This window comes from Cervus elaphus, chromosome 1 (assembly GCF_910594005.1).
Source record: "Cervus elaphus chromosome 1, mCerEla1.1, whole genome shotgun sequence".
In the NCBI taxonomy this organism is placed as follows: Eukaryota; Metazoa; Chordata; class Mammalia; order Artiodactyla; family Cervidae; genus Cervus; species Cervus elaphus.
The window spans coordinates 55,102,807-55,224,702 of record NC_057815.1 but is presented as its reverse complement, the minus strand read 5'-3'; the positions used below and the strand labels follow the sequence as shown (position 1 = coordinate 55,224,702).

General features: G+C 46.3%; 1 protein-coding gene and 1 non-coding gene across 10 annotated transcripts; one reads left to right on the top strand and one right to left on the bottom strand.

The window, feature by feature from the left end:
- Positions 1-943: 943 nt before the first annotated feature.
- IRAG1 (inositol 1,4,5-triphosphate receptor associated 1) lies at positions 944-120,588 on the bottom strand. Of its 9 annotated transcripts, none has more exons than XM_043903037.1 (21): positions 120,193-120,588; positions 74,648-74,805; positions 59,704-59,804; positions 58,526-58,596; positions 56,046-56,219; positions 54,910-54,987; positions 54,145-54,197; positions 53,896-53,940; positions 52,101-52,718; positions 50,172-50,250; positions 43,803-43,926; positions 36,104-36,134; positions 33,615-33,755; positions 33,025-33,156; positions 30,523-30,664; positions 22,129-22,178; positions 21,120-21,227; positions 19,680-19,744; positions 11,696-11,815; positions 10,229-10,363; positions 944-4,471 (listed from the first exon to the last, which is right to left on the bottom strand). In XM_043903037.1, the coding sequence occupies exons 1-21, from the start codon at positions 120,257-120,259 to the stop codon at positions 4,228-4,230; spliced, it is 2,736 nt and encodes a 911-aa protein (XP_043758972.1). In that variant the 5' UTR covers positions 120,260-120,588; the 3' UTR covers positions 944-4,227. The 9 variants fall into 9 exon arrangements, with proteins under 9 accessions (XP_043758972.1, XP_043758999.1, XP_043758964.1 ...); XM_043903064.1 differs by having other exon boundaries at positions 53,896-53,943; positions 120,120-120,584; XM_043903029.1 differs by having other exon boundaries at positions 53,896-53,943; positions 120,193-120,584.
- TRNAG-UCC lies at positions 45,684-45,757 on the top strand. The gene has a single exon. It is a non-coding gene; the product is annotated as a tRNA-Gly (tRNA).
- Positions 120,589-121,896: the final 1,308 nt, after the last annotated feature.

Sequence of the window (121,896 nt, the reverse complement as noted above, 5' to 3'; positions counted from 1 at the left end):
CTTCAGTCTAAGAACTCTGTATCCTTTTTCCTTTCTGTTTCAATTTATCCACTTCTTTCCCAAGTACTTCTTTTTCTTGTAATCTCTTCTCAAAAGTCAGCCAAAAAGGGTTCACATACTTCAATACTCTGATTCTTTTCAGCCGCTTCTCCTAGAGCTATAGGTTGCCCATGGACTGCCTTTAAGTTATCATGGGTAAGACTTTACCTATTACTTTTATTTTATTCACAGCACAGGTCACCATATTTCCAGTCCCTGATATCCAGTGTTCTGGTTTCCTGCCACTTGACTGCTAAATCAGTGTCTCCTATTGTGAAAATTTGTTCTTGAAGTTCCCTGTTTCTGCTTCTGTATGTGTTAGTCAGGGTAGGCTAACTGCTATAATAAACATTCCTGAATTTCTGTGGCTTAATATGCTAAAATCTTATTTCTTGCTTGTCCGTTGAATTCTGTGAATGCCCATATGAAGACTCAGGTTCTACTTAGTGGTGCCACCAACTTCTTGGCCCTCGGGCTCTGAACTGAATGCTCTGAGTCTGGCAGGCAGAAAGGGGACTACAGGGAATATAAGGTACTGCACAGGAGAGTCTGTTTAGGAAACGATCTGGAAGGTTCACATTTGCTTGCCCCTTGCTGCAAGAAAAGATGAAAAAGATTGTCTAGCTGTAGAAATCAGATTGGTAAAGTGTAGCAGTCTCTATCACAGAAAAATGTACTGAAAAAAAAAAAAGAAAAGAAAAAACAACACACCACACAAAGACCAGGAAGATATGGGAAACTAGGGTCAGGAATGAGGATGAGGAGAGGAATTGATCCAGCCCCTGGAAGGGATCTGGTGACCCAAGGACTGGGAGGCCCTGTCACCCAAAGGTAGCTTCTAGTTCAGGGCTGGGCAAGGTTCTGACTCAGCTCCACAAAATGAGGAGGCATTTGGCTGCTGCCAAAGGTTTGGAAATGTGCTTTTATTTTCAAACTCAGGTACGTGACACTCTATAGTTCGATGCTAGCACACCTGTGTGAGGTTTAACAACATTAGGAACTGCCAGCCAGTGGTACATAAACCCCGCATCGCCCTCTCCTCTTACTCCGCCAGGCTGTGCACGGGAGTGACACAGAAAGTGGAGGTCCTTTAGGAGGGGACAGAGCGGCACCAACAGCAGAGTCCTAGGGCCAAGCAGAAATGTCAGACCTCAGAGGCATGGTGAAGGAAGGGGACTTTTATTTCTGACCAATATCACTCACTGTTGGACATACAGGGCCTGTTTCTCTCCATTTCACTGCTGCTTTGGCAACAGTTCCAATTGCGTTAGGTCCATCTTCGCTTTTAAGAAATACCGAGGAGTCCTGTTTCAGGAATGCCCTTGGTAATGTGATTATTCGTTTGTTCCTTCTGGTCACTTCTTGTCGTTGACCTCCCTTACTCATAGAGTTGTTTGGCTGAGGGCCTGGTCTGGAAGCATTCTTGCAGGCCTTTCTATGAAGCGGCTGGAGGCTCAAGAGCTCACTGCAGCTCCTCTCCTGGCCTTTGTCTCAACCGGAAACAAAGGTGGGAACCCTGTGGCCAAGTGGGCAATGGGTCAGCTCGGCCCGGTCCTTCTTCAAGGCAGGCTGAGACTGGCCAGCCCAGAGTCCTGCCTCACAGCCACACTCTCCGGAGCTCTGTTTACATCCTGCCTTTGGCTCTGAGGGCCTAAAGCTCCTTCGGTGTGTCTGATCCCCCATGAAGAGGTAGGGCAAACCATCCATCCGTGAATCCAATGTCTGTCTGCCTTGATCTGCGCCTCTTTACCTTAATGGCACATCCTGGGTCAACTCTGGCTTGGACTTCTCTCACAGTGGTTTTCTTGCCACTGAAAAGGGTGCCCCCCCCCAAAAAAAAACAAGCTGTTTTACTGGGGGGCCTGATCTAGGTGGGTCTTTCTGAAAGAAGTGGTTGCTTCAAGCCCAACCCTTTAGTTTGGAAATGATGGTGTTAGGTCACAGAGTAGATTGAAAAAATACTAATAAGTTGAGGTTAATAAAGATGCGATTTCTCTCATTCACCATTTGAGATGGTGGTGGTGAGGATGCTGGTGCTGGGAAGTATGCAAAATGTCAGCTGTTCCCAGACTGCTCTCCACCACCTTGCACACTCACTCATTCTTCTGACCAACATTAAATGACACCCTCCCAAGCATCAGCCACCATGCTAGGCACTTACCCAGAGAATGGGTAAGACATGGTTCTTGTCTTTGAGGAAAAACACTTGGAAAGACAGACACATAAATAAGTTATTAATATTATGATACACTGTAGTAATGTTCATTAGTAGTAGTAATGAAAATGCTTTAAAAGTGCCAGAAAGTACAGAGAAGGGTATGACCTATTAATATGGTCTGGTGTGGAGTTGGAGGGAGGCCATTAAATCTGCATGGAGTGGGTGATTTTTGCACTTGGTCCTGAAGAGTGACCAGAAGAAAAGAGGAGCACGGTGGAAGAAAAACGAGTGTGAGAAAACAGTCTAGTTTGGGAACCAGAAATGACTTGGAGTGGCTGAAGGGCCACCTGGGGGTGTGGGGCTGAAACAGAACGTGTCCAGATAGAAGACCTTTGAAGAGGCAATTTAGTGCAGGGTTAAGAGTACAGCCTCTGGGACCAGCCTGGCTGGGTTTGACTTCCAACCCCATGGGTATCCTTGGCAAGTTACTTGTGTGTGTGTGTGTTCAGTTTCCTTATGTGAAAATGGGAAGAGTCATAGCTTTTTTTTTTCTTTTTCTTGAGGACACAATGAATGAATCCTTATATGATACCAGTGTTTGGCTCATAGTAAGTTCTACATAGGGTCAGCAGCTAAAACAAATGACAACAGCAAAACAAGAGCAAAGACGCCACTACAAAAGCCACACAGAAACCAACACTCCCCAGATCTGATGCGGCAAGAAGGCAGGCAGTGGCTCTCCAGGTGGAGCAAGAAGTCAAGCTGCAGGTAGGATTTGCTCTGTTTTCTGCTAAGCAATGGGAAAGCTCCAAGAGCTACACTTGGGTTGGGAATCCCACTGAAACTGGAGCACTGCGGCGGAGATGCACACTCGCCCGTGGGCACAGCGGAGTCAAGCACACTGTGTTTCCTCCTTTCCCAGAGAGAGCAAACTGGGGATAGACCATGCGGTAAGCATGCATGTGTGCTCAGTCGTGTCTGACTGTCTGTGACCCCATGGACTATAGCCTGCGAGGCTCCTTTGTCCATGGAATTGTCCAGGCAAGAATACTGGAGTGGGTTGCCATTTCCTCCTCCAGGGGATCTTCCCAACCCAGGGATCGAACCTGTGTCTCCTGCATTGGCAGGTGGGTTCTTTACCCCTGAGTCACCCGGGAAGCCCCCACCACGCTGTATAGCAGCTTAGAATTAACACTGGAAATGGAGACCAGCAAGTTCACCACGCAAGTCATGAGTTTTCAGTGTTTCTCAAACATCGTAAATCCACGTGGAGAGCTCACTGAACAGGGAAGTGCCTGGTGACTGCCCCACACATAGTGAAAATCTGTGGGTTGGCTTTCTGCCCAACACACACCCAGAGCACACATTTGGAGGATAGTTGACTTCATGCATGTGTGAGCTGTGTGTGTGTGTGTGTATTGTATGTGTACAGAGGCATATGTATTAATTTACATCTTCCCATTTCATTTCAAGCACTGAGCTAAAATCAGCCTAAATATTTTTGTGAGAAACCTTTCCGTCTTCTGTAAAGAGAAACTCTGATTGCCATGGGGAGGCTGGGAGGCTGAAGGAGAGTCAGTAAGAATGAGATGTGAAATGGGAAGATACTCATGTTGCTATTCCAAATTCCAGGTCTGATCCTCAGGGCAGAGTTAGCCCTTAGGCACAATCGTTCCTAATTTCCGATGGGGTGTAGAGAGGAAAACCAAGGAGAGTGGGCTTTTCACGTTCGCCTGTGAGGAAGGTATTTTGTTTCTCCCCAGTCATCTGAACTGGCGCGGCCACCTTCCCTTCTCTTCAAGTCCTGGTGATGGCTGCTTCTTTGTCCACTGATGCTTTTTGTTGATCCTCCAGGAACATCAGCTATTGTGTGTGAATAGCTCCCACAGGGGCGCCAAGTGTGAAAGAACCCCTGCCCATTCCCCTGACGGCAGCAGTGGCATGCCCAGGCCCGGGCCCGACGCATCATGCTTGAGGAAAGGGCAGCAGGCTGTGTGCTGGGGCAGGGCGCTGACTGAGCGTCGGGTCTTCTACTGCTCTGTAGGCTGCTCATGCTGGAGTCCTGAGCTCCACCAAGAGTCCCGCTGGGCTGCTGAGCACGTGGATTTCCCAACGGACCCGTCGGCCTGCTCTACGCAAGAGTTATGGGAACCGTAGAGCCCCAGCACGACAGTCAAGACCAGCATCGCTGCGGCCATCATCCAGATGACTTGCCAATGCTGACACAGTTTGGGATACATGACTTGTAAGAAATGAACCAATTCTTCAAGTTTGCTGTCAAATGAAAAAAATAGGTGGAGGGTTTAGTATATTGGACACATATAAGATGCCCCAACCCATACTTCCATCTGGAATACTTTCCATGTTGTCTTGAGCCGTGGTTCTCCAACTCAGCTGTGCAGGGTTGCTTAGCAGTAATTATTTAAAATACCCCAGGACTACAGACTAAGAATCTTCAAAGATATGGTCTAAGAGTCTACAGTTTAAAACATTTTCCCAGGTGATTCTGATGCTAACAGTCCATAACCTTTATATTAGGAGTGACTGGGCTAGACCACTCTGTTTGTGTGATCATTCAGCCTTTCACACATGCCCTCGTCTATTCATGAGATGGTCATTGACGTCTGAACTTCCCCAAGGCCCAAGATCCAGGTTGGCTGACCCAGACTCCCATGCATCCATGCAGGCCCAGCATCTTTTCTGTACTTAGTGTCACTAATATAGTGATCAGCTCCAAGTTATAACCTGTTCCCTGCCTCCATGTTCAGATGCATAATTTGTTGTGCTCAGTTACACATATGACCATGTCCAGAGTGGAAGGGCTGTGATAAACTCCTAGAAGATTCTTGATGTTGAGTAATCAACGACATGGAACCAGTAACCTCAAGAACTCACTTCAAACCATCCCAGGGGCTTCCAGAGAACGCCTAGCCTCTGGCAACCTCAGGGTGACTTATTCAAGTATTTTCTCAGTCCTACTAATGTTCCTTCCCAGTAAAATAGACAGCCAACAGGAATTCGCTGTAGGATTCAGGAAACTCAAATGGGGGCTCTGTATCAACCTCGAGGGGTGGGATGGGGAGGGAGATGGGGGGAGGTTCAAAAGGGAGGGGATATATGTATACTTATGGCTGATTCATGCTGAGGTTTGACAGAAAGCAACAAAATTCTGTAACGCAATTATCCTTCAATTAAATATATATATATATATATATTTAAAATAAATCTTCCTTCCCAAATATCTCTTCCTCCACTTTCTCTGCTCGCTCCACACTTCTTTCCCTTCTCAACTTTCTCTCTTCTCTCTTTGCCATTCATCCCCTCACCTCTACTTTTTGCCTGTGTCCCCCCCTGCACCCTTGGCTTCCCAGGTGGCTCAGACGGTAAAATGTCTGCCTGCAATGCAGGAAACCCAGGTTCGGTCCCTGGGTTGAGAAGATCCCCTGGAGAAGGAAATGGCAGCCCACTCCAGTACTCTTGCCTGGAGGAGTACTGGACAGAGGAGCCTGGTAGGCTACAGTCCATTGGGTCGGAAAGAGTCGGATACGACTGAGTGACTTCACTTTCACTTTCTTTCCCCCCTCCTTTCCTTCTTCTTCTCTTCCTGACCACCTTTCAACTTTTCCACTCTTTTTTTGTGGCCCAGTGAAAAGATGGTTGGATGGCATCACCGACTCAACGGACCTGAGTTTGAGTAAGCTCTGGGAATTGGTGATGGACAGGGAAACCTGGTATACTGCAGTCTATGGGATCGCAAAGAGTTGGACACGACTGAGCGACTGAAGTGAACAGACATTTGGTCAGGTGGCCCACTTGGAAGAGTCCATTCTTAAAGCTTTCTGGAGAAGCCTTGGACACATTCATTACGCTGGAATTTCTTCCTGTTTCTAATTCCAGATCGATCGATCTGTCTATCTAAAACTGAGAATACTGAGCATCACTAAATGGAGGAGGTGAGAAGTGACAGGAGGGCCTTCTCCAGATTTTGAGGTTCACATAGACCCTGCAATATGCAGGCCACTTGCTGAGAAGTAGACAGCTCTAGATGCCTTACGATGGGTAGAAAGATTAAACAAATACCCTCTGTACAAAGGGTACCTGCCTTGGATGCTAAATCATTGGTTGATTTCTTTTCCACCTGGGAAACCACTGATAATTGTTTCAGAAGCAGTTAAGCAAAGCAAAACAGTGAGCACATGAGCCAAGGTGAAAATTATTGGCTACTTTCATAACTGTAGGGGAGAGAGAATTTGGAAATGGAAGCTTATTTTCTTTTGGCACCATTTTGATTCCTTAATATCTATTAAGATACAGTTGGATGCTATGGCACAGTCTTTCTTTTGGGCTGTATTTCTCTGGGCCCCAAAACAAGCTGCTGGAGCTAGAAGAATCCCACTCTCACTCCAACCTTTAGAGGGATTGGGAAGGAGGAGGGCAAGATAGGCTTCGTGACCCTCAGCTGGTTACCCATTTAAAGTCTATAAAAATGGTTAGAAATAGAATTATTGATTAGAAATAGAATTCCTTTGGAAATCAATTTTTGATTGTTCTGAGGTCTACCTACTCCTCTATCAGGAGGGGTGACGTTGCTCCCCCCTCACCTGGGCTAGGAGATGCTGCGTGGGGAGCTCAATACACTGCAGTTTGGGCACATGGTGAGTGGACTGGTGTGTGACTCCCACCTGAGGGATCTGAAGAATGAGAATCTTGCTGAACTACTTGATGCCATCCGAACAGGGGGCCATGAGAGCGAGAACCATCCTCCCACCCCTAGTGGGCCAGAGATGCGTATTTCACTTCAACAGGGTATAGACAGGAGAAGGAAAGCTGGCATAGGATGTCATAGACCTGGAAACACTACCCAGAGGCTGAGCACAGAAGGTACACTTCCAGCTGCCCAAGGACTGGGAGAGAGATTATCAGTGGCCAGCCAGAAGAGCCGCATTTGACCTCACAAAGGGAACTGCTCTTGAGAGATCCTCAGTAATGGTGTGTGTGTGGTGTTCTCTGAAGGTTCCATAAAACACCACACTGAACAAAATCAGAAGGTCAGGGGACTTCCCTCGTCCAGTGGCTAAGACCCCGAGCTCCCAATGCAGGGGGCCCGGGTTCAATTGCTGGTCAGGGAAATAGATCCCACAAGCCACAACTAAGACCTGGCACACCAAATAAATTAGTAAAAATAAAAAAATTAAAAAAATCAGCCTTAAATCCCTGCTTAGGCCTGGAGCCCGCTCACAATAAGACCAGTGAAATAATACCTTTCCTACTCTTAATCTCCGTCCCCTTTCCCAGCCCCGGAGAGGTCAGGCGCTGCATTAGCTAAGCTCGGTGGAGGGCAAGAGTGACAGAGAGCAAGAAGTCAACTCTGTCCTCACTATACGCTTCCTTCCTGAAGCAGAGACAAGCTGACTGGAGGCAGGAAGGGATGGATAGAAGGTTGAACTTTTTAAGTTCAGGATTTTGACTATTTCAGGGATCTAGCCATTTAAATGACTGAAATGAGGTTATTCTTGGGACTTAAAGTTGACCAGAGGACTTCTATTTTCTGAGAGTTATTGGAAAAGTAAAGGAGTCTGCCTAATATCATCTTCACCCCATGGAGCAGTTTTGAAGAGACACTGGGAGCCAAGACAACAGTTTTCTGTTGCATCTTAAGAGTCTCATTCATTCAGTGTATTACACGAATGTTAGAAGACCTGTGTTCTCTGTTTTAGTATAGTTAAGATATTGGGTTGATTCACCCAAAGTTCATTGAAGCTGATCCTCCAGAAAGTAATATTGAGAACAGATTATATTATTATAATAGAGGAGAGATTCAGACAAAAAGACTCTGGCGTTTGAGGTTGAATGTCTTAAATAAAGGATTGGCTGCTGGGGTGATCCCAGTGTTTTTAAAATGCACTAAATAGGACATAGAACCTTTCACAACTTCAGACCCTGCTTGTTAGTGAGATGCCAACATTTCGTGGTGGGAGTTGTGCTTGAGTAGAGGTGCCTGCAGGCAACTGTGTGTGTTAGGGACTTGAGGATGAATGGATTGTCTGGCATTCAAGACAATGGCTCTCAGGATTGGTCTGGATTGGGTGATGGGTGAGGAAGGGATCCTGTGACTCTGAGTGGGCAGCTTCTCTGATAGCAGTGTCAGTCGTTATGGAGAAGATGATGCCGCACTGCTGAACCTTAACAGGTGAAGATGCACCATGTGCCAAGGACCCTTCTGAGGGTGTGCTGCTGCCTGGTATCCATTCCCTGAGGTCCAGGCATGTTCTTAAGATCAGAAAGTGAATCTGAGAGGGAGCAGGGGTTGGGAGCGAGAACAAGGCCTTTCAGGATCAGCAGGACCAAGAGAACCCTCTTGGACGATGGATGTGAAGGGCAGCCATTGCCGTGCACTGCTGACCAAGAGCTAGACAGGAGGAGAGCTGGGCACAGCCTCTCTTCTGCTGGGATTTCACAAATTAGGAGGGAGCCGCCAATGACCCAAGATCAAACCAGCTAGATAAGGTTTCCAGCTCTGTACTTTGTAAGCCAATTTGTTTATATTCCATGTACTCTCTGTGTTCTGTTCCTTTTGTTTTTTCTTGGTGTTTGGAAGGGTTAGAAGTCCCAGCCTGTCTTTTGTTTTGAAGGGAGCCAAAGAAAGGGCTGTTGTCAGGCCTGGGCTTGACTGCATTAAAGGAGAGGAGACAGTGTGGTGGCTCACAAAAAGAGAGCAGAGGACCCCCAGGAGGGACAGAAGACCGAGAAAGACAGGACCCAGTCGCTCAGAGCAGGGACTGTGCTTTGACTGTGAACACTGGGCTTCTCTCCCTAGAAGAGGTAGTGCACTCTAGCACAGGTTTGTTTCCAACTGTGAAACACTTTCTCTTCCCATGAACACTGGAGTTGACTCCTGCAGGCTAATGCCTCTTACTCCGGTTGAATCTTCCAACTGGGCTCTGCTGCTTGTTCTTATATGCTTTGAAGCATATCCATCTCACTTTGAATCTGCATTTTATTACATGATATGGCATGCATATGATTTCCAGAGTCTGCTAGTAATGAGACACAGACAACATACCCCATCCCAAATGAAGCAGCTGATTAGATTAATTGATCATTTTTAACTAAAATCATCCTGGACTGAAGGTAACCTGGGAGGCTAAAAGCAGTAATTTTGGTGAAGTGTTCCAAGTTAGCCGTAACTACATTTTAAAAATCCAAAACTCAAGACTTCTAGTTTAAATGTGCTAGTAGAGATAATGCTGCTGCTGCTGCTAAGTCGCTTCAGTCATGTCCGACTCTGTGCGACCCTATAGACGGCAGCCCACCAGGCTCCCCCGTCCCTGGGATTCTCCAGGCAAGAACTGGAGTGGGTTGCCATTTCCTTCTCCAATAGAGATAATAGGACCAGATATACAAAATTGGGGTCCTCCATTAAAATCCAGGGTGTCAATTTGTCACTAGATCCATAGGGCACAGGTAGGGGAAGATGCTGGATCTACATTACCTTTATGTTACATAGATTTTTTCATGATTTTGTGGAAAATGCACTTAAAATATAAAGTATATTAAAAAAGAAAAATCTGAGTATTTCCAATCCAAAGTAAAAACAATGTCCAGATGACAAAATTTGTGTGGTCACTATGGAAGGAACCTTTTGGAGACTCATGTTTGCCACATATCATATCTCCATGTGTTCTTTCCACCCCCATCCTCCTCTCAGGCTTCAGACCAACCCCCTTGACCTTGGATCTCTCATGGGGATGGCTGGGCAGTAAGTTAACTGTGGTCCCTTGCATTTTCTCAGCTCTTAGGAACTCCTGACCCCACCCTTGGCCACCACTGACCCCTAAACCCTTGCCAACACCCCCTTGTTCACTACTTGGACTCTTTGGGATTCCCTCTGCCTCCTCCTCCAACATGAGTTCCCTCTCAGTTTCTGTTGGCTGCTCACTTAGGCCCTAGACTGCCTTGGACTGGCCCCTCTAGGGACATTGTGCAATGAAGGGAACTGAGACCCATTTTAGCAACTGTGAGGGCTCCAACCTGCTTCTCTGCTCCTTTTGCTCTTCCTCAGTTTCTTCTGCCTCTTCCGGCTCCTCGGGGATCTCACTCTTCTGTTCTTCTTCCTCCTCCTTCAGGTCTTGAAGCTCCTTCGTTTTCTTTAGACCTTCCTGGTATCTGGAAGGCCACAATGAACAACTGAGTCTGGAAAGGCCAGCAGATGCAGAGCATCCTTTCCCGAGTTGCTAGAGGAGGGGCACTGAGCACTTGCAGTGATTCTGCTCTCACTTCCTGTGGCTCCACACAATAGGGAAAAGCCACCACATCCCACGGTGGCTCACATCAGGACGATTTCCCTTCACCCCCAGTCCTCCTTCCTGTTTATGTGAAAGTGTGACAAAACAGATAGGGAAAAAATGTGGGTGCAGTCTCCTGGCTAGATTCGTCTCCAACAAACCATCTGGGAGGGCTAAGGACTGCATCTGCTCTCTGTGTGGCCGTGGAGCCTTGGCTACTCCCCTGTGAAAAGGAGGGGCTGGCACCCATTGCACAGGTGGTGGAACATTTTGAGAAAGTGACAAGAGTATAGCTTGGCCTCGGGAAGGTGGGGCTCATACACAGGCCTGTTGGGAAGCTTTGCAGAAGTGAAATGCACACAAGTTCTCAGTAAATGGTCACAAAGCCAATGGAAGCATTCACTCTCCTCCATTCTAAGTACAGAGGACAGGTATGGGTGAAAAGACAGCCTTTTCGAGAGAAATCTTCTGACTTCCTTCTCCCAGGATTAATATTACCCTGAACATACTTTTTGCTCGTCTAACAACCGAGTGTTTAAGGCCAGCAAATTTGGGCTGGGGCAAACCCCACTATGGTGCAGGTGCCACCACACCAAAGCCCACAGGTTCCATGTCAGAGAGAGGCTGCCTCTCCCTCAGGGGCTACAGGGCAAGATGCTCTGGATGCAGCGCCTGGTCAGAGGTAATTCTTTACCTGGCTGGGCTGGGGCCCTGCTCAGTATTCTGTCCCGTCAGTGACTGACAACAGACCAAAGGTGCTATTGAAGCTCAACTGGAGAAGGGAGTGGCTAGAAGTTGAGGGGACTCCTGTGACAAGAAGAAGGGACGACTGGGGCAGTTCTAGGAAGTGCGGCTGCAGCTGCTCCAGGACAGCGGGCTTGGCAGCGGCGTGACTGCGCTGGGCATGTGTCAGGAAGCCTCAGGCACCGCCAAGAGGAACCCACCCAGAGCCTTTGACTTCCAGATCATTCTGGTGGCTTTATGCCTAAAAAGAGGGCAGTCTGGTTATTATCTAACCACACCCTCTTGCCCCATTTCCTCCTGTCTTTCCTGTGGAACAGTACTGCTCTTTCCTATATAACTCCTTACTCAGGCAAGGAGGTCCTAGGGCCATGAGTTGCTTCCCTAAATCCTTTAAGAAACAGGAAAGGTCTGTGGGAAGGTATCTGCGAGACGTGCCAGGTGGCCTCAGGGCGGCTGACAGCTGACTCACCCCTTGTTGTAGGCTTCTTCCTCCATCCTGGCCTTAGCCTCCTGGCTGATCCCCTCCAGGCAGCTTGGAGTCGGCACAGAAGCAGAGGCTTCACAATCTGGGTCCCCATTCGTCTTTCCACTAGTGAGAAGGCAAGCACAGGACATCCTTTCAGGGACAGATAGGGCATCTGAAAACCAAACCATGTCTTTGGCCTGTTCCTGGCCAGAAGTGAGGAAGCTCATTTAGGTTGAATCTATTTCAATCTTTCTATCTTGAGATAAGATTTTTTTTTAAAGGCCCTGGTCCATGAATCCTCCCTAGACCCCCAAACATCCAGTACTGTACCAGCACCCCTTTTCCCTCCTGCTCTCAAATCCACTTTCATTCTTATTCCAGGAGATGTTGTGAGTAGACAGACAGCTATTGGGAGCTCCAGGGCACTAAGAGGAAGAAGATGGGGGTGGACCAAATGTTCAGAGTCATCCCATCCCTGCAGTCCATTTTCTGCTTCATTCATTTAAATATCTACCCAGGATTAAGTCACAGGCACCTTGTAATGTGCAGGGGAGACATTAGAAAACAAAAGAAAAAGTCTTAGCCAACAAGGAGAACAGCAGGAGAAAATGCCCAAAAAAGTCACACACACACAAAAATAAATAAAATTAATTACAAATTGTGATGACTTTTAGGAGAGAAACAAACTCTGGGCAATGACAGAAAATAACAAGGGAAGAATCTGCTTAGATTGAGTGGCTAGAAAAGGACTCTCAGAGATGGAATAACAGACTTGAAAGATGAGAAGCCAGTCATGTCTGTGGCAGAGGGAAGATCATCCCAGGTAGAGGATGCAGATGTGTGAAGACCTTGAGATATAAAAGATGTGAAGTTTGAGGGACTGAAGAGAGGCAATGAAGTAAGAGTTAACTTCTGGACAAGACATATTTCTGATGCCTGTGAGGTATCTAGGTGGAGATGTCAAGTTGGTAGTTGTATGTACCATAGTGTGTAAGAGGAGAGGTCTAGACTGGAGATATTCAGAAGATAGCTGGTACTTAATGCCAGAGGAATGGAAAAGAATGTCTAGGGACAAGTATGAGGAAAGATGAGACGACCCAGGACCAAGCCACATGCATGTCCACCCTTAGCTCAGGTAGAGAAGTAGCAGCCAGAGAGGTAAGAGGAGAACCGGAGAGTGTGGAGTCCTGGGAGCTGAGAAAGTGCAAGCAGCTCTTTGTGGGAAACCTCCTTCAGCAGGAAGCCCCTTTTCTTGTCGCTTTAGCAAAGCTATATTGTAACTAACCATTCATTCATTTATTCATGCCACACAGCATATGGGATCTTAGTTCCTTGACCAGGAATCAACCTACCCCACCTCACCCCACCCCATCCTGTGTTGGAAGCTCAGAGTCTTAACTACTGGTCTGTCAAGAAGGTCTGTGTAACTAATTTTTAAACCAGGCACCACCATGCTCTACTTATCTCTGGCTCAAGCACAACTTGCCTAACTTTTTGGTTCCTCCTATAGATCAAAGAGGTAGAAATGAAGAATAAGCAACAGATGACCAGATCTCTTCCCTAGCTCCCCCTTCAGTCATTTCCCAAACAAACCATGTGACCAAACTGTGTGAACAATATAACATCTAGAGTCAATGAGACTACATGCAGTGGGGGGATAGTGACCACTCCGACCCCCATCCCAATGATTAACTGAGATGACTTCCCTCCTTCCCTTTAAAGGTTTCCTGGCCATGCAGGATCTTCGGAGGTGGTTTGGGGGGGCAGTGAGTCCACCATCTTCACAGACTACCAGCATTCTGATGAAAGGCATTTTCCTTTCTACCACTTTATTGATTTTGTAAGTGGCGAGCAACGGGACCCTCTTCCCCCGCCCGCCCCGAACATGGAAAGCATGTCAAGGAGGGAGCATTGTCTCTCACACACACACACTTCTGAGAATCTGACTCAGATGTGTATAGGAAAAGTGACTCTTGGATTGGATGCCATGGAGGTCAGGAAGAGCTCTGGTGACACAGTAGGAGCCAAAGACAGATTGGAAAGGGCTCAGTGAAGACTGGGAGGTGAGGAAGGTGAAGACATAGACACAGGAAACTGACAAGGACAGGAAGTAGGGGGACGGTGTAGCTGAAGAAGTGGGTCAAAGGACAAAAGCACATTTGGATGTGGATAGAAATGGTTCAGTAGAGGGGACAAGAGAAAATGGAGGACCAAAGAAATAAATCCGTTGAAAAGGAAAATAGGGACAGACCTTAGAAAGGTAGAGAAACTTCTCCTTAGTCATAACAAAGGCAGGAAGGCGATGGAGATGGTGGGTTGGGAATCTGGAAAAGGAAGATGAGAGGAATCTTCTCATCCAAGAGCTCAAATTTTCTCTATAAAATGGAAAAACAAGGTCATCTACTAAAAGTGAGAAGTAGGGAGGCTAGGCAATCTTGAGAAGGGAAGAGAAGGCATAAGCATCATGAGGTAGAGGTAAGGGGGACAAATGTGTTCAATTAAAGTAGGATAACTGATGGTGCCAGGAGTCCATTTGAGGTATGAAATCATTAGTTGAAAGGAAATATCCTGATGGCCGTGCCTTCTCTATGGATCCTGCAGCTCACCTAGGGCCTGGAATTCCAGTGGGAGTCTTGTCATGGCGGAGACCACAAACAAGCCCGAACAGTGACTAGGGCTTTGCAGCCAGGACTCTGAAGCTCACAGCTGCTACCCTCCCCGACCTCGCAGCCAGGCTTCATGAGTGAGTCTCCTCATTCTCGGCATCAGTTTCCTTGTCTTAGTTTCCTTCAGGGCTTGTAAAATTTACATTTGATCAGGTTGGAAACCAAAACCCATTGTTAACAAGAAAGAACACTCTAAAAATATCAGCTATTCATAACATTTCTCCTTTTTAAAATCACATTATCCACTCCCTTCTATGTGACCTCTGCCTAATGTACAGTTTCTTATTTTTCCAAACGATTGGAAAAAGAGCAGAAAAACAGAGCTACAGCCAAGGGCAGGGAAAGCCATTCTTTTACAAAATGTGGCGGTGGTGGTTTAGTCGGTTAAGTCGTGTCTGACTCTTGCGACCCCATGGACTGTAGTCGGCCAGGCTCCTCTGTCCATGGGATTCTCCAGGCAAGAATACTGGAGTGGGTTGCCATTTCCTTCTCCAGGGGATCTTCCTGACCCAGGAATCGAACCCGGGTCTCTGCATTGCAGGTAGATTCTTTACTGACTGAGCTACGAGTGAAATCCTTACAAAATATGGTAGGGGGTAAAATGTTTGCAGTTATTTCCTGACCCCTAGACTGAGCCTGTGTGTGTGGTAGTTGCTTATTTGTATCTGACTCTTTGCAAGCCTATAGACTGTAGCCCACTAGGCTCCTCTGTCCGTAGAATTCTCCATGCAAGAATACTGGAGTGGGTAGCCATTCATTTCTCCAGGGGTTCTTCTTGACTCAGGGATCGAACCCAGGTTTCTTTTACTGCAGACAGATTTTTTTACCGTCTGAGCTACCAGGGAAGCCCCTAGACTGAGCTTATAGTTCCTTAAATATCTTCTCCAACTATCTGGAATCTTCTCCCCGTGCACTTCAAAGGCTTTGCTCAAATATATTTTCCTTTGCGGAACTCTTGCTAATGCTTTTCTCTCTCTCATACCTTCTGGTTAAATTTGATCTCTCTCTCCCTTTATACCCTCAGGAAACCTCTTTTACAGCATAACTCAGAGCTATGGCACTTCTATACGCATGCTCTTCCTTCTGTATGACTGTGATTGCAGAGAAAGACTGTTTCGTTTGAATGATGCTTAGCTCATGGGAAATGCCTTTAAGTGTTTGCTGAGCTGTGTTGCCTTCACTGCGGCTCATCCCCTGCCAGTTAATCTTACCAAATGGGCAGGTCCTCTATGTAAATGACTCTTTCCTGAGAACTCAGTGTTTGGACTGAGCCGAAGGAATCCCTACGCGTGGTTGTAAACTTGGAGCTGAGCACAGCCTGTGCCCACCTAGAGATTTCTGGGTCAGACACTCATGGATCTTGGCATCTGTTCCCAGTTCATAATCTTGTGTGCTTTCTTCCTGAGATGACTGATTAGAATGAGGCTCATTGTTCTCTCTTGTCCACTGGGTCAAAAATGTTTGCCATTGTGCTTAGCTCTCAGTAACGTGAAGAGATATTTAGTCAAAATGTGTTGTTTGACCTGCAGATATATTAGATTCTATTTTTCCCACGTGGTCAACAGTATTTGAAAGTGACTCCAGTCCTTTCCCATGGTCAGATTTTACCTTCTCGGACTCAGCTATGTCTGTAAGCCACCCCCATTACCAAGGTTCCCTCAGACAAGTCCAGCCTGAGGGACCTTGGCTACAAGAACTTCCTTATTCTTGGTTACTCAGTCCCAGGTTCCTGGAGTTCACTAATAGGTTGATTGAGGGCTAATCCATTCCGGAACACTATCAGCAAAGGGGAACTGTTTAACTGTATATATTTAATGTCATATAAAACCTTTAAGCAATTATCTCGACTGCTTTAAAAATGTAGAAAATGGTTATTTTACAGATTAAAGAGAGAATTGCTCTGTGCTATCGCAATATAATGGCCCCTTTTATGAAGCCAGCCCTGTGCACCGTCCGCATTTATGATGGTACTGATCCTTCAGTGAATGGCCCTGTGTGCACTTTGCACTCCCACCCACTACGCCCTCCACTCTACGCCCAGTCACAAAGTTCTTTCACAATAGCTCACAGGAGCTTTTTCAAAAATAGCCCTTAAATCCACTCCCTTCTTGCATATCACACCGAATTTCTTCCCATTTTTCCAGTTGGAGTGTCTATTAAGAGGTTAAGCACATGAGATCTATTATCTACTAGCTGTGTATCCTCAGGTATGTGATGGTTTCTCTGAGTTTCAGTTTCCTCATCTACAAGACAAAGATATTAATAGTATACCTTCCTCATGGTATTATAAGGACTAAAGGAGATCATTAATGTAAAGCAATTAGAACAGAACTTGGCATAAAGTAAGCATTCAGTAAATAATAAGAGTAATTCTCATTATCTTCAATATTATTCCTTGATTACTCCATACTTTATTGCCTTAGTGCCTGGAATGTTATTAACCTCCTAGTTACCTGGTTAACTATTATAATCTTCAGGTTTCACTTCTAACATAAATTCCTAGAGGAAATGTTTTCTAAGCAACCCCCATTACCAAAACTGGGTGATGTGCTCATTTTCTTGTGTGTTGTTTCCTTATAACCTGTTCTTCCTTCTGATATCACTCATCACACTATATTGCAATAGGCTATTTTCCATCTGTCTTTCCCATTATCCTGTGAGCTCCTTGAGTGCATTCCAGGTGCCTGGGTTTTGGTCATTAATTGGTGAAGAAATGAAAGAATATGAATAAATAGCCTTTTCAAGTTATAAAACTGTTCTTGAGTCTTATTCTATTTTAATCTTTAATACTAATTTTAAATATCACTCTATTCTTCCTAAGTCTACAGGTTCCTAGACCCTTGTTGAGTGAAGAACAGGTTTCTATGAAGTCATCTGGAAGAACAAGGCTCAGAATTCTTTCAAGTTATTATTGGGAGTGCAGTCTGTGATCAGATATTTGCTTGTGAACTATCCACAGGAAATATGATCTTCTCACCATCTTTCTTGTGCCTAGCCAATTCCCTTCCTGCTCAATCATTGTATGCTTAGGGAAATGTGAGATCATTTAAATACAACAATCTAGATAGCAATACATATTAACTGATAATGCATTGTTTCTCTTTAACAGTATGGAAAAGGCAGTTATAAACAACTGTATTTCTGTTAGAATGGAAATTATGAATTCATTTTCACTCACAGATTGACTCATTGCCAATCTCTTGGCAATCTATTAGATATTTCCAGTTCCATAAATTTAGATCAAAATTACTTAGCATCTTTTAGAAATTCAGAGTGGGAAAGAAAAGAGAAAAAAAAGAAAGAAATCCAGAGCAGAGAGTTGTTGCTAATCTGAATCCCTCCTCCTTTAAATAGCCCCTCCCCTTTTAGCAGTCATCTTTATAGACTGGACGTATTCCCAACAGGCAAGTCAACCATAGCATGGGTAATGTATCACAGTGGTCTTTTTGAATAGCCCATAAGAATGAGCAGCACACAGTTGCTTTTTCAGGGCTTCTTGCTCGACTAGGTTCAGTCCTCACTCTGTCCCTGTCTCTCCTGGTTCTATACCCTTGGAATGGTGCTGCTGCCATTGATCCTCATTCATTGCCACTCCTGATTCAGGGTGCCGCCTACTGTCCCCAGTTTTGTACCTCATTTTCTCCTACTTAAGGACAGTTCAGATCCTTGATGATCTCTGCTGCCTCAGATGGAAGCTCTCAGCTGGCCTGAGCATTCGTTTTACAGAGTACAGGCCCTGCCCCATCCTAAAAGTCTGCTGGGGAGAAAGGGGATATAGATCTTCTGCCTTGACTGGCTCTACAGGTTGAGGGTTGAGAATGGAGCCTCGTTAGGGCCTTCTTGGAAAAGGGGTTGGTGTGTCCTAAGGTGGGACTTCGAGGGAGAATTTTAGCATGCTTCTCACTCAGGGCATCAGATGACCGTTTCTGGAGAGATTCAGAGACCATGGACTGGACACTATGGCTCTAGGGACTTGGCAAGATTCTGTAGGCTCCATTACCTCCACACGGTTGTGAGTCTGTCAGCCCTTTATACTGTCCCTGCAGTGATCAAAAAAACAAAGAAACAAGCAAAACACCCTACTCAACATGAAGGATCTGTAAGCTTTCTCGAGGTAAGGTGGCAAGGTGAAAAACTGCCCAGCCAACGTCAAGATTAATGGGTAGAGAATGAATCACTGAGTGATAGATTGGTGGCTGCGTATACTGAGAAGTGAGGAAAACAGGCTGAGTCTGGGGTGGGGAGCTGGGAGCTTGCCTGTACTAAAAAAAGGCACACGACACAGACCTTCCTTGCCAGGTCAAGCAAAACTATTCTAACAGCAATGAAAAATGAAGTACTAAAGCTGTCTCAAGGCAAGGAAGAAGGAAGAATAGAGGTGTATGTTCTACCAAATGAAGAAAGACACAAGGGGAAAGTTCTGAGAGGTGGCAGCTGTGATCCAGATGTTTCCAGCAAGCAAGTGAAAGAATTGGAAAAGCAAGTTATAAACCTCTCTGAGTATGTAGAAATAGCCTGCCTTGCTTCAGCTAAGGATGAAAAGAACTGCAAATAGCATAGATGCCTAGAAAAGTTACATATAGCAGAAACTGTTTGTTGCCAACCCATTATTCACTCTTCCTCCTATTTCCTAACAGCAACATGATTTTGCCTGGGAATTTACTCTTCTTCATAGAGCCATTTGCTCCATGGGAAGCTGATCTTCTCTTCCCATCTCCAGGGTATAGATTAAAACTATGATGACAATCTCATTGCCTGTGATTGGTTTAGAAAGGGACCATGTTCCAAATCGGCTAACAAGATAAAAAGGAAGACTGAAAGACTGGTTCCTAACAAACATGGGGCAAGATGGCCCCTTCTCCCTCAAGATGTTGTCATATCTGGATGAAACACCTGGCATTAGCCATTTACCACAAATCTGCTGATGAAGTCAACATGCAAACTGGGCAGAGAAAAGGAAACTATAGAGGCTGAGCTGGGGCCCTGCCATACCAGAAAAGCCTCACCTACTATTTAAACACCTTTGATTTGGGGCTTTCTTGTATCTGTAACTCAAAGGATCCTAATGAATAAAGAAGGCTTCTGTCCCCTCTGGGCTCTTCTAGGATTGAGACACACTTAGACTCATCTCCAGCATCTTCCTTGTCCAGGAATTTTGCAAACTGGGTCTGAAATCTTTGTGGGTCTCAGAGTACCATTCATTTCCCCCTAGAACTTAATTTGCCTCCCATTGAATTTTGCGAGTGAGGATGGGAGGAAGGTGGGTTGGAGAACTTTTCCTCCGAGATCCTCAAAGTTAAGAAGAAAATGGACATACTTACTTTTCCAAAAGTGCAGGCAGTGCTGAGGTGACAGGTGGGTTGCCTTTCCCATTGGATGATTCTGACTAAATGGAAAACAGGAGACATTGAACTGAGGATGAGCTAGGAAAGAAGAAGCCAGGGCTGACCGGTCTCTGAATCCTGGGGTAGGGCCTAGGCATTGAATGTTCTAGAAGTATCCTGTGTGATTTTAATGGACAGCCCTGATTGCCAACCCCTAGTCTAAAGGAATGTATATTTGGAAACCACATTGTACATTTAGTATAGTTTGGGAAATAGTCTCCATTAAAACATACTAACTAGTACGCCTGAAGCTCCTTTTCAAAAATTTTTTTCAAATTGCTTTATTTTAGTGAGTGATTTGGGAGTTTGTATTGATTTCATGGATGATTGAAATGCTCAAGGTCAGAAGAAGTGAAAGAAATATTAGAGTTATTGCCACCTATTACTAGTATAGTAAAGCTTTTCCTTGCTTATACAGTCAGATTGGCTCTTTGTAGAACAGTGCTGATCATGAACAGGGCATACAGAAACAACTAGAGAAATAATTTAAAGAGTTTTAAATAGGATTAACCAGATTCACAAAGTTCTGGGAACAGTTTATAGGAACTGTTTATAGGAACAGTCTTTGTTTAAAAAAAAATTGAAATGCATTTTTTTCTAATTATAAGTAATAGAGTTTTACTATAGAAATATAAAAAGGGATCAAAAAATTAAAATTGCCTGGGTTTTTACCACTGCCTGGAAATACCTATTATTTGTAGTTCCATATATATTCTTTCAGAATATTCTATGTCTACACATAGATAGAAAAACACTTTTTTAAAACTACAAAACAGAGCTACACTGTAAATACTGGGGTTTTGCTTTTTGTTTGTAATAAATTATGGACTTTCTTCATGCCAATAAATAAAAATTTACATTTTAGTCATTATACTTAGCAACCACATAGAAACTCCTTATTGGGCTATTCATAATTTAATTAAATAGATTTCTTATTAGTGGCAATTCTGGTTATGTCCAATCTTTCAATGTTGTAAACAGTGCAGTAATGAATCAAGGCAGGGTAACACTGGGTTGAAGAACTCAGGCTCTGGAATCAGAGCACCTAGGGTTCAAAGCTCAGCACCACTTACTCCACAATGCAACTTTCAGCTGTTTAAACCCACTGTGGAATGGAGGGTTCTGGTTTAAGCATGAAGAGAGATACACTTTGCAAGGAACACTCTCTGAGTGGCCAGCACCTTGCTCAAGGATACTATGTCTTCTTCTCTAGGCAGTGCAAGACATGGAGCCTGGTCTATGCTGAGGTTTCTCAGCCTATAGCCTATAGCACAGAATCTGTGCTGTGAATTTCCCCACTTCTTTGATGCTGCCCCATCCAGGTCACCTCCACAGTTGTGAGCCTGAGGCCTGAGAGGCAAGCATCATGATACTCACCAGGGCTGGTAAGGAGGGGATGGGGGATGAGCTGGGTGACTGGCCCGGCAGGTTCAGGATATTAAACTTGGGCACCACGGCAACGCTGACCCTCCGGCGGGGCATGTTCTGTGGAAAGAGAATGGATCCACTGTCACAGAGGAAGCACCCAAAGTTCAGAAAGGCCTGGGAATGCCTACTAATTCCTAATGCTGTATTCATTGGATATTCTGGCTTTAGGGTAATGATGGTGGTGGAGGTTGAGGTGGAGAGAGTGGCCAAAATTAATAAATATTTTTATTACTGAGGAGTGATTTCTCAACATCTTCTGATTTTTTAAAGATTTTTTTTTATATGTATCATTTCTAAAGTCTTCATCGAATTTGTTACAATATTGATTCAGTTTCATGATTTGGTTTTTTGGCCATGAGGCATGCGGGTTCTTGGCTCCCTGAGAAGTGAAAGTGAAAGTGGCTCAGTCGTGTCCGACTCTTTGTGACCCCATGGACTATACAGTCCATGGAATTCTCCAGGTCAGAATACTGGAATGAGTAGCCTTTCCCTTCTCCAGGGGATCAAACTCAGGTCTCCCGCATTGCAGGTAGATTCTCTACCAACCGAGCTATGAGGGAACCAGGGATCAAACCCACACCTTCTGCATTGGAAGGTGAAGTTTCCCAACCACTGGGCTGCCAGGGAAGTTCCAATTCTGATTTTAATTAATCAGATCTAAAGAAATGGAACAAAAATGACCCCTAGTCATTTGACAGTGTATGAAATCCTGACTAGCATAGGAAAACTATCTATGACAATACTAAAGTGTGTGCATCATTTCATGTTCATTAAAGAAATGGTACAGCCTGGGAAGTCAAGAGCAAGTGAAGGTTGGAGGATGAGCTAACAAGTGTGGGAAGCTGAATGAGAAACTCTGTCCAGAGGTTCTCTGGCACCTGTGTATCCAAGAATGAATGATTTCCTGGTTGACTGTAGAAATTTCTTTCTCTCCCCAGTTTTCCTTGAATATGCATACCTTTCCCAGGGAGAGGGACATGGACCGTGCTGTGCGAGGGACTCCATCTTCTGCAGGAGGAGGAAACAGAGAAGAAAAGCCAGGTAAGTTTTCGGAGTAGGCTCCAGCAGGAAGCCGATCACAGAAACTGAGCCAAGGTCTCTATGGACCAGAACTGACCCTCAAGGGATGCCCCAAGGGCCTAGGTGCCGAGGTCACTGACTTTGACACTTGACCCTTTGAGACAGTCACCTGCAGAGTGGGGTTTCTAGGGGACAGGACCTTCATCCTAACTCCTCTGGACACTATGAGAAGTCTCGGTCTTGCACCTGACACCACTGCACCATCTCTGGATTATGCCCTGGTGAGTGTGTAAGGATTCCTCCCAGCAATACCAGGGTTTATTGGATCATCTTACTCATTCAAGGGGTGTACAGTCAAGGAAATTATGAGCAAGGAAGGTGTGGTGTGAATAAAAAATGGAAACTTAACAACAGTAATTTTAATATGTCATCTACAAAATAATTTTGAACAAAGGAAATCAGCATACTCAGATTTTCTTCTGCTTAGTACATATATTAAGTGATAAAATTTATGTTAAATATTTAGCACCACACATGGATAATACTGCCACTAGAAAATACAAATATGTGTAGAGAAAGGTTTTTGACAGCTCAATTCAGTTTGCTTCAGTTTGTATGGCTGTCTATTTCTCACATTCATGTATTTTAGGTGTCTCTCTTGAAAAGCACATAATTAAACACATCTTTCTTAATCTAATCTGAGGTTTTCTATTAAACAACAGTTCTAAGCTGTTTATATTTCTTGCAATTGATATATTTCTACCACCTTATTTTGTATTTTCTAATTACCTTGCTTCATAAATCAAATTTATTCTAACTACCCCTCCCTAAATTGATTTGGAATTTATATATTTTAGTTGTAATCTTTAGTGTGCCCCCTTAAATTTTTAACATGTTATTTGACTTTAGATTTAAATGAATCAAGATCTCTATTCTTCCTGAACCGTCCTTAAAACAATCATGCCTTCAAATCTTAAATTATATTGTTTTTCAATATTTTTATTTCACTTTGTTTTTGTAATCTCAAATTATTGTGACTGTTGGTTTACACAGTGGCTATTTGTTTAGATTTACTTACATGTTTACAAATGTGTTTGATTACCATCTCTTCTTGCATTCAACCTTCTTTCGATCTCAATTTTATTTTTCCTTAAGTGCATTCTTTAGTTTTTCTTTTGGTAATGGGCTGTGAGAAGTCAAATTTCTCAGTTTTGTCATAAAATGTCTTTCCATAGCCCCTAAGCTTGCATGACAGTTTAGTTGGTAGTATTATCTCTGGGTTGACAGTTATTTTCTCTCAGCTCTTTCAACACTTTACTTCATTGTCTCCTGGTACTGGTTGGTATTGGTTGTGGGAATAGTCACTCCTTTGCAGATAATCTGTCTTCTCTCTCTGGTTACTTTTAAGATCTTCATTTGGTCCTTGGGATTCTAAAGTTTATCTCTGATGTGTTTTTCTTTTGCTTGGGAGTCTCTATACTTTCTAAATGCAATGATTCATGTCTTTCTTTAGTTCTGAAAAATTCTCAGTTCCTGGGAAATTCATTTGAATATTTTCTCTCCTGATGTATATCCTAATAAGTGTATTTCAAATCTTTTTTATTTTATATCCCATGTCATATATCTTATAACATTTCTTTCATATTTTAAATTAATTTATCTCTCTGAACCACGTTGTGGGTGACTTCCTCAAATCTGTATTCTGGCTAACAAATTTTTTCCTCAACTGTTCCTAATCTGATGTAAATGTTATACCAATCAGGATAAGTGAGGTTATGCTACAATAATAAAAGTAGGAAGTCAAGAAACACCTGGAGTAACAAGCAAACTTGGCCTTTGAGTACAGAATGAAGCAGGGCAAAGGCTAATAGAGTTTTGCCCAGAGAATGCACTGGTCATAGCAAACACCCTCTTCCAACAACAGAAGAGAAGACTCTACACATGGACATCACCAGATGGCCAACATTGAAGTCAGATTGATTATATTCTTTGCAGCCAAATATGGAGAAACTCTATACAATCAGCAAAAACAAGACCAGGAGCTGACTGTGGCTCAGATCATGAACTCCTTATTGCCAAATTCAGACTTAAATTGAAGAAAGTAGGGGAAACCACTAGACCATTCATGTATGACCTAAGTCAAATCCCTTATGATTATAAGGTGGAAGTGAGAAATAGATTTAAGGGACTAGATCTGATAGAGTGCCTGATGAACTATGGACGGAGGTTCATGACATTGTACAGGAGAGAGACAGCAAGACCATCCCCAAGAAAAAGAAATGCATAAAAGCAAAATGGTTGTCTGAGGAGGCCTTACAAATAGCTATGAAAAGAAGAGAAGTGAAAAGCAAAGGAAAAAAGGAAAGATACACCCCCTTTGAATGCAGAGTTCCAAAGAATAGCAAGGAGAGATAAGAAAGCCTTCCTCAGTGATCAGTGCAAAGAAATAGAGGAAAACAATAGAATGGGAAAGACTAGAGATCTCTTCAAGAAAATTAGAGATACCAAGAGAACATTTCATGCAAAGATGGGCTCAATAAAGGACAGAAATGGTATAAACCTAACAGAAGCAGAAGATATTAAGAAGAGGTGGCAAGAATACACAGAAGAACTATACAAAAATGATTGTCATGACCCAGGTAATCACGATGGTCTGATCACTCACCTAGAGCCAGATATCCCGGAATGTGAAGTCAAGTGGGCCTTAGGAAGCATCACTATGAACAAAGCTAGTGGAGATGATGGAATCCCAGTTGAGCTATTTCAAATCCTAAAAGATGATGCTGTGAAAGTGCTGCACTCAGTATGCCAGCAAATTTGGAAAACTCAGCAGTGGCCACAGGACTGAAAAAGGTCAGTTTTCATTCCAATCCCAAAGAAAGGCAATGCCAAAGAATGCTCAAACTACCACACAATTGCACTCATCTCATATGCTAGCAAAGTAATGCTCAAAATTCTCCAAGTCAGGCTTCAACAGTACGTGAACCATGAACTTCCAGATGTTCAAGCTGGATTTAGTAAAGGCAGAGGAACCAGAGATCAAATTGCCAACATCTGCTGGATCATTGAAAAAGCAAGAGGGTTCCAGAAAAACATCTATTTCTGCTTTATTGACTGCCAAAGCCTTTGACTGTGTGGATCACAATAAACTGTAGAAAATTCTGAAAGAGATGGGCATACCAGACCACCTGACCTGCCTCTTGAGATATCTGTATGCAGGTCAGGAAGCAACAGTTAGAACTGGACATGGAACAACAGACTGGTTCCAAATCAGGAAAGGAGTACATTAAGGCTGTGTATTGTCACCCTGCTTATTTAACTTCTATGCAGAGTACATCATGAGAAACGCTGGGCTGGATGAAGCACAAGCTGGAATCAAGATTGCTGGGAGAAATATCAATAACCTCAGATATGCAGATGACACCACGCTTATGGCAGAAAGTGAAGAAGAACTAAAGAGCCTCTTGATGAAAGTGAAAGAGGAGAGTGAAAAAGTCGGCTTAAAGCTCAACATTCAGAAAGCTAAGATCATGGCATCCAGTCACATCACTTCATGGCAAATAGATGGGGAAACAGTGGAAACAGTGGCAGACTTTATTTTTCTGGGCTCTAAAATCACTGCAGATGGTGATTGCAGCCATGAAATTAAAAGATGCTTACTCCTTGGAAGGAAAGTTATGACCAACCTAGACAGCCTATTAAAAAGCAGAGATATTACTTTGTCAACAAAGGTCCGTCTAGTCAAGGCTATGGTTTTTCCAGTAGTCATGTATGGATGTGAGAGTTAGACTATAAAGAAGGCTGAGCACCGAAGAATTGATGCTTTTGAACCGTGGTTTTGGAGAAGACTCTTGAGGGTCCCTTGAACAGCAAGGAGATTCAACCAGTCCATCCTAAAGGAAATCAGTCCTGAATATTCATTGGAAGGACTGATGTTGAAGCTGAAACGCCAATACTTTGGCCACCTGATGCGATGAGCCGACTCATTGGAAAAGACCCTGAGGCTAGGAAAGATTGAGGGCAGGAGGAGAAGGGGACGACAGAGGATGAGATGGTTGGATGGCATCACCGACTCAATGGACATGAGTTTGAGTAAACTCCGGGAGTTGGTGATGGACAGGGAGGCCTGGTGTGCTGCAGTCAATGGGGTTGCCAAGAGTCGGACACGGCTGAGCGACTGAACTGAACAACCACCAAGTCTCTGTGGCTTGTAACAACTAAGATTTATTTCTTGCTTTTGCTACATTGCTTATGAGTCAGCAACAGGCTCTGCTCTGCATTTCCTCACTCAGGACACAAGCTGATGGAGCTTCTACTATTCTGGAGCAGGGATGATTATCATGTCTGGTGGAAGGAAACACAGGGCAAATTGCATACTAGTTCTTAGGGATCTCAGCTCAAATGTGATACATGTCCTTCCACTGACATTTAATGCCAAATCACATTGCCTCACCTAACTTCAAGGGGATAGAGAAGTGTGCCCAGGAGGAGATGTGAATACTGAGAAACAGCTTCAACTATAGGAACTACCAAAGGGTCCGACTACCGAAAAGAGTCGTATATAACTGAGCGACTGAATAGCTGAGCTAAAAGTAACTACCACGCCTAAACAACTGAGTTTTTAATTTTCATGCCTCTATTCCTCATATCAAGGATTATATTTTTTATAATTGTATCCTTTTATTCTCATATTTTTGATTTGTTCTTTTATGCCTCTAATTTTACACACAACTTTAAAAACTTTTTAAGATTGCTTTATTATCTGCTGTGTTTAAGATACAGTCCTATTGTTTGGGTGTCTGATGATTCTCACTGATGGTAGATTGTTTTATTTTATAATTCTATATTGTCAACTCATCTCCTGTGAAGTTTTACTTAGAGGGTTCTGTGTTTCCTGGGCACAGGGTGTGTCTCTCCATAGTGGTTTGTATTTATTTCCAACAGTGTTCCTAGCAGCACCATTGTGATGTTCTTTTCAGAATCTCTGCATATTGCATCATCTCTTCTGTTATGGCATGTACTTTGTGGGTTTGCAGTTTTCCTGTGAGGAAGGAGAAAGTTTTTTTCCTATCAGAGTCCCGGGCGAAGCAGATAAACTTCCTTGATTTGTTCCATTGTGACTTGGTGACTGTTCCAAAGATGCAGTCCTTGTAAAGTCTTCACTTTGTATAGGAGGCTCAGAGTCAGCTCCCTGCTGTGGGGTCTCTGAGGCCTCATCTCAGATTGCATGTGAGTGCAAAAGCCCAGAGTCCAGATAGCTGAGGCTGACTCTTATCCCCAAGGAAGCTGCAGGGTCAGCTTGGTTTCAGTTCTCTTTTCTTTTCTTGTATCTGAGTATTTCCATTTCTTTTCTTGTGGATTCAGCTATTCCTTTAGGCTAATGTTTGATTCACTTTATCCAGCAGAAATTTCTAAGTATTTGTAGTCAAAGGATTTTCAAGTTTTCCAGTCAGCCAAAATAGCAGTACCAGAAAATATTCTTTGTATTTGAAGAGTTCATACAATTAATAAAAAACCAATCTCACAAGAGGGACAAAGAATTAAAGAATTTACACAAGTAGAAATACAAAGGCCCAACAAACATTTGAAAATAAATGTCAAGAAATACAAATTAAAACTATGAGAAGAGGTACAATATTGGTTCAAAGTAAAAAATATTTTTAAAAAGAAAAGAAAAAAAAGACAGGGCTGTCCATGGTATGATAAATTGAGCATTACTGTTACCCATTAAATGGAAATATCAATGGGTTATTTGAAAATAATTTACTTTAAGAACCTTATAAATATTCCTTTCCCCTGAGCCAGTATTTACACCTCTGGAAATCTACCTTAATCCAAAATGCAGAAAACTGGCAAGTTTCACATTCAGAAAAAAAATAGATGTTATTTTTTTCTTTTGAATGTGTATCACCTTTCTTGAAATCAGAGATATTTTTCTTGCCCTGTAGTCTTCAGAGTCTCAGGCATAAAGAAAGATTACATATGTAACAAAGAAGTCATATAAAAGCTTAACGAACAAGCACCATCAGGGAGTGGTCACAGGGCAGCTGATGGGCATGTCTGGCCTCTCTGTACCAGCCCAAACTGAAGTGTAACTTGGAAAAACAGTGGAGTGGAACCAGATTGTGAAAACCACACATTCACCACTCAACACTCAGCTACCGGCTCCCATCTTAACGTAAGCACTTTCTTGTGCCCCCAGACTGAACGTGGGACTCTGCCATGTGCTCCCCATAAAGTCTGCTTCCTTCTGTCATGGCACCATTTACCCTGCCCTGCCCTCACCACAGGCTGGGAGCTCCCTTGGGTCAGGCGCAGGCTACCCTTCACCTCTCTAGTCCAATATCACATGGCACACATCTGAGGTGCTTAATAAATGTCTGTAGAACTAATGGAGGAGACTCATGGGCTACTGTGCTCATTCCACAAACTGTGGGTAAGGTGGTTCGCAAGAGACCTTGCACCTTGCAGGACAATAATGCAAGAGCCTGCGTGTTAGGATTTCTTTGGTGGCAGCTTCTCCAACTTCCAATACTGACAGAGAGAGGTTTGTTAGAGGCCCAGATGCATGCGGGTCAGGAGTCTTGCTGCCAAGATCCAAAACAGACGGTCTGGAGTGAGTGTGTGCTGCCTTCGGACTCTGGGAAGTATCACTGATATTCCCCAGGAAACTTGTGAAACCTCCTGTTTATAAAGGTTTCTCCATCTGTTATACTTTCCCTCCTCCTGCTCTTGGTAACACGGATGTTTGCATTCCATAGGGATTCCTGGTCTGTTTTCTCCTGCTAACACCACCCTCATCAGCCAGAGCTCAAACCCTGGCAGCTCCCAAGGACAGATCCTGGCCCAAAGCACCATCCTCCTCCCCTTGGACTGCAGCAAAGCCTCCAAACTCATCTCTCCACTCCTCAACGAATACATCATCCACTCTGAAGTCAGAGCAATGTTCTAAAAATAAGATCTGACTATGGCAGCTGGAGTAAACTCACGGGTGTCTCCTCATTGCCTGCGGGGCAAACACCCAGATTGTTCTCAGGGCCTGGCATGTGGCCCAGGTCTAACAAGTCTTACCTTCAGCCTGTCACTGACATACTCCAACACCGCAACCAAACATAAGACGGTTTGTTTCAGAGTCTTCTCACCCCAACCCCCACATCTTTGCACATGCTGTTTCCTCCACCTGGGGTGTATTTCCCCCTCTAGTCTGGAAAACTCCTATTTTTACTTTAAAACATACAACTCTTTTACTGCATAGCACAGGGAACTACATTCGAAATCCTGTGATAAACCATAGTGGAAAAGAAAATGAAAAGGAATGTATATACATATGTATATAAACTGAGTCACTTTGCTGTATAACAGTAATGAACACAACATTGTATATTAACTATACTTCAATAAAAGATTAAAAAAACACTGCAATTCAGTATCAAGTGAAATCAGGTGGCCCTCTCTCTGTGGTTCTATAGCAATCTGTCTAGAACTAAAAAAAAAAAAAAAGTCTTTCTTTAAAGTACTTGTCTTGCCCACAGTTCTGCTAGTTATCTAAGCAGTAACTCCTTTAGCCAGGCTCTCACTCCACCCCCACTGCCCAGACTCCACCTCTCATCTGGACTCCTGTAATAGCTGGCTCGTGGGTTTCCCTGTCTCTGTCTTTACCCCAGTGATGTAACTGTCACACTATTGCCAGAGGGAATCTTCTAAATTATATATGATGATAGCAACTCCCTGATTAAAATCTTTGGTTGGATCCCTAATGCTTTCCAGAATAAAAATGCAAATTCCTTAGGATGTGCTGCCCAAAGTGGGGACCCCAAAGCACAAAGACTGTAAGGTTTGGGGTCTGTCAGTCTCATGTGAAGTGAAAGTTGCTCAGTTATGTCTGACTCTTTGCGACCCCGTGGACTAAACAGTCCATGGAATTCTCCAGGCCAGAATACTGGAGTGGGTAGCCTTTCCCTTCTCCAGGGGATCTTCCCAACCCAGGGATCAAACCCAGGTCTCCAGTATTGCAGCCAGGATTCTTTACCAGCTGAGCCACCAGTCAGTCTCATAGAGGAGGTTAAATTCTTACAGCCTATGGGCTCTGCATTACTAGTCAGCTTCTCTGGTTATTTTTATCAGGAGTTGCTTGGGGGCCATTCATGCTTTCTGGTTCCAGGCCCCCAGGGCTCGCGGGAGCAGTGGCTGCAAGGCCCCTGTGGGCAGCTTTGGGTGGGGCAGCAAGCCTTGCTCACCCTGACATGGGTCCTGGGACTGCCGCATAGGTGTGATCCTAGTCTGGATCCGTCAGGGCCAAGGTAGGGCAGTGGGCAGGAGTCTAGTTCCTTACCAGAGGGGCCACAGCTACGGCTTGAATTCTGATTTGCAAGTTTTTTAAACTCCATGAGCTCTGCATGGTCCTTCTCATACGTCCTCTTTAGGTTCTCCACATACTGCATCATCACTTCTGTTGCTTTCGACATGCGTTTTTCCTGCAGGGATGGAGAGGAAAAGCTCATCAGCCCTGCTTGCTCTGAGCCAGGCTCTGGGCTGCAGGATTTGAAAGGTCACAGGGATATGACTCTACTCTCCAAGAGTTTGCTGTCTGGGGTGTGAGCTGAAACAGGCTCAGGCATCTGCCCTCAAGTAGAACAAGAACAAGCCTAGCCATAAAGCCTCAGGAGGGGAGAAGGAACAGAATCCTCTCTGCAGAGAATGGGTCAGGGGAGGCTCCATGAAATGGGGTGAAGTGCTGTAGGGCGTGGGCGGCATCTGGGCACGTAGCTATGGGCATGACAAAGAGCATTCAGCCAGGGAACTCCAAGAGCCAAAGTCTAGAGGCAGTCCATTACCAGGCTTGTATCAAGGTGAAGGTCCCCCCTCCAGACAGAATCATTTGGAGAGTAAAGGAGATGCCTTCAGGAATCATGGGCTTCCCTGGTGGCTCAGCAGTAAAGAATCTGCCTTTAATGTGGGAAACCCAGGTTCGATCCCTGGGTTGGGAAGATCCCCTGGAGAAGGAAATAGCAATCCACTCCAGTATTCTCGCCAGGAGAATTCCATGGACAGAGGAACATGGCGGGCTACAGTCCATGGGGTCGCAAAGAGTCAGACACAACTGAGTGACTTTCACTTACTTATCAGAAATTGTGCTGGGGCAATAGGCATATACCAGAACTGTCTGGAAAGCCAGGAAAGTACAGGTCATCCTGCTTATGTAGGAATCAGCAAATGGTTGGGTTTGTTCACAAGACGAAAAGGTGAGAAAAGCTGAATTGAGTGCTAGAATAAGGAGTTTGGACTCATTCTGAAGGAAGAGGGGAGCCACTGAATGTCTTAAAGGAGCATCATAATCAGTTCACCAGTGGAGACTGGTCTGAAAGAAACAAGATGGGTGGCAGCTAGAGCAACAAGGAAAATGAGGATGAGTGCCTGAACCAGTCCAGTGGAACCAGAGAGGACTCTGAGGACTGAGACTCGAAAGCCACTTGGAGAAGGGTGCAGGCTGGAGTGAGCAGCACGTTCGCAAGGACTGTGCAAAGTGAAGAGTCTTCTCTGCCGACACCTCTCAAAGCCCTCAGAGAGCCCACGACCTGCCTGTCTGCAGAGGGGCATGCTCAGTGACCAAACCCTGGACAAAGTCCCCGTAGCCCTGAGCTGAGACCAGCCACTTCCCTAAAGCTCTCACTTTGTGCTGCTCCCAGCTGGAATAGCTTCCTGGGTGCTGCCTCCCAGGAACGTTGGGTGACTTTTCCCTAGAAGAACACAGGTGAGACAGCCCTGTGGCCTGTTCTTCTTTCATTCTATGAGAACCGCCCAGGGCCGGGCCCCAGGAACACCCCTGCCATGCAATCCACATAGCGGGACACATGGTGCACAGACCCATGGTAACAGCAACAGTGACAACAACATCCCGGTGCTTTACAAGCGTCACAGCAGCCTTGTATGGCAGACACTGCATTCTACAGTCAGAGCAGCTGGCACACAGAGAGCTCGTTAACTGACCCAAGGTCACACAGTGAACCCTGGTAGAATCAGAATGAAAACTCAGGCCACCTGGCCCCACAACACCATGATGGGTGGGGGCAGTACCTTGTGTGCCTCAAGACTTCAAAGTGGCTGCAAGGGAGCCACACTGGGGCTTACATCCCAGGTTTGCCTATCACTAGTGCTATTACCTTTCTGAGATGTCACATCTTTATTGAGGAATATCTTTCCAAGGTTACTGGGGAGGATTAATGAAACAAAGCAGGTTTTCCTAAAGCATGTTTTGCCAAACACTAATTCCATGGGAGTTGAGTAGGTATTTTATAGGGAGAAAAAAAAAAAAAAAGAAGGAAGGGGTGGTTCTTTATTCAAATACATTTGAGAACTACACAGGTAACATTAAACAGGAATTTTCATTACAGGACTTCTCAAAGCCTTGCTTATGCCAACATGCATTAGAAATCTCCAAGGAAGGTAGCACGCAGCAGTCTAAATTGCTTTAGTTGTGTCTGACTTTTTGTGACCCCACAGACTGTAGCCTCCCAGGCTCCTCTGTCCTTAGGATTCTCCAGGCAAGAATACTGGAGTGCGTTGCCATGCCCTCCTTCAGGAGATCTTCGCAACCCAGGGATTGAACCATCATCTCTCACATCTCCTGCACTGGCAGGAGGGTTCTTAACCACTGGCATAAAAGTTTTTTCTGGGGGAGCACCTTAAGAGTTTAATGGTCTGCCAAAAACACTCTGAAACAATTGCAATTGCGGACATAGGATGTCTGACCCAGAGGAAGACATCAGTCAGTGGGGTCTGCAGTTGTCAGTGCTTACACTGCGGCCCCAGTTACAAGAGGCGGAGCAGAGCTCACCTGGCGGACAGCCCCCACCATCTCGGCACGGCTGGAGAGGCGGGCAGCCAGGCGGTGCAGGACAGCAATGTCCTCCAGCAGCTTCTGGTAGGTCTCCCGGTGCTCGCAGTGGTGCCAGAGGGAAGCTGAGGACTGGGGAGGGAGAAGGAACATCACCTGGGGTCCTCACAGACCTAGACTTGACTTGCACTGTCCTGACCAAGAGGAGGGGCCTCTGTAGGCCACCAGCTGCAGCTGTTTCTGGGGTTGGAGAAGCCCAGTGTGGACACTGTATACCTGGCCAGCCCGGAGGAAGGGAATCACATCCAGGTCTCTGGTGCCCAAGGTGCTCCCTCTGCCATCCCAGGTCACCCAGCCCCCTTCCTGAAAAGCTGCTGAGGACTCAAAGCCCTTACACACAGCCCTGAGGTAACCAGGTCTTCAGGATCTCAGTCTCAGCTCTCTGAGGAAGATTCTGCCTGGCTCAGGGCCTCAGCCCCATTTCTCATTTCACGAGACTCTTCTTGGTGACTAAGAAAAGCGGGACACCTGGCCCAGTCCCTGGGGACAGTCCCTCCTGCAAAGGTTCTCCAATTAGGCTTTGCAATTACCGTAATGGAAGCTTTGAAGTTTTCCAGTTCCTTCTCCGTGTTTTCCTCTGTCAGGTTGCGTTCCCTTTCCGCCTGGTTAATTCTAGATTCCAGGGTGTAGCTGTCATTTCTAAAGGCCAAGGACAGTTGTACAAACACGTTCTGTTGGGAACAAGAGTGTGGGAGAAGAGCTAGGAGGAGGTACTGAAGGGACCAAGGCTGCCGGTGAGTTTTTTGCATGAGCATTTACATCACCTCATGGAACCAGCGCCCACCCCCCCCTCCCACCCCAAGCAGCTGAGTACAAATGAAACTCTCCCTTCATGGAGCAAACTGCACAAAAGATGATGAAACAGCAAGTTGAGGTCCGTGCTAGGTCCTTCCCAGGACCAGAAGACCAAACGCGTTTTACTGATAAACAATAAGACAGTAACACTTGGCTTTTTCTTAAATGTCAAGAAAATAACATCCTGTATTTGGGTTTAGATAAACTCAAGCCAACAAAGCTGACTGTGTAAGCAATTTGGATTCATGCTAGGATTTATGGCACGTGAGTTTTGGAGGTTTCGCATGAAACTACCGTATTTAAAGAAACCCCACTTGAGATGTAAGCCTGCTGATCCAAAGCACATTTCAATCAGCATCTTACCTGAATATTCCAAATCCTACATTGAAAGCAGCTTTTAGAAGCTGCCAGGAGATTAAATAAAACCAGGTATGATTCTGTTAGGAGAAGCTTTCTGGAAAGAGTATTCCATGCCAAAAATGCAGCCTGCATGAATGAACTTTGAAAGTTGGGGTTCATCACACATGGAATTCCTGGGCTAGTAGGAAACTGCTGGAGAGGAGAGACAGACAGATGGACTCTATACACAGGAAGGAAACAATGGCCTTCATCTGCCTTGCCTGCATCAAGTGGTAGCAGATTTCCACCCTTCGGGTGAGCTGATTCTGCCTGAACATCTGAGGTTCATGTAACATGGTCCACGGTGCGTAGACATCTCCAGATGGAGAACCAAAAACTGAGCTACTCAATGAGATGATGAGAGCAACACCGAAATCGTCTCTGTATCAAACGTCTTCTCTGCGCCAGCACTGCCAGGACTTTCATGCACCTTAGCTCATTTCATCCCTCAACCACATTGTGCATCAGGAACTGCCGTGCCCACTTTATGGGTAAAGAGACGGAGACCAAGAGAGGTCATTAACTGGCTCAAGGGGCCACAAGGGAGTAGCAGAGACAGGATTCAGCCTCAGACTGATTGCAAAGCCTGTGCTCCTTTGACTGTGCTGACCACGGATTGTGTCCGTACACATTGAGCACTGTAACCAAACCACCCACGGCCATCTCCACCAATGTCAGCGGGTGGGGTTTTTCTGTCCTGCCCAAACCTCAGTCAGGTTTACCAGTAATGGTCAAAGTTTTGTTCCCTATACCTGGGTTATCCCCTTTAAAAGCAGTGCAATAAAGTGCCCTAAATTCAGTCGGAAGACGAGGATCCAAATGTTGGTTCTGCTAAGCACTGGGTCTGGGATTTCAGATGAGTCATTTAGTCCCTTAGTTTCCTCCTTTGTTCTGCTTCCTAGTCTACCTGTTTCTCAGAGCTGATGAGAGGGTCAGCTGAAAGGACGGACATGTGTGTGTCACGGGCTGTAAGTGCCATGTCTGTGTGCCAGGCAATTGTTACTATCTGTGTCAGTATTTCACATTGTCTATCTCTCTTGCTCATGTGGTCCACTGCGTTTCAGAAAGGGTATGTTCGCTTTCTTGTTATCAGGGTAAACCATGCTATAAGATTGGAAAACCTTCCATCCTCCTAACCTGGAGTGAAGATTCTGGAATCATCTATGTTCTTGCTCCCTTCCTTCTATCAGCACCAACATAATCACCATGGAAACAAACTACTGCTGGTGTCGGAGGTCCTCACTGTCTCACCTCCGATGCATTCTCTTTGTGCATCTACCCCTTCACCAGAATGAAATGCCTCCCAGCTCTCTCACCACCCTCACTGGGACAGCATCTCTGCAGAGACAAGCAGGCCCTGCGGGGAATCAGTCGAAGGGAGAGAGCTGCCCTCACAGTCTCTCACCGTGGCTGAACTGGCTTCCTTATGTCTGAAACACTCAGAAGGAAAGCACCCTCTTCTTCCAAAGTTTGAAACATGAAATCTGACCCTATTTTAATAATTTTAAAATAAACTTGATGTCACTCTGCAGCCTCCCAGCTGACTTTGTGTACCTAAGTCATGTTTTAAAGAAAACATGACTTCCAGTTACCTTCTTATCCCTGACCAAAGTTGTTACAATCTTCCATTAACTGGGGTGGGGTGGGGTGGGGTGGGGGGATGGCTGGTTCAATTGGTCTGATCACAGTGCCCATATTTCCTCCATGGTCACTCCTTCTCATGTTTGTGTAAAAACGTCAGGAGCAGAGGCAGGAGAAGGGAATGTTTTGAATAAATCCACTCATGCCCAAGTACTCAATTTCATAAAGCACTGGAATTACTTACCTCGACTTCCTTTTCAGTGAGTGGAGGGGCACTGTGAAAAAGAAAGAGACACAGAAATGAACTTTGTCCAACCCATGAAATAAACCCAAAGGTGCCTTTGAACAACCAGCAGACCAGGTGTTCCCAGGAATTGGAGTAAGAAGGGCTGCCGAGATGGAAAAGATGCAGGGTACAGTTTGCGTGAGTTCTATAACCAGTGAGGTACCGCCCAGACACTGACTCCTACAGAGGAAGTGTGTTGGAAAATATTAGATTCTGGGGTCAGTGCTCTCCAAGTGCCTCTACTAACTGTGACTTTGGATGAGCTATTTAATCTAAGTTCGCTCATCTGTAAAATGGGAATAGTATCTATCTTGCAGGAGTCTTATAAAGAATACGTGTATGTGTGTAAAAATATGTATACAATATATGCATATATATGTGGGTTTATTTTCATACATATATGACATCTACACAATTGTTTATGTGTATATACATATACAAGCATATATTCATATGTATATGCGTGCATGTGTACATCTGTGTATATACATGTGATGTCTACACTTGGTGGGCACTCAGGAGATGTTGACTATGACTAACAGGTGTGTTGTGAAGTCTTAATGAGAGAATACACAAGCTCTATACTTTATGAGTTGTATACATCTGAACAGCCATTATTTTTCCGGGGCTGCTCAGGTCTGCAAAGCCTGACACTTCTCTTGCCCTTGAGGACTGTGACAAGGGTGCATGTGAGCCAGAGAATAAATGGTAGGAAAGAGTGGCCAGAGCTCTTCTCCCTACAAAGACCTCCTCTGATGGCTGGAATCAGATCGGGCGAGAAAGTCCCAGCTGGTGCAGAGGGCGTGGTTCCCCCAGCAAGCATCCTCCACTCTGCACGCTCGCTCTGCCACCACTCTGGCAGGTGACTAAAGCTAGCCCAGCTCAGAAACCTGGACAACGTAAATAACACACGGGCCCTTTCCTGTGCTGGGGAGGGAGGACGAGGAGGAGTCCCACCGGCGTCACAGGACTTGGCAACACAGCGTGCCATCGATAAGGCTCTCAGGAAACACAGCTTCCTCCCTTTGACGGGTGTGGAGGGACCCTGAGAGCAAAGGTAGGGGTCAGCAGTCTCTGCAAGGGGCTGGTTCTCACCCCTGACAAGGGACTATGAGAACCTTCCTGTCAGGATGAGACAACAAGACCCCACGGCCATCCAGTCAGCAGAGTACAGAGCACGAGATAAACAAGTGCAAAGATCTTGGATGCTTGCAATTCTTGCCACGACCCCATCCGTCAGGCCCTTTCCTCTGGGGACCAGCCAACAACCTCAATTCTCCTATAGAGCATGCACATCTTGCCTAAATGGTGTATCAGAACTTACTGAGCTTACCTTTGACTCTTGACTTTGTTTGGACATTATGTGAAAATTACATATTTTCATCAATTATTAACCAAACTTATTTTTCAACCTTGATTACTCACTAGCTGCTTTTCTTTTTGCTATAGAACACTTTTTTTTTTTTTAATGTACAAGGCCTTGAGGGCTCAGGGAAGTGTGGTTTAGGTAAAGAAACTGCATGACAAGGCCAGCTCCCAGAGCAGAGAGCTCTGCCTCATGAACTGTCACTGGCAGGCAACGGGGCAAAGCCATTACCCTCCAGAAAGGTGGTGACGTTTGAGGAGACCAGTTTGGATGTCACTGTGTGCCTCAGAATTCAAACTGCCTTAAGAGGCCTTAGAATAAAATCAAGGGCCTCTGTGAACTGTCCCCTACCAGACTCTTTTTCTCACTCTTCAGCCATGTTGGCTGTTTCCTCTTCAAACACACTTACCTCATGTGGCCCCAGGGCCTTTGCATTTACTGTTCTTCCCTTTTTTTCATTCTCTTACATTTGTAATTCAGTAGTTTTTAGTATATTCATAGAAGTGTACAAACATCATTACAGTCAAACTTAGAAGTTTTTAATCATCCCCAAAAGGAACTCTGAGCCAATTAGCAGTCACTCTCCCAACCCCCATCCTGAGCCCTAGACAATCACTAATCTACTTTGTCTCTATGGATGTCCCTATCCTGGATATCTCATATAAACGGAGTCATACGACATATGACTGACTTCTTTCACTTACCATAATGTTTTAAAGGTTCATCCACCTGGTAGCATATACAAATACTTCATTTTTATGGCTGAATAGTATTCTATTCTACAGATATATCATTTTACTTATCTGTTTATCAGTTGATAGGCATTTGGTTTGTTTCCATTTTTAGCTATTATGAAAAATGCTTGTGACTGAACATTAACATTTCAGTTTTTGTGTGTGCACATATTTTCATCTCTGCTATATATGTAGGAGTGGAATTGCTGGGCCATACAATAACTGTATGTTTAACTTTTTGATGAATTGTTATTCAAAATGGCCGTACCATTTTACTGAGAATTTCAATTCCTCCACATCCTCACCAACATTTGCTACTGCCCATGTTTTTTATTGTGCTTCCATGGTGGCACAGTCAGTAAAGCATTGACCTGCAATGTGGAAGACCTGGGTTCGATTCCTGGGTTGGGAAAATCCCCTGGAGGAGGGCATGGCAACCCACTCCAGTATTCTTTCCTGGAAAATCTCCATGGACAGAGGAACCTGGAGGTCTGCAGTCCATGGGGTCGCAAAGAGTTGAATATGACTGAGCGACTAAACATAGCACAGCACACGTTTTCTATTATAACTATTCTAGAGACTTAAAATTATATCTCATTTTAGACATTTATGATAAATGATAAATCACTGATTTAATGACATTATTATTCATGATAAACCATTTGAATTTGCATTTCCCTAATGACTAAAAGGTGAGGAAAGGAAGGCACCTAAAAGATGGCAGAGTAGAAGGACATGCGCTCACCTTCTCCTCTGAGAGCTCCAAAACTGCAACTAACTGCTGAACCATTGACAGGAGAATGTTGGATCCTACCCAAAAAAGACCCCACATCCAAGGGCAAAGGAGAAGCCTCAACAAGGGTAGGAGGGGAAAAATCACATTTAGAATCAAACCCCATAACTTCCAGAGATGCTCAGAGGGCTCAAACAAAACCTTGTGCATGCCAGGACCCAGGGACCCCACAAGAGACTGAACCAGACCTGCCTTTGAGTGTTTGAGTGTCTCCCGTGGAGGTATGGGTCAGCAGTGGCCTGCCGCAGGGACAGGGACTCTGGCAGCAGCAGATCTGGGAAGCAAGGCGTGTGAGCCCCACCATAGAGCCATCAAGCAGACAAACCCACAAACTGGAGCAATGACCCCACAAGAGACTGAGCCAGACTTGCCTATGAGTGTCCAGGAGTCTCCGGTGGAGGCATGGGTAGACAGTGGCCTTCCGTGGGGCCAGGGGCACTGAATACAACAGTCCTGGCATAAGTCCTTTTGAAGGAGGACCCCCTCCCATGGTTTGGCCTCAGGCCAAACTACAGGGAGAGAACACAGCCCCACCCATCAACAGAAAATTGGGTTAAAGATTTACTTAGTATGGCCCTGCCCATCAGAGCAAGACCAGGATTCCCCACAGCCAGTCCCTACCATCAGGAAGTTTCCACAAACCTCTTATCCTTATCCATCAGAGGACAGACAGAATGGAAACTACAGTTACAGAGAACTAACCAAACTGATCACCTGGATCACAGCCTTGTCTAACTCAATGAAACTATGAGCCATGAAACTATGTAGGGCCACCCAGGACGGACGGGTCATGGTGGAGAGTTCTGACAAGATGTGGTCCACCGGAGAAGGGAATGGCAAATCACTTCAGTATTCTTACCTTCAGAACCCCATGAACATTTTGAAACGTCAAAAAGTTATGACAGTGAAAGATGCGGGTGCCCAATATGCTACTGGAGAAGAGTGGAGAAATAACTCCAGAAAGAATGAAAAGGCTGAGCCAAAGCAAAAACAACACCCAGTTGTGGTTGTGACTGGTGACGGAAGTCAAGTCAGATGCTGTAAGGAACAATATTGCATAGGAACATGGAATGTTAGGTCCATGAATCAAGGTAAATAATTGTAAGTGGTCAAACAGGAGTGAGGCAAGAGTGAGCATCAATATTTTAGGAATCAGTGAACTAAAACGGACCGAAATGAGTGAATTTAATTTGGAAGACCATTATATCTACTACTGTGGGCAAGAATCCCTTGGAAGAAATGGAGTAGCCCTCGTAGTCAACAAAAGAGTCCAAAATGCAGTACTTGGGTATAACCTCAAAAATGACAGAATGATCACTTTTCATTTCCATGGCAAACCTTTCAATATCACAGTGATCCAAGTCTATGCCCCAACCACTAATGCTGAAGAAGCTGAAGTTGAAAGGTTCTATGAAGACCTATAAGACCTTCTAGAACTAACACCAGAAAAAGATGTCCTTTTTTTATCATAGGGGACTGGAATGCAAAAGTAGGAAGTCAAGAGGTATCTGGAATGACAGGAAAGTTTGGCCTTGGAGTAAAAATGAAGCAAGCCAAAGGTTGACAGAATTTTGCCTGATCATAGCAAACACTCTCTTCCAACAACACAAGAGACGACTCTACACAGGGACATCACCAGATGATCAATACCGAAAGCAGATTGATTATATTCTTTGCAGCCAAAGATGGAGAAGCTCTCCAGAGTCAGCAAAAACAAGGCCAGGAGCTGACTGTGGCTCAAATCATGAACTCCTTATTGGAAAATTCAGACTTAAACTGAAGAAAGTAGGGAAAACCAGTAGACTGTTAAGATATGACATAAATCAAATCCCTTACAATACAGTGGAAGTGACAAATAGATTCAAGGGATTAGATCTGATACAGAGTGCTTGAAGAACTATGGACAGAGGTTCAGAACACCGTACAGGAGGTGGTGATCAAAACCATCCCCAAGAAGAAGAAATGCAAAAAGGCAAGATCATTGTCTGAGGAGGCCTTCCAAATAGCTGAGAAAAGAAGAGAAGCAAAAGGCAAAGGAGAAAAGGAAAGATATATCCATCTGAATGCAGAGTTCCAAAGAACAGCAAGGAGAGATAAGAAAGCCTGCCTCAGTGATCAATGCAAAGAAATAGAGGAAAACAACAGAATGGAAAAGACTAGAGAGCTCTTCAAGAAAATTAGAGATACCAAGGGAATATTTCATTCAAAGATGGGCTCAATAAAGGACAGAAACAGTATGGACCTAACAGAAGCAGAAGATATTAAGAACAGGTGGCAAGAATACACAGAAGACCTATACAAAAAAATCTTAATAACCCAGATAACCATGATGGTGTGATTACTCACCTAGAGCCAGACATCCTGGAGTGTGAAGTCAAGTGGGCCTTAGGGATCATCACTACAAAGAAAGCTAGTCAAGATGATGGAATTCTAGCTGAGCTATTTCAAATCCTCAGAGATGATGGTGTGAAAGTACTACACTCAATATGCCAGTGAATTTGGAAAACTCAGCAGTGGCCACAGGACTGGAAAAGATCAGTTTTCATTCCAATCCCAAAGAAAGGCAATGCCAAAGAATGTTCAAACTACCACACAATCGCACTCATCTCACACACTAGCAAAGTAATGCTCAAAATTCTCCAAGCTAGGCTTCAACAGTACTTGAATTGACAACTTCCAGATGTTCAAGTTGGGTTTAGGAAAGGCAGAAGAACCAGAGATCGAATTGCCAACATCTGCTGGATCATAGAAAAAGCAAGAGAATTCCAGAAAAGCATCTACCTCTGCTTCATTAACTATACTAAAACCTTCGACTGTGTGGATAACAGCAAACTGTGGAAAATTCTTAAAGAGATGGAATACAAACCACCTTACCTGCCTCCTGAGAAATCTGTGTGCAGGTCAAGAAGCAACAGTTAGAACCAGAACATGGAACAATGGTTCCAAACTGGGAAAGGAGTATGTCAAGGCTGTATATTGTCACCCTGCTTATTTAACTTATATGCAGAGTACATCATGCGAAATGCCAGACTGGATAAAGCACAAGCTGGAATCAAGACTGCTGGGAGAAATACCAACAACCTCAGATAATGCAGATGACACCATCCTTATGGCAGAAAGTGAAGAGGAACTAAAAAGCCTCTTGATGAAAGTGAAAGAGGAGAGTGAAAAAGCTGGCTTAAAATTCAACATTCAAAAAACTAAGATCATGGTATCTGGTCCCATCACTTCATGGCAAATAGATGGGGAAACAATGGAAAGACAGACTTTATTTTCTTGAGCTCCAAAATCATTGCAGATGGTGACTGCAGCCATAAAATTAAAAGATGCTTATTCCCTGGAAGAAAAACTATGACCAACCTAGACAGCATATTAAAAAGCAGAGACATTACTTTACCAACAAAGGTCCATTTAGTCAAGGCTATGGTTTTTCCAGTAGTCATGTATGGATGGGAGAGTTGGACTATAAAGAAAGCTGACTGACGAATTGATGCTTTTGAACAGTGGTGTTGGAGAAGACTCTTGAGAGTCCCTTGGACTGCAAGGAAATCCAACCAGTCCATCCTAAAGGAAATCAGTCCTGAATATTCACTGGAAGGACTGATGCTAAAGCTCCAATATTTTGGCCGCCTGATGTGAAGAGCAGACTCATTTGAAAAGACCCTGAAGTTGAGAAAGATTGAAGGCAGGAGGAGAAGGGGACAACAGAGGATGAGATGGTTGGATGGACATGCGTTTGAGCAAGCTCTGGGAGTTAGTGATGGACAGGGAAGCCTGGTGGGCTGCAGTCCATGCGATCACAAAGAGTCAGACACGACTGAGCGACTGAACTGAATGACTAATGATGCTGGGCATACTTTCACGTATTCATTGACCCCTCATACATATGTATGTATGTATTTCTTTGAAGAAATGTCTATTTAAATCTTTTGTCCACTTAAAGATATTAGTTGTCAACACTACTCAGCCATAAAAAACGAAGTTGAAACTTTGCCATTTGTAGCAACATGGATGGGCTTGGAGGGCATTATGATAGGTAAAATAAGTCAGACAGAGAAAGACAAATATTGTATGATCTCACTTATGTGAAATCTGAAGAAATACAGCAAGCTAGTAAACATAACAGAAGAGAAGCAGACTTATAGACATAGGTTACCAGTGTGGAGAGGGAAAGAGGAAGGAAGAAGGGCAATATAGGAATAGGGGATTAAGAGGTACACACTATAAAAAAAAAAAAGCTGTAAAGATATATTGTACAAAAACAGGGTATATAAAATTTTATGATGACTATAAATGGAGTACAACCTTTTTAAATTGTGAGTCATTATATTGCATATCTGTAACTTATATAATATTGTAGAACCATATTTCAATAAAAAATTTAAAATTGTTTTTAAAATTTCACAAATGTTGTGTTATTGAATTATAAGTTCTTTATATATCACAGAAACAAGCGCCTTATCACACACATGCTTTGCAAATATTTCCTCCTATTCTTTGGGTTGTCTCTTCACTTTCTCGAAGGCGTTGTTTGCATCACAAAGAGAATGTTCACTTATGAACCTTACCTGCTCTCTGAGTTGGAACCACCTCACCTGGCCCTTTATTATTCTTTTTGTTTGGGGTGCATTAGCCCTGCCTGGACTATTGGACTTTGACCCTTCTGGGGTCCAAACTCAAATCTGGTGCTCTTGTGTTCCATCCAGAGTCAAACACAGTGGCCACCCAGTGTGCGCTCTTGTGCAGCTCATGCCCCGATTTTACCTTCCAGGGAGGGACTTGTGGACCCGCAGTTTGCGAAGCAGCACATCAGAAATATTGGGCATGACATCCAGCCCGCCCTTTGACTCTTCTTCCTCAATAGCTGAGGAGAGTTCAGAAGGGTGTCCTGGAAAAACACAAAAAAGTATTTAACTTATAAAGTGTCTGTTTGAAATCACAGTAATATTCTTGGCAATTTGCTTAAGGGGGTAAGGAAGAACTTTAACATTAGAACCTGGTTATATGCCAGGGGCTTCATAATTGTTATTTTATCCTCACAATAACCCAATGAGCTAGACTTTAATCATCCTATTTTACAGGTGGGTAAACCAAGACTCAGCAAGATTAATGTTGTGTTGGCCAAAAAGTTCATTTGGGTATATCCAATGAAACCCTTTGGCCATGCTTATGGTCACAGAACTAGTAAATGGCAAGGACTACAGACAGTTCTATCTGCTCCAAGTTCTCTGTTCTTCCCACTGCTCCCCGCAGTACCAAGCAGTCTCTTTTGTCTAGGGTCTGAGATTGGTTTTTGGCAATTGGAAGCTGGTTGGCTCTTTGGCTATACTGTTTAGAAAAGTCCCCTCTATTTGGCAGGCTTCTCAGGAGGCCGGCTGCCCAACTAATCTTCCTCAAATGAATTCTATCATCTGTGTCCCGCTTAGAAATAAGCATTTGCTTCCATATTTCAACAGATAGGAGTAGAAACAGGGTTTTTCCAGAGTAAAGCTAAGGTCATTAGATCTTTGATCTTTTGTGGATCTCTGAAATAGTTGCCTCTGAGTTAGTTGTCCTGAGTTGCCTCAGGACCAATAAAAAGCTTTTTTTTTTTTTTTTTTTCCAAATGTCTCCTAAACCTTTCCTTGGTCTGTGCTCTGAAGACAGAAATAACAAGCCAAGTGTTCCTCTTTCCCACAAATTTTTCTCATGTTCACAGAGAACTCCAAATCTTCCTTTCTCCATTTTCCCAACTGTTCAGGGTGGCCTCTAGAAACATCCCATGCCCCCACATCCTGGCTATTGCTACCCCAGAGGTTCCAATGTGCTCCATCAAACTCTTATCTCTGGAGCATGTTGGCAATGTCCTTTGCATTGACCTCAGTTATTCATTTGGCATAGACTTGCTGTGCCCTACGGGCTCATAGCACACTTTGAATTAAAAGTCTCAAATCTCTTTTACTTGAGCTAAATCAAATATTGATGTCTCATACAATGCTTACTTTCCATTGCAGGACTTTATATAGTTATCCATCTTTTACCATCTTTCATGGGTTTGGGCCTAGCAGATTTCCAGAACGATAGTCAAGGCCTGAGATCAGGACTATGGGCAAGGTTGTAATAGCCATGTAAATGGAGCTAATTAGAAGCCTCCTCAAGTGAGATCACGTGGTGAGATGATTAGGTATACTTTGGCTCTAGGTGAAGAATGTTTACATGCTTAGATCTTTCCAACAACTGAACAGCGTTGATGATATTCCTGGTCCTCAAGGCATCCAGCAAAGTCTGGAGAGTCATCTGTCAGAGCCAGGGCAGTCAGCAATCCTTCTTGGGATATGAGACTCTACTCATTTCACGTAGCTAGTTCTCTTAGCTACCTGTCACCTCTTGAGTTCTACCCTGACACTTACTGCTCTCTGACATTTCCATGTGACAGATGACAAACCTTGTGTTGCCTTTGGCCTTACTCTGCCTTTATGTATCCCCACTGCACCCAGCAGGGAGATAATGAAGAAGTGGGCTCCTGAGAAATCTACAGGATTGACAGAAATATACAAGATCTAATAATCATAGGGAAGTCATATGAGGGGGTTTTTGCCTGGAAAAGTCCCCTAGGTAGAACCCCACCCACTAAAATGGCTGTCTTAAGAGTGATCCCATGGAATTTCCCTGGTGGTCCAGTGGCTAAGGCTCTGCGTTTCCAATGCAGGGGGCCCCAGGTTCGATCCCTGGTCAGGGAAATAGACCCCACATGCCTCAACTAAAGATCTCACATGCCACAGTGAAGATCAAAGATCCTGCATGCTGCAACTATGAACTGGCACAGCCAAATAAATAAGTAAATATTATTTTTTTAAATGGTGATCTTAGAACTAGTGGCTCTCAGAACCAGCCACCCTCCTGATTGCAACCAAATTGACAACAATGCCAACAAAAAAAGTTAGTGTCAACTAAAAATATATCGCAGCTCTCAAATACAAGAAAAGATAATAATCTTTAAAAATAATGGTCAGAGAAAAAATTTCCTAGAGATAAATGTAGAGCTCCCAACCTTGTTAACTCTTTCTTCCTCCCTCGAAGAATCAGTCCAGAGAGGAAGATATCAGAGGTAATAGTAAGGTTGTGACAAACTTTTGTAGTCACTTTTGTGACTACAGAGCCAGAAGAGAACAGGACCAAGGGGTGAGTGGGCAGATGCAGAGGTGTTCAGAAAGTTTCTCTAGAGTAGAAAGATCTCCACCCCACCAAACAACACTCCAACAAGATGAAAAATTGCCTGTCCTGCTGTTTGTTTTTCATACTGAGGAGGAGAGGAGAAGAAAGGAAAAGCAGAAAGATAACACGGTATTCTACCAGAGCTGATGATTTCAAACAATATAAAGGGATTTACCAGAAAGGAAGATACATGAGAAAATAAATCAAACAAGTCCCTCTGATGGAGTGAGTGGCAGAAGACACATGGAAAACCCCAGCTGAAATTGACCCACCCATCCTGCACTTCTGAGAAATAGCAGAGTGGCCAAACTCTTTGAATTTTGTCTGTCTTTTCTTTCCTTTCTCTGGCAGAAGAGTGAGAGTGGCTGCTGGCAATGGATGGGTCAAGGGTGGAAAATAAACACCTGGGCAGATTGTCCCTATAATTCTACCCTGAATTGGTGAAATAATCCATGCCTTACTACTGCCCACCCAAGGGAATAGATATACCACCCCCCCACTTTGCTGTAATAAATTCAAGTGCTACGGTACGAACAAAGTTATAGAAAAAGAGCAGAAACCAACCCACAATCACCACCACCCACAGCTCCGTCTGAACTTCCCCTTTTCCCCATTCTCCAGGCAGTGACCAAGCAGACACAAAATACCCGGTCCTCAACTAAGCGCTGCCAGGAGGACAGATCTCAGAAGAGGTAGGAAGAAGTCAATGAAAATTGATCTACATGATATATCTAGGTCCAGAGAAACTTCAGGTAGAAATGTTCTTATCAAAAATAAATTAAATGAAAACAAATGTCATGGCAACTACACAAAAATAGTCAAAAGAGGAAGGAAAGTGGGGAGGAAGGTATAAAGGAAAGAAGAAAGGAAACATGCAGGACACAGATGTCAGGATGGAAGCAGAGATGCAAGAAACATGTCAAAAATGCATTTTGTGTCAAGGGTATGCCACAAGTGCTTTGACTCAAGGGGAAATTAGAGCCCCCCTCCCCAAAATGAAAACAAGAACCAGAGGTGAAATTAGAGGATGGCATAAGATGGAAGAAGATTACAATCTGAGAAAATAAACTGAAGACCAAAAATAATAATAAAAAAAAGCAAAAAATTCTAAAAATATAGATCTAACCAATATGTTGGAAATATGAAGAAATAAAAACAAAACCTCAAGTTCAGTTAGTGGAGGAAACTGAGATGAGCTCAAGGAATAAAAAAGGAAAGAAAGATTCAAGTATTGAGAGGTAGAATAATGGACCTACAGTGGAGACACTGATGAGAAATTTCCAGATTATGGTGGCTCTGAAGTAGGGGAGAAACAAAAGGAGCAAAGAACAGAGTCAAAGGCAAGAGAGAAGAAAAAATTTCCTCCATGGAGAGAAAAGCCAAATTTGCAGACTGAAAAAGCACACCACTACAGAAAAAAATACATGTATATATAATCTTATTCTATGTATGTAGATATATCTTATATAGATCTTTATATATGGATAGGGAAATGCTTCTCCAACTACCCTCATAGAAAGAGTAAGCCACCTACAGGGAAAGGTGAAGATTGAGAAGTGCTGTAAATAAGCTGGTCTTAGACTTCTCAGCAACACTGAATACAGTGTAGCATTATAAAGATCTGGGGGAAATAGAGATCCAGAATGTATAAACATCCAAGCGCTCTTTCAAGGGACTTCCTTCCCTGGTGACTCAGTGGTAAAGACTCCACCTGCCAATGCAGAAAGGTGTGTTCTGTTTCTGGGTCGGGAAGATCCCCTGGAGAAGGGAATGACAACTCACTCCAGTATTCTTGCCTGGGAAATTTCATGGACAGAGGAGCCTGGTGGGCTATAGTCCATGGGGTCACAAAGAGTTGGACGTGAGTTAGTAACTAAATAGACCAACAGCACCAGTACCTCAATGGTATTTTTGAAGTGTTTATATTTCTTGTTTCTTTGTGGCTTAGATAATCATACACTGCATCCTTTTAAAATGTATATCAAAGACTGGTTCTGGGCCCTTGATTCTGTTTTATTCTGATAAGTACTATACCACTTTAATTACTACTGCCTTATAATATGTTCTAAGTGTATAATCAGTTACTTCTCCCCTCTTGCTGTTTTTTTTTAAAAGAGTATTCATTATATTTTAGATATAAAGATTCAGTGAAAATTAATAGAGCAACTAGACAATAATTCAGGAGATTGGACTTCGTGGCCAAATACCACTAAACAGTGTCTGGTGTCTTTCAATGTGTCTGGTGTCTTTGTGACACTCTGGACTGTATCCTGCCAGGCTCCTCTGTCCATGGGATTCTCCAGGCAAGAATACTAGAGTGGGTTGCCATGCCCTCCTCCAGGAGACCTTCCCGACCCAGGCATCAAATCTGTATCCCCTCCTGGGCAGGGAGTTTCTTTACCATTGAGTCACCTGGGAAGCCCAATCTTTGAGGTAACAGAATCTTAAATCTTCAGATACATATATCTTATTAAATAAAACAAAATTCAGAAGTATTAGTAAGATAAATACAAATATAACTATATATAAATGGCTAAAAAACAGATTTGCTACCCCAATTAAGGAGAAATAATTGGGCTTCCCTGGTGGCTCAGATGGTAAAGAATCCACCTACAATGTAGGAGACCTGAGTTTGATCCCTGGGTCAGGAAGATCCCCTGGAGAAGGGAATGGCTACCCACTCCAGTATTCTTGCCTGGAGAATCCCATGGACAGAGGAGTCTGGTGGGCTATAGTGCATGGAGTTGCGAAGAGTTGGACACGACTGAGTGACTAACACATATACACCAGAGAGAATAAAAAGTTGCTGCTTTTTAAGAATTTATGGGGTTGTGGGCAAAATTTTTAAGATAAATCTTTTTCTAGGGTTTTAGACCTGCTTTAATAAAGAAGTTAGAAATTAAAAGTAGAGATTATATCATGTTTTTTCCAAAAATCTCATCTAAAGATGATTTTTAAAAAAATAGTTCTTTAAAAAATTACTGGATATTTTACTTCTGTGAATCCACTTGTCAATGCTGAATAGGTAGGTGTTAGTTATTATATGTCAGACTGTGTGCTAAGTCACTTCAGTCCTGTCTGACTCTTTGCAACCCCGTGGACTGTAACCCGCCAGGCTCCTCTGTCCAAGAGATTTCCCAGGCAAGAATACTGGAGTGTATTGCCATGCCCTTCCCCAGGGGATCTTCCTGACTCAGGGATTGAATTCATGTCTCTTATGACTCCTGTATTGGCAGGCAGGTTCTTTACCACTAGCACCACCTGAGAAACCCCTATGTCGGACTGGGGGCTTCCAGCATAGCTGATGGCACTGTGGACTTGAACACACAACAGTCCTTAGGCAGAAGGCTTCTGTGCTGAGAATGACTGAATGAGCATCAGCCATCCGGAGAGGGAGCTTGGGGTGGAGGGGAGGCAAGACCTCCCCCCAAGTCTTCCTTTCTGAAGATAAATCTGGCAAGAGGGTGGGTGGGGCCTTGCAGTCCCCAGGAAGGAGGGGCTGGGGTCTGGACTCTGTGGTGACTGCAGATTAGAAAGCAAGAGATGACTCTGATGTCTCAAAAAGAGGAAGTGTTCTAGTTGGTGACATCCGGGGTGTGAGAGGAAAAGGAAACATCAAAAGTTCAGGCCTGGGTCACCCTTCCAGACCCACTAGGTGCTAATGAGACTCAGGGAGGACTGGTAGGATCTGGAACAGGGGCTGGTTGGAAGGAGGCAAGTTTAGAGGTTCTCTGAGTGAGCAGGAAACACCATCTGATTCATTCATTCATCCATCTGCAAATATTTAGCAAGGGCCTGCTCTGCGTCCGGCCCACACTCGCCACCAGGACGGACAAAGGCCCTGACAGGAAGTGCAGTGTTTACACGTTCAGCTTCTTTGATCTGGAGAAAATGAATCCAGCCCTAGCCTGAGGAGAGTGTCTCTTCAATCCCACCTACCTTTTTCCTGCTCGGCCGCTTCACTAAGTTCTGGAAGCTTGAGCCCCACTAAGTTCTGATTTCTCAGCAGGATGTGCTCCTTTTTAGGGAAAGAAAGACAACATTTCAGATGGCGACCTCACGCTGGACTCCTCCCCTCGGTTCTCTGGCTCCGTGACTGCTCAGTCTCACGGAGCCGACACTAGGAACATGGACCGTCACGACACCTGAGGGGCGCTAGGAAGACCGCTTCTCTCCCGGCCCATAAAGGTGCTAGAAACTCCAGCTTCAGCACCCCATTCCCTGAGTCAGGAATTGTCCTTGGCGCGGCCACCTTTTAAAATCGGCCTGTGAGCCTCAGAGCGAGAGAGCGGCCAGCCACACGGTGGCTGAAGGCTGGAGGACAAACAGAAGCAGAGCCCGGGGCTCTGGGGAAGGAAGGTCCCCTGGGTGTATGTGGGGCTGCCAAAGATGGAAACAATCTCTGTGATCTCATGGCTGTGCTGGGAGCTGGCCGGAGCCTCCTGCCTTGTTGTTCTTGGGCAGCGAGTGCCCACTTCCGGGACTCGTGGCCTCCCCTGCCCCCAGCTCCTCAGCGGCCTGTGATGGCACCTCTTAAGATGTTCAACTCTCCAGACCAATGAGGACTGCAGATTGCCGCCTCAAGGCAGCAGGCCGGCAGCCCCTGCTGCTGGGGGCCTCACCAGCAGAGCTGGGGAGAGATGGGGCTGCTGACTCCAGGTATGCGGCACAGGAAGCCTCACACTTGTACCAAGTCCAAGACCTGCATCCCCAGGAGGAATGCTGGACAGGGCTCCTCAGCCCCATGACTTCTGCTTTCTAAGAGGGTTTTCAGTGTCCCTGTAGCGGAGGCCACTTGGGCAGTTTGCCTCCTGGATGAAGGAGAGGAAGAGGCCAGCAGAGGGAGCTCTGGCCCAAATGGAAGTCACAGGCAGGGCCCTTTACCTGCTTCTTTAGCCAGCTGCCCACAACCAAGCAGCTCTCAGGACCCTGGCTTGGGGTAGCGGTGAGGGGCTGGGGATGAGGTCAGATGCAGGGCAGTGGTTAGTGAAACGAGGCTTCCAGATTCTTTGTACTTTACTGAAGAGAGAAATGCAGGGGTCTGGGGGTAGCCTGTTGCCTGGGCCTGCCCTCTGATGCCCAGAAGCCCAAGAAGGCAAATGCCTGACTGTTTGGCTTCCTGGCGTCACTCCACCCTGTGGAGTCCTGGCTGCCTTGGCCTGTGGTCTGGATTGGCCCCCTGGGGAAGGAGGGCTCAGGTAAGAATTTCTTTGCCTTAGTGACCTCTTTTCTTCCTCACATCCAGGGCTCTCTCCACCACCCCCATCTCTGGATGTCCCCCAGTCATTAGCATGGCAGCCTCATGACAGACAGTTGTGTCTGGTTTGATGGCCAGTGAAAGCTGGGGACATCATGGACATTGGGAGAAATTCACCAAGAGGGAGTAGCCCTTCCTGGCCAGGTATGATGGATTTGAGGCCCTTTGTTAACAAGCAACAGGGAGGAAAGCTTGGGGGCATGACAGAAAGAAAAGCCATCCCATCCTTGTCTGTCCAAGGCAACAGGGCGCTCCATCAAAGGCTTCTTGCTCATAAGGCATCAGCTCTGGCTGGAGCAGGGAAACACAGCCCAGCACTGAGGGCCCATGTACCCCTCCATACACCCACTTTCCCCTCAAAATGTGGCTTTGTGTGGCAGCTACTTCCCAACTGACCTCGCCCGAGGGAGCGGGTAAAAGCTCTCAAAGATATTTATGCAGAGCGCACAGCCCAGCGGGCCTGGCTTATCAGGGTGGGGACTTTTAGAGCTCTCCAAAGCCCACGTCTGGGCCAGAGCCACCCCATTCCAGGGCCCAGCTCAGCCCAGCGGTCCTCAGCCCAGGGTGGGGACCGGCATGCACAGCCCGCCCAGGAGGCCCCAGAAACCCACCTCACGAAGCTTGGTCAGTTTCTGCATCCGCACAGGCTGCACTTGTATCTGAAAGTCTTTGAGTCCGGGTGCCTTGGCCAGCTTGCTGCCAGCTTTGCCTGTAAAACGCTTCTCTTCCTCAGCCAGCGGCAGCTTGGCGAGCACTTTCTGCAGCCGGGGGCCGGGCTCTTCGGGGCCGCTGTCCCAGGAGACTCCCCGCAGCAGTGGTGGCCGGGACGTTGGGGGCCACAGCTCAGCTTTGGAGCCAACCTTGGACCCCGTGGGCTCTCCGATTGTACTCTTCCCCTGGGGGGCCTGGGGAGCCACCCCCCCAGAGCCCTGGGTTGGAGCTCTGGGCAACGGGTTGCCCTCCTTGGCTGTCTTTGCCAGTGGCTTCCCCAGCTCGCTCTCCACAGGGCCAGGCTGGGGGCTGTTAAGGGCCATCTTCCCACCACTGCCTGGGCCAGAAGCTGGGCCCTTGGGTATGGCCTCCGGGCGCTGGAGGGGATCGAAGTTTTCCTTTTGTTCTATTGTAATTTCTTTGGACTTCTCAACTGTGGGAGAGCGGGAAGTCAGCCTGCCCTGAGACAGTTTTCTCTGGTCATTCTGCTTCCGGTCAGCTAGCCCTTTGAGAACATTCTGAAAGAGACAGGGTAAATTTGGGACCCCGGAGGCAGGTTGGAGAGGAGAAGGGTGAGTTCACTTCTGCCATGGGGTCTCTACCGTGCAGACCCTGCTAAGGGGGGTGGGCTAGGTAGAAAGGGAGGACTGCAAAGTCACATCTGAACCAGTAAAAGGAACCTACAAACAAGCCTGGGGTTTGTAAAACAGACGGGACAAGGGGACCTGCCATTCAAAACCTGCCAAGAACTTCTCGAGGGCTAGGAGCTGCAGAGGACAGTGGGACGGAGGGCAGCACGGGGGCAGTCACAAGTTCTGGCTTTGACTCAACTGCCCCAGATTCTAGCCCTGACTCTGCCTAGCAGGGCCCTTAACTCTTAGGGCCTCAGATTTCTCATCAGGTTTGTAAACTCTCTGAAATTATATGCGAATATATATGTGCTGTTCATGGGCTGTATGTATTTTTCTGGGAAGGGAATCCACAGCTTTCAACAATTTCTCAGAGTTCTATGATCCAAAAGAGGCTACAGATCACTGAATGAGGTGATTCTTGCAAAGCTGACATTTTACTGTTCAGAAGTGCTAAGATTCTATATTCTTTCATTTCCCAGGGAAACCTGCTTTGTGAGGCGCATGTGGGTCTGTGTGGGTATTTGTGTGGCTGTCCTATGTGTGTGCTGACACTCTAATAGAGGACTCTATCCCAGACCCAGTTCTATTAATAGATGAGATTATATTCTATGCTGCCCTTGACACCACCTTGAGCAGTTGACTCTGAGCAGGTGTGGGACTCTTCTTTTTCTCATCAGCCAAGATAAAGTTTTCCAGGTGACCCCCAAGAAGAGCCCTAACTAGGGGCTGGAGCTTGCCTGCAATTTTCATGCAAGCTGACTGGAACAGCAGACTTGCCCAGCTTTTGCTGGGTCCAGAGGTCCCCCGGGTCTCTGGCAGCAGCCTGACTGGGGGTCTAGGGCTATGAGCAGGACCACCATGGAGGTCATTCCCACTAAATCCCACCTCCTCACCCCCTCCTCCTCAGAATTCCAGTCAATGCAGGGCAGAGGAAATTTCTAGCTTCCTCAGCCTGGACCTTCCACTCACACACACCCACTGGCAGGCTGCCCAGGGCCTAGCCTTCTGGGACACTGTGTCTCCCACACTCCAATCATCCCAGCTGGGCAGAGCTCAAACTCACAGACTCGCCAAGGTGAGGTGAAGGGACTTCGGCCTCATCCCTCTTCTGCTGGAGAAAGTAAACACGGTCAGCCAGCAACGTGAAGAGACCTTATCTCCTCTTGAAACACCCTCAAGGAGACCCTACAGTGGTGTCAGTGCCTCCCCCACCCAGCAGCCCCACCTCCAGTGGGTCACGGGGGGCCTCTCAGGAGTTAAGGGGTAGGAGAAGAGACTGGCCGGCACAGAGATCCCACAGCAGCCCCGTTACCTGTGGTGGTGCTCCGGGCAGAGGGGACGGTGGGTCACTGCACACATCCAAACCTAAAATAGTCCAGATGCTGGTGAGCGACGCCCAGCGCCCCCAGACTCTCAGCTGTCCTCCCCAGAAGGTCCTCCCTCGGGTCCCTCAGGCTTGGAGCCAGTGTTTGTTGAATACCCCTCACAAAGCTGCTCCACGGGGAGCCCCCATCTAATCATCACGGAAACTGCATAAGCAGGCTGGGGCAGAGGCAGAGCAAGGCCACACAGCCAAGAGAGTCAGCGCTGGACTCTGAACCCGGGTTGCCTGGCCCGAGCCTCAGCTTGCCCTGCAGCTCCAACCAGGGCAAGCTGCTCCCCTGGGCACCTCACTCCTTCCCTGGCTGAGCTGTGGTTATGGCTCTGAATGCAGCCTCATGAAGGGAAGCAGTCAAAATACAAATTGTGGCTCAAGTAGAGGCCTTTGCAGGAAGCTCTGAGGTCCCCTCACTCCGAGGCCTCTCTGGACAAGGGGCCCTGGTCACAGCTCACTCCCACCACCTTGCACCCATCCTCACCCTGGGCCAGGCCCATCTCCCCATGCTAGCTCGAAGTCCTGAAAGCAAGCATATCTTCCTCCTCTGAGGCAGCCCAGTCAGGCCCCAGGGGAAGCGGCCAAGAGGGGGTCCTGCCTGGGAAGCCCACAGGATGGGAGCCCTGGGGCCCAGGGAGAGGGACTGCGCCGCCACCCAGTGGGAGGAGCCAGGGCAGGCGATGTCGGGGGCCTGGACCTCACCGGGCGACGTGGGGACGGTGAGGGAGTTGCTCTGAGAGGACGCAGGAGAAGCTCCGGGGCTGAGGTTTGGGGAAGCAGCTGTGGAGACACACAAATTGGCCAGCATTCGTGAAGGTTCAGGACTTCAGTCTGACAAAGACATCCTTTCAGGTTATGTCTCACCCTTGGGGACCAGGTCTGCCTCATCAGGTTCACAAGCTGATTCTAGACTTTATATAAGGCTTCTGCCACAGCCCGACCCCTACCTGTCCCAACAGAGGGGGCACTGAGGTCACTTAGGGATACGGACGGCAATTTGGATCTTACTCCTCAGTCTGCCTGGCCGCAACCCAAAGTACCTTCTAGAAACAGAGGACCTGGCATCACTTGGCAGGTATGGCTCCAAAGGCTGTACCTCTTAGACTTGCCAGGATGGCCCTGATTTTAATTGCACCCCTTGCCTCCTAAGTACATTCAGACTTGTCTAACTGCCCCAAATTTTTGCTCAAGGAAAAAGAGTGACTTTAGCCAAAGGGTTAACAGGAGGATTTCAGGGTCCAGGAAAACTTTCTAATCCAGAAATTTCATAAAAACACCAAAGACCGCCTTCCCTTCCCCATAGTAGCTAGGATCCTTCCCGGGGTCTCCAGCTGGAGGTCAAGGAGAGGGAACCCAGTGCCAGCCTCTCCTGACCTTCACAGGGGAGGTGCCCACAGAACAGGGCCTCCTGGGGGTGGCAGGAGGCCACACAGACCCGACTTGCAGGGTGGCCCAGGGGTCTGTGCACACTGGCACAGAGGGTTTCTCTCCTTTCAGGGTTCAGGGACTGGGGAGCCCAGGTCAAGTTCACGGGCATCACATGGGCTAGCATTTCTTGGCAAAGCGGGAGGACACAACGGTAACATATAGCCCCCCAAAACTGAAAGGTAAGAGAGTTTTCTGGGCTAGAGTTGGGTATTTCAGAGCTTCTGATATGGGGCAAGATGCTCTCCCCTCACAGGATCCTCTCCATGAGGCTTAATTCTCCTGGGGCCTAGAGGCCTGGTGGCAGGTGCATTGAGGGCACCCCTCAGAAGCAGGGCTCCTGCTACAACTGCTATCTGACCCTCCCCACCCCCGTGCCCCTCAGAGGGGCTCAGAGAGGCCACCTGTCCTACCTGGTGAGGAGTCTCCGGGACTGCTCCTGGACTTCCTTCCACGGCGGGTCAGGAACCGCTCACTCACTGACTTGGCTTCCTCCAGTAGCGCCAGGTTTTTCTTCTTGTCCTCCTCTGAGATGCTGATGTCCGGCAGCTGGTCATTGACCAGGTCAATGACGTGCCCCGCAGGGTCTGCAGAGGCAAGTGAGCTCCAGGTGAGACCCATGGAATCCTTGGTGTCTCAGGGCCTCGGCCCTGCCCCCAACCCCCAGCCCCAAGCCCACAGATGCTGCCCAGAGTGGACTCGGCCAGCCAAACCTCGGCCCAATTCCGGGCCCTGGAGAGGGCTACGTGGGGACAGACAGGCTCCCTCAGCAGGCCCAGCCCCACCAGCCCATGGCTGTGGCATGTCTTCTGTCTCAATGATTATGAAATCCCAGGTTCCCTGTCCTAAACTCTACCATCAGGAGCCCCACCTGTGCTATCTGCTCCCCTAGTGTCCTCCTTTTGGGTCTCTGCTCCTTTAATGAGCCAAGGACACAATTCCAAGGCCACCTTCCATCGTTTTTCCCTCTGTTCACACTGTTTACCCCTGTGCTGCGCTAAGTCGCTTCAGTCATGTCCGACTGTGTGACCCGATGGACTGTAGCCCACCAGGCTCCTCTGTCCATGGGAGTCTCCAGGCAAGAATACGGAGTGGGTTGCCATGCCCTCCTCCAGGGGATCTTCCTGACCCAGGGATCGAGCCCGTGTCTCTTATGTCTCCTGCATTGGCAGGCGGGTTCTTTACCCCTAGTGCCACCTGGGAAGCCCCTCTACCCTTATTCTATCCTGCTCCAAACCTTACCCCTATCCTTCTCCAAAACTGCCCCTTCTCCAGGAGACTTTCCCTGGGTGAGGGATACCACCTCTCATCCAGGTGCTCAGAAACATGGGAGTCACTCCACACTCTCCTCTTTCTCAGTCCACCCAGGTCCCGCCAACTCATCATCAAGTAAATATCCCTGGAACTTGTGCCTCATCTCCATTTTTGCTCATCAGCTGTAACTTACTTGCTCAATTACATCAGCACCTCCCAGGTCCTCTCCACCTCCAGGTTACCTGCACCATCCCATCCTCCGCTGCCTCTCAGAGTGACCATCCTCAGAGCCTCCTCTGCCCATGCAGTCCTCCTGCCTCAGCTCAGCAGGATTCCTCACGGTCCCCAGGGTGACATCAGATGCCCAGCTGGGCCCAGCCACTCTTCCTCAAGCCACGGACTCCTCTCCTCCAGCCCCTCCGTGGTGAATGGCTCCCGTTGTGCCTCTCCAGCCTCCTTTCCTCCTTCTTCCCGTCAGAGCTCCCCAGTCTGCACTGGGTGAAGCTCACTGGAGTCTTAGTCATGTTGGGGAATTTGGAAGGAGCTAAACCCTGTCGCCCACCTCATCTCATGTACCAGTAATGGAACTGTGTACCATCCTCAGCCAGTCCATGAGTTCAGTCCGCCTGGGTGGCTGGCTCAGGGATGGCCAGGCGAGGCAGTGAGAGGCAATTCTGAGGAAGGTGTTGGGTGTATGGGGAAGAGGAACTCTCTTTTCACTGAAGGGATATTAGTTGCTCATAGACATTTGCCCAGAGGAAAACCAGCACACGAGAGAGGAGACTGGGGAGAGCGGATGAGATGATCGCTCATGACCCAGCGTGAGCACCTGGGGTTAGCACACCCTGAAAACACAGACCCTGGCTTTTATTTATTTTTTGGCATGAGCTAATTTAAGCTGAGCTTCTATGATGTGAGAGTCGTGACTAATACACACAGCAAAGCATTCAGTTGCTCTGTTAAGGCTCCTGCTCCCCAACAATGTTGCTTCTTCCATCCAGATGAACTTTCCTCCCTCTTGTCCACCTCTCTAAGGCACAACTCAGATACTCTCCCATCTGGAATACCTATCCAGCCCTCCCCGTCTCTAGCCAGAATTGGTCCCCTTCTTGACTCAGTTTCCCTAACCCTTTTGGGTAGGACCTGGCCACACAGTGTCTTGATTCTATCCATTCACTTGTCAGCCTCCTCACCAACAGTGAGTGACATGCAGGCAGAGACCACACCTGTACTTGTGTTCAGATGGTCCAGAGCAGGCTCTGAGATACCCTGGGGAAGGAGAAGGTGGTTGGGGCAGCCAGCCTTGCAGCTAAGCCCACACCTACCTGGATGTGGGCCTTTCTAGCTGGGGGCGGAGAGGCTCACCCAGCCCTTCTGTCTCCCTTTGCCTCTTCTTCCTCTGTATGCCCAGGACTTCTGTTTTTACCAAAACAAACTGAAATCAGATGTAATACTTCTGGGCTCAAACACAGAGGGCTCATCGATGTTGCCCTATTGGGCTTCTAGGAACGGACTCATCTGAGAAACAGGAGTGGGGAGGAGGCCAAGCTGCCAGACCTCAGTCTTCCTACTCAAACACACCTTCAACTGGCCCTCTACCTCTGGCTGCAGAAATAAGAGAAATCAGCCTAGCCCTTACCCACAGAAGTCAGCGAAGCAGTGGAAACCTTCAAGTGTCGGTGAGAAAGCCTCCTGTGGGGACTGTGGGCTCTGAAAGACAGGACAGAATCACCTTGTTAAGAAAATTTGTCCACTGAGCATGTAAATAGGTGCCTAGATGTTTGCCTATGCTTTCAAAGTCATCCTAGAGCATGGCTTTCAATCTCGTCTAAGCTTGGGATTTGTTAGAAACACACATTCTCAGGCCCCACCCACCAACAGGATCAGAAACTCTGGGGATGGGGTCCAACTCTGTGTGATTGATTGAACAAGTCCCACCCCCCAAAACCAGGTGCTTCTGAGGCTCGCTAAACCACTTCCCTGAGGAGATGCAACTTTATCTATCAGGGCTCAGACTCTGAGTATCTAACTTGCAGAAAACTCATAAAATGTGAGTAATTGCTTGGTAGAGATGCAGATGATTTCTGTTGGGGAAAAAACATTAAAAAAAAAAAATAAGGTTTCATTGTCCCATGAAACATTAACCTATTTTATATCTAACTTGGCAATCTTATTCCAGCTTTCTTGTCCTCACTGATTATATTAAGTATGTCCATTTCTTGTATTCTCTTTGGAACTGGTTTTGTATTCCTGATGGTCCCCCCACCCCATTAATGAGTTAAATAAATCTTTGACACAGGCTCATTACATATCTGTATTAGAGTTATCTTGGTAACTTTTTGGAAATTATACTTAGACCATCTCATTCCAGTTAGACGAAGGCATGAGCTAGTGCTGTGTAAGACTGAGGCAGTGACGTCCCCGTGCATCTGAGCCCGTGTTCCTCCCACGAGGTCATCTGCCACACGGGCAGAATACTAGTCAAGAATCCACATCTTTCAGGTCTGTTTGCAAATATATGGACAGATATGATAGGAAACTCCCCTGCTATAATTTGTGCTTTTCTTAAAGGTTAGCCAAGTGCAAAGATCCGAATCCAGGAGAGAAAATAATATGGGGGAGGGGGAGATAATGGAAAAATGCCATGCTCTCTCTCCCATTTTGAAAAACCGCTTGATTATATTTCATCAATAAAATCATCAAGAAAGAAGAAAAGATTTGTAAAACAAAAACAAAAACAAAAACAATAGAGTTGTCTAATCCCACATGCTAGGAAATAGTGGACTTTATTGCATAGATTAGGCACATAGGATGTACCTGTTGACCGGGTTTTTGTCAGTTTCTCCTTCCGGTGAACTGGCATCCCCAGTCAGGATGATGGTGGGTGGACTGCAAGATATTCCTGCGGTGGCAGGGTCCTGGTGATTTAGAACAAGAACACAGATGGAGTTAAGCTTCCAAGAGCTGGGACCTTTATTCCAGCGTCGTGATACCAGAGCCTTCTTGATATGGGCCAAAGGCAGTTTATTTGGATTATCCAGAAAAAAGAAAAAGAAAAAAAGTTTCTCCTTCATTCACCTAGCTTAACTTGGTTTATCTTTTAGGCACTAAGATTAGGAAACGACAAAGCAATTCCTGGTTATTTCTCACTAACAATATATTAATAGGAAAAGAACAGTAGAGTCCTCAGGCTGCAACCAGCCTGCTTGGGGAAGGATGCAGGCCAGAAGAAAAGGTGATGACACACACATTCCTGATACCCAGTGACAGTCCTCCATTTGGCTAATTGTGACATTTCAATAAAGGTAATTTTTTCCATGGGTAATGGAACATGGTTTTTAACTTTTCTAACTTTGTAAAAATGTTTTAATAAATAAACATTTCTGAAATAATAACAAAAGTTACAGGCCAATTCTTTAATTTTTGATAGTTTGCAACTACTAAGCAAAATAGAACAAAACTTCTAGCCACCAAAATGAAAGTTATTACATTGTAAGTTGGAGCAGCTGTAGTGAAAAATGGTATACTGTTATGCTGCTAATGGCTGTGTGAATTGTAAAACCCTATGTATACAAATGTAACATACAAATTTGTATGTTACAAATATGTATAATAAATATTTGTTGAGTGAGTAAATGAATGAATGAAATAAAAGCATGCTGTATAGGATATACAACAGAATTCATAAAGATGCACGTCAACCTGTGTTTTCCCACACCTAAGTGGACTGGAGACAGAAATAGGACCAATGAACAGTAACAATGGTATCTCTGATTTTTCTGCCACTTGATGTCCCAGTATATCCATCTCAGAATTGTTCCCAGTTATATCTGGGAGACTCTCTGGGGGTCCTCTTTTATGATCCTTCATCATTTTCCTTCTCCTTGCCCTGCTCTCCCATACTGGTGTGTGATGTTCCAGCCCTCTGTGAATGCCCTACTCTCCCTACCAAAGACCTGTCTCCCTTTGCTCCTGAGCATGTTACACCACCTACAATATCAGTGCAGCTTCCTGGAGCTTCAGAGCAGTGGGTCCCCACGGCCTCTTTCTATGGAGGTCATGTCCTTCTAGAGCCTCTGGGCATTAGTGCTCTTACCTCTACTGGCCTCGATGAAGCCATGGCCTGGGGGCTGCCCCCACAGAGCCGGGCTGAGCTGTGTTCTTTAGCCCTTGGTATGCAGGGGTTGGCTTTTTGCAAAGTGGGGAGGTGGCCCTCCCTTGTTTTCACATTATTTTTTCTTATCAAGTAGGTATTATACAGAGTTATCTGGACTTCTTGATTCCCACAACTTTTAGTGAAACCAGCTCTTCCATTTTCATCTGCATCTATTCCCTCCCTTGGCCTCAAACATGAGGCCAGGTGAGCTGGGGAAGAGTCTCTGAGTCCAGCCAAGGAATGCCAGATCCCTGTGTTCCACAATCTTTCAGCAGGAGGGAGTTGCAGTGGATGAGACAGGGAGAAATCCTCAGAATCCCTGAGCACATGGAAGGAAACTTCGGACAAGGACTCTGGCTGGGTAGGAGTAGGAAGCAGCATTGCCTTTTTCCTTTTCCTTTGGAAGAATCACACCCTCAAATTTCTGCTAGTCATCCACTAGCTGTGTGTCCTCAGGCAAGCTACTTAACCTCTCTATGCCCCATGACAACTCACAAAGCTGATGTGAGGATTAAAAATAATGTTGAGAAAGTACCTTAGCACAAGACTGATATATCAATAAACTGTCATACCACTGTCAAATCACTTTTCTCTCTCACTCAACAAACACATTTTAATTATGCATCATGTGCCAGAAGCAGTATGAGATACAAGACCCTCAAGAGCTCACAGACAAGCAAGGGATACAGAGAAGTAACTCATACTGGTAATACATATCAGGTGATAAGGGATGAACCACATTCTTTGCAAGCTCAAAAGAAAGCAAAGCGAACTCTTATGAGGGGAGCTGGAGAAGACTCTCCAGAGGAGGGGACATTTAAGCTAGCTCTTGAGGGATGAATATGAGTTTGCAATACAAAGATATTAGAGGAGGGACTTCCCTGGTGGTCCAGTGGTTAAGAATCCGCCTTGCAATGCAAGGGATAGGTGTTTGATCCCTGATCAGGGAACAGAAGATCCTATGTGCCACGGAGCAACTAAGCCCACAAGCCACCACCAGAGAGTCTGTGTGTCACACGAAAGATACCACGTGACTCAGTGAAGCTCCTGTGCTGCAACTAAGACCCGACCAGGCCAAATTTAATTAGTTAAATAGAAGATATTAGGGGAGAGGTTTTGGGCAAAGGAAATAGCCTTAGTAAAAGGCATAACAGCACTAAGGATTCATCAGTGTAGCTGGAGCATAGACTATGGAGTATGTGAAATAACTTGCTTACTCTTCTCCCACCCCTTTCCCTCTCTCCCTCTCTCTGTTCCTCCCCAACCCAGCTTAGTCTTCCAGCTCCATTCAATTCTTCATGGTGCAGATTGTTTTAACCCCCTCCTTTTTTTTAATGATTGACACAAAAGTTTTCAAAAGTCTTAGAGTCTAAGAGAGCGGCCAGTCTGTAAACTTTTGCACATTATTACACTTAATTCTGTCTGTTTATCCAGAAAACAGTTATTGAATGCCTACTACATGCTATGGTCTATGCTAGGGCCTACGCAGACAAAGGTGAACCAGGAGGACCTCTGAAATACTTCCCCAGCTAGCACAGTGGGAGGGGAGTGGGGTAGAAGTACCCTCCTCCCCACTGCTACCCATCCCAGGTAGGGTCCCGCCGGTCCTGCCGGTCCGGTTGGGTGCCCTCAAGGTTGACGCTGTGAGGTAACTGGTCTGCAAGGCGCTGGAGGGACTACTTTCCAGTGGAGTTTTCCCTGACTCCTGGTGAAAGGGGTGACTATGAGTCCCTCTCCAGAGGTGACTGTCATACACGGGGCTCCTGGTACCCTCACCCAGAGGAAGGCCAAGGGCAAAGATTCCCACACAGAAAGGCAGAAACGAGGCCCTGGTGGCGAGTGCCAAGCATGTAATCACAGACACACACACAATTTGAAACTGCTTAAAAGCCAAGAGGCACGAAGCAATCAGGGAGAAATCCTCTAATCCCCTGATGGAATGCCCTGGAATGTCCTCATGCTCTCCTTCCAATGTGTACAAAATATACACTAATAAAATCAAATTGTTCTCTCCCTAATCAGCTCACAGAAAGCTCCAGGCCATATCTAATTTTCTGCAAAACTGTTTTTGTGGGGAACATTTAGTCTTGTGCTGGCTGGGTTTCACTTTAACGGGGGAGTCAGCAGTCAGGAGAGAGTGTGGGAAGAGTCCAGGGGCCCTCCGGGTGAATTCTGCCAGGTTTTAATGCTGTGTAAATACTCATCCTTGCTCCCGCTCTGAGCTGCCAAAACAGAAGGCAGGGCCTCAAGAAAGCTTGTTGGGCGGCGCATTCAAACAGAATCTGCCAGGCAGGTTCCTGGCTCCAGGACTTCAGGACTCAGGCTCTGGAGCCACACTAGTTCATGATACAGCTTTTCACATTAGTTGTGTGACCTTGGGCAAGTGACTTCACCTCTCTGTGCCTCATCTATAAAATAGCTATCTCACAGCATAGTTACAAGAATTCCACAGACTGATGTAGAAATAGGATTGCCAGATAAAAGACAGGATACTCTGTTACATTTGAGCTTCAAATAAAGAACAATTAATTTTCCAGTGTAAGTAGGTCCCAAATACTTACACTAAAGTATTCAGTGTGAAGGATCTCTGAAGGTAAAGACTCTGCCTTCAGTGCAGGAGACCAGGGTTCGATTCCTGGGTCGGGAAGATCCCCTGGAGGAGGGAATGGCAACCCCCTCCAGTATTCTTGCCTGGAGAATCCCATAGACAACAGAGATTTGCGGGCTACATTCCATGAGGTAGCAAAGAGTCAGACATGACTGAGTGACTAACACATATGTCCCAAATATTGCATGAACATAACTGTTTCATTTGCTAAGTGTGGCAGCTCCAGATGGTAAGCTTGTAGAAGGGCAACCGGCAGCTAGTAAATGCTCAATGAGTGTCAGATGTTACAGTCTGCTATTGGTACCTTTGGGGTTCAATTAATGACTTTGGATTTTGGTTTGGAGGAGATTGTTCTTAGTTTTGCATCTACACAACCATTTGGAGTTCAATTAGGAGGACTTTGCACTTCGGTCATGGAGCCACAGAACGTCTTTCATGGGACACACGGCCACAGAAGCCCAAGTAACAAAGGCCTCCCAGGGAAGCCCACATCCAAGGCCTCCCCGACCTGGCTCCACTCCTGCTCACCACCTGCATCTCAGACAAAGTAGAGATGACTCTTACCTACAGGAGAAGCAAAGAAACGAACATGCATAGAAGGAAGTGGCATTTAGTCCAACCCACTGCCTGCGGGGCCTTGCTCCAGGCACTTCCTGTGTGTTTTCTCATAATCCTTCCAGCAACTCCGAGGATGAACCTCAGGACACCCATGAACAACGTGGGGTGAGAATGCCTCCTGACCTCACAGAATCGTGCAGGGGAGGTGAGAAGACGAAAGCAAAAGCCCTGAGTGTGGAATAGGGGATGAATATGTTTCTTTTCTTTCCCCCTTTTTCATATTTCACTTCCCACTTAACCAACAACAATAAAAACCAGACTGTCCAGGGCTGCACAACCCTGGGGAGAGACAAACGCCAGGCCTGTTGGCCTCCTGCCACCCACGTTGCCCGTACAAGTTGTCTCCAGGTCTTGGGTCTCACCTCCCCTCATTTCTGGTGCTTGTGCAGGCCTCTGACGCGCCTCTCTTATTCTTCCAAATTGTACCCTACACAGTGAGCCCCTTCCTCCAGGAAGCCCTTCAGGCTGAATACACAGCTGGAGGAAAGATAACAGGGGCACCCTTCTCACCTTCCAGGGCCCAGCCTCCCCAGGGATCCCTCCCCTTCCCTGGAGTCAGCCGAGCACTGCAGGAGTTGGGCCATCTCCCAGCATGCTTGCCCTTTAATAAGCCAGCAGGTCACATTTTGTTCTCTTTAAATAAGCCTTATAGAAACATTTAAATGTTTATTTCACTCATAAATTCCCAAGAATGCACCACAGTTTCCTAACTGCCTGGGCGCAGGGATAAATATAGGCCAGTGTCACAGACGGGAATATTAGCTTCCTTTCCCCCATGTCACGTGACGAGCCCTGGCTCGGAAGCTGTGAGCAGCAGACCACCCCCAGCCCAGGAGTGGGGAGTTAGCTCCTGCACTGGGAGCCTGGCAGCCGGTCTGGGAGAGGACTGTGCAGGCAGGCAGCGTGGGGTGGTGAAGTTGGGAGGTCTACACTGGCTTCTCACCTCGGTGACCTCGGGCAAGTCACTTAACTTCCCTGGCCTTCCTGTTCTCAAATTAGTTGAAGCAAACAATCCCCATTTTCCAGGCCGGTTTTAAGGGTGCCAATGACAGTGAGGATGGTGACGGAGGGTGGGCACTGCTGTAGCTGTATCCCCAGGTCCCTCTCTCACAGCCCGGAGGGCAAACAAGGACTGCCTCTGGAGAGACGGCCCTGGCCGCAAAGAGGCTTAGCACTCTCGTGACAGGATAAAAGGATTCTCTGGGGACTTCCGAGAAAATGATTATTCCAGCAATGAGTCCTAAGAGCATGGGAGAGAGCAGAAGTGCCTCTGCCGAGCTTGGCTGGACCTGGGGCTCCTCCCTGCCAAGCGCGGAGGATCAGAGTCTGGCTCCCGGAAAGCTCCCCGTGGCCCGCTGTGTGGGTTTCCCCATCACTCATGGCCTGCCTTGCCTCTGTAGATCCTCTTTCCGGCCATCGTCCAGTCTATTCCCACCAGTCTGGGGTTGTTGCTTAGTTGCTATGTCTTGTCCGACTCTTTGCGACCCCACGGACTGTAGCCCACCAGGCTCCTCTGTCCATGGGATTTCCCAGGGAAGCATACTGGAGTGGGTTGCCATTTCCTTCTCCAGAGCATCTTCCCAACCCAGGGATTGGGAACTCCTGCATGGACAGGCGGGTTCTTTACCACTGCGCCAGGGAAGCCCCAGTCAGGGGTCACCCACCCCCAGATTATCCTACCTTCTTCATCGCTGTTTTTACTCTTGTGCCATCAGCCTTTGAAGTATGAAAGTGCACAGTGTCTATTAGCCTTCCTCTGTTGGGGAGGAGGGTATCACACAACCAGGTGGCCATTCACCCATGATTATCTTCTATCCTCTCCTCCTCCTTCCTGTCCATCTCCTCCTCCCTTAAGTCCAGGCATTTAATCATCCATACAGCCAATTAGGCACCCAGCCTATCACACAACCATCCATCCCTAAGCTCTTACATATGCAAGAGCCTATGCTCAGGACTGGAGATATACACATAGCTCCTGACCCTAAAGGAATGCAACCTGAAAGGGTACTCAGAGAAATAAAGAAAAAGACAAGTTACTCTATTGCTTATAATAGGATCAATAATTGTAATATACATTCCTGACCATCTGTAATAACCAACATTTCTAAAGCACTTTCAGCTTTGTCCCAGACAGTTCCACAGCTATAACCTCACAACTCTTACTCTCTGACCCAAACCACTAAAAGCCATCCTGGTAGAACAGTCCTCTTGACACGTTCTGAGCTTCTCTTCCACAGAGGATGGGGCATCAAGCACCTACCTCCCATGCCTGGGATTTCTGGTGTCTAAGACACTGGATTTACGGCTGGGTGGGACCAGGGAAGGAGGCAAAGGTGGTGGGAACACCTCAACAGAAATGGGTTTGAATCTCCACTCAGCCATGACACATCAGGTGACCTTTGACAATTATGTAACTTCTACAAAATTCAGATAATAATAATATCTACTTTGGGGGTTCCCAGTAGATATCTCCAATATCTTATACATCAGACTCTAATGCTTTACTGACAGTTTATTTGAAGATACTTCACTGAAGATCTGAACAGAGCCTGTTTCTGCAAAGGGCAGGATGAGATAAGGATGAATTCAAAATCTTCAAATGGAATATTCAAGGTACTCCTCAGTTTCTTGTGCTTAGAGTGTACTTCCTTGCCTCAGTTTTCTCATCTGTAAAATGTATAATAATCATACTGATCTAGAATTGCTCATGTAAAATGCTTAGAGCACTGTCGGTCACATAGGAAGCACAGAAAGTAAGAGGGTTCTCAAAGGGTTAGTTGGGAGGGTGGTGGGGGGTCTCCCCACTCTGCACAGTCCTTACCAGTTTCCAAGTATTTAACATGCATTATCTATTTCACCTTCATCTTGTTCCTGACAGAGGATTGATTCTTTGAGTCCTGAACCCTTTTCCCACCAGTGTAGAGCATGAATTTCTCCAGGGGCCTCCACTGGGGTATAGATGGAACCATAGCCCACTGACTAGTGAACACAGGGTCTGAACAGCCAAGGGGAGGTGAAGTGGAGAGTGAAGCTGGCAATCCATCTTACACAGTCACATGTGTTAAGGTCTAGATATTTCTGAGGGTGGCAAAGAACAAAGATCCTCCAGTCCCTGATCAGAGAAGGTCATGAGAGCAAGTCAGATCAGAGAGACCTGTCATTCAACTGTAAATCCACAAGGAAGTACACACCCTGAGAGTGGGGCCTTGGATGGTTAGAGCTCAATAAACGCTTGGTGAATGAATTCAATAAACATTTATTGAGCAAATTAAATTCAGTTCTGTATTTGCTGAGTACCTGCTACACGTCAGCGAACTGCCATCCCTTTCCTGTGTGCTCAAGCTCCACTGCATTGTAATGGGGTGTTTTCTGGACTAGAAAGAAGAAAAACCATCATTCTAGGCCTGTTTCTCAGCTATGAGCCACGAGGCAGTGAAATTCAGGCCTTGTTACTTCTTCATTATGTGACTTTGGACAACTGGCTTAACCTCCCCAAGACTTACTTTCCTAATCTATAAAATGGGTACAGGCATTGCTAACTTACAGGGCATTATAAAGGTCATCTGAGATCGTGAGTGTAAAGAGCTTAGCCTAGAACACAGTAGGAGCCTCACATGTTAGTTTCTCTCCTTGCATCCGGATATAATACCTAAGTGATCTGAGCTTTCCAGTTTCCTGGGGATGATGATCTCTGTCCCCACAGTGGCATTAGAGGACCAACAGCAGTGATACCTGTGGAAACTTTTTAATAGACCATTTTGTGCTGTATGAGGGACTGAGAACTTTGTTGAGTACTAAGTAAAGTTGAGTACTTTACTTAGCACTGGCTATATATTATTCTGGTAAAGTCAAGTTGCCTAGGTTTGAGCCTTGGCTCTTACAGTCCCCTTAGCTGTGTTGCCTAGTGCACCTTACTTTCTTTTCTGTGCTTAAATTCTTCATCTATAAATGGGAAGAGCAATAATACCGACCTCACAGAGTTAGTGAGAAAACTAAATGAGATCATATAGACATAAACCTAGCATAGTGCCTGGAATTGCCTTAAGAGTTAGCTGTTGTGAGCGGCTATTACTGTAACACTCAGCTTATAGATAAGGAAGCTGAGGCATGATGAATAACCCACCCAGGGTCACACTCAGGGATGAAGTGCAGGCCCCCTTCACTCTGCCACATGGCTAACGTCTCATGTTCCTATGAAACAGAAGCATTTCCTGTGCCTTCCGGAACTCCTGGCTGTTTGGGGAACCCTGCTTGGAATTCTTCTCTTCTAACAGGACAGCCACGCGGGATGATGGTGGTGCGTCTGGATGTGTCTCTTACTACACTAAACAGGGAGAGAGTTCCAGGTTTGTTATGGTGGCAGCTACCATGCTATCCAATTCTGGGCCAAAAGATGGGGAGACCCCGCAGCTTCATGGTCAGAGGTTCTAGGAACTCCTCAAACAGATCCTTTCCTGTTAGGGCTACATGCAGAGGGCTGCTTCTCCAGAAAACACTCCAACCTCATTTTCAATTAAGTAATAATTGGGGTAGGGGTCAGGGTGGGAGCAAGGATGCTGCTGGTTAGTTGAGTGCTGCAGTGATCATGTCAACCAGATGCTGCTGTGTGTGAGGGTTAAACATCAGTTTCTGTCTAGAGGATCAGAAAGTGCAGTACAGTAAGTTCCCTACATACGAACCTTCAAGTTGTGAAGTTTCAAAGATGGGAATGTGTGTTTGCATGTAAAATCACGCTATTTCACACATCTAGAGTACGTTGTCTCACGCACGCATCCTCTACAAGCAGTTGTGCTTTTGTGTACTTCACTGTACAGTACTCTATAGAGGGCAGGAGTACAGTATATTTATTTCAAGCCCAGGGTGTCCGAAAGTATAAAAGCTTACTATGTTCTGTGCTTTTTTATGTATTACTTGTGTGAAAAGTATTATAAACCTATTACAGTACAGTAGTCTACAGCCGATTGCGTTAGCTGGGTACCGAGGCTAACTTTTTTGGACCTATGAACAAATTAGACTTACAAAGGCACTCTCGGAACAGAACTCCTTCGTATTTGGGACTGACTGGACCAAGGAGGTGCTCGGGCAGGCCTGGAGTGAGAGGAATGAGTTGTGTGCGGCCTGAAGCAGGAACAGCATGGGGGCCTGGTTTTCTAGGGCTCAAGGCACACCCAAGCGTGCTGTTTTATCAGGACCACAGCTGTGGCACTTCAGGTTTGTAAGGCGGTGAGTGCTACAGGGCCCAGGTTGGCTGACTCTGACAAGTGGTTTTGAGAGCAGAGGACAGCATTCCCTTGATCCTAGCACCTCTCACAGAGGCCCCAGTGCCAAAGCTGACAGTGCTCAGTGCAGGGCATAGACTAAGAGTGTGGGCTCTGGGGCCAGGCTGCCTGGGTTCGAATCCTGGGCCTTTCACTTACAAGCTGTGTGACCCTGGAGGAAGGTACTTAACTACTCTGAGCCTCAGTTTGCTCAGCTACGAGATGGGACTGATGATACCTACCTCATAAGGTGGCTTGAAAGTTAAGTGAGTTAATAGAGTAGTAACCCCAACAAGGTCCATATGGTCAAAGCTATGGTTTTTCCAGTAGTCATGTATGGATGTGAAAGTTGGACCATAAAGAAGGCTGAGTGCCGAGGAATCAGTGCTTTTGAATTGTGGTGCTGGAGAAACTCTTGAGAGTCCCTCGGACAGCAAGGAGATCAAACCAGTCAATCCTAAAGGAAATCAACCCTGAATATTCCTTGGAAAGACTGATGCTGAAGTTGAAGCTCCAGTACTTTGGTCACCTGATACAAAGGGTGGATACGTTGGAGAAGACCCCCATGCTGGGAAAGATGTAAGGCCAAAGAGAAGAGGCGGCAGAGAATGAGATGGTTGGATAGCATCACTGGTTCAACGGACATAAATCCGAGCAAACTCCAGGAGATAATGAAGGACAGAGAAGCTTGGTGTGCTGCAGTCCATGGGGTTGCAAAGAGTCAGACATAACTTAGTGGCTGAACAACAAGGAAAAGAGTTAGTTAGCACAAGGTTAGCTGTTATTAGTGGCTTTATGGATAATGGAGAAGTGGGGTAAGGGAGTGGTTAGAGAATGGTGGTCAGAGGAGATGATGTGAAAGATATGAGGTCAGCTTATGAGCTCACACTGACCTGTCCCTGGGGCCTTCCAAAGCCCCTGAAGGGGGATAAGGGTGAGATCCAGTGAGAACTGGGCTCTTATAGTTAATATGAATGTCTCCGTACTTTGAGGTTTGTAAGGCCCCTCTGAGGAGGCCATGCAGTTCCAGTGAGTGGAGGTGCTAATATGGCTGTTGGTCACAGGCCTGGAAAGAGCTGATGTCCTGGTTACACTGCCTCTGGGGCCTGGGGCCAGGTCTGGTGCCCCACAGTGAGGCAGAGACAGGCTGGTATGTGTGGGGAGGGGTTGGAGGAGGCTCTGAAATGTGCCATGGCATCAAAGCCTGGAGGAACTGGAGGCAGAGAGGCTCTAGGAAGACGCAGAAACCTCCTTCATGTATCTGTGGGTCTTCACCCACAACAGGCCGCTGTGAGGACAGAACTGAGGGAGTCGGGGGAGGCAGGCTCCAGCCTGACCATGAAGCAGAGCTGCCAACCACCGCACAGGTCCTCCCCAGGAGACTTTGGTCCAGCAGGTGTAAGTTGGCAGAGGAATCCAGGGTTAACAAGCTCCCAGGTGACTTAGACCAGGCAGAATTTTGCCTGTCTTTAGAGGAAGGGGCTTAGATGTGCCCTGAGATCCCTTCCCGCTCTGTCAGTCTGTGATCCCATAAGGTCCTGGGCTCATATCCTCATAGCTTCTGTTCCTGCCAGAGCCTCTTGGCTACCAGCTCATCCCTGTCGGCCCTTCCCTGTTCAAAGGCAAACCCAGGAAACACTGCTCAGGACACAGCCTCACCAGAGGGCATCGTCGGGAGGCTTTAGTTCTTTGTGCATTTTGATTATAGCTTCTGCTTGGTATCTTAAACAGTATATCTCTCTGTCTATCTGTCCAAGTCTGTGTATGTGTGAAAGTGTGTTTAGGTCTGGCATGTATATGAGTGTTCGTGTGCTTATGAGTGTGTTTGTGTGTGTGTGTGTGTGTGTATGTGTGTGTGAGCAGAAAGAAAAACAGGATCTTTTGTGTTTTTGTGTGAGAAGGCCTCAGCTAGTGCTCGTGTCAGTGATGAGAAGTGGGGGCTGGGGCCTGAGGAACCAGAAGTAGGGCCGGACCCCAGGGAGCTGTAAACTCGGAAGCATGGTCTGTTTTTTGCCCTGTTTCACAGAGTGGGAATTCACACGGCACCAGGAGTTCCAGCCCAGTCCTCCTGGCCAACCTTGCTTCCCCTTGCTTCCTCTGCTGCTTTGAGCAACTCAGGCTCCAGCCCCCAAGGCTCCAGTCTAACTCTCAAGACCTAACTGTCTCCTGAGGCTGCAGCTGCCGGAGAAGCCCCATGTGGGTTGTCCGATGGGCACTGCAGAGGAAGATACTCTTTACTTAGGATGCCTGTGGGCTTCTGGAGGACTCAGGGAGGCCCAGGGCCTGTCAGTCAGGGCAGAGAATAAAAGGATACTCAATCTGATGTAGCCTTCAGCATGGGGTCTAACCTGTCCCAGCTCCACAGTCCCTCAGGCCAAAGAAGGCCCTCAAGGGCTGGGCTGAACAGAGAGAGTCCAAGAGGCAGCCACTAACACTCGCCCTGGGGAAGAGATGAGGAACCAGAGGTATGGAAAAGTTAACAGACTCAACATCAGGTCTCTTGGCCAGCATGTGGAAGAGCTATGACTTCAGCCCAGGATGGCCTCACTCCAACAGAGTCCATGTTCTGAAATCCTGTGCTAATGGGCCTCTCATAGGATTTGGGCATCCTGGCTCCAGCTCACCCGGGTTCCTCATGGGTCCTTCTCCTGATAGACTCTGGCACTGCAGAGGCTATTGAGGCCCACAAACAGTCTGTCTATTTTCTTATCTCCCCATGAGCACATGGAGGACCTTCAGAGACCCTGAGGGCCCAGGGTCCATGTTATAGAAGCCTGGTTCGGGAAAGTGATTTTGCGGGGGCTGGAATCTGGAGTTTCTGCTGCTCCGCTGGGGCTCTCTGACCCTCATCTGTATGGTCAGCTCCTGGCACACTCTCACTGCTTAGTTACCCCTAGAAATTCACCCTCACCTCTGACCCAGTGAAGTTACACCTATGTGCGGTTTGAAGCCATGATGAGGGGAAAGGCCAGCAGGCTTTTGTGCTGACTGGTCTTGCATCTTGGTGGAGGTTTGAAGTGTCTTTTAATTAGAGAGGTTTGAAACCAAGAGGAACTGAACTTAATGTGTAAAGGATCTCTTCTCTGAAGGATGGAGCTGTGTCTTTGCCCATCTTTCGTTAATTTATTTTTTAGGAACACTTGAATACTTGGGGAGCAGGGCATGGCAGCTGTTCAGGGGAGTTGCCCAGGATTCAGGAGCTAGATTTTGCATCAGAACCTGTCTTAAGGGCACTGTCATTGTGAGTAAAGTGGACAGGGTCAAGGATGACCACAGCAAGAACTGATCCAGGGCTGAGGGGTGGAGATGCTAAGGGGATAGGACCTGGGGAAGGGAATGACCTGGGGATAGGGGGCAGTGACATTGGAATCCAGATGTGTTTTAGTCTAGCTTCCTAGGTGGCTCAGTGGTAAAGAATCTGCCTGCCAATGAAGGAGATGCAGGCAATAAGGGTTCGATCCCTGGGTCAGGAAGAGTCCCTGGAGGAAGAAACAGCAACCTGCTCCCGTATTCTTGCCTGGAAAATTCCACGGAAAGAGGAGCCTGGTAGGCCACAGTCCAGGGTCACAAAGGAGTCGGACGTGGCTGAGCACACACACACACAAGTGTTTTACTCTGTGTTGTACGTCCCTTCTTTAAACTCCAAGATTTCAGTAGATTAGCAAAATGTTTGTTGGGTAAACCTTACAGTCACTGTTGGTAACACTTTGGGGGAATTGTCCACACGTGATTAGGAGCAGCAGCAGGAAAGGCGCAGCAGCAGAGCACACAGTTCGGGGAAGGCTAGATGTCACCTGCGGAGGAGCGGAGGAACAGCTTGGAGCTGCTGAGAGCAGCTGAGAGCAGCACCCACCATAGCCCAGGACGCTCCCGGGAGTGGGGCTCAGTAAAGCCCCGAGCTGTGCCTACGGCCAGGGGCACGGGCGCTGGGCTCACTGTCATTTAGAAACTCAAGGGCTCTCCAAGGCTGCCAAGTTCTACAGCATCTCAGTCCCATGAGCTTGGGATGTGGGGATACAAGAGGCTGTTCTTTTCTAAGTATTTATTATCGTAGTTCCCACAGTTATAATGTGAAAAGAAAACAAATGTCATTATAACATGAAATTTTTCACTTAGAATCTGCCCACTTTTCAAATGTATCAAATTAATGCCAGCTCATATAACCTTCCCTCGCTTAACGAGTGTCTCTGCCTCGGTCTCAGGGACATTTGGAGAATTGTCAGATACAACAACAGGATGTATAAGTTCAGTGCAAACCAACTGCAAAGTTCATCAAGTTCAAAACACCATGTCAGAGAACGTCACGTACAAGATCTTAGATCAATGAGGAGCTCATGGCATTGGACCAGTTAACAAATGAATTCATAATTATGAGGATGATGGAAAGATAGGTTCTTCATGAGGGAATATTGAGAGATTGAAAGAGGTCCTTTGGAAAATGAATGAAGCCCTTAAATATCAAACAAGCAGAATCTCTTAATGAGGGTGCTATAAAGTAAAACGTAAAGGTTGTGACCTCATGTGAACAGATCACTTCATTGGCATAAAAAACATGTAATACAAAAATCAACATACTTGATGAATTCTCTGTTCTTTCTAAAAATTAGCATATAAGCTATATTGTGTGATATGTTTGATTAAAAATTTATCTTCACAATATCATTTGTACAGTTCAACCTCACTGAAACCTTTCAATTTACTCTCTTCATTTCCTTTTTTATAATAAAATCTTACTGACACCCTTTCTCACTATTTACTAAGAAACTTTGATCTTCATTTTAAGAGGATTCAGTTTAAGTGACCTTATGCTGGTGCCCACAGCCCTGACAGGACAAGGCCCTCCAAGCTGGTGGTTCTCCTCCAGGTATCTCTCCATCCTAGGAGGGCAGTGTGACTTCCCAGGAGACCTCAGTCAGACACAGCCTAGGAGGTTCCACTCTCAGGGTATGTGGGGGCCAACTCAAATGACCTCTGGATAGTTTATTCCTTGGTGTGGAAGCCACACACCTTCCCCAGGCCCACTGCCGCCTGCAAAGGCTGGTGGCAAACCCTACGGCCTCAGCCCAGGGCGCCTGGCGTGGCCCCGGCCAGGCAAGCTGCAGGAAGGGAGGGGGCACTTACTTGGCCGGCGGGGCTCTGGGCTGCCTGTGGCTCTCCGGGGGGCTCCTCGTCCTCGGGAATGTGGGGCATGGCAGCCTCCTGGCGGGAGTGACTGCGTGCGCCCGGAACCTCCGCTGCGTCAGCCCCAAAGATGCTCCAAGAGGCCTGGGCTCCACAGGCTGAGGAGACGCCAAAAGGACAAGTCAAATCCAGTCCCATCCCTGACCCATGCCGGGTCCCGTTTCCAGGAGCCACAAACCGCAGAGAGCGCCTGCTTGAGTTTGCATCAACAAGGGCTAAAATAGGCGAGCAGAGGGCATTTGGAATTGCATTTCCTCCTGCTCTTTCGCTCTGTTTACAAAGTCAGAGGCGACCTTAGAGATTTTGCATCTAATTTAGGCTGTACAGGAAACAGCCATCCCAGAAGGATGCTTCGAACTCCTCGAAGCCATAACCGATGGAAGACACTCCAATGGGAACCAGACTTGTGTTTGTCAGCCATTTATTGAGCAGCTACTGGGTGTTAGGCATTATCTAGGAACATTACAAACATCACCTAATTTAATCCTCATGCTGTAGGCATTACTATTTGCATTTTATAGATAAGAGAACTATTTGGAGAGTGAAAGCCACTTGCCCAAATCATACAAAGACCAACCATTTGAATCAAGATCTTCCTGATTTGGTGGCCACTATATCTTACAACCTTGCTTGGTTAGATGCAGGAGGAAGAAGGGATGGTGTCTCCTGACTTCCTGCCCCATGCCTCATCTCATGCCCTTCAGCAGCAATTCTGACCCTCGGTTGAGGAACAGCCCTCACTGGACCTGCCAGGACTCTGCTACAGTCATGATTCTGGAGGCTCAGCCAGGGTGGATCTCATGTGCCTTGTGCAGTGCACAACCCCAGCAACCTTGGGTTGCTGCCCCAAAGCCACACTTAACCCTCCCCTTTTCTTTCAGCTCTCTGAAAAAATAAATTAAAAAGAAAAGAAAGGAAAAAAATAAAGAAAGTTGAGTACCGAAGAATGGATGCTTTTGAACTGTGGTGTTGGAGAAGACTCTTGAGAGTCTCTTGGACTGCAAGGAGATCAAACCAGTCAATTGTAAAGGAAATCAATCCTGAATATTCGTTGGAAGGACTGATGCTGAAGCTGAAACTCCAATACTTTGGCCACCTGATGCGAAGAACTGACTCATTGGAAAAGACCCTGATGCTGGGAAAGATTGAAGGCAGGAGGAGATGGGGGGCGACAGAGGATGAGATGGTTGGATGCCATCACTGAGTTGATGGACATGAGTTTGAGCAAGCTCCGGGAGTTGGTGATGGACAGGGAAGCCTGGCGTGCTGCAGTCTATGGGGTCACAAAGAGTTGGACATGACTGAGTGACTGAACTGAACTGAACCCTCCCCCATGGGGTAGCTACCTTGACAACTGGTTGGGGTTGACCCCAGTCAGCATAATCTCATCCATCTCACCAGTGATTGGCTCAAGGCTAGACAATAGATCCAGAATAAGCCAAGGAGCACGCGGCAGTGTTCTGGGACCCAGATGCTCTCTCTTGCTCTGGGTGGTGGAGTGTGCAGAACTGGTACTATGGACGCCATTTTGCCTCCATGAGGAAGGCCAGACTGAGGAGAAAACTTGACACCTAGAGGAAAGCAGAGCGAGGAGATCTGCAGAGAAACAGAGCTGGAGCCCTGGTCAAAGCTCACCTGCAGCTGGAATTATTTCTTAATTATCCAGTTACACAAAGAATTAAGTCTCAGAGTGTTTAAACCAGTTTGAGTTGGGTTTACTAACTACTAACTACTGTTACTTGTAAGTACTAACTGCATTTTCACATTTCCTTGCTGTTAAGAGGTGTAGGACCAAGATCTGGCAATAAACCTGAGCCAATGTGTCTGGCTCCTCTGATTCCTCTTAGAAAAGGGGACCAGTCATCTCAGGTCTCCATCTGGAGAGGCAGGACAGCAAGGTAGAAGGAACACAGGCTGGGAACCAGATATCCAGATTTGAGGCTCCACTCTGCCCCTCACTGGATGCTTAGCCTTGAAGCCTGGCTTCACCTCTGAGCCTTGGTTTCCTCATCAGGGAACAAAGATAGAATGCCTCCCATGCAGAATAGCCCCAAGATGAAAAGAGAGCTCACTCAGCATGGAGTAGGTGCTCACAGAGGCCACAGAGGCTGGTCTGCGGTCCAGAAGCTTGGCTTGAGCCCAGGGGCCTCTGCCTGGCCTCTTCTCATCCCTAAACCCCTTCAGGTCCCCTGCGCTGGAGGGTGAGGAATGCCTCCAGGGACCCAAAGAACCAACAACTAGTCTTATTATACAACTTCAGGGGTTCCTTGAAGGAGCTGCTCTGGGGGACAGCAGATGAAAACCACCAGAGGCAGATGTCATCCTTAGACCCTGGCCAAGGCCACAGTCAGGAGCTGCTGGGACACACAGGGGGAAACAGAAGACACTGTTATTTACTGAGTGCCAGGTCCTATGCAAGGTGCTGAGACTACAGGAGAAGGAGCCAGAAGGCCCTGCCACCACCCACAACCCCAGGAGTTCTTCTTGTCCCACCTGTCCCAAGAAAGGGCTCAGGAAGGCGCTAGAGTCACTGTGCTATGGTGTGGCTCAGATGTGGCATCAGCCGCAGCTCTTACTGACGCCCCCCCCGCCCAACACACAACTCCTAACCGAGCTTCCCGAGTCAGGCAAGGGGATCACAGATACCCAGATCTCGATACCACAGGTATCCACTGATCACAGATACCCAGAAATCCATGTTGACTTGTATTTTAAGAATTGGGGAACTTTATCTCTGGGAGTGTTAGTCCTTGTGACCACCATCTTGACTTTTGTCTTTCTCTACAGTCACAGGGAACCCCATTCAACTGTGAAACAGTTGGGGTGACCCCTGCTGGTCGGCTCAAGAAATCTCACAGGACCTGTGAGCTGACCTTCACCATGAACACTCACATCTACTCTACCATGAAGATGAAGACGTGGTCTTGGCCCAAAAGGAGCATGGAGTCCTGTGGGGGGAGACAGCCAGAAAACAAGATAAAGAGGGTAAACACTTTGAAAGTGAGATGCTTTCCCAGAAAAGGGTCCCTAACTTGGGAAATTGGGATGAGTGGAATACCATTTTAAGGAAGATTTCACATTAGCAATGGTGTTTAGACTGAGCCATAAATACTGAAATGCTGATGAAATTTCTCTGAACAGAATAGCTGGAGGAGGTGAGACAGGAAGGTGGGTCATTGCCAAGAGGACAGATTTAACCTGACTTTTGGGAACAAGAGCTATGGGACCAGAGCTGTGCCTCCCAGCCCAAATGGTTTCTGTATAAGTATATTGAGCAACAGGTTTGCCCAAAGGTGAGCTCTGTGATGAATTTCTATCACCTCGACTTGGATTTCAGCAGCAGGGACAGCAGTGCTATGCTGTGCTTAGTCGCTTAGTCATGTCCGATTCTTTACGACCCCACGGATTGTAGCCCGCCAGGCTCCTCTGTCCATGGGGATTCTCCAGGCAAGAATATTGGAGTGTGTTTCTGTGCCCTCCTCAGGGGATCTTCCCAGCCCAGGGATCGAACCCAGGTCTCCCATGTTGCAGGTGGATTCTTTACCATCTGAGCCGCCAGGGAAGCCGAGGGACAACGGTAGTGCTGGGTAAAGTATAGAGTAGCAGGGTTGAGGGCAGCAGAAAAATATCCACATGCCCCAGTTCTACCCGCAAAGTGGACTACACGTCCCAAGAAAACTTTTTAAATGATATGCTATGTGTGTGCAGGTCTCCAGGCTGTCTTAACAGTATAGTTTCCAAAACAGGGGAGGTAACAGTTTCACTTTTCTTTTGTCTTAATCTACATGAAGTGTATCGTGCTCTACATGCTAAGAGAGATTCAGACAATGCGGGGTATATTCAAAAAAGGGGAAGCAGGACAAGAATTTATGTTTAAAGAATTAAAGGGACTTTGGTGGTTCAGTGATTCAGACTTCACTTTCCATGCAAAGGGTGCATGTTTGATCCTTGGTCAGGGAGTTAAGATCCCACAAGCCTAGTGGCCAAAAAACCAAAACAAAAACCAGAAACAATATTTTAACAAATTCAATAAAGTCTTTAAAAGTCGTCCACATAAAAAAAGTCATTAAAAAAAGAACTAATGACCTTTAGCCTGGAAAAGAGCTGGTACAGGAAGAAATAAAATCTATTTGCAGATATCTGAAAGCCATTCATGCAGTTCTATTGTCTCCAAAGGGTAGATGCATGGCCAGTGACAGAAAGGTGAGATCAAGGCAAGGAAAAGCTTTCTAGTAGTTGGAACCATCAGAACGTGAAATGGGCTGCTCTTTAAAGTAGTGAGCTCCCCTTCCTGGGAGAGTCTCATCAAAGGCTGGGGCAAGGGTCATAAGATTTCTAACCTACTTCAGGGGCTTTCTCCAACCCTAGGACTCCCTGAAATCCTGAACTCCTCCTAATGACAGCAAACCACAGACATGAGGGACCCATCCCATAGGATTCTAGGGCCACAGTATTCCAAAGTTGCATCAGAAATATCTCTACTTCCTTTCCGTTACCTCCCGCTCCTTAAGAAAGACCTTCAGTCAGTCCCTGGGTCAAAAAACAAAGTAAAACAGAAACAAATTGAGACAAACACCAAGAGGTGTCAGCTACTGCAGGATAAAGCAGAGTGGAGGCTGGCTGAGGTCTCACACTTGACAGGATGGATCCCCGAGTTCTCCAGGGAGAGACCCAGGAGCCCCGCCCACCCAGGCCATTCTCACGCTGCTCCTGCCCCGTTGCTTTCTCTCCCATCCATTATTATAAACTCGCTGCTTAAAATAGCAAGGTAAAAGCAGAGTCCCTCCCTCAGGATGACATCTGGGTTCCGCTGGAGCTCGTGGGCACGCGGACCTCGCATCCATCACAGCAAGTTTAGAATATAATCTCCAGGAAGTGGTGATCTAGAGCACCAACCCAAAAAAGGAAAAAATATTTAGTAATGTTTGGTCTCTGAGCAGCTCCTTCTTTAACCCGTTTTCAGGACGTTTCTTGTTGCCTCTCCAACCTAGTCAGTAAAGGGTTAGGTGGATCATTGCCAAAAGCTATCAGCTCTTTTGACTCTTTCAGCCCCCAGATGTTGCTTAGCTATGTAGCTTGGCCCATTTTACAGGAAGGAAAACTGAGGTGCAGTGAAGTGAAGCAACTTGACTGGTCCAGCTACCTTTGTACCTGATGCAAAACTATCTAAGTCTCTGCAGGGATAACTACACAATCGTTGCATTACTGGAAAAGTCAAAATTCTCTAAACCTCATTTAAATATGTTAGTCTCCCTCTGGCTATTCATCAAAGAAAGCAAACTAATATAATTTTATTCCTTCTTATTCATTAGACATGTCTAGGTGGTCTGCTGAGTACCGGACACTAGGCTAGGTGTATTTCATGTGCTATCTTGTTTATTATTTCCATCTTATGTATTAAGGAACTAAGGATCAGAGAGGTGCAGCAACTTGCTCAAGACCACACAGCTAATAAATGGCAGGCTAAGGATTATAACCCAGGCAAGTTTGAGTCGAAGGCCCCTCATCTTTTCCCTCTTCTACTTGGTCTCCTCCATCAGGAGTTCTGCTAGAGTGTAGCCACCAAACTCAGCAAGGGCACACTGCCCTGCAAGGGAGAGACGGGGAATGCATTCCCAGTGGGGATAAGATAAGATAGCAGAAGCAACAGGTTGTCAGGCCAGGAGTCTTATGAGGCCAGAAGACGGGGCCCACTGTTAGAGGTTCTGTGACCCCCACTGTGTAGGGTGGCCCATTCACCCAGCCATCAGTCTGTGGGTCCATGTGTTCACCCACTCATATTCTTAGTCTTCTACTTATGCAACTGTCCATTAGTTTGTTCATCCAATCGTTCACCCTAGGAAGGCCCACATTTGTTAGGTGAGCAGCACAGACTCTGCCCCTGAGAATGGTCACTGTAGGACCCTGCAGGCCATGGGCAGGAGGGGGCTTCTCTGACAGAGTGGCCGTAAGGCACAGTCCTGCCACCCACAACTGGCAGAAGACCTCCATCCTGCACACCTCAGCCATGGGAGGAGGATGGCTTCCTATGGGGCTGCCTATGTGCCAGCAGGTATGGGGGCCACTGTCAGGAGTGATTTCACAAGGGCCTTTACAACCTCTTTGGTGTTCTCAGCAGCCCTTGAGGTAGGTGATGTATATACTATTATTATTAACATCATGATCAGTCCCATTTTGCAGATGAGTGAACAGAGGCTCAAAGATTGGCAAAAGTCACATCACCCATGAGGGGCAGTGCTGGAAGTCAACCACAGGTCTGTCTGACTCCCCAGTTCCCTGCAGGGTCACGTCCACTGGATTGCGGGTGGTGATCTTGGTAAGCATGGCCTCTTAACAGTGGCCCCTGGGCTGCCTCTCCCTGAGCCCTGTGACCAGTTCCGAAGAGACCAAACCCCTCTCTGAGACCACAGAATCCCAGGAGCACAGCCTGCAAACTGAGTGGCTTTCACATTCCCTCTGTTAATCTCTGGGTGTAGGAAGAGCCAGAGGCACTTCTGGGAAACAATGGGTTAACCTAGACTCCACTGACCTTTCTGGAGTGACTCAGAATTCTCAGAAGGGAGGGTTTTTCTTTCTTTTTTTTTTTTTTTGTCCTTCCAGCTTTGAATTTTTGCTTTCATTTTAGCAGCACAAAGAATTTAAAAGAGATTAGGTTGCTATTAATACCACTGGTCTATCTCTAGATGAAGAATTCGATGGAGGGAATTGTTTGGGGTGGCTGCACACACATCCCTCTCAGTTCTCTGCAAACTCAGAGGATGACAGAGAGGACACTGGAGAAGCGCCAGACCTGCCCCTGCTCCCATCCGACAAACCCGCACAGGGGCAGGGACTTGACCCAAACCACACCTGTGGGTGAGGAGCAGCCAGAGAAGGTCCCAGAACCCCTGCCCCTCAGCCCTACTACACACATCAGCCTTCTGGCCTCTTATGTTGAAAGTTTGCTTTCAGTAAATAATAACTCGATGTGTCTCTGCCGTGAAAGCAGGAGTCCCCTGGCAGTGCCTCTGATCTTGGGAGAGTGAAGATGCCCCCAACTCCCTGCATTTGCCCCCGGCAGTCCTGGACACACTTGGAAAGTCTCCTTGGGCATCAGAGATCAGCTCAAAATACTGAAACGTGCCTCTGTGGGTCCCTAGACCTGGTCAACTGCAGAGTTGGGTCCTGTGCTTGCTAACTCGCTTCAGTCATGTCTGACTCTTGTGACCCCGTGGACTATAGCCCGTCAGGCGCCTCTGTCCATGGGATTTTTCAGGCAAGAATACTGGAGTGGGTTGCCATGCTTTCTTCCAAGGGATCTTCCTAACCCAGGGATCGAACCCGTGTCTCTTACGTCTCCAGCATTGGTAGGCAGGTTCTTTACCTCTAGTGCCACCTGGGAAGCCCCTGGGTCCTGTATCTTGAGTAAGTGAGCTCAAGTTGCGGGTATCCCCAGGATAGTTCCATCCTGCTTCCTAACCTCAGGATGTTGAAAGAAGGCTTTGGACCTTGGGAGACTAGATTGTAATTCTCCCTCTGCCTCTTTCTTGCTGGATTAGGCTCCTCTTGGCCTCAGTTTTCTCATCTGCAAAATGGAGGGAACAGAACTTACCTTTTTGAGTTGTTGAAAGGATTAAATTAGGAAATACACAAGGTACCCACACAGAGTATACACTCAGTGAGTTCCTTTCTCATCCTCTGAATTGGACAGCTGAGTTCTCCAAGCCACAGCATCACCAAAACCCAACCAAGGTTGGGTAAGAGTTTGGTGTTCATCCTGGGAGGCAGAGTTCCCAGCTCTGTCCCTGGCAGATAAAGGAGACAGAGTCCTGGCCTGGACAGGGCTTCTCCTCCGTACTGACAAATAGATAGCAGATCATCAGACCATCAGGGGCTGTGCACTCTGGTGATGCTGACATTTTTCTCTGTTCTTGGGCAGTCAATGGCTACAATGGTGGGTTAACAGAAAGAGGGTGCAGTACTGTGATTGTCTGAGCTCTGGCTGTGGTCAGTCCCGAGTCTATCTGATTCCAAAGGATGCTCGGTTATGTCCAACTCTTTTCAACTCCATGCACTGTAGCCTGCCAGTCTCCTCTGTCCATGGGATTCTCCAGGCAAGAAAACTAGAGTGGGTTGCTGTGCCCTCCTCCAGGGGATCTTCCCAACCCAAGGATTGAACCCACATCTCCTGGGTTTGTGGCAGGCAGAATCTTTACCACTGAGCCTTCTGGGAAGCCCATATCTGGTTCCAAAGCCCCAGACTTTTTGGCCACCCCAGTGCCGACTCCCAAAGTACAGAGAATGTCATTCTGCAATGGAGAGATGAAACCTAGCTTGAGAACCGGAGCAGGTGCTCAGGCTGCATAGGGTAAATAAGAGAATGGATGACTGGAGGGGGCACAGCCCTCAGCAAGTCAGCAGGAGCCCCAAGTTTCCATCCTGTAAGCAAATCTGGATTAAAAGGAGGAGTGGAGAGCAAAGGTTGGGTGTAGAAGGGTGGAAGCAAGAGGCCTTGGGGGCAACAGAGAAGAGAGGACGAGGAACTGGAAGGGACCCCCTGAGTTACTTCCCATCCTCACCACAACCCTTCTGGCCCAGGGACTAGGAGCAAAGGGGCCTTGGCCTAGCAGTGTTTGGGCAAGGGAGCCCTGAGTACTCCTGATATTCCCTGGGGTCTGGCTGTGCTCTCCAGCCCAGAGGATCTTTTATGGGCCCATTTGGCTGGGGGTGCCTTCCTCCCCTAATTCAGACCCTGTTCTAGTCCTGAAAGTGAGCCAGCACCATATCCAGGAGTGGGGGCAGGGCCAGCCCCTGGAGGAAGAGTGCCTGAGTGAGGCTGATGCTCGGCTGACGGGGGGGCGGGTGGGGAAGGATGGTCACAGCAGATAGATGGCACATCTGGAATCAGACTCCTCATTTCCCTTCACATCTCCCTTCCCCCACTGCCTTTCCCCTTCAGTAAATAGTGAGGCCCTTCTGTGCCCATTGCTCGGGAAGGGGATCGGGAGAGAGGGGTATTGGGGTGGCAGCAGGAAGTAGAGAAAAGGGAGTCTGTCTCTGCCTTATGTATCACAAAGGGCTAGCCCTTAGGCAAACTGGAAGGGCTGGATAAACATTTCTGCCAAGAAGATACATAAAAGGCCAACAGGTACATAAACAGATGCTCAACATCAAGAGTCACTAGGGAAATGCAAATTAAAACAACAATGAGATATCATCTCACACCTGTTAGAATGGCTATCATCAGAAAGACAAGAGCTGACAAATGCTGGTGAGGGCAAATTTGTGTCCTATTTAATGATATTATATTTTGGTATAGCTGCTGTGGTTCTCCATGGTATGTGTTGGTGCTCAGAAATAAAAAATTGGGTCAAAAGCATTCTAAGGGTAAGTCTCTCTCCACCCAAGACCAGTGAAGATGGCGGGATGAGGGGAAGACAGGAGAGGTGGAGTGGGAGCAACGAGAAGGTAAGCTCTGGTGAGTCCCTGAGAAAGGGGGCCTGCGCCCTTCCTCTCCAGGGAGGTAAGCAAAGATCCCCAAATCTGAGAACCGAGAGGTCTTGGGCCCCATTACCCAGACACCTCAGAAGAGAAGAGATGGCTCTTTGCTGTGACTTGCTCAATGAGGCCTTTAGACATCTTCACTGGATTTTTTACATCCCTGGGGTGGGGTGGGGGGCGTGGGGCTGAGAGCACCATTTCTGCACACCTAGGAGCAGAGTTGCCAAACCCAAAGGTGCCTTGAGAAGGTGGATTCAGAAGTTACTCCTAAGCAAGGACTGAAAGCAGGGGGCCGTCTTGTCAAATGACAGGCGCCCTCCTCACGTGGGAAGTCTCTTGGAACTTAGACACTGCTCAGGAGGAAGTGGAGGGTTGGAGACCCGTAAGTGCCTGGGATCCAGCTTCTGCACGCCCTAAAAAGCTGTCGAGTCACAGCCAGACCTCCACCCTCCCGCCCCCTCCCCACTCCCTGCCCCAGGTAGGACAGGAAGTTGGCCAGAGCATCTCCCCAGCTTGCCACTCCAGCTTGTTCACTTCAGCAATTCTTTCTTTAAAAACAAGTCCACTTGAAAAAAATTTTTTCTTCTTGGAAATATGTACAATTGCTTCATCAGAGGCAGTTCAAAGGTACCGGGAACAGCAGAAAAATATCCGAGTCTCGCATTGAGCTCCCAGGAGAAATAAATCTCTCTTGGTTCTCTTTGTTCCAGGCTGCCCAGTAGCCTCTTCCCTGAGTCACTCGCTCCAGAATGACATGAGTCATCCTCCTGGGGTTAAGGACCACACGGTGTTACCAGGGCTGCAGGGCTGGCCAGGGCACAGAGGGGCCAACAGGGAGACCCGGTGCTGCCTCCAGTCAGTGGAGGACCAGAAACTGCCTCCTAGAGCTTGGACCTGGTTCTACCCTCCTCAGGTGTGTGACCTCGGGGAGTCGCTGAGCCTGTCTGGAAAGCAGGTGGCTTTCCAGGCTCTTCCATCTTGTGTTTCATAGGAACATCTCCAGTGTGGTGTGCTGGTGCCCGCTAGTATGGGCGCGTAAGAGCTGAGTGTAAAATCACCAAGTGTTTTGTGAGCTGGTCATTAAACACAGATATTATGAAAAATTAAATTACCTTAGAAACAAAGGAATTAAATAGCCACAATAATGATGATGTCTTGATTATTTTACTACATTTTACTATTATCTGTGTTTTTGAGATGATTTTTTTCTAGTGTATCTCTATGGAGGGAACACTATCTAATGACCTGCTACTGTGTAGCTCTTCCCAACCCCATGTTCAGTGATGTCAAATTAGTAGCTTAAAATTGGTCATGATGGGAGTATTTTTACCACAGGAATCAGCAAATGTTATATATCAAAGTCTTGTTTCCCTAGAGAGTTGACTATTAAATGTTTCCCAGGACACCACTAGGCCCCTCAGTCCCAAGCCCCATGCTCCTCACCTCTTGCCGGAAGCAGAAGGGATGTAGATAACGAACATTGCCCCAGAGAACAGGGTTATAGACTTGTGATTGCCAACTGCCTCTGGACAACTCTTCCCACATGCACCGTGGGCCCTGCACACTCACCACGCCCCAAACAGAACCCATCATTCTTCCCGCCCCCAGCCCTGCCTCCCGCAAGCCCACTCCTGTGTCCCAGTGAACACACTCAAGCTCAAAACACAGCCATCATCACTCCTCCCTCTGCATCTCTCCCCACGTTCAGTTAGACTCTGAGTCTTGTCAATCCTAGTTTAGGTGTCTTTGGTCACTTGCCTTCTTCCCGTGGCCACTATCCCTGCCACGACCCCATGGGACTTGAGTCACTGCGGCAGGTCTCCTTACCTCTGGTCTGGCCCCTCCCAAACACCCTCCCCAAACAGCCAGAGCAGTCTCTCTAAAACATAAATTGGATTGCCCTTCCCTTTCTTTTAATCCTTGAGATAATAAGAAATCTTGACTTAGAACTGGTCCCTTTTCCCATGGGATGAGATCTAAGGTGAGATTCCAACCCCTCTCACTGGCCTTATCTATTACTTCAGCCGTCATACACCTTATGATCCAACCACAATGGACCAGCAGCTAACCTCCAAACACGCCCTGCTTTTTTACACCTTTTGCACAATTCTTTTCCCTATGCATAGGCTGCCTGTCATCCCCTTTCTATACCTGATAAGCTCCTACTCATCCAGTTCAAACAGTCCTTCATTCACCCCAGAAAAAAATTCTCCCTTCGTATATTAGTTTCCTATGGTTCCTGTGACAAATTATCAAAAACTTGGTCTCTTAAAAGAACACAGATTTATTATCTTACTGTTCTGGGGGTCAGAAGTCCCAACTCAGTCTCAGTGACTGAAGTCATACCAGCAGACTGTGTTCCTTCGGCAGGGTCTAGGGGAGAATCCATCTCCTTGCTTTTCCCACTTCTAGAGGCTGCCTGCATTCCTTGGCTGGTGGCCCTTTCTCCATCTTCAAAGCCAACATCGTAGCATCTTTTCTCTTCTCTGACCTCTGCTTCCACCCTCACATTTCCTTCTTGTCTGACTTCTCCCTGCCTCCTTCTTATAAGGACCCTTGGAATTACACTGGGCCCACACAGATAATGCAGGATGATCTCCAAATCTAAGGAAACTTAATCTAATCATATCTGCAAAGGTCTTTTTTCCATTTAAGGTAACATATTCAGGTTCCAGGGATTAGGGCACAGACCTCTTGGCAGGGAGCGGGGGAGGAATATTCAGTTTACCACACTTCTCTCTGTTCTCCCTGAGCGATTTGCACTAGCCTCAACTCAGCTGGAATTTGAGCACCTCAACAGCAGGGACTATACCTTATTCATATTTTTATGACTATCTTTAATAAGTCTTCATATTTTTATGGCCCACATACAGGGGCCAGAATGGCTACCCACTAAATGTTGGTTGAAGGAACGAATGAAACCATATCACTAACAAACAGATTAAGAAGGCTTTGCAGGTAGCTTCAGTAAAAATAGGGATTCATGCAAAGGTGACAGATTCAGATCCTTCAGGAGCCAGGCAGCTGAGATGAAAGAGAGCCTTCATAGGGTGTGGCCTACCACAGAGCATAGGTACCATCTAACTGGGGCAGTTACTACTATTCAACTGGCGGAGGTGATTCATGAAAAAATATCCATCTTTGTTAGCTGGATCTCCCATTTTTTCAAGAAAAGCACAAATCCCAGATGTATAAATATTAAATCTCTCCAATTTATAAATGTTTGTCAAAACAAACACATCCCTGGTCAAGATTCAGTCTGCAGCCACAAATTATCACCTCTGATTTATATCCTGCGAACATGTTCCCCTTGACTTTTCCTGCTAGTTAACCTAATTCAAATCAAGTCCAATAAGTAGTGCCAACTACAGGCACCATCTGAGAAGGCCAGCCAGCTAAGTGGAGACTGGCTCTCCCTAGAGACTGATGAGGCTCCACCCCATGGGTTCTTCGAGTGATTTGTGAGTTTATGGGGCTCTCCTTGCTGTCCAGGCCCTGGAGTTGCTGCTTGAGGAGATAGTTGTCTGCCTGGCCTCAGACCTTCATGGAGGCCAAGCCTTGCTCCATGCAGAAGCATCTCCTCAGTCCAGTGGCCCTGCCTCTGGCAATGACACCAAACCAAACCCAGCTCAGAACTGGAAGCAAACATGAGATGTGGTACATCGAGAAGAGTTGGGACTTAGGGGTGAAACAGACCAGGGGTTCCATTGCAGCTCTGAAACTTACAGCTCAATGGCTCTTGACAAAGCAATGAACTTCGAAGGGATCAGACTGCCGTTTGTAAGACAGAATTAAGATACTCCTCTCAAACTGTTGTTATGAGATTTAAGTACAATTGGCATGTAAAGTATCCAGAACACAGTAAATACTTAAGAAATGATCATTTACTCACATCTGGGAGAGAAAATGTTGATAACACTAATACCTCATGGAACAGAGGGTTTGACTTCAAACCTACATAAGCTCCTCTCCAGGATTGGTTTTCTGGTTTTCCAGTTCACGGCAGATCAAAAACAGTGAGAAGACACAACTGACCACAAGAAGGGAAGCAGCACACTCCAAAGAGCAAACACAAGCACTCTGTGTGGCCCAGGCCCTGGAGTCACTGGACCTGGGCCTGTCTTAGCCTTTCAGGCCCTGTGCTTCCTGGTGGCTCAGATGGTAAAGAATCTGCCTGCAGTGAGGGAGACCTGGGTTCAGGCCCTGGGTCAGGAAGAGCCCATGCAGAAGGGAATGGCAACCCACTCCGGTATTCTCAGAGAATTCCATGGACAGAGGACCCTGGAGGGCTACAGCCCATGGGGTTGCAAAGAGTGGGACATGACTGAGCAACTAACACATCCCCTGTGTTCAGCCCTGCTACAGAGTTAGAATGTCCACAGGGTATGCATGAAGCAGAGCTTGCATCTGGCTCCTTGGGAAAGACTGGAGAACACGGTCCATTTTAGAACATTCTGTCCAAAATGGTTCAAAGGCATAAAAGTTTGATGGTTTGGAAATGTTTGTTTGTAAAATATTGACTGGGGGTGTGTGTGGGGGAACAGGTGGCATGATTCTACTTTTGTTTTAAAATCATATATACTTTTATGTGTACACATTTTTTGTGAAATATATGTAGATCAAAATATGGCTGTATCTATTCATGAGGGTAAGGAGTGAAAGTCAAGAAGGTTAAAACCCAAACATTAAAAACAGTTATCTTCAAATATCTTCAATAGTTATCTTCCCTTGTGGCTCAGATGGCAAAGAATCTGCCTGCAATGTAGGAGACCTGGATTCGGTTCCTGGGTGGGGAAGATACCCTGGAAAAGGGAATTGGCAACGCACTCCAGTGGAAATCCCATGGACAGAGGAGCCTGGTGGGCTATAGTCTATGGAGTCTCAAAGAGTCAGACACGATTGAGTGACTAACACTTTCAAGTAGAATCATGAATAAATTCAATCTAACATCTTTTAAATATTTATGTGTATATTTTCCCATTGTTCTCCTACACAGAACCTGACTTGCCGGCATAATAAATAATGGAATTGTTAAAAGGAAGAAAAGATGGTGTCCTGAGAAAATAAAGGAAACCACCAGCAGCAACCTGTCTGAAAAGCCAGGAACAGCATGCCACCACCTTGGGAATTTTGTTCCAAACAAAAACAAAATTTCCTGGGCTTTCTCTGGTGGCCCAGAGGTTAGGACTCTGAACTTTCACTACTGAGGGCCCAGGTTTGATCCCTGGTCGAGGATCTAAGATCTCACAATCTGCATGATGTGGTCAAAAAAATAATAATAATAAAATAAAACAAAATTTCTCCCTAGACTCAGCAACACCCCTATCCCCAAACAAAAATAATAAATAAATGTCCAGGTCCCAGCTTGCCTCTCTTGGCCATTCTTCCCTCCATGGCCCCTCCTTCCTCTCCCTTCCCAGCTTTGTTCTGGGGAGTGACCATCAGGGTCTACATGCAGGAACTGGTTTGGTAACGTCAGAAGGTGGATGACTGGTGGCTGACCGGTGGCTGACCTAAATCATTCATTCATTCATTCGAGAAACGCCGTGGGGGTGCCTGCTCAGTGTCAGTGCTGTGCTGGGCACCGGGGCTCCCAGCGTGTCCTTCAAGGCTGCCTCCCCAGGAAGCCTGCCCTGACCTCTCCCGGATGCTGTGTGCCCTCTCAGCTGCCCCCATCTGCTGCGCACTGGTTTCCTGTATCCTGGCCGCATCTGCCAAGCCTGAAGGCAGAGAGCTCTCATCTGTGCCCCAGCTGTGGGACATAGCAGGGTTCAGGGCTCAGTACTTGGTGGATCCTCCTTTTGAAAGAAAGGACTCTAAGAATCAACCCTTGTTTTTCATCTGGCATCGTCCACACACAGCACACTATGTAAATGTTATTTATTAGCTTTTGAACCCTCTCGGCTCTGTGAGGAAGGGTTTTACCTTTCCATTTCACAAATGAGAAAATGGAGTCTCAGTGACTTGTGCTGGGTCACACCATTGGGGAACAGAGTCAGGACCAAAACCTGGGCCTCCTGTGCCCAAAATGGGGTATTGTTTTTTCCCTCAAGAGCAAAGTCACCTTCTGTCCCTCTGTAACCTCAATGGAGACAGACAAGAGCACTGGGATAGGTTTCCAGACAGGGGCTCTGGATTGTTCCAGGTCACAGCCCTACCTCAGGGCCAGCAAGGGCAACCCTAGCTGAGGTGCAGAACTAAAGTCCTCCTCCCAGCATCCCCCGGGGTAGACAGGAAGCAGCTGCACAACCCAAGGCAAACAGAAGACATAGCTCTACCTGTCCCCTGTGTATCTCCACGTCGGGAATCCCAGTTCTCAGAAGCTGTGGGAACAGGCCCGATAACCTGGACAGAGCTGCATGGCAGAGTCGGGCTCCATAAGTGCTTCAGAAGGTCAAAGGAAGGAATTAGGACGGGTTGGTGAAGGAGCCGTCTGGGGGAATGGAGAGCTGACTGTGACGTCCCCAGCCTGTGTGGGGATGGGTTCCTTCAGCACTCAGCCCTCAGTCTCCCCATTGCAGTACTGGGTCTGATTGTGTTGCTGGACTGTGCCCCACTATTTTGGGGTCCACGGGGACTATTGAGAGCAGTCAGACAACCAGTGATGAGAGGTCTTAACTGGCAACCTCAGGGCAGAGGCAGTCTGAGGCCATCTTCGTATCACTTCCCTTATTACAGTGATTGTGTCAAGGGTGAGCATGTGACAAGCCAGAACCAATGAGATACAGTAAGACTTTGCAGGTCATTCTGGAATGAGATTCTTAAGTGCAGACCTTGAGTGTAAGAGGGTGAAAATAGAATTCTCATTGGGAAGGTAAAGAATTTGTCTAAGAATGGAATCAGTGTGAAAGAAAGCACAGCAAAGATCCAGAAAGAAACTAAGTTCTAAGGCTACCATCTAAGGCTCTGCTCAAGTCATGCCTGATATCCCTGGCCTTTTATGTTTCAAGAACTGATGAATACCCCTTTCTGCTTAAACTGGCTTATGTTGACTTTTTTGTCTCTTGCAAAAAAGAGTGCCAACTGGGACAAACAGCTGAGTCTTTGTAAAGTTGGCTGTACAGGGTCTCTTTCGACACCAAAGGCTTCTCTCTTCTTATTGTTCTGCTGCCTACGTGGGAGTTTGATCTGAAAAACTCAGATCTGGAGCAAATGCATTTGCCCTAAGTTATTCCGTGACTAACCTTATTACCATGCCCCTTTCCTCAGAACCTGCTCCTCATTCTGCTTTCCCTGCCCTCATTGATGGGCTCAGCACCCTCCCAGAACCCCCAGCCCAAAGCCCTCCTGCACAAGGCCTGTCTCCCACCCTACCTCCTACTACACACACACACACACACACACACACACACTCTCTCTCTCTCTCTCTTAAACTCAGGCTCCAGAGGTGAGAGGGACTAGGTTTGAGCAGCCAGCATGTTCTTACCTAAAAGATGGCATGATGAACATAAAAACATGTTTGAATCAAATTTTGTGATTTTATTTTCTTTATTTTTGATTGACACATTTTAAACTTTTTATTTTATATTGGAATATAGCCAATTAACAATATTGTGATAGTTCCAGGTGGACGGCAAAGCAACTGAGCCATACATATACATGTATCCATTCTCCTACAAGCTCCCTTCCCATCTAGGCTGCCACATAGCATTGAGCAGAGGTCCCTGCACTATACAGTAGTTTAGGTATCCTTTTTTACATGTACAGCAGTGTGTAAATATCAAACGTCTTTGCCTCCTGTGATTGACCACCAGGACCTTCCACCACCCACTCCTCAGCTCAGAATCAGATGTGATCTGACTGCTAACCCTCCCAAGGAGAGCAGATTCCAAGGCCCCAGCAATGGGTTGCTGTGTGAATACAATTCCCACCCTCTCCTATAGTTTGGGATGAGGACCCCAGTTTGCTGGACAAGGAAGAAGCTCACAGCTCTCATTCATTGAGGCCTATGGAAGAGACAGGAGCAGTTTTGGATCTCGGCTGGGGTCTTATCTTCACTAAGAGAATCTGACTCAAACTGCACTTGCAGTTTGGTCAACTCAAAAGATGCCTTTTGGGTGGAGGCTGTGGCCACAAAAAGCCATGTGCTTAAGTCAAACGCAGCAATTCCCTTGGTGTCCAGATCTATGCAAATAGCTGTGGGATTTGAGTCTTCAAGCACAGCTTGAGAACACACTATGATAAACAGTGATGTGAAGTGGCCTGGAGGCTGGGGTGGGGAGGGCAAGGGCAGGAGCCTGGGAATGGCCATCCCAATAGCAAACTTTGGTGGCCTGCGGCACATGGATTTCACTGTGTTGCTACTTGAACAGGCATGAGCAACAACAGCTGCTTAATGATCTGAGACAGGAAAGACCATAAAGGATTTCTCTCCAGGGGAGTTGTCATCTTCCCACAGTGGAAAGATGGCAGGCGCGTGACAACAATACCAAGGCATCAACCGAAGAGAACACACATTTGTTGCATGAGGTGCTCTTCCTGGCTCTTTACATCCTTTAAAAAGTCCTTACAACAGCCCTGCAAGGTCTGGCTATTCCCATTTTACAGATGGGAAGCTCAGAAAGGCTAAGCAATTCGCTCCAGGCATTACAAGCACTGTAAGCAGTGTTTGAGCTCAGAATAGTCTGGCTCCAAGCAGGGATCTGTGCAACACACCATGATGAGGGCATTACAGAACCCAGCAGCGGTGGTGGCAGAAAAGAAACAGCAGCGCCGGAGCAGAAGAGATTTTTCTGGCCAAGGATTCACCGATTCATCATGGAGAAGGTATTATCCTTAATGTCAGATTCACATAGCTTCTGTCTGTTAAATTAAGGTTAAGTCCTTAAGTTAACAGGTTAGCAGCATAGAGTTCAATGCAGAGTTTAAGCTGAGTCATTCTTAAGAAGCTTCTGGAAATTTCTCATCTGCACTTCCAGGTAAGAGAAACTGATAACGAACCAGAAAATGGACCCTCGAGAGGGTTGGTTCCCATATTATGATGACACTTCTCAAACTCAGGATTCAGCAAACTAAATCTAACCCACTGGCTCTATTTGTAAATAAAATTATATTGAAACACAGCCACAACCATTCATTTTTGCATTGCCTATGGCTGTTTTTGCACTCCAAGGACAGAGTAGAGTAGGTGAGACATATACTATCATATCTGACTTACAAAGTCTAAAATATTTACTATTTGGCTTTTTACAGAAAAAGCTGACCAACCTGGCTCTAACACAATTCCAGTTATTTGTTTTCAGGTTGGTTTCCCCCACTTCACTGACAGCAGCTCAGTGGGTTTCATGGCAGACTCCTAGTCATCCTTCAAAACCCAGTCTCCTCATCTATGTATCCCCAGCAACAGATACAGATATAATTAGGATATGGCAAATGTTGAACTCAATCAAATAGTTCTTTAACCCAGATTAATACATACATCTCCTGAAAACTCCTAAGGAGAAAGTGGACAAGACTTCTGAGAAGCTCAGAGATGTGCTACTTGAGGAAACCAGGGCCACCTGTGGAGTAAAATCAGGCATTCTGAGTTTTTCCTCATGGTCCTGTTTCTGAGCCTGATTCTCCCTCCTTAGACAGGAGAGGCCCTGCTCTCAGGGCACCCACAGATGGTCTCACCAACTTCCAGCACCCTGGGCCTTGCAGTTAGAATATTTTCCTTGATGGAAGGAGACGAGAAGCTCCTTCTAGGAAATTCTCTTTACAAAGTTAGTACACTCCCATTATCCAGGAGGGCAGAAATGATTGGTCCAAATTGTCCCTTACAGTGGGCAATTTGATGTATTCTTTTTAAATAAATGAACTAACTGATATTTTTTCTCTCTAGTCTTACTTCTTTTTTAGTTCTGACTGCTCATGAGTTTGCATTTCCTGAGCAAAGTTCCCTTTGCTAAGAAAATTAGGATTTCAAAGCAGTGAGGCCATTTCTTTGTGACCTTGTTATGAAACCACTCTGTGACCTTGGGCCAGTCATGACTTCTCTGGGCCTAGCTTTCGGCTTCTGCCCAATAACGTTCAGACTTTTGACTCCTTGGGTGGGGATGGAAAGTAGTGGCCTGACAACAGACAGCTCTATAGAACTTCTTTCTTCTTTCCTGCCTCTGTGCTACAGTAACCTCCTCTGTCTCCTCCCCACTCCCCAGCAAATTCAGCAGTTCATTCCTACTGCCCTTTCTTGAGGCTTAAAGAAGATACTTTAGCTCTGAAGCAGATCCTTGGAAGATAAGAAAATGCCACTGATGTGGTTGGAAAAATCTGAGCTGGATGAAATGGAAACACAGAGCTTTCCCTGGAGGCCAGATGAGAAGAGCATGGACAGTGGCCAAAATCCATCCCTTCCTTGAGCTTCTGGGAGCTGGCTGCCCACCTTCGTATCAGACCACAAGGCACTCCTTACCCCTCACCCTCCTTGCAGATCCCCCCATGGGCTTAACTCCTGAGCCTGCAGAATCCTGGTTATCTGGGAGCAAATCAGTCTTACTATGGATTGAGCTGGATTTTATTGATTTCCCTGTGGGTGATTTATAACTGCCTGCTTCCTAAAATGGTGTGTGGCCAGATGTCAGTAAAAACAAACAGAGGGTAAGAGAGTTAAAAATAAAAGGCTGAAAAAGAGAGTAGAGGAAAGAGGAGACAATTTCACCAGTCAAGTTTGGGATATGTCTTCCGTTCAGATGACTTGAAGAGAAAGCTTGATTTTCAGTTTTTATAGACAAAACTAATTTTGCTTTGGGCTACTGTAAGAATTAAAGAGCAAAGACATAAAGACCAAAGAATAGTTAACATCTTGAACTTCCAAAACTGACTCTTGCTCAAAAAAGAACAAAATTAGAGTGAGCGTTTGCATTTCAGAACTTTGAAGTTCATTTCACAGGAGTCTTTCCATTTAAGAACTTCAAATTTCACTTCACAAAAGGACTCCTTCTTCAAGTATGTCACCATGCTATTACACAGCAAGATCTGGAATCACTTTTGCTGTTTTTTGTTTTTCTTTTTAAAGCAAGCAATATAAACAGAGGTTCTAGGTGTTATATGCATGTGTAAGTTTGATGGCTGGTCACTGACTATCCTTGATGTGGCTCTAGGGTAAACTGACTAAAATGAACTCAAGGAACATCCAGGACCACAAGTGAGGGTACTTTACCTCAGGGATTAGAGGCAGTGCCTTTTAATTCTGGCTGCAGTTCCCGTCATTTGGTGGTCTTGTGAATGGGTTATTTAAATAAATTCTGGCTTCACTAGTTGCAACTAACCAGATATCAGATGCCTCAGAAAAAATACAATAAGGGTATTGTTATGGGTTGAACTGTGTCCTCAAAAAATTCATATATTGAAGCCCTAGCCCCCAGCACCTCAAAATGTGACTGTATCTGGAGATAGTGTCTTCAAAGAGGTGAGGGCATCAAAACGAAGCCATTAGGACTTTATTCAATCTGATTTGCATCCTTATAAGAAGAGGAAATTTGAACCCACAGAGAGACACCAGGGTTGTACATGCACAGAGGAAGGACCATGTGCGGACACAGCAAGAAAGTAGCCTTCTGCAAGCCAAGGAGAGAGACCACAGGAGAAACCAAATCTGCCAACACCTGGATCCTGAACTTTCCCAGAACTGTGAGAAAATACATTCCTGTTGTTTAAGCCACCTAATCTTTGGTATTTTGTTATGGGAGACCTAGCAAACTAATATAGCTATTGATAGGATTTCTAAGCCATGCCAGGTTTGAAGTCAATTATTTTTCAAACAGTGAGTCTTTGGAATTGGTATCAATGAATTTGGGGGAATAATTGCTTTAGCATGTTTCTAGGCCAGCCACAAATCTCCTTTCAGGACTCTCTAATAAAATAAAAATGCTCTGAAGTAGGCCCGAAGAATTCTAGCTTTAAAGAAGTAAAACTATCACTATTCACAGAATACACAATCTAATATGTAGAAAATCCTGAGGAATCCACTAAAAAATCTATTAGAATTAATAAACATGTCCAGCAAGGTTGCAGGACACAAGATTGATATACAAAAATCAACCATATATTTCTACACACTAGCAGTGGACAATCTGAAAATGAAATTAGTAAAACCATTTAATTCATAACAGCATCAGAAAGCACAAAATAATTGGGGATACACTCAACAAAAGAAATGAAAAACATATACTCTGAAAACAACAAAACATTGTTGAAAGAAATTAAAGTAGACCTGAATAAGCAGGATGCCATCTCATGTTCACAGATCAGAAGACTAAATACTAAAATGGCATAGTCCCCCAGTTGAGATATATATATAAAAAATATATATATATATATTTATATACATATAAAGCAATCCCTTTCAACGTCCAACAAGTAGATCCTAAATTTCATATGGAAATGCAAGGGTCCAAGAATAATCAAAGCAATCTCAAAAAAGAAGGGAGAAAACAGGTAATCCACACTTCTTAATTTCAAAGCTTAATATATAAAACTACAGTAAGACAGTGTGATATCAGATACTATACAAAAATAGACATATAGGTCAATGAAACAGAATTGAGAGTTCATCAGTAAACCCTTATATTTATAGCCAATTTATTTCAACAAGGACGCTGAGATAATTCGGTGGGGGAAAGAATAGTCTCTATAACAAATATTTCTGAAACAAGTAAATATCCACATTCAAAATAATAAAGCCAGACCTGTTCCTTATACCATATAAAAAAATTAACTTGAAAGAGATCAAACACCTAAATTGAAGAGATAAAACTATAGAACTCTTAAATAAAAATATAGGAATAAACCTTTGTGTCCTTGGGTTAGGCAATACCTTCTTAAACACAATACCAAAAATGCAGTTGATAAAAGGAAATATAAATAAATTGGACTTCCTCAAAATTAAAACCTTTTGCACTGCAAATGATACGAATGAGAAAGTGAAAATACAACCAATAGAATAGGAGAAGTATTTGTAACTAATAAGAGACTTGTATCCAGAATATATAAAGAACTCTTACAAATCAATAATAAAAAGACAAAAAACAATTTTAAAATAAATAAAATATTTGAATAGGCATTCCCCCAAAGAAGATATACAAATGGCCAATAAACATGTAAAAGGGGTTCAACATCATTAGCCATCAGGGAGTACAAATCAAAAGAACAATGAGATACCACTTCTTACCCATTAGAATGACTAAAATAAAACAGACGGATAAGAACAAGTATTGGCAAAGATGTGGAGAAATAGGAACACTTTTATTTTACTAGTGGAAATGTAAAATGATACAGCCACTGTGGAAAATACATTAGCAGTTCCTTGAAAGATTAAACATCGATTTGCCATATGATCTGCCAGTTCCACTCCTAGGTATATACCCAAGAGAAATGAAGACTTACATCTACACAAAAACACATACACAGTGTTCATAGCAGTATTATTCACAATAGTCAGAAAGGGGAAACAAACCAAATGTCCGATTGATTAACAGATTAGTAAAATATGGTATATCTAGACAATGGGATATTATTCAGCCATAAAAAGGAATGAAGTACTGATCCATGCTAAAAAACGGACAAACCTTGAAAACTTCATGCTATGTGAAAGAAGCCAGCCACAAAAGACCAAATATTATATGACTGCAGTCATATGAAATGGCAAGAATAGAGAAATCTATAGAGACAGAAAGTAGATTAGTGGTTGCTTAGGGCTCACAGGATGTGGGAGGATGGGAAGTAACTATTAGCAGGTACAAATTTCTTTATGAGTAGTGAAAATTTTCTGGAATTTTTAAACAGTGGTGATGGCTGCACAATTCTTGGAACATATAAAAAAACACTGGAATTGTATGTTTTATTTATTTATACTTTGATTGGGTGAATTATACGATATAGGAATTGTATCTTAATAAAGCTGTTAAAAAAAAATAAAACGTTTGCCAAAAAAAGAAAAGAAAAAACAAAGAATTTAAGAAAACAGATTGAGGAAAACAGATGGAATATCTGTTTGTGTATGGGGCTAAGTGGGGAGAAATAAAGGAGAAAGAGACAACAAAAAGATGACAAGAAATAGGAAAAGATGTAGGGACCAGAGACATGAGCTGAGAGAGACAGACACATGGAGACATGGAGACAAGACTACACCTAAAAGAAAGAGAAACACAAGATGCGTGTGCAGATCATGCATCGATTCTTCCAGTTAGCAGATATTTACTGAGCATCTACAAAGCCAAGCTCTGTATATACTAGGAAACCAGCTAGAGCAAGTCACTGAGTTCCACGGTAAGAGACAGAGCCGCCATCAGGCACTTGCAGGCATGGGTGGTGAAAGCTGGGATGCAGTACACAGGTCCGCAAACATATACACATACTCACTCCAGACCACACTCAACACATGCAACATTCCCCTAAGTCAATCATCCTGCCCTGTACATCGTTTCTCACCTGAAGCATTTAAGATTCTGCTAGCAAAGACATTCAAATATGTTGTACTTTTACAAGCACGGGCACAAATGGGAATGGTGTCTTTTATTCTCTTCCTAAAGTTTCCATGAAAGAGTCTCAAGGACGGGATTCGTCTCAGTCAGGAGCTTCCCTGTACCCTTCCCCTTCATCTGTAAGGACCGGCTTTGGAAACAGAGAGAAATATGAACTGTAACAAGTACACCAGGACTGCTCCTCTGGGTTTTCAGCTGGAAAGTTCCCAGAACACATTGTTATAATTGTCCTTTCATCAATTCAGATTTAGCCCAATAAAGACATTCATGTTGCCCATTCTCCTGTCTTCTGTCCCCTCTACTGCAGACAAGCGCGTGAGAGGAGATCTCAGCTCTTCAGGAAACGTGACGAGCTGTTCCCTCCGCAGAGTCTGCTCCCTGCCTGATTCAGGAGGGAAGGCAGGGAAGCTTCTGGATGCCTCCGGCTCTGATCCCTTTTCTCCTAAGTTAGCCAGAGTCCAAGCCACATAACATCCCTGAAATAGTCTTGAGTCATATCCTAAGTTGGTAGTTCATCCCCCCTCCCTTTTTTTTTTTTTAAGATTTTTTGGTGTAGACCATTTTTCGAGTCTTTATTGAATTTGGTACAATATTGCTTCTGCTTTCAGTTTTGGGGTTTTTTGGCCCTGAGGCATGTGAGATCTTAGTTCCCCAACTAGGGACTGAATCCATACCCCTGCATTGGAAGGCGAAGTCTTAACCACTGGTCCACCAGGGAAGTCCCATCCATCCTTTTGTATTAGTGTGTGAAGAATTCTCTTTGAAAGATTTGGTATTGAGTGCCTTGGGCACTGTGGACCAGCAGAGAAGTAGGAAATGCATAAAACCCAGGGCATGCGAGGAGGGGGCACTGGCCCGCACTCTCTGGACAGGCTGAACCAGAGCTGTGCTGGGAAACAGCGCTTGGTTCCCTGAAGGCCTCCTCAGCTGGCCACCATTTGGAACGGTAGTGAATTAATGTGATCCAGTCTCCAAAAATAGAATTCAGAGCATCTAAAATTGCCTTCCACCCTAGGCTGGGCCAGTCCCCTGGGGATGTCAGTATTTCTAGAATGTCCCCATTCACCCAGAGTGCCTTGTGTCAGACCCAAGTGGGGATCTGGGCAACTGTTAAGGTCTGCTGGTTGGGTTCACCCCTGCCCAGGCCTTCTCGATGCTACATCACTTGTCCTGCTTCCCAAACAGGAAATGCTCTAGATTTATGCTGCTTGCTGCCACCAGGTCAAAGGCCTTTAACCTGGCACATGGCTTGGAAGGGCAGAGAGTGGCCTGGCTGACTCTCTGTCATTGTTTAGTTGCTAAGTTGTGTCCAACTCTTTGCAACCCTGTGACCTGCAGCACGCCAGGCTTTGCTGTCCTTCACTATCTCCCAGAGCTTACTCAGACTCATGTCCATTGAGCCAGTGATGCCATCCAACCATCTCATCCTCTGTCAACCCCTTCTCCTCCTGCCCTCAATCTTCCCCAGCAACAGGGTCTTTTCCAGTGAGTCAGCTCTTTGCATCAGGTGGCCAGAGTATTGAAACTTCAGCTTCAGCATCAGTCCTTCCAAGGAATATTCAGGGTTGATTTCCTTTAGGATTGACTGGTTTGATCTCCCTGCTGTCCAAGATACTCTCAAGAGTCTTCTCCAATGCCACAATTCAAAAAGCCTCAATTTTTTGGCATTTGGCCTTCTTTATGGTTCAACTCTCACATCCAGATTTGACTAATGGAAAAACCATAGCTTTGACTATGTCATTAGCTGTGAATTAATTCCAAACTAATTCCTAAAAATGAAGACTAGGAAAGCAGAATCACCTGGTAGGGGGCAGAGCTTCTGGCTTGATGCTGATGCTAAATGAAGACATTTCCATGACAGCCTATCTCTCTCTGATAAAATGATTCTGGGTTCCCAGGGAACTTTATCATCAGGAAGACTTGTCATACCAAGCGTGCCTCAGTGCCTCTGTACATCTTCTGCTCTAAGTATGAATGTCCTTTACCCCCTCTTCCCTGCCTGACAAATGCCCCATTGCCTTCTTCTGCAATGTCTTGCTAAGGACTGGGAAGCCATGGTGTTCGTGAAATTTGTCTGCAGTGAATGCTTCTGAATCACCGCCAGGTTGTACTCCATGTGTAGAGATGCACACCCCGGACTCATCCACCTCCCAACCAACAGGGATTCCCAGTTGCCTTGCCCCCAGGACAGGAGGGACACAGGGAAGGAGCATCTCCAACAACTGGACTGACCTCCAGTCTTCCAAAAATGAAGTGGTGAGGCTCTCCAACCAACCACCGCATGAGTTGCCTGACCGAATGCAGTCTGAGTGTCTCTCAGCTTAAAGATCATGTGATTTCCTTCTCATTCTCTTGGTTGTAAGCCTTCTTAGTGGCTCCACATTGCCTCCTTAGGAGATGCCCATGTGGCACAGAATAGAGAAAGTGCTTGGGGAGTGGGGAGGGAGGACAAGTTAGCCTATGCCTCTGTTTCCTCTTCTGCAAAAGGAAGATAATTGATTCCACCTTAGGATGGTTACATGGATGAAATGAGATTTGTAAAAAACTTGGCTCAGAGTTGGTGCTTTGAGGGACAGCTGCAAATTATGCCCCTTGTTGTAGCAAGTCCCCCTTCTTTTGGTAGCAGCAACAGTGTCATCATCCCTTTGTTGGGGAGGGATGAGGCCAGGCTCATTAGAGCACCCCACTCCCCTGGCCCTGGCAATTCACTGAGGGAAGAACACCGAATGGGTCAGAATGGGCCAATACTGGTGGAAGAAACAGCATCCTATCCAGGGAATAGGACACCAAATACACACTCTCTCACCTGGGCTTACCTGTGTCTGCACACTAATTGTCCTACTGAGAATCAATGCATTGTAATTATTTTTATGAATAGCTTTGGGGAACAAAATATCATTGCCCATTTTAAAATAAAAGTGTTTAACTGTTACTACCATGGACATTCTTAAAATCCTTATTGTACTAAGGAAAAATAAAATGAATTTCCCTTGCAGAAAAAAAAAGAAAAGGAATGGGCCAATAAATTTAACTTGGTGACTTTCATTGGAAGAAGTGGGGGAGTCCTTGCTTCTGGGGGTTCTGAAAGTGAAGTGAAGTGAAAGTTGCTCAGTCTGACTCTTTGTGACCTCATGGACTATACAGTCCCTGGAATTTTCCAGGCCAGAACACTGGAATGGGTAGCCTTTCCCTTTTCTGGAGGATCTTTCTGACCCAGGAATCAAACCGGGGTCTCCTGCATTGCAGGCGGATTCTTTACCAACTGAGCTATGAGGGAATGTTCTAAGAGGAGGATATAAGCTGGGAACTGCAAGAACCACAGTGCCACTGAGAGGCAGAGGCTGCCTGAGGAGACAGATCCCATACTGAAGGCAGTTGAGAGATGGAGGGAACGAGTCCCATGGGTCTAGTCATTTCTGGAACTGCCCTAGACGTCTCAGTTATGTGACTAGGAAAATTCTGGTTCTTGTCTAATCTAATTCAAATGCCTTTCTGTTCCATGCAAACAAGAATCTTGGCTAATGCAGAGCTCACCAGATTTGGTTTTACCACTCCCCCTGCCGTTGCTCAGGGTGGGGTGAGGGACTCCTTGAGGCCAGCAGCGCTAATACCACAGCCCACCTTCCCATCCTCAGCCTCCTTCTCTTCAGTCCGTCATCCCCCACCCTGACTGTTCTGGAACATGGGCTTAGTCCCGTTACTCCTCACTTAGAAGGCTCCTTCCCAGCCCGCCCCCACCACTGTGTAAAGAGCAAGTCCCCACTTCCCCAGCTCTACCTTCAAAGCCCTCTACAATCTGACTCAATTCCCTCTCAGGACCCTCTCCCCCGCCACCCCACCTGCTGCTTTATGGATATTGTGCCTGATCCATAGCTGCCAGCTCCCTACTCTGAAATGCTCCCCTGCACCCTCCCCCACACCCTGTGCCTTTCCCGAAAACCTTCCCCTTCTCACCAGTCTGCCAAAATTCCACCTCCTCAACTATCTTCTCTGAGAAGCCTGCCCAGATGACCGAGGCAGAGTGAATGTCTCACTGACCCGCCCTTCCTCCCTGGTTATACATAGTACTTGTCAATCTGTCCTTAAGTGAGAATAACATGTATACATTTTGAGAGCAGGAAGCATGTCATACTTGATAAGGATCCCCCTGGGACCCCCACACAAGGATTGCCTGCCATAAGCTCTTGGTAAACTTGTTGACACAAGCCCTCAGCTTCTAGCTCACAAGCTCTGAGGCCCCCGCCCCTCCTCTCAACCACACTCTAGGAGGAGGGAATCTAGCCTTGGGGTCACATTTCCTCTTTACCAGGAAACTTTTTTTAATTGTGGTAAAAATACATATAAAATAAATTGTAAATTTAAGCCATTTTAAAGTATACAATTTGGTGGCATGATCCAGTTCCAGAAATTTTCAGCACCCCAAATGGAAACCTCATACCTGCTAGGCAGTCCCTTCCCATTCCTCCACTCTCCGCGGGTCCTGTCAACCACTAGTCTGCTTTCTGTCTGTATGGATTTGCCTGTTCTGGGTATTTCATGTAAACGGACTCATACAATATGTGGCCTTTGTGTCTGGCTTCTTTCACTTAGCATCATGTTTTCAAGATTCATCCAGGCTGTAGCATATGTTAGCACTTCATTCCTTCTAATGACCAAATAATACTTCACCACATGGATATGTCACATTTTGTTTATCTGTTCATCAGTTGATGGATATTAAGTTGTTTCCACATTTTGGATATTGTGAACACTGCTACTATAAACATTACTGTACACGTTTTTGTTTGAACACCTGTTTTCAAGTTTTGGGTATATACCTCAGAGTGAAATTGCTGGGTCACATGGTAATTCTACATCTACTGGGAAGCCTCTCACGCTTGGCATCTTTAATTTCACCAACATCCTGAGTCTGCTCAACTGACTTTACTTTGGGAGAGTCCGTCAGCTTTCTAAAAGTAAGCTATTTCGTCTTTATGACTGTCTCCTGACAGCAATCCTTAAAGGATGTTCCCAGTTTTTAATATTAACCTTTTGCTGTTTTGAGTTTTCTATTGTCTAAGCTGTTCAGATCCACTTGTTTCATTTGTGCATCACAGAAATGCTGCGGAAAGATATTATGACGTCTGTTTTTCAGATGAAGAGGCTGAGTCTCAGTGGAGGAACATGACTGACAAGTTTCGTAACCATTAGGGGACCAGCTGAGATTGATTCCCAGCACCAAGCCCTTTCCATGTAACCACAGGGTCCCTCTCTGTCCAAGGTCTTTTTTGAAATAACGTATTCTGAATATCTGAAATGTATTCTAAGTTCCATTACTGTTTAAAATGCCCCTTGCTAGGTGACTGGTCAGTGCTGGCACAGACTTCACACATGCTGCCAGTTGGCAGCTCATTTATAATCAGAACTTTTTCCCTGGGGCAGATTCTGCCTGTAGCAAGAAGATCAACTTTTTCCTTTTCTGGATCTTCTGAGACCTGCTGCAATCCTGGGTTAATACTCCCTTTTGATGTTGAGCTGAAGCTAAATGTGAGTGTGTCCCTCAGCTCAATCCCGCCTCTTGACATTTCCTCCCCATTCTTTAATCCAACTCAAGTTCAACCCAAGAGCATCCTCTTCCCCTTCTCAGGAGGAAACTCTCTCTTGGACTGAGGAGTCCCTTGATCTCTTTGGAACAGAGAAGAGGCACAACTAGGCTTGGAAGCCTCCAACCCTAGTATCCTATTTCCACGTGGGACCACATGTAAAGCAAAATAGACAATGGACGACGATGACAACACTCACATTCATCAGAGCATCCTGTGTCCCTGATGCTTTAGGTCTATTGGCTCACACTGTCCCCCAACCGCACTAGAAGGAGGATGTCATTCAGCAGATGAGGAAACTGAGACTCAGTGCCCTGTGGTGATTTCTCCAGAGCAACAGAGCTGAGGGTGGCCAGGCAGGACTGGACACCAGCAGAGCCCATGCTGCCCCACACCCGGCCACCATCTGCCTCCCAGGGAGAAGCTTTGGGAGTGGGACTGGCCCTGCCCTGGCAGTCCTGAAAGTGGCCATGGGATCTGCCTCGCCACCACTCAAGCACACGTGTCCCAAGCCAGCTTTGCCCAAGTTATGTCCTCTGGAACCCTGGTGTTCTAGGTGATAGTAGGAGCTCTGAAAATAACGGTTCCACATTGTGATACACTCGGGGATATCACTATGAGGCAGGTGTCTGTCCTGTAGGCCTTCTCAGCCCTTAAGAGGCAAAATAGCCCCAGGACTTCCCTGGCAGTCTAGTGGTTAAGACTTTGCACTGCCAATGCAGAGGGTGTGGGTTCGATCCCTGTTCCTGGAACGAAGATCCCACATGACTTGCAGTGTGGTCAAAGGTTTAGATAAATAGACAAATAAATAGATCCAGACATAGAGAACAGACTTGCGGACACAGCAGGGGTAGGAGAGAGTGGGACGAGTTGGGAGAGTAGCACTGGTCCATATACATTACCATATGTAAAATAGATAGCCAGTGGGAATTTGCTGTATGATGCCGGGAGCTCTGCCAGGTTCTGTGACTACTTAGGGGGTGGAAGGAGTGGGAAGGGGTGGGGGCGGGAGGGAGGTTCAAGAAGGAGGAGACCTATGTACCTATGACTGATTTATGTCAACCTTTGGCAGAAACAAACACAACATTGTAAAGCAATTATCCTCCAAATAAAAATTTTTAAAAATAAAATAATAAGTAAAATACAGGGAGGAAAACTTAAAAAAAAAAAAAACTATTAAGAAAGGATATGTAGATAGCCTTAAATTTATTTGATTATGGGATGTCAAAGGGAATATCTCCTTTTTCAAGAAGTGGCTCAATGTGTCTTCCTCAAAGCCCTGATCAGAGGTGCCCCTGAGACCTCTAATTAGTGGGTATCCAGAACTGAGGGAGCATGATGGCTGTGCCCGGGGGCTCTGGAGCCAGGCTGTCTGGGATCACACCCCAGCCCTGCTGTGTAGCAGCTGCATGAACCTCAAGCAAGTTACTTCATCTATCTGTACTTCAATTTCTGCATTTGTAAAACATGGATGATGATAACAATGTAAATTATATTCTATATGTAAGCTTCTTAGAATGATGTTCAGCACATAGTCAGCACTCACTAGATGCCAGCTGGCATTTTCAATCCTTCTTGAGCCCTGCAAGTCAGAGTCTACACCTGGCCTTCCTGCCTCCAGGCCAACAGTAGCCTTTTTTTGTTTTATAAAGCCTCTCAGTGAAGATGATGCAAAGCCAATTAAAAGACAGCTCCCTAGAAATAACCCTTCCTATCCTTGATGGCTGTGAAAGCTCCTTTTATTTCTACTTGATTTTTTTCCTTCCTCACAGACAGACACATAAGAGTCAGAAGACCAAGAATCTGCACCCTACTTATTTATTTTTTCCAGTGGGATCTTGAGTTTCTGTCCCAACAACATGGAACATAACAAGCCTCTAAACCAAGGGCAAGGCACAGAGTGGGTGGGGTTACAGCACTGAGCAGGCAGAGGCTGGATGGCCAAGCCACAGAGGACAGCACCAGTGACAGGTGGTATGTGTCTTCCCCTTTGGGGAAGTGGAAGAAGGGGAATATGACAAGTGGACTTGGATACTAAATTAGGATAATTCACAGTAACTGCTGCAACAGACCTAAAATCTTAGTGGTGTTGCATGTACACCTTGAGGACTAAGTGTAACACAAGTTGCGATGCCCACCTCCACTAGCAAGAAGTTCTAGAAGAGACCAGTCTATGTGGAATATATGGCCAGCATTAAGTGGGTATGTGAATACCAAGAATTCCTGGATGACTTTGGCTGCCAAAACCTTTTTCTGTTGCCCAGCTGATACTCCTCTCCCTCTTATTGGAGAAGCAAGACCTTGAGGAGAGCATGTGTTAATTCTCTCAGCTTTTAAAAGTCTTCTCTGCAAGTCTGAGTCTCTAGTGGTCTACATCCCAGTTTATTAAATTCTTGCCTCTGGGAGGCCTCAGGCTCTGTGGTAGCTGTTACTTGTCTCACTGATTTTTCACCTGGAGCAGAGATGGTTCATACTCTCTGGATATGTCCATGCTCCCCTGCATTTCCCAGCTTTCCTTGCAGTTTATTGGGGCCATATAACTATCTCGGCCCAAGAGACCAGGTGTCACCTCTGAGTTGAGGTGCTGAGGGCAGGGCCTCCTACCTCTGCCCCTGTTGAGATGGCTCTGGAGGCCAGGAGCGTCATAGAAGAGCTAGAAGAACCAACTCAGAAGCAGATGGACCCCCTCCTCCTGGGTCCGCCTTATCCACTGAGAGTGTGAGGGGGGAGGGGAAAAGAGGGGCCCTCACCTACTCAATGGACATGAGTTTGAGCAAGCTCTGGGAGATGGTGAAGGACAGACAAGCCTGGCATGCTTCCGTCCAAAGAGGGGGTCGCAAAGAGTTGGACACAAATGAGTGACTGAACAACCACAGTTGGGTAATAGAGGAGAACAGTGTTTGCACACAGGGCTGTCCAGGAATTCTTGGCATTTACACAGCCATTTAGCGCTAGATGTACCTTCCACATGGGCTTTTCTGTGACCAAGCTTCTCGCTGTAATTTGGGGGAACAGTGTGACCTCTGATTCTGATATACCAGCGGTACCATGGGACAGTGTGGCAGACAGCATGTCTCAGACTACAGTATACATACAAATGACCCAGCGGGCTCGTTAACCTGCAGATTCTGATTCAGTAATTCTGGGGCAGCACTCAAGAGCCTGCACTTCTAACAAGCTCCCAGGTGATGCTGACGCTGCTGGTCACTAGACTATGTTCTGAATAGGAAGGGGAGGGGGCAGGGCTGACTCATCCATTACATATGGTAAGAACAGAGCCTAGGGCCCTTGAAAATGTTTTAATCACTTTTAAAAATCAGAAGGAAAAAAAGCTTTTAGGTCAAAGAAAATGTTTTAATACAAAACATTAACATATTTATCTTTACACCAACAGAGATATAGACTTTGTAAGCAAGAAGGGGCTCACGGGGACTTCCTTGGCCATCCAGTGGTTAGGACTCCGTGCTTCCACTGCAGTGTGGCATGGGTTTGATTCCTGGTCAAGGAAATGCAATCCCTCAAGGCGCAGCAAAAAAGTAAAAGTAAATAAGTAGTTGTCTTTTTTTAAAAGAAGGGCCTCATTAAGGCAAAAATGCCTAGATCCCACCAAAATCCTACACAGGGCAGGCGGGCAGTGGGAGGGGCTGTGCCAACTATAGTGTATATGAGTGTGCATATTTGACTCTTAGTGACCCCGTGGACTGTGGCCTGCCAGGCTCCTCTGTCCATGGGATTTCCCAGGCAACAATACTGGAGTGGGTTGCCATTTCCTCCTCCAAGGAATCTTCCCGACCCAGGGATTAACCTGCATCTCCTGTGTCTCCTGCATTGCAGGTGGATTCTTTACTGGATGAGCCATCAGTGAAACCCTTCTATAGTACATAAAACTGTGAAATCTTGAGCAGTCATGAAAGGTGACACAGATAAAATGGCTCTGTGGCCCTCTCAGCAGGAAGGATCACATGAGATACAGTATAAGAACACGTTACTGGGCAACAGAGAATGGCTTTGGCAGCCAAGCTCATCCAGAAGTTCTTGGCATCCATACTCACTTAATGCTGATTCCTTTTAGGATGGTCTCTTTTAGAACTTCTTGCCACAAGATGGAGGTGGGCATCCCGATTTGTATTAGACTTAGTCACCAAGATGCAGTTAGTTGTTTGGACCATTTTTCTGAGTCTCTCCAGGTTCTCAAGATCTCCACTTAGGGAACCCTGAGGGGTGCTCAATGCCTCCTGGAGGCCGTCATATTCTAGTCTCCCAAAGTCTTCCAAGGGACTTCCAGTCTTTTGTCCCTGCTCCCCATGGCATAGGACATACCCATGTGCTCCCAGAGCTGGAGGGCTTGGAGCAGCTGGCCCTGTAGTGAAAGGGAAGAAGGACCAGGCTCCAGAGGCATTTTTTGTTAGTGATGAACACAAGACCATCATCTCTAATCTAAGCAGCAAACATTCAAAGCATGAGTCAAATGCCTTGTGACAAGAAAGAGAATGAATAAGCATTCCCTTCAGCAGTAAATATTTCCTTAAAAACACAGCCATCCATTTGGACCTGATGCCAGTTCTGACTGTCCCCAAAAGCACTGCATCTGCTTTGAGAGAATGGACAATAATAGCTGGCTCTAACACACCTGCAATCCTCCTTTGTCACAGATGCAGCGTCTGACACAATTATTGCTCTTGCTTGGCCTCAGTCATGCAACTACTCCTCGGGTGAACCATTGGGCTTTGGTCGGTGTACTGTTCACGGATGAGGAAACTAAGGTCTCAGAAGGGAGATGTCATCTGCTCAAGGGCACAAAATGAGTTAGAAGCAGAGCCATTCCTAGCACCTGGGACCACTGCTTATATATACAGTCTTCATTTCAGCACCAGGGATGGATATTGGAATACTGCCTTCAAACTTTTACTGTTTTCAAACCTGGGAAGATTCATGCTTTCATTCACTCACTATCTACTGAAAACCATCTTAAACTTGCCATGGTTCTAGCTTCCCTTAATACATCTCAATAAAATCATAATGATCTAACCTTTTGAAAAGTCTTACTGGCCCAGCCTCTACGTCCTCTAGCCTGATAGTTCCAAGTGTGGGATTCTATCTGTTGATGGGCTGTATGTGTTTTGCAGCAAGGGCAATCTGACCTTGACCTTGCCACTTTCCACTGTGTAAACTTGAGTGAACTAGCAAAACTCAAAGCCTCGATTTCTCATCAGTAAAATAGAGATATTATTACTACCTTTATTACAAGGTGCAAAAATGTTATAATATGTGTAAAGCATTTAACACACTATGTAGCTGGTGCTCAATCAATGACAGCTATGATAGTAATGATCATAAGTACATTATTATTCTCTTGTTCTTGTCAAGTGAAACAAGCTCCTGGGGAATTCAGCAAGTGGAACCTCCCCACCCAGAAGGCTGAAAAGTCAGGCTTTCTTTGTTCACGTGCATGCACAACTTCTGTGGTTTACAAACTATAGGACTCATGACAGAGGGACAACTTGCAAGTGTTTCTGGGTCTAATGTACCAGATCCTTGAAGTCATCACCACGTCCATCTTTGTCTGCTGAACCCAGCTGACCAGAACAGTCTGCCCCAACCAGCGTAAGGCCCTGTGAACCCCAGCATTGTTGGGAATGTTGGCTGTACCCGGGGACAACTGCAAAGGAAACAAGGCTGCCCTCTGATGTACAACCATGTGAAAAACTCCATGCAGTGGATATGATTAGTCTTCTGTGGAAGTGACCCAAGAAATTGTCTGTAAATGTGGTTGAAGAGGTGGGAGGCTTGACCAGGATCTCCAGGGGGCGGGACAGGAAGACAATTATAAGCGTGTGAGGACACCTTTTGGAGAGAACTTTGCTCTCAGCAATTTCCCCTTCTCTAAGAGGAACCCTTACATACTGAGGAATGACTCCTTATGGCCGCATCTATGCCCCACGATCTTGTCACCTGACCGTGGCTGATTAACACTGACCCAACCAAGGTGGGCCTATCAGGGTCTCTCCCCTGAGACCTTGGACAGAGACGAGGAGCCATGGAACCTGGCTAAGATAGGAGTTGAGCCCTAGTGCGGTGGTCTTCCGGGTGAGGGATGCGTACCCAGGGAATATCCAAGATGATCCATGTCATACGGGAAGAAAATCGGGAACTATTACTTATTTCGTTTCTTTAGTATTAAATAAGCAGACTGGCAATGATGCCTTCATTCAGTCACATGTCGAAAGGTCACTGTCACATCCAGTTTGTGAGATGTCCTGAGGGAACACGGGAAATTCTACAATGCTAAGGGACTGAAGTCACACCCTCATGTCTTCACTTGCTTTCAGTGACATATGACACAGTTTATATGTGAGCAAGTGGATTAATGAAACATATCTAGTTTTAAGCAAGCCAATCATCATAAAATGGGCAAGTGGCTTAAATGTCCCCTCGAATATGTGGAATAAGTATACTATAACTACTCATAATACCACAAGCAACTCTCAAAAGTTTCTACAAACTGGTGGATCAAACTAGAAAAGTTCACTTACAATTCTGTAAGTAAGGACAATTTTCAGCTATCTGAGCTGGCTATCCTTTGCCTGCTCTCCTTCTCCTTGCCCTGCCCCAGGATCCATCCTCTCTGCTCTGGGCTCCCAGATGACACCTATAAGACCGGACGCATCATGCGGGTTTCCGTGCTTGCTGAGTTTGGCCAACAGACCAGTAGGAGGTGGGGGATAGGGGGAGAGGTTGGGCATTTCCTTCCCTGCATCCTTCTTGCTTCAGCGTTGCATCTCTGGAAGTGGCTGTGTCGTTCCCTAATAACAGCTCAACCTAGATGGTCCCACCTCCATGGCTCCAGATGTCACTGGCTTCCGATCACACTATTTTCTCCTCTCGCCCCTCCTGGCTGGAACTGGTATTGGCTCCCTGCTGTTGCTAGTTTGGGGGAGTACCTGGGCACCATCCCTCGTGGTTTCTAAACCTCTATAAATGGTTCTTTCTTTTGTTAAATCTCTTGAGCCAACTCAGTTAAACTTGGTTCCTCGCCGGGAGACTGGTACGTGTCTCATGTAGCCATGACAGTTATTAAAGCCAGGGGTTATCCAAAGTGCTGAGATCTTAAAACATAATGAGGCATAAGCAATCACATTTCTCTTACTAAAGAATACTCTTTTAAGGAAAGTGAAAAGAAAAAAGTTGCTGGCACTGGTAAAAACAAAGCAAGATTTTAAAATAGTGTTTTCTCTTTCTTATCTTTTAAAAATTTCTATTTTTATTAGTTTTATAAAATAACTTGCATATCGCCAGTGGTAAAGGATCCAACTGCCAGTGGAGACACAGTGAAGGAGACACAAGAGACACAGGTTTGATCCCTGGGTTGGAAAGATCCCCTGGAGTAGGAAATGGCAACCCATTCCAGTATTCTAGCCTAGAAAATTACATGAACAGAAGAGTCTGGAGGGCTACAGTCCATGGGGTTGCAAAAAACTTGGACACAACTGAGCACAAGCACAACATTAATGCAGTAGCTTGTGAACATAACTAAAAATAAAGATATACACATAAATTAGAGACTCATTCTAAAAATATTTTAGTTGATGAGATGAACCATCAAAACCTGCTGCTGTAGAGAAGACCTCTGCTCTAAAGAAAACACTGGCAAGTTCCTGCTGCCAGGTCCCTACCTCTGCCTGGGGGCTGTGTTCCTGGGGCAGGTCTGCTCCTTCCTTTGATTCTCTGAACTGTGTTCCAACAAATCCCATCTTTCTGCAGAAGACAAAAAGTGAAAGTGCTCAGTCTGACTCTTTGTGACCCCTTGGACTGTAGCCTACCAGGCTCCTCCCTCCATGGGATTCTCCAGGCAAGAATACTGGAGTGGGTTGCCATTTCCTTCTCCAGGGGATCTTCCCAACTCAGGGATTGAAACTGGGTTTCCTGCATTGCAGGCAGATGCTTTAACCTCTGAGCCACCAGGGAAGACTCAGGGACAAAAGGAATTCCAAAGAGAAATGCTTATCTAAAGTCCCCAGGGGACAAACCTATCCTGTGCTCTGGGGGAGTCTCTTTGTTATAAGCAGAGATGGCTATCAGGCCATTTTATGGCTCACATGAAATACCCCTTAGAACTTTCCACCTTCTGAGCTAAATCTCCATCTCCCAGGTATTTTGGTCACTGGAAGGGTAATCCTTTCCCATACATTAACACACAGACATTCAGAATTACATACTTCAGTTTCTTGTGATTATCATGAGTCAGTCTCCATATACATTATTAACTCCAGGCCACAACCAGGCTTAGGGATAGGTCCAGGACCCTGGAATACCCCCAAGATCATGTTCCTTAGGGAGTCCTCTTGGCATCCAGTCTAGATTCCTCCTGACACAATTCAGCTTCATCATCATCATCTTCCATCAGGGACAAGTTGGACCTCAACTGGGAAATAGGGAAGATGTCTTAGGTAAGAAGTCCAGAAGGGCATTACAGTCTTTCTATCAGGAATCCAAGCCCCAAACAAGTGAAAACATCATGACAAGACAGCCCTTAGTGAAACCTGACCAACTAGAGCCACAAAACTCTAGGTGTTCCATGTGTTTGATGTTAATCTAAGCTTAAATAAGTTATTATTTATTGAGTGCTTATACATATATAAGTACTATGGATACAGCAGTCCATTTCATCTTCATAAAAACTCTTTGAGCAAGTTAAATTATTATCATCTTCAGCCTCATCTTACAGGTAAAAAAAGTAGTTAGATTCTTTCCCCCAAAGTCACATGGTAAGTTGCAGAGTAGGGATTTGAATTTAGGTCATTTGATTTGAGCAGCTGAGGTCCCAACCATACTCCATGCTGCCTCTGTAGCAGATTGCATGGCCTTGGCCATGTCAAGGAATTTTTTGGGCATAAACCTTGGTGGGTCAGAGAGAATGACTCAGGACTCATGACATAGGACATGGCATTTCCTGCTAATAGAAAGCTCATGGTTCTAGACTTGTATTTTCCTACTAAACTGAAGATAGGGCCTTGCTCATGGACAAGGTTATGAGACTTGATAGAGACTGCCACACACTGGGAGTTCCCTGGTGGTCCAGTGGTTAGGAATTCACCTTCCAATGCAAAGGATGAGAGTTCACTCCCTGGCAGGGAAACTAAGATTTGAGAACTAACTACTGAGCCCAAATGCCACAATGAAAAATCCCACATGCCACAACTAAGACCTGACCCAGAAGGGTGAGATGGGAGGGGGTTGCTGAGCGCAGACACCAAGCTGAGGGATTTAACCCCACAAAGTGGACACCATCATTATCTCTGTTTTACAGGAGAGGGAGCTAAGACTTGGAGAGGTTAGCTGTGGCTCAAGGTGTCAATAGTGGTGTCACGTGGTCACTCCAGGGCCTGTGCTCTCCATCAGGCAAGACGCTACTTCCAGCTCCAGCCACTAGCTTCCACTGTGATCGTGAGAGAAGAGCAGGTCAAGGCCAAGCCCTCCTCCCGACTCAGAGCCAGCGCTCTTTTGACATCTGTATGAGCAAAGTCAAGGGTGTCTTCGGGCTTTCTTTCTCTTCTGATGAACCAGGAAACTTGGGCTCTCTGTAAACATGCTCCAGTTAGCCTGTGGGTAGCCTCCAGTAGCCTCTTTGTGTCCCTTCCCGGAGTGACCACTATGCCCTCTGCGCCATGTCCCAGCCCTGCAGCCCTGCAGTCACTGGATGGCCCCATCCCTTTCAGCCTCTCCTGGGCCTACTGGCTCCTAATTTTCACTTAGTTTTGCTCGGGTGGCTCAGTTTCCCATTGCCCCATCTTATACTCACTGATACACCTGCTCACAGAACCCGTGTCCTTCAAACTTGTGTTTCCTAAACCTGAGTCATCTACACCCCACCCTCACATGTTCTCCCATGTCTGTGAGCCACCTAAATATTTAGTGATTTAATTTTTTTCATTTGATTAGCAGGGAGCCAGGATTGCCATCTTGGCTGGGCCATTTACCAGCTCTGTGTTGTTGGCCAGAGCTGTTGGCCATTTACCAGCTCTGTGTTGTTACCCTCTCTGGCCCTCAGTTTCCTCATCTGTACAATAGAGCTAACAGTTGTAACTTCTTCAGAGGGCTGCTGTGAGGATGAAATGAGGTCCTGCAGGGAAAACAATAGAATATCGCTGAGCACATGAGAAGTGCCCAGTGTGTTAGCCTCCCCTGTCATCACATTTATTTTAAAAGGGAACTTTATATCCCTACCATCCATGGAAAAGTCAGTACCATTTGTAACACAAATAGAGAGGAGTTAGTTGTAAAAATAAACTTAATGAAAACAGTTATTAAATTCTAACTATTCCTGACGAAGTCTCCAAGCCCAAGACTTGCTTTCATTTCTGTCAAGAAGAGAGACAGAAAGCATTGGAAAGACGTTGAAGGCACACTAGGTCCAAACCCGGGAGAACAACTTGCCCCGATTTGCCTGGGATGTCTGGTTTTAGTACTGCAAGTCCTGCAGACCCGCGCTCCTGGGCTGCCACAGATGGACAGGAAAGAACGTAAAAGGCAATTCTGACGTGAATCCGTGTGTTTAGAGCTGAGTCAGTATCTCACTCACTAGCATCTTGCAGAAAAAGCCCACACCCTGGAGCATACCGCACAAGCCCACCTGGAAGCACGAAGTTCCCAGACGCCACACGTGGATGGAAAAGCTGTCATGCGTGTGCCACTGAGACGGGCCCCAAAGAAAAACCACACTTGTAAAGGCTCAGTGGGAGGAACGATGATTTAACACGTTACACAGCAGAATTACTCGGTAGTATACAACCCCTGAAAAGTCACATTTTGAAGTATCTTTGATGACATAAGAAAATGATAATGATAGAATGTTTGGTTAAAAAAAGCAGACTACTACTCAGACATTAAAAACAAAGAATGAAATCTTGCCATTTGCAATAACATGGACGGACTTGGAGGGTATTATGCTTAGTGAAATGTCAGACAAAGAAAGACAAATACCTTATGATATCACTTATGTGGAATCTAAAAAACAAACTAGTGAATATAACAAAAAAAGAAGGAGATTCACAGATAACTCCAGTGGTTACCAGTGGGGAAAGGGAAGCAGGAGGGGTAAGATAAGAGTAAGGGATTAAAAGTTGCAAACTATTATGTATAAAATAAATGATCTATGAGGATATAATGTACAACATAGGGAACACGGCCAGCATTTTAAAACTATATAAGGAGTATAACCTTTAAAAATTGTGAATCAGGAAGAACTGGTGCTGAAGCTGAAACCCCAATATGTTGGCCACCTGATGTGAAGAACTAACTCATTTGAAAAGACCCTAATGCTGGGAAAGATTGAAGGCGGGAGGAGAAGGGGACGACAGAGAATGAGATGGTTGGATGGCATCACTGACTCAATGGACAAGAGTTTGAGTAAGCTCCAGGAGTTGGTGATGGGCAGGGAGGCCTGGTATGCTGCAATCAATGGGGTTGCAAAGAGTCAGACATGACTGAGTGACTGAACTGAACTGAATGTTGTAAGCTGTAACATATAATATTGCACATCAATGATACTTCAGTTTTTTAAAAATTGGGAAAAAAAAGCCACTAAGATGTCCTTCATTGGGACAATGGATAAACTGTTGTGCATCTAGGTAACGGAATGTTATTCAGTGCTAAAAAGAAATGAGCTATCAAGCCATGAAAAGACATAGAAGAATCTTAAATGCTTATTACTATGTGAAAGAAGCCAGTCTGGAAAGGCTACATAGTGTGTGATTGCAACTGTATGACATTCTGGAAAAGGAGAAACTATGGAGGCAGTAATAAAGATCTGTGATTGCTAGAGGTTTGGGTTATCAGAGAAGGATGAAGAGATGGAGCACAGAGGATTTTTAGGCAAGTGAAAATACTCTGTATAATACTATAATGGTGCATACATGTCATTATACAATTTGTCCAAACCCACAGAATGTACAATACCAAGAGTGAACCCTAAGGTAAACCATGGACTTTGGGTGACTATAATTGTCAATGCAGGTTCATCAGTTGTAACAAATGTATTACCCTGGTGGAGCTGTTACCTGGCAGAGGCTATGCATGTGTGGGGGTGGGGAGGAACAGGGAAATTTCTGTGCAGACCTTCCTCCCAACTTTGCTGTGAACCTAAAACTGCTCTTAAAAAAATAGTCTTTAAAAAAAAATTTTTTTTTTTGGCTGTGCCGTGTGGCTCGCAGGATCTTAGTTCCCTGACAAGAGACTGAACCTGGGCCACCGCAGTGAAAGCGCTGAGTCCTAAACACTGGACCACCAGGGAGTTCCTTTAAAAAAATTTTTGTTTTTAAGCAGACTGTAAAACCACGTATGGTAAGACCCTAGTTTTATAAAATATACAGAAATGTAAAGGAAGAGACACACCATAGTAACAATATTTATGGGGACTTCCCTGATGGTCCAGTGCTTAAAACTCCACTCTTCCAATGCACGGGGCACAAGTTCAATCCCTGGTCAGAGAACTAAGATCCCCCATGCTGTGCAGTCCGGGCAAATACAAAAACCCAGTATTTATCTCTGAATGATATGATTCCACAGGGATCGTTCATTTATTTATATTTGTTTCTGAATTTCTTACTTATACTTTCCAAGAAAGTTTAGCAAAGAATACACATTACTTTTATTACTAGGAAAAAAAATCTGAATAAGAATCATAAATTTAAAAAGTACTGGGATGGGAAGAAAGTAACCAGAGCAGATGAAGCCCCAGCCTTCGCTAACCCTTTTTTCACATCTGTGGCTTATTAGCCAAGAGGCAGAAGAGCTTTTCTGTCTGGCTGGCTGGCTGTCACCTGTTTGCCCTCTTCCGTGGGGAAGGCCCTCACAGAGAAGTCAGGGCATGCCCAAGGTCACGGACTCGTGTTGCCTCTGCACCTCATCCAGTGAGGCTGCCCTGGGCTGTCACCTGGACTCAGGGTCTGGCCTCCAAGGTCCACGGGGCAAAACAAATCCCCTTGACCTTCCCATCACCTGGACTGTGACACTCTATAACCGCCTGAGATCCTGGTTACTAACTAGAGGCAGGATGGCATCTAGCACCGCAAGTGCCCACTTTGGACCAAACTGGCCTGAGCTGGAGTCCTCGTTCAGCACCCACCAACTATGTTCCCTTGGGCATGTTGCTTCACCTCTCTCAACCACAACATTCTCATCTCTACCACAGGATTAAATTAAATAACAGTTCTAGCACACACAACCTGGCACAAAGTCAATTCATATCCATTTTTCTCTCCTCCTTCCTTTTACATTTGCTACAAGAGAACTCAGTTCTCTATCTCTGTCCCCCTGCCTCCAAGAGCTCAAAGAGCAGAGTCTGGAGGCTCCTAGATCTCTCCTCCCCACCCATCTGGGCCTCTGCTCCTCCTCAGTCATCAAACAGTCCCTCTGCTGACCACCAAGCCACAGAGAGGGCGGCTGAGAGGCACTCTAGAAGCTACATGTGGCTACCCAGGGGAGGTGGCAGGGTAAGGAGGGGGTGGATGACTTGAGATACCCCCCCACCAACCTTGCATTCTCTCAAGATACACCAGAAGAATCTGATCATCAGGTACACATACATAATAAACCCAGAAACCACATTATAAGCATTATGTCCATTTCTTCATAAGAAAAAAAGTCGCTTCTGAGAACTTTGTATTGATATACTCTTGGCATTATTCTGAGTGTAGGACACACTCTACAGAATGAGATGGGGTCTCTGACCTAAGAGAGCTCAGTATCCACTCCTGCTAAAGGTGTGGGCACATCCATCCACCTTTATTACTAAGAGGACAGAGGCAAGGATTGTTTGGGAAGCTGAGAATCCATATATGAGGTTCAGTCCACCAGGCAAGGAATCTGGCTTCCTCACACAGAGACTCACAGAACCAACCCCTTGTCCTGAAATTATGAGCCCACTGGTCCACCTGAGAGGTAGTTTCAAGTAGAAGACATCCCATGGCCTTAACTGTCTTCATCCAGGACACGAAGTCTCCTGCTTGTCCCCTGATGGCTGGATGACCTTGGACAAGTCATGTAACATCCCCCGGTCCTAGTGTCCTGTGACACTGAGGTGAAGACACATCCCCTTTAGCGTTGCTGGCAAGAGCACATGAAATCACGTATGGAAAGCCTGCCACTCAGCGTTGGAAGAGAGTCAGTGCTTCCCCACGACCCGCTCAGAAACGGCACCAGCCAGAGATGAACAGGGCATGCTGGTTAGAGCAGAGCCTGTGGAGATGAGCTGCCTGGGGTCATCAGCTGTGTTTCCTCTCTGTGCTAAAATGTCCCATCTACATGATGAGGATAATAATAATCTGTGATTTGTAGGGTTTTGGAAGTTTGAATTACTACACGGCAAGTGCTTAGAGCAGTGCATAGTAAGAATGGCATGTTTGCTTTTTCACATTTATGGGGATCATTGATCATGGTGTAGCAGTTTGTACAGAATTACACCTCCCAATCTTACATGGTATGCAAGAACACCCTGCTTACTACCAAGCACAGAGGAAGGTACATCAGCTGTGAATTCAAATAGCCACTTTCAAAACAACCTATAGACTTGCACACCCACACACAAACACCACTGAATCATGAACCAAACAAACATGAAAATGACAATTGTAATATCCATTAGGGACAAAAAGCCCAAGACACTACCCAAGGCAGAAGTGTACCCTCTTATTCCCAGTTGTGTTGAGGGGCAGGAGCATTGCAGCTGGACTCGTACAGACTTGGCTCTGACTCCTAGCTCTCCCAGTTCTGCTCTTCCTTAGTGGTCTGACCCTAGACAAGCCACTTAATTTGAGTTTCCTCCCCATAAAAGCCTTGGGGTGAAGTTGAGGGGAGTTCACGCCACCTGTCTCACCCGCATGTCACTGCCGCCTGGCGGGGACAACAGGACCCCAGCAGGCTCCGACTCCCTAGTGTTCCCAGCCTAACAGCCTGGGAAGCAACTTCCTTTTTTCTGCAGGAGATCCATGGGCTGCTTGACTCCCCCGACACCGAGACTTTCAAAGAGCAGCCTGAAAAGTGGGTGTTAAGAGGGCAGCTGCGGCTGAACTCTGGGAGATGCAAGCACCAGCCAGGGGTCCCTGACAATCCCACACTGCGTTTACTCAATCTGTAGGGCATCTCCAGGCTTTTATAGCCATTTACTGGACAGGAGGGAACAGACAACTGGGCCCCTCTCTGGCCTCTGACTTCCACCGGCCTTTCCTTTGGAAAAAGGCAGCCTGAGTGCCTTCCACTCCAGCAATAGCTCTGACTCCGAGCTTCTGGAGGTGTGCAGGCTCAGTGCACAGGCCAGGCACACACAACCCCTCGAGGGTGCAGAGAAAGGTCACCGGGGGCAAGGCTGGAGGCAGGAGAGATGGGGACAGGGGTAAAAGCAGGGGCTGCCACCAGAACACAGGATGGAATGTGCGGGGACAGACACAGGGGCAGGTCAAGGAGGGAGACAGACAGGACTGGGCCAGCACAAGGGCCAGAGTGCCAGGAGACGAGAGTGTCGGGGGCGGGGGGCGGTGGCAGAGAGAGACACAAGTGCTCAGAGAGCGGGGCTGGGGCAGCAGGCGGTGCGTGAGGAGCCCTGCCCAGTGGGCTTACGTAATCCGGGGACCCTCTATTACTCCAAAGTGGTCCACAGGAAATCTGGGGATGAGGATCCCCAGTCAGAACCCACGTTTTCGCCCTAACCTGTGCATGCTTTCCAACAGCAAGCAAAAGAAGCACAATTTAGTTAAGTCAGGATGGGCTAAGATTCACATCTTATTTTGAAATGATGACAGCAACAATAAAAATACTCGGCTGAAATGCCATTCGACCAAGCCAGCTCCCCTAGAAAGTTAAAGTCAGGCGCCCCCATCCCAGCACACCCTGTACCTTTAAGGAGGAGAAGAGTTCCCTTGCTCCCGGCTGAAGAGGCAGGTTATTCTTGGAGACAGCGACGACTTACCTAAAACTGAGTTATTCCCCTTTCCTCCTCCGGCCAGCCTCTCTTCACTCTGGGGAGCTTTTACCATTTAAGGTCAATGTTACATCTGGCTCTGGAGCTTGGAGCTGAGAAGCCTCTGGCTGCCGAGCTCCGCTGCCCGCCTCCTCGGAGAGGGGCTGGGACTTAGAGCCCAGAGCTCCTCGGGGACCCCTCTGGCCCGACTCAGGGGGCAAACGGCCGGGAAGCTGGCCAGGCCATCCAAGGCTCAGTGCAGGCTGGGTCTGAGAGGCAGTGGCTGGCCCTGGGCCCCTCCCACGGGCACCCACACAGTGGAGGGCAGTGCCCACGGGCAGCTCATGCTGCTGGGCATGTCCCGGCCAGGCAGGGAGCAAGACAACTCGGCCGATCTGCCTCCCAGCCTGGAGTCTCCAGCGAGCATGTGAGCCTGGACAAGACCCTGGCCCAGCGCCAGCGAGACTGGGAACATTTCCTGTCCCGGGGATTGGGAGGTGGGGGCTGCTCCCACCTTAAGCCCTTGGGATTAGCAGAGAGAAGGGCCTGGAAGATTCAGCTAATCCCAGACCTGGCACCAGCCCCAGGGCTTCAGTCCTTGCTCCTCCTCTGAGTAGCCCTGTGGTCTTAACCTCGTGGAGCCTCAGTCTCCTCATCTCTAAAGTGGGAATCACTGGGGTCATGATGTCTAACTCCTAAGGTTGTAGGAGGATTTGATGAGATGATACTGAAAGGCTTAGCACAGTGCTAGCATCTCAGACTTGCTGATCAACACCAGCGAGTTTCCTGCCCCTGCTCACACACAGGTGAGGGAGAGCTGCTCTCTCCCGAAGTCCACACCTTGCCCTTATTCACTCCTCACCACCTTGGGTGCAGTCCCCCACCCAGAGAAAGATCATGGTACTGTGGGACCTGGCCAGTCACATGGGGGCTCCAGCCCTTTTCTGCAGTTTGAGGCAGCTCAGAGAAACCCTGAGTAGGACTGCCAGATAGAATGCAGGACACCTAAGTAGACTTGAATTTAGTATAAGTATGTCCCAAATATTGCACAGGACAAGCTTACACACACACACACACACACACACACACACATATGCTATGCTGTGGGCTTAATTGCTCAGTAGTGTCTGACTCTTTGCGACCCCATTAACTGTAACCCACAAGGCTCCTCTGTCCATGCGGATTCTCCAGGGAAAAATACTGGAGTGGGTTGCCATGCCCTCTTCCAGGGCATCTGCCCAACCCAGGGATCAAACCCAGGTCTGCCTCATTGCAGGCGGATTCTTTACCATCTAACCTACCAGGGAAGCTGAAGAATACTGGAGTGGGTAACCTATTCTTTCTCCAGGGGATTTTTCCAACTCAGGAATCGAACTGGCATCTCCTGCATTGCAGGCAAATTCTTTACCAGCTGACCTACCAGGGAAGCCCCATATATATGTGTATGTATATATATATAAAATCTGAATTTCTAATTTAATGAAATTTAATGGCTCATCCTGCATTTTTATTTGCTAAATCTGACAACTCTAGTCATGGGCCATTACTTACCACCTCAGAAAGTGCTCACCAGTCATGCCGAGAGCTCTAGGTGTTGGTGCCTGAAGACGTGTGGCCTGAAGCCCTCCTGGTGACAGGTGTCTGACTGCATATGGTCTTTATCCTCAGTTCCTGGCTGTGGCAGGCTTTCTCCCCCAAAGCTGGCCCCCTGGG

Excerpts from the sequence above, each read along its gene's own strand:
- IRAG1 (XM_043903029.1), bottom strand. The coding sequence starts at position 120,259 with ATGGTAAAAGCTCCCCAGAGTGAAGAGAGGCTGGCCGGAGGAGGAAAG. Across the intron at positions 33,756-36,103 it reads TCACTGAAAAGGAAGTCGAG|AACGTGTTTGTACAACTGTC; the intron begins GTAAGTAATTCC and ends TGTTCCCAACAG. Across the intron at positions 22,179-30,522 it reads CCGTAGCTGTGGCCCCTCTG|AAGATGGAGTCCCTCGCACA; the intron begins GTAAGGAACTAG and ends CTCCTCCTGCAG.